Here is a 144,179-nt window from a genome sequence, read left to right as displayed (position 1 = left end):
TCGAAGAATGCATGCCAAATCTAAGTGTTGTAAGACACCACAGCCTTGAGCACAATGGTGGGCTTATTCTGACAACCCTTGAATTGGCCAGCCCAAGCAATATGACAATTCTTCCATTCCCAGTGCATACAATCAAGACTTCCTATCATGCCAAGGAAGCCTCTTTTGTCTACCTTGCGTATAAGCCTCTTCAAATCTTCACGATTTGGCTTTCAGAGGTATGTGGCTCCATATATGGCTTCAATTGCCTTACAGAAGCGTTTGAGGTTCTCAATATCATTGCTCTCCGCGAGTCAAAAATATTCATCAGTTGAGTCAGCAGAGCACCCATTGGCTAGTATCCAAAATGCAGATGTGAGCTTCTAATGAGGTGATAGACTTTGTCAGCCTATAACATTTATCTTCCTTGCAAAGTAGTGGTCATGATGCTTTCAAAAAGCTCTATCCATATCCGATACCGCCTCCGAAAATCATGAGGATGATATCTTTAATGTTCAATGAAATAGTCTTTCATCATCCAGTTATGACACTCTTCTCTATCATACTGCACAAATGTGTCGTGACAGAACCACAATAGCTAGATTCAGCAAGGTGCTTGGATTGCATAAGTGAGTTTGCAAATTCGTTGTTCATTTCTGCACCCCCAGTTGCAAGGCTTGCTTGGTATTGTACCATCTGCATTGCCAAGCTACGCTTTCTTCTATCACCCATTGATGAGATATTGATGATATTGAGGAAACAAAAACACTATGAAAGTTGGATGATTGGTGAATATGTTGTGTGATGGTTAGATATTCAACCTATGTTTTTATAGAGGATGATTGAAGGTTTGTGTTTCATGTGTGTAAGTTTATGTTTTATGTGTTTCATGTGTTTCATATGTATTTGGTATGTGTTTCGTGTGTTTCATATATTTGGTGTGTTATACATCTTTATCATGTGTTTTGTATGTGTTTCATATGTGTTTTGTGTGTTTCATGTGTTTTGCGTTTATACATCTCTATCATTTGTTTCATATTCTTCCATAGTGTTTCATGTGTCGATTTAGTGATTTTTTAATATTTATTGGAATTTAAATATTTTTAGGTTAAAATGTTCATAAAAGTAATTTAGGATAGTCTACATATTTTTTTTTTAAAAGTTAATTGAAAAAGAAAAAGTAGCCTAAATTCATTATTTAATAATCTAGGGCTACAATTTTAACCATTAAGGGTTGGAGTAGAAAAGTTATTTCTTGGTTAAAACCGATATTTTCTGGATTAAAAATTTTAGGTTTAACCCAAGGGTTAGAGATGGTCTAATATTATATTATTTAATACATATATGTTAATATTTTAATTTCTATCTAGTAATATTTTATTGTAGTGCAACATTATCTTTTTTTCTAAAAAACTCTCATTTTTCCTAGAAACTTCTTTGCTTTTCTCCCTCTTTGGCTTCATCCCATTCTCTTTGTTTCACCCTCTTTTTTTTTGCAAAATTTCAAATCCTTCAGAACTATTTTTACTGCAAGACCCAAATTTTTCAAGAGATTTTTTCGATCGATGTCCGATTATGTAGTGCTAGATTGCCGCCCTGCATTTGCAATACGAGATCGTTGTCCTAATTTTGCAGTGCAAGATCGTCATCCCTTTTTGCTAGTGATCAAATTTTGCAGTGGGAGACGTCGTCCTAATGGTAAGGCTAGTCTTGCGCTTGCAAAGAGGCTCATTTTTTGGGATTTTGGTTTCGACGGATACCTTCGGCGGCAATGCAGGTTCATCGTCAACTTTTTGAACGGCTACGAAGATGGTGTGAAGTAGATTGGATGAGTCCTAGGTGAAGGAAAGAAGGTGTTGGAGACAGGACTAGTAATCCCCTCATTTTTGGAAGTTCTCACTAAGGCAACCAAGCGAAGCTTTTAATCCACATGAGTCCAACTTAGTCGCATTAAAGTTAGTTCGTGCTTGCACCAAACACGGACTAAGAGTTCTTGCTAAGCTAGCTTAGTCCAGTGAAACTTAGCCATGCATGCTTCCTTGTGTCCTTTTTTTCTGTTACTGTGAATCATTAGATTTGGCTCTGTGGTGTTAGAATAAATGTAGAAATATAGAGAATAATTTGAACCATGTCTTTTGAGTCGTTTTCTATGTGTTATCTACTCGAATGAATTTACCAAAGGGTTCTTGGCAAATCACTTCCAGGATATAGCAAAGTATGAAATATTTGATTAGCAAAACCAAATTATATTCCCTTAGAAATAACTACAACAACAACAATAAAGCCTTTTCCCACTAAGTGGAGTCGGCTATATGAATCCTAGAACGCCATTGCGTTCGGTTCTGTGTCATGTCTTCCGTTAGATCCAAGTACTATAAGTCTTTTCTTAGAGTCTCTTCCAAAGTTTTCCTAGGTCTTCCTCTACCCCTTAGGCCCTGAACCTCTGTCCGGTAGTCACATCTTCGAACCGGAGCGTCCTTTGCACATGTCCAAAACACCATAACCGGTTTTCTCTCATATTTCCTTCAATTTGGGCTACTCCTACTTTACCTCGGATATCCTTATTCCTAATCTTATCCTTTCTCATGTGCCCACACATCCAACGAAGCATCCTCATCTCCGCTACACCCATTTTATGTACGTGTTGATGCTTCATCGCCCAACATTATGTGCCATACAGCATCGCCGGCCTTATTACCGTCCTATAAAATTTTCCCTTGAGCTTCAGTGGCATACGGCGGTCACACAACACACCGAATGCACTCTTCTACTTCATTCATCCAGGTTGTATTCTATGGTTGACATCTCCATCTAATTCTCCGTTCTTTTGCAAGATAGATCCTAGGTAGCAAAAGTGGTCGCTCTTTGGTATTTCTTGATCTCCGATCCTCACCCCTAACTCATTTTGGCCTCCATTTGCACTGAACTTGCACTCCATATATTCTATCTTTGATCGGCTTAGGCGAAGACCTTTAGCTTCCAACACTTCTCTCCAAAGGTTAAGCTTTGCATTTACCCCTTCTTGAATATGTCATGTTAACTCATCCCTTACCAATGCAAAAAGGTAAGGATTTAAGGATGAGCCTTGATGTAACCCTATAGTTATGGGGAAGCTTTCGGTTTGTCCTTCATAAGTTCTTACAATAGTCTTTGCTTCATCATACATATCCTTTATAGCTTGGATATATGCTACTCGTACTCATTTCTTCTCTAAAATCCTCCAAAGAATGTCTCTTGGGACCCTATCATACGTTTTTTCCAAATCTATAAAGACTATGTGTAAATCATTTTTCCCATCTCTATATATTTCCATCAATCTTCGTAAGAGATAGATTGCCTCCATGGTTGAGCGCCCTGGCATGAACCCAAATTGATTGTTTGAAACCCGTGTCTCTTGCCTCAATCTATGCTCAATGACTCTCTCCCAAAGCTTCATTGTATGACTCATTAGGTTAATACCCCTATAGTTCATGCAATTTTGTACACCGCCCTTATTCTTGTAGATAGGCACCAAAGTGCTATTTTGCCACTCATTTGGCATCTTCTTCGTTTTCAAAATCCTATTGAAAAAGTCAGTGAACCATGCTAAACCCATCTTTCCCAAGACCTTCCACACTTCGATCGGTATATCATCTGGCCCACTGCTTTTCTATGCTTCATCTTTTTCAAAGCTACAACCACTTCTTCCTTCCTAATTTGGCGATAAAATGAGTAGTTTCTACACTCGTCTGAGTTACTTAACTCCCCCAAAGAAGTACTCATTTCATGTCCTTCATTGAAAAGATTATGAAAATAACCTCTCCATCTGTCTTTGACCGCGTTCTCTGTAGCAAGAACCTTTCCATCCTCATCCTTGATGCACCTCACTTGGTTCAGGTCCCTTGTCTTCTTTTCCCTTGCTTGAGCTAGTTTATAGATATCCAACTCTCCTTCTTTGGTATCTAGTCGCTTATACATATCGTCATAGACCGATAGCTTAGCTTCTCTCAAGCTTTCTTCGCCTCTTGCTTCGCTCTTATATACCTTTCACCATTTTCATCGGTCTTATCCTTGTATAAGGCTTTACAACATTCCTTCTTAGCCTTCACCTTTGTTTGTACATCCTCATTCCACCACCAAGATTCCTTTTGGTATGGAGCAAAGCCCTTGGACTCTCCTAATACTTCTTTTGCTACTTTTAAGATACAACTAGCCATGGAATCCCACCTTTGGCTAACTTCCCCCTCTCTATCCCACATGCATTGGGTGATTACTTTCTCTTTGAAAATGACTTGTTTTTCTCCTTTAAGATTCCACCATCTAGTCCTTGGGCACTTCCAAGTCTTGTTCTTTTTTCTCTCTCTTTTGATATGTACATCCATCACCAACAAGCGATGTTGATTAGCCAAGCTCTCTCCCGGTATAACTTTGCAATCCTTACAAGTTATACGGTCCCCTTTCCTCATTAGAAGAAAATCTATTTGTGTTTTTGATGACCCACTCTTGTAGGTGATCACATGTTCTTCTTTCTTCTTAAAGAAGGTGTTGGCTACGAAGAGATCATATGCCATTGCAAAATCCAAGATAGCTTTCCCATCCTCGTTTCTCTCCCCAAAACCATGACCACCATAAAAACCTCCATAGTTGCCTATCTCCTTGCCCACGTGTCCATTTAAATCTCCTTATATAAATACCTTCTCCATCTGAGCAATTCCTTGCACCAAGTCTCCCAGGTCTTCCCAAAATTTCTCCTTCAAACTCGTATCTAACCCTACTTGAGGTGCATACACACTAATCACATTGATGAGTTCTTGTCCTATTACAATCTTGATTGCCATGATTCTATCTCCTACCCTCTTGACATTTAAAACATCTTGTGTCAAGATCTTGTCCACAATGATGCCAACACCGTTTCTCGTTCTATTTGTGCCCGAATACCAAAGTTTAAAACTGAGTTTTCTAGATCATTTGCCTTAAGACCAACCCATTTAGTTTCTTGTAGGCACTTAATATTTATCCTTCTCCTCATCATAACTTCCACTACTTCCATAGATTTTCCCGTTAATGTTCCTATATTCCACGTTCCTAAACGCATATTACTCTCTTGAACTCTAACCTTCTGTCCTAGCTTCTTCACCCTCCCCCGTCTAATAGGATCAAAGTACTTCTTTTGTGTGTCATGTGTAAAGTTGATAGGAGAATATGCTCATAAACAACTTTGAGTGGAGTCATTCAAAAAGAAGTTTCTATGACCCCCTTGCTCATTTAACACTGCATCTGGGTGCCGATGGAGATACAGCGACCCTTGCTCACTTATCACTGTGCTCGAGCCACACAGCGCACCACTTACGGGTGACGTCCTAGTTTAGCGCAAATTCGTTCTAGATTAATTTTCATAAGGATTCGACGTAACCTAGGAGTGCCAGCTGTCGACTACCTAACGCCCTCCCCCTCCTCCTTTATCCAGGCTTGGGACCAGCAATGTAAGATAAACTTACACATGCAGAGTTCCCTTAGAAATAACTAGAAAGAAATTATATGAATGTGATGGAGAGGAAAGAGAGAGAGAGAGCAAGAAAATTGAGTAAAAAAGCAATATTTTCAATGGGGCATGTCTGACGCAAAGCACCAATGACCCAAATATTATGTCTGTCAGTAAAGAGATGCACTAGTTGATCATGGATCGTGCCTTTTAGCCAAAAATGGAAAAGTTCCAATGCTTAAATTTGAAGAGAAATAACTGTTGGCCAAATACCTAACTTCATTCTCTTCTAACACTAGTCGACATATAGGCCTCATTTGGCAAGCCGTATAAAGAATCAGATAGAATAAATAATACTGAAGCAATTGTTTGGTGCACTCTTATACTAAATAAGCACCCGCTTAATTATCCATCCATCAAATTTTATACGGTTGACACCGTACTATTAAAACACCTCAAAAGCTGGGGATAATTAGTTGGGCGATATCCTTTCCATCTTCACGAGGCCGCCTTTAACGACTTTTCATTGTAGGCCTTCGAGCAGTTCCTTGACAAGTTCTCCACCCTGGGCGCCACTCTTCTGCAATCAGTCGCCGAGCAATTTTCCGTCTCGTCCAGCGAAAAGCACACAGAAGAACAATGAAGAGAGTGAGAGAGAGAAGAATGGAGATCGGCGGCAAAACGATGTGTTCCACAAGCTGTACAGAGAGGGTAAAGGGAACCTGAGGAATTAGCCGCTCGAGAGCTGAGTATGACCCTGTATTCCTGTCTGCCTTTGAATGAAGTCTTGCAGGGGAAACATTTGTGGTTGTTAGGTATTGTCGATCCGTCATATTGGCTGATATCTGGAGGCGTCACTCGACCGTTCCCCTTCTCCAAATCAAATTTTGTCAATGCCTTTCCCCAGCCCAATGCCCAAATCATAGTCAGCCCAATTTTATGTCCGATGAGTGTTCTTGGTTTGTTGAAAGAAAAAAAAAAACAAAGTCCTCCTTGAATTTCCTCTCCAAAAAAAAATTGAGGAATAATAGAAATTCTATATTGTATACCAAGTGACTTCTTAACCTTGTGTAAAAGAGGTTAGTCTTCCTCGCCAATGAATGACTTCTTTAAAGCTAACCTTCCTTCTTCACCAGTTACTTAATATTCTAGAAGTGGAGCACTAGTATTTACTTAAAAGCTTGCCCAACTCAATCTATATCTATAGCACTAGCTAGCCTGTTTCCTTAAATCAAACAAAGTCCTATGTGTCAGTTTTCTTGGCTTGTGGGTTTTTTATGTGTCAGTTTTCTTGGCTTGTGGGTTTTTTTTGGGGTTTTCTCACATTTTTCATTTTAAGTTTTACCAACAATTATTATGTGAATTTTTTTAGAAAATTATCATAGTTCGACATATTACCGATAGACAGATTAATCCGACATACGGCCGACTAATTTAGTCAGTACTATCCGATGACTATTTATCATATACGATTCAAATAGTCAGTACAATCTGAGCTACCAAACGAGACCATATGTTCTTGAAATATTCAACAGGTGGTCGTCATCATGTTGAGTCCGATTATCGTTGGATCCAGTTCGAATGTCACTAAGTGGGTTCAAACGGTCACTTGTTTCAAAAATACTACCTTTACCATATGTTTCATCTCATATTTGTATCATCTCTCTAATAAAGTTAGGCCTCACCTACTATTCATTCAGATTATATGTCGAGTTGCACCTATAGATCGTCAAGTCTATGTCCAACAATTATTGGTTCGGGTTCACATCATAGCGTAGTTTGGTTGGGCCTTTACCAAGTTATGACTTTTTTTCTTTTGAGTTCAACAATATCTTCATATTGAAGAAGGTTAGGAATACCAAATTTGTAAACTATGTGGTGTTTCACCAATAGAAAATAGAGAACTTTAATGAAAAGCTCCCAGTATTGTTCACTTTAACGAAAAACCACATTTTTACACTAAAAAGTCAATCCTGGTAGTATTCACTTTACCCTTTATTTTGTCCTTATCGTTAAAACTCAAAGTTTTCAAGCCATTTTCATTAGCTTTTCTTATAAAATAAGCACGTTAACAAATACTTAAGTAATAATATGATCATCAACCACCACGTCATATGTTTTACAAAATTTGGTCTAAATAGTTGGCCTCCCTGATAATTACTCATTTATATTAGTGGTGATAGACTTGGACTACTCGGCACAATGAGTTATCCATAATAATTTTTTATCGAACTTGTCATCCACGAGAGTTGTATCGAAGACCTACAACTTCAAGTTGATGCCAAAATATTTACCAAACAACTGAAAGTCAAAGTTATTTACACACACATTTTACCATTCAATGCAACCTTTTTTTTATGTCTTCTTTTCCCTCAAATTATTAAATTAATACTAAGAATAATAAGGTGTATGTAAAGAGAAAAGCGTAGGAAAAGACTTTTTACGAAGAAAGTTGGAAAGGGTCTTTTACTCCCTTCTTTCCTTTCCTTGAAAAAAAAAAAATTAGAAATAGCTACTTAGTATTACGGTATAGTGATATCTTTTTTACTTGTAAGTAAGAGGTTTTAGTAGGGATGGGTAACGGTTATGGCAAGCAGGTAACCGAGGTTTTTTATCCATAATCGTTTATGCTCATACACGCATAACCTTTTACTCGTTGGGTAATTGCCTAAACAGTTATACACATACCCATAACCGTTTATAAACGGTTAACCATACCCATAGCCACATACCCATTTATCCGCAACCGCTTAATACCCATTTACCCTTTTTAACCCTTTTATCTTTTTTTTTTTTTTTTACCATTACCCATTTTTCACCCGTCTACATGTTTTTTAACAACTTGAAAATTAAAAAAAAAATTGTCATAATTTTTTTTTAAGAATTAAACACCTTTATAGGTACATTTATCATACATTTCCATATTTTAATTTTTAAGTCCTCATACTATTCCAATAATTGAAATAATAATTTACGAACGATATTTTTAATTGATAAAGAATGAAAAAGCAAGAAAAATAGTTTTAAAAGACAAAATTGGAATATAGGATATATAAATTAGTAACAATGCTAACAAAAGTGAGGGATTAGTTGAAATGGCAAGTCGCAACATTTTTGAGGAACAGGCCTTGGGTTGAATTAAGTGAGTGGGACTAAGGGGAATTGTTATTTATTTTCCTAATCTTTTGGGAAAACTTTTACTACTAATCCATGTTACCAATGAAGGTAATATAATATTTGTTAAATATTTGTTGTTACGAAAACTGTTTAGAAAACAATATTTTTGAGTTATTTAACCTATAATGTAAAGTATTAACATAATATATATAATTAGCTATATAAACCATACACTATAGTCAATAGCATTGATTTAAGTTTTGTTCGATAGAAACCATGGTTTGTATTAATTTTACATATATAAAATAAATGGGTAAACGGTTACCCGTTTATAACCGCGGTTAATACTCATAATCACCTATTTAAATTTCAGGGGTAAACGGTTATACTCATAACAGTTTATTTATCTAAACGGTTACCCATAACCGTAACCGTGAAATTTAAATGAGCGGGTAACCATGGTTACCTATATCCGCGGGTATTTTGCCCATCCCTTAGGTTCGATTCTTGCCAAAAGAGAATTTGAACCACATTATTACTAATCACCTCCCTTACTTTAATGTAAATAATATCGTTTCTTAAAAAAAAATAATAATAATTAATTAATTAATTAAAAAAATCAAATACAAATAACGAAACTGAGCTCCACATACTCATTATACTCTATATCCATGGCCACACTTTCCTGCTATTCCCTCCACCCTCTTTTTTCTTCTTCTTCTCCGTCAGCAACTTCTCATTCTTTTCCACACCAACCTCAAACAAAACCCGAAACCCCTCCTCCACTCATCCGTTGCTCCGCCACCGGCATTGCCACCATTGCCGCCGCCGGACCTGAAATCATAATTCAGCCAACTGCGAGGCTGTTGGTCCAGCCCATTTTCCTGTTTGCTGGCTTCGACAGACCCTTGGACACCCAAACTTTTCTTGCCACAATCAGTGTCTTGGCCGCCATTGCTTTCTCCCTCTTTCTCGGTCTGAAGGTCACTACCTACCCCTTCTGCCTTTGTTTTTCCAAAAAAATATAAGGCCAATTAGCTACGATAAACATATTTTGACATTTGGTTGCAGAACTGATCAGTGTTTATTTTGTCCTTATTATATCATCGTTGGGTTGTGGTCGATATATGGGATCAATATGTCGTCTTTACAAATCATTTATGCACGCCAAATGTCAAAATCTATTTATTGTAGCTATTTTTCCAAATTAGGGTTATGCTTACTAAATGGGGATTATGGATTTTAGCTTCTTTGAGTTAAGCTTGATGAATCATTTGCAGGGTGACCCTGTGCCTTGTGAGAGATGTGCTGGCAACGGTAATCACTTTCCGGTTGCTTTTGCTATCTTGGTTTTTAATTTTGACATAAGAAATGAATGATTGACAGAAATACTAGAAGTGCTTTTATTAGAAACACATTAAATTTTATTAAAAAATCCAAGTTATGTGCTTCTCTAAATAGCACTTCTATGACCCATAATTACTTTTTAGTTTTTCTCCCAAACTTAGGCAAAAGCACTTTTGATTGTTAGAAATAAGCCGAAGATGGACTTGGTTGACAAGATGTGGTTTTTGGATTTCGATTAGAAGTATTCCTCACATAGTTTCGGTCACCGGACAAGTAAGATTTTCCAGTGGTGACCTGCGTAGATTGAGGTTTTAACAGAGGACTGAACCCAACCAGTTTAGACTGAAGGGTTTTAAGTACAACTACCATTTATAGCTCGCACTGTCGCACGTTATAACTTGGGTGCAGTCTACTCTGAATTGTATCTTCCTCATAATTTTGAGCTCTCTCAGTTTCAATGTGCTGTGGATACTACGATTTATGTTCTTTCCGTTGAAAAGATAGACTCGTTAACAGAAGAGCACAAGTATTGCAAGAACCTAGAAAGGAAACGTTAAGGCTAAAAGTATAGAGAAGAAAAAGGTGACCACCATACACCTTGGTGGAATCTCTCTTTGTAACCATTTTGCAGTATTGTTCACAGTTTGAGTTAGGTCTTTGGATGCGTTCTCGAACAATTAGAACTTAATGTAGCGTTCAACATCTAATAGTTGATCCCTACTCTACAGAATATTAGTTTGAAGCATTCAAGGATATATCATATATAGGACTAGGATCACAGTGCTGCAAACAAAAAATGTTAGTACTGCTTGTCAAATTATATGAATCTGTACATCATCGGTTATGTTTCTTTGTTTCAACATTTAGTAATTGTTTTATTTCTTTCAACATTTTGCCACTTTACAGTGAGACTTGCCGTGGTGGTGTCTCACTGTCCGTCTTGACCTAATATATAAATGTGATTTGCGACCGGTAGGTGGTACAAAATGTGTCTTCTGCAACAATGGAAAAATGAAGGTAGAGACGGGCTTGGTTGACTGCAAGGTGTGCAAGGGTGCAGGTAACAGTTTCTGATACTTGTTTCCTGTATTATTATGGCCCTTAGACCTCAATTAGGCATGTATGGTCATCGAAGGACATAATCGATCTACGATTTTGGTTAATAATACTTCTCGCCGTTCTGATTTTTTAATGTCCGCGGTACTACAGAAGTACCATGTCGTATGTCACAAGTTGTAGTACTGAACAAGTAAATCGCGTAGATTAATACTAAGGTGTATTATGATAATCTAACCCCTCAATGATTCTGGTAGTAATCAAATTGTCAAGTTATTCATCAGATTGTGAACTTTTTTCGGCATTGGTTTTGTACGGTTCCATTCCGTCTCTCCTTTTTCTGTCTCAAATTAATTCTGTTTTTCTGTAGGATTGGTACTTTGCAAGAAATGTGCAGGTTCTGGATACTCTCGACGGCTTTGAACTCAACTCCTTTTTCTCCCCAGATGCATATCTTCTTTTTGTTCCTTCAAGTGTAGCCAAATTTTCTAATGTTCATGTGCTTATTCGAAAAATTGTCGAGGATGAGAAATTGTAAATTCTGATTTGTATTTTCTTCCCTTGTATATATATTTTTTGTTTCTTATTAGAATCGAAATCTTCTTAAGCATTGTTCGTTTAGTGAGAAATGGACGAAAATCGTTTACTAAGTGGCTGTTTGATAGACAATTTTGTAACACTCCTTTTAGATTAAAAAAAAAAATGAAATACTTAAAGCCAAATTTTCAAAACTCAAAAAGTAACTTTCAGTTTTTAGTTTTTCATATTTTTAAAACCTAAAAATAGTTGGCCAACGAATTTTTGGCTTTCAAAAATAATATAAACAAGAAATTAAAAACGAAATGGTTATCAAATAGTTAAATTAGCACACTAAAAAAAATTAGGGTAAATTACATAGTAACCCCTCAGGTTTGAAGTCTATTACAACCTCATACAACAACTTTAAAATATTTCACTTTCATACCTCACGTACTATTTTATTTCAAAATAATACATTCGTTACATTTTCCATCTATTGATCCGTTAAGTGTTGACGTGGCTGCCACATTTGTGCTAATGTGGCTGCCACATTTGTGCTAATGTGGCTGCCACATGGCAAAAAAAATCTTTTATACATTAAAAATATTATAATATTAACCCTATTTAAAATTTAAAAAAAAACTGAAACCCAGCAACCCATTCCCTCGATCCTCCTTCACTCTCCTCACTTTCTCTCTCTCTCGAACCCCAAACCCCTCAAAATCCCCAGATCCAAAACCCACACAATGCAACTCCGCCATCGCCTTCCTCCTCACGCTCACACTCTTCACGACCCTCACCAAAGCGCACAACATCACATGTCGCCAATCCCTTTCCGCCATGTTATCAGACCCCCTCTCCGACTACCTTACCCCCACCGAGGACCGATCGGCAATACCCAACGCAGACTCCAACCCACCCCTTACCTGATCCGACCCAGCCCATGGAGATCGTCCCGGCCCCGCCGCTGTCCGCTGACCGGGACATCCCAACCGACACCGTCGTCTCAGGAGATCGAAGCGAGCGCCACGGCGGCAACAGCCAATGTGAGGTTCAACTCTCTCTATCTCTGTAATTGGATTTGTTGAAGTTTGTGCATTTCGTTCTCGATTGGTGATTGAATTGGTGTTTGCAATCCCTCAAATTTTCTAGAATAAGAGTTTGGAATTGATTTGATTAGGGTTTTAGGGTTTATTTTACTCGTTTTGTTTGTGATATTGGTAAGAGAGGCTCAAAACGAGTTTAGCTTTTTACTCAACTCTGACGGGAATGAAGAGATGGGTAGGGGGTGGAGGGCATGGACAGAAGGGAAGGAAGAGATGGGTAGGTGGTGGAGGGCATGAATGGACGGGAAGGAAGAGATTGGTAGGGGGTGGGATGTGGGGTTGCCGGGAATCATTTCTAGGTTTGGGTTTTTCTTTTTTTTTTTTTTTTTTTTGCCACATAGCAGCCACATCAGCACAAATGTGGTAGCCACGACAATGCTTAACGGATTAATGGATGAAAAATGTAACAGATGTATTATTTTGAAATAAAATAGTACGTGATGTATGAAAGTAAAATGTTTTAAAGTTATTGTATGAGATTGTAATAGACTTCAAACATGAGGGGCTACTATATAATTTACCCAAAAATTACTAACGTAACTTTAATAGAAGAACCATATTGATGTGCAGCAGTGAAAGTCAAAGACAAAATTGATGGGCTTTGAAACTCATAGACTAAAATGAGGAATTTGATCAATTTAAAAGATTATTTGCGATCAAAAGTTTTTATTTAATACAAAAATTCAAATTTCTATACCATTCAAATTTGACATCACTTCTCTATCTTAAACGATAAGAAGTTTTCTCTATTTTTATTATTAAGTTAGTTGAAGCTTCTATCAAACCAAATCAAACTGTAATTATGGTTACATTGTAGTTTGAGATTAGAGAATGTGGCTATTGGATCAGATCATGGTTAATCATGTAAACGAATTGGATCCAGATGAGATCATGCTTAATTTATATTTATATTCATTTATAATCGGAATGTGGGCCTCACCAATCTAATTTTTGGTTCAACTCCATGATTTTCTGAATTAGTTTTGGCTCTACATAGACTATTCAGATCATTGAATTTGACTTGTCAATATATATTTGGTAAGTATTGAATTCAAATTAGACTAAAACTTTCATGTTTTATAATAATAACAAAATAGAGGGCTAGTGTGGTAAGTATTGAATTCCTTTAAGGTAGGCCTTCTTCCTTGATATGCATGCTCCATCTCTAAAGATCAAGAACACCTTTTGTAGATTTTTTGTTGTACCTAGCCGTCATATGAGTAGGTTGCCTACGTACTTTGTCTCCAACGAAGATCAAACCGCCGTAGTTCACCTATGAAACTAAGGTGAGAATGGAGGAGCAAGAGTGTTGAACGAGGACACACACTTACTCAAACAGGAGGAATGACTTTGGTGGTGTTGGTGTTTTCACTCATAGATTTCTTTCTTTTTGAGGCTCAGAAAGAAAACTCACTCTTGAAAACTCACATTTTCTACTTAGTTAGAGAGACTGCATGTGAGGATGAGAGCTTCTCTCTCTCTCATAAGAATAAATGGATGACAACTCTCTCTTTTTAAGGAGAGATTTTTCAGTGTAACCGGAACACGGGATGGTACACCATGTGTTACTATACAAATGATGGAATATGATATTAAAAAAAATTATTAACTTAAAAAATAAAATTTTCCACAACTTATATAAAAATACTTGATGTACCACCATGTGAAACTTGCATGCGTATAATGAGTGAGACTAAAGCTTCTTGTGGAAGTTCTTACTCACCAATCTTCCTTCACACACCACCGCATAAAGGCATGTTGCCTTTGTCGCCATTTTGCATGTCATCCAAAATTTTCTTACAACATCATACATTCTTTAGTCATATAACGTAGTCACAACAGTTTTACGTAAAAGTACCAAACACTTACACATTGTTTTTATTGTAAAAAAACACTTTAACAACCAAAGTTTACCAATAACTACTTTATTTTATAGTTGTTCATTCTCACAGCACAACATAAACAATTTTTTTTTTAAACAAGGCAAATTGCCTTTAACTAAGGCTGGTTTGGTATGGGATACCGAACTAAAAACGGCATATCAAGTCCCGAACCGACTTTTTTTGGATGAGAATATGACCACCGATCCCGAACCGAACCTTCGGTATTCCCGAAGTTCAAGATTCCCGAAATGCTTTCCGTATTTCGAGATTTTCCGAAATCAAACCTGCATCAAAATCTAAATCATCCAAATTGAAATTGTAATCATTTGAACTGCGTTAAAAGCCCAAACTAAAATCAGAGACAGTGATAGTGAATCGGTGAAGATTGAAGGTCAAGAGAGAGACAGAGTGAAGAGATAGTTAGACCTGTGTCTTCCTCCTGAGTTGAGCCCCCAATTTGAAACCTTAAGCCCCAATTTGAAACCCTAACCTTAATTCGAAACCCCACACACACAGAGAATCGTTGGAGAGAATCATAGGTGGGGATGAAGCCGTGCAGTGTGGTGGTTGCTAGAGTGGAGAGAGTTCATCAGAGTCAGATTGTGAGAGGATGGGTGGGTGTGTGGCTGTTGAGCTTCGAATTCAAGAGGAAACATAGAGAAAGTCTGAGACTCTTGGTGAGAGAGATAATTAGAGAGAGAGAGAGAGAGTATTATGTGACGTGTCTTTAGACAACACCCATGTGCTTTTTTGCACACTTTACTTATTTTAATAATACTAATATATAATAGGCCCATTATAGACATTCCAACACACACACACACACACATATATATATATATATATATATATATATATAATATTTATTAAATTTTGGTTTGGGATGAGAATACCCAATGATGTTAAAATGTGAGACCGAATCCCATACAGAATAATTTGGGATCAGTTCGGTTTCAATACTAAAATTTTCGAGATTTTCGGTATGGGCTTTTTTCGGTTCGGTTTTAATATGATTTGGGTATAGTTTGGGATTTTTGGTATTTTTTTTCCACCCCTTCCTTTAACACCATTTTGCATGCCATTCTTGTTCAAAATAGGTATTGGGCCTTTTTGGGCCACTATTGACTCCAAATCATATTTTAACTTGAAACAAGCCCAATGGACTTCGGCCCTATGGACTCGGCAACTCCTAACACTATTTCGAGGCCCATCTTAGATATATATAACCATAATAATAACTAATTAAATAATTTAATTAATTACTTTCCCAAACTAAAATTAATTAATCTAATTAATTATTTTCCAAATTAATTAATCTAATTTATCATTTTCATCACCCTAAACCTAGAATAGAGAGTGCAATCTTCTAGGTTCTCTTGGTTTAGGTTGTAGATGATTTGACTCTTCTAATTATTTTGCCGAATTTAAGACGAGTGTAGTCAAATTAGGATTTGTTGGAATTTTAATAGATTTTAAAATCATGGTGTATTCAATTAGGATTTTGAAAGAAAATTTTAAAAGAGTATGAAATCATGGTGTAGTCAAATTAAGATTTGATAGGATTTTAAAAAATACTCCAAATCCATTAAGAAGGGTGTAGTCAAATTAAAATTTGATAAGATTTGATAGAATTTTAATAGAGTTTAAAATCAGAGTGTAGTCAGTGAAGATTTTAAAAAACTTTGAAATCATGCGGTAGTCAAATTATGATTTAAGATAATTTAAAAAATACATTTAAGTCTATGGGTAGTCAATTGGGATTTTAATTGATATTTTTAGAGTGATTATAAACCTAGGTGTATTAAAAAAAATTAAAGATTTGGCAGTACTTCGTTAAGTTGTGGGTTTCGTTGGATTTATGAGCTAAAATACATATAACCAAAACTAAAAGGAATCCCACCTCAACCCCTAGAATTTCAATTCATGTTCTTACCCTCTCTCATCCTGCGTCTAGCCGTCAGTGTGTCTCCCATCTTCCTCCAGTTCAATGCTCCATGCTCATTACTCAACCAATAGTGATCCACTTTGGTCTGATGTGTAAATTGTCTCAAAACTGCTTCAAAGCAACTACTCCAGACACGATGTAGACGTGGCCTGTGGGTTTTTGCCTTTTGATGAGTCCATGACTATAAACATTAGACGGTGCAGAGACAATGACCATAGACATTGCCATCCTTCAAGAGTTTTCTGTTGGAATAATTGCTCCTATTTAGATGCAAAATTCAGAGAATCACACACTTTTCGCATACCGTCATCCAAATTGTAATACCCTTGTCTTGTTCTTAAATTATGTTTGGAAAGTGCTCAAGGAAAAAACTCCCTCCCTCCTCGTAGTCCATTCATTGAGGTGATCTGCACTTCATAAAGCTCGAGTCCCTTTCCTTCTTGACAGGAGGAGGAAGAAGAGAATATAAGAGGGTTTGGTGATTTGGTCTCTCGATGCTTTAGTATATGCATATTTGGCTTGATTAAGGGCTGGTTTGGTATTGCTGTGTTCTAAAAAAAAAAACTGCTTCTGAATAAGCGAAATAAAGCAGCATAGTGTTTAGTAAATTTTTTTGTAAAAGTGCTTCTGAAGAAAAAAAAGCAGTATTATAGTGTTTGGTAAACTTTTATGTAAAACAGATGTGAAAAAAAACCAGTTTTTTAAAGCTGGGTTTTGCATCTTTGTGTTTTTGGCTTTTATTTCACCAAAAACTGTGAAAAAAAGCTGAAGCTGAATGTTTACCAAACACAAAAAAACTCCTAGTTTTTTTTTATACCCATTTTTTTCAGAATTACCTCAGTACCAAACCAGGCCTAAATATCTCAAAGAAATTCAATCTATGTTGTTCTGGTGATCTAGTGACGTTTTATAAATCCTACGAAATCCATGAAAAAGCTCTATGCAAATCCATAGAAATCTATAATATAAATCCATATAAATCTGCCAAAATCTATAAAGAATTTAGAATATATTAAAATTCTTTGAAATCTGTCACTTAGAAAAGTCTATTAAAATCATTTGAAATTCAAATTGACTATACCCATAAGAGTTTTAGAAAGTCCACCCAATTCTAGGTGTAGTGAGGATACTAAAGATTTGTTAATATTTCAATAAATAGAGAATTTTGATGAATTTGAAAGTGGTATAAATCCAAATTGCCATTAACCCCCCCCCCCCCCAATTTATTTTCACACATACAAAAACTTTCCAGCCTCTTCGTTTTCACCTACTTTCCTCATATCTCAGAGTTCTCTGCGACTTAAATCTTCTTCATCCTCATCTATCATGGATTTTTTTTTGGGAACTTTAATGAAATACTTCCGGTACTGTTCATTTTAACGAAAAATCATATTTTTGCACTAAAAAGTCAATCTTAATACTATTCACTTTCCCTTTATTTTATCCTTATCGTTAAAACTCATAATTTTCAAACCATTTTCATTAGTTTTCCTTGTTTTTTTTATGCAAATTCTAATCGTAAACACATATACCAACTGCAGGTTTGAATTTCTGAGCTTTTACCTAATTCAATATTTCATCAAATTCATCATAAATTCTGGTTAACAAAGATACGAAATTTAAGCAAAATAGCAAGAAACCCAGATATCATCGAAGCTCCAGTGGTTGAAGAGCTTCAATTCATAGCGTGCCTGCGTTGGTTCCAATCAAGGTATAAAATATCGATGATATCGGAAATATCGGTAGTTCAAAAACACGAAAATTTCGTTGGAAATATCGGGATATTATCGATATCAATAAAAATTGAATAAAAACCACGGAAATTGTAAGAAAAACTTGGAAATTTTTATTGAAACTTTGCAGGATGTTTATTTAGTCAATTATCTATTAGTTTATCACAAAAAATTGGAAGGAAATGCATTGCATGATAGATATAACTGATTTAAGTTGATTATATAGCGAGCTGGCAAACATTGTGAGTGTAGAAAATATGTAGTAATTAATGAAAGAAGTTTAAACACACCATAATCATTTATATATAATGAATTAGTACAATATGTTACACTTTTTACATTGCATGGTAAGATACATGAGTGACTTAGTAAGGTCTAAAATATCGATGATATCGGAAATATTGGTAGTCCAAAAAAATATCGGTAGTCCAAAAACATAGAAATTTCGATGGAAATATCGAGATATTATGGATATTTTAGACCATAGTTCCAATACAAGAGTAGTAACATCAGCAGTGCCCCGGTTGCTGTATAACCACAATTCAAGCCACAAAAGTTGGAAAATCTAAATGCTCCAAACCCTAGTTGGTTAAAACACCTCCACCCAAAAACTGAGAGTACAGAATTGATCACTATTTGATAGTGCCAGCCTCAAATGTTCCAAATTTTGAACAAATTAATTGATTACAGGGCTTAATTCATATATTTATATAAATCAAGTTATAGAAAAAAAATATTAGATAAATAAAAATAGGAAGCAAAATAAAAGGATATAAATCATTAACTTTTAATCACATTAATAATAATTCCCTTGGTGATTCTTATTTTTTAATTTCAGTTCAGAAACCCAACTGAAAGTTGGAGTGGTTAATCCCAGCCGGAGGATTTTAAAAATGATCCTACTACTTTGTGTATCAATCTCAATTTTTTCAAAATCTTAGGAAATCCAAGAAGGAATCCATACAAATTAATAATAGAAATTCTTATAAATATGTCAAAATCTATATGGAATCATAAAATCTATTAAAATCCTTTAAAATCTATCACCTAAAGAAAATCCATTAAAATTGTCTAAAATCCAAATTGACTACACCCCCTAAAACTCATCTTTCAACCCACCTCTTTGTGAAGACAACAATGATTCTCTTCAAAGATCTCATAGACCATGCAAGAAACCTAGTCGCATGTTATGGTCCCCTAGTCAATGTAGTATTTAGGAAAAAACGTATTCCGTTGCAATTACAATGCAATATGTTCATTCTATAATACAATGCTCTTAATCATATTGATTAGGTTATTTCATTTTCAATTGCCTTAGTGATCAACTCATGATTCAACTCAATAGATTTAGAATTTTATTCCAAATCATGATGCTTTGTTAAAAAACTTTTGAATCATGTTGATGAGCATTCTCTTTTTTGTGAAGGTTAGCAATTCCTTATTTAGCATTCACTTGCTTCCATGATTAGGTAGTTTAACCCTAACAATGTTGCGGACATCCTCTCACACTATAATGCCTTTTAAAATTATCGATTCCTCCTTGTTCTTGTATTTACACCACCTCATTATTACAATGGCAAGAAGTCAATTTGAAGTTTCAAAAAAAAAAAAATTCAAGCACCACTCACTCTGTCTGACACACCCTGATCGGAGTCAAGGCATGCTGGCCGTCACCCGAATGTGACGTAACCAAAAAGGAAAGTGAAGCATGAAGTATGGATAAAATTTAAACCAAAGCTAACATTTATTTAATCTAAAGTAGGGAGTGCGTAGTAGTGGGAAGAACCCATAAAACACAAGTGTTCAGAGTATAGATGACATAAAAGTGTTCAGTCGAAACTAGTTAAAGTGCTTAATACACAACCAGGAAAAGCCCCTACAATTATTTATGGATATGTCAGAATCGCAAGATATTCCTTGTACGCCACAGAGTAATAAGCTAACTAGGATTTGGAGGGGCGAAAAACAGAAGGGCGAGTGGGCAAAAACAAGGGTTTATAAACACATTTATTTTCGGAACATACTAACCCCTTGCCGTAAAACTTGTATAGTTTCCAGAAAATCATACTACGTATAAGTATGAAATCAAATGCAAATCAACAGTAAATCCAAAAATACTCCAATCATAATATCTCAACAATAGCATAAGTAAAATCAAGTGTTCATCAATCTATGCTAATACACGAGTTCATGCAGAGGGAATCTGACATGAACATGACTGGGTGTAATCATAACATATGCTCTAGTACTACAATCATGTGAAGACTGGCACTAGGCGCATTACATACGAGTCGAAGTTGCCTATTGCAACCTGGACGACAAGACTGGCACCTACAATGGATCCAAGGTGAGCATGTGGTGTGATGTGAACATACATGTGAAACTTGGCCCTGGCTGGGGCGAGTACTACACCAGTGCAAGCATGCATAATGAGCAAATATAAAGTGTATGAACATGCCATGACAATATATAAATCTCAACGTCATAATAGTATTTTTAAAATTAAATAAAACATGGCATGATAGGTGTAAATCAAACCAAAAGCACTTGTGAAAACCATCAAACTTTATATATATAAGCAAATGTCCACTCACTGATACGTCGATGGATTGTAGCCTCCTAGCCTTGTTTGTCCTCATACCTTCTTGGGGTAAGTCTCACCTATATGTGAAATAACTTTACTAGTTAATTAATTAGGACCTACACAAAAAGGCTAGGAAAATCCCCCATAGTTTGCTCAAACGGAGGGTTTAAATATACGAAAACATTCTACTCGATGTCACGGACCTGTACACGTCAAGCACACGCCAGTTGGTGGTCCGGTTGACCTCCGCTATTTGGTTCGCCAGTTTTTGGAAAAATTCGTCGGATTTTTGGGAAATTTTTAAAACTTTATATCTTCTTCATTTCTCAACCATTTTTAACATACTTTATATGGAAATGAAGCTGGAGAAGAAGAGAACAAGATTGTACCTCTTAAAAGTCCAAAAGGTGAACAGAAATGGATCAAAATAGGCTTAAGACTCTCGATCCTATTTTCGTTGTCTCAAACCCGTGGGTTTTCTCGTCGGCTCCACTTCACAACTAGGCTAATGGCCTCGGGGAGTTGCCTAGATGCTTCCAAAACTCTCAAAATCTTGTAACTCGATTAGAAAAATGTCGGGGAAAACTCCACCCGAGTCGGAGCTCCGAGTTGGACCCTTAAAACTCGATTATTTTAGGATCAATTGGTACGAATGGGTTCGTGAGGATGAGAGGATCTCGATGGTGATAATTTTAGGCTCAATCTATGAAGTTTGATGGTGATCCTTGGTGTTGCAGAGGAAAGAAGAGAGCTAAGGGGTGAGAGAAGAAGAAGAAGAAGAGAGAAAGAAGTTTCTAATTGGATGGAAAGAAGAGAGAGGGTGTTGTTTGATTGGGTGAGAAAATGTGGGAAAGTAATTGATTGGTGCTGAGGTAGAGTAGGGCACGGATCAAATTTTAAAGAGAAAAGAGATAAGTTTTGTACAATTTGAAATCAGACGAAATCTAGCATACCCTATAAAAAAATCGTAGTTTCCAGTACTAAATAATTAGCGCACACATGTACAATTATACCTGTTGTTTACGTACTTTAACTAAACGTAACTTTTCATTACGACTTCGATTCGGATCTGGCTAGCGCTCACTCACTTATAACGACGAGTACTATTTACTTACGATAACGAGAAAAATAATTTAAAGACAAATAACTACGTCCACGTTGCCCAAAAGGGCATAAACTTCAATTTACACACTCGGGGAGAAAATTACATAGAAAATTAGGGACAGGTCGTCACAATCTACCCCCTTAAGAAAATTTCGTCCTCGAAATTTCAACGCTACTAAAGATCAGTCAAAGAACAAACATGGATAAAGATCTTGCATACGCTCCTTTGTCTCCCAAGTAGCTTCCTCAACAAAGTGGTTTCGCCATAAAACTTTCACCATAGGAACATTTTTGTTCCTGAGAACTTTGTCTTTCTAGTCAAGAATCGTCACTGGAACCTCATTATAGTCAAATCTAGGTTAATCTCTAACGGCTGATCAGGAATCACATGTGATGGATCAGAGACGTATCTCCAAAGCATGGACACGTGGAACACATTATGCACTCTTGACAACTTTGGAGGTAGATCAAGTCGGTAAGCAACTTCACCAACTCACTCAATAATCTGATAATGTCCGATGTGCTATCCACACACAATTTTTTTATCTTTTTCACTCTTTGTTATTTTCTGTCATTTAATATTCTTCAATTCATTCGATTCTTGACCTAAAATTAAAAGAGTATGTGAAACGTAAATAAAAATGTGTGTATATCTCGGACCACTTTTGCACTTTAAGGTTAAAATAAAAGGAAAACTAATGAAAAGGGCTTGAAAACTTTGAGTTTTAATGATAAGGACAAAATAAAGGGTAAAGTGAATAGTATCAGGATTGACTTTTTAGTGTAAAAATGTGGTTTTTCGTTAAAGTGAACAGTACCAAGAGCTTTTCGTTAAAGTTCCCAATAATAAACTCAACAGTTAAGATCTATTTTTTTTTTTGTCAAACAACAGTTAAGAACTATGTATCCATCCAGTTTTGAAATGATTTCGATACCCATTTTACAGAGACATGATTAATTTTCCATCTAATTAATTAATCAATCACTATATGATCACCTTTTCTTTAAAAAAAATAAGATCACCTTAATTCTAGAGTATTGTGCGAAGCGAAGAATAAAAAAACCCGGCTCCGTGAACATTTTGAATCCAGATTTCAAACGGTCCAAATCTTTAAATTGAAATCATCCCGACCGTTCATCAAAACCAGTAATCACCGTCCGATCACAGATTTCCCTTCCCCGCCCCATCGCCTTTCCCAAATTCAAATTCACTTCCACCCTAACCAGTCCCCCCCAAATTCAAATCGACTTCTCCCATCTGCTCATCTCCCACTCACTTCGATCCGACCCGAAATGCCGTTCATATCGGACACAGCCAGCGCCATCAGAAGCCGCTTCGGGTTCCACGACCACTCCTCGAGCACTCCGAATCTCCACAAATCCGCGTCCAAAGAGAGCTTCTCGGCGGTGCGGAGCATCGGAGACTGGGACGACGACGATGTCGACGGAAAAGCCAGTGCCGCCCCGACTTCGTCAAACCAGAGCTTCGAGTTTCATGAAGACCCTTCCTTTTGGAAAGACCACAATGTGCAGGTACCTTGAACAAAGAAACATTAGTTCTATGGATTTCCGAAATTAATTTGTTAAATCCAAATGAAGGTTAATTTGTGCTTCGAATCATAATTTGCTTCACCGATTCGTGTTGAATTTGATGTAGTTTTGAGGTTCCTAAATCTCTAACTCATATTTGGAGCTTTTGATCTTAAAATTAAAGCGATTAGGGTGAAACTGTTTTGGTTAGGTTATTATTCGGGTTCGTCCGCTTAGCACCGCTGAAATATCAGTGCAAGGCTATGGCAAATGCGTTCGGCAAGAGAGCTGTCAGACAATTGCTTGGACTGGCCATCCCGAGTCGCGGTTTACTTTTGACATTGTTGCAGATGAGAATGTTAGCCAGGTTAGTTTTCTCATTTGGCTGTGTTTTTTTTGCAATTTTGCCGCTTTTTCTTTCTTCGGGCGTGGGCTTCATTTGAGGTTTGTCATGCGCAGGAGCAACTGTTCAAAGTGGCCGGATTGCCAATGGTGGACAACTGCATGATAGGCTATAATAGCTGCATGTTTGCTTATGGCCAAGTGAGTCTTCAACATTTTTTGTTTCCAAAATAAATATTCTTGTTTGTGTGCATATTTTCTTGGTGATTAGTTTGTCTTTGGAAGTATATGAAGATTGGAGGATATGTTTTCATATGACTTAACTGTGTCTATGCAGACTGGAAGTGGAAAGACCCACACAATGCTTGGAGATATTGAGGGAGGCACTGGAAGGCACAGTGTCAATTGTGGGATGACACCTAGAGTGTTCGGATATTTGTTCTCAAGAATTCAAAAGGTGTGTGACTTGTAGAACCAGTGGTATAACTTACTACCAGGGTATTTTGTAGCTTTGGTTTTGATAGTGCAACATTTTTATGAGGCAATTTTTCATTCAGAAGCATCCTTCTTGCTTAATGCTTCTTATGACCTACTCCCTCACTATATAAAACCTTTTGACGTTTACTATTTTTGTATTTGGGAAGGGATTTGTTCTTTTTACATCGGTCCTAGCCTTAGTGGTCAAGTAATCAAATTAACACAAGCACTTAACTTGAAAAACAGTCATATTTAATTGAGACACAATCATTAGGCTGCCTACATAACTCACTTTCCACCGTTTAGTTCTATTCTAAGCTGAAAGTTAGATGGGAGTTGCACATTGAATCTTATCTATGTTTAATATTCTTTGCAAGATACTAATGCATGTTTCTTTGTTTATTGTGGAGTACCAGGAAAAAGAGGCTGGCAGGGATGAGAAATTAAAGTTTATTTGTAAATGTTCTTTTTTAGAAATATACAACGAACAAATTCTAGACCTTTTGGACCCTTCATCTAACAACTTGCAGGTATGGATCACATACAACAAAGAATTTTCTGTTCTACAGTATCAATAAAAATATATAATAATTGACTTTGTTCTGAATATCATGAGCATATTGCAGATCAGAGAAGACATAAAGAAAGGAGTTTATGTGGAAAATCTCAAAGAGGTTGAAGTGACAAGTGCTCGAGATGTTATCCAACAACTTATTCAAGTATATAAGACCTCTGCTCAATGTTCTCATATCATTTAAACTTTAAACATTTGAATTAGTAATAGTGCTTTGCAGTCATTCTGTGAATCTTAATTGTGGTATTTATATTGATAGAAAAGTTTCTCTATCTCATGCTAAATTTGTGGGCATTTAATTTTCTACTGTGAATTTGCTTACTTACCAAACTTCATTTTGTTACAGGGTGCAGCTAACAGAAAAGTAGCTGCTACTAATATGAATCATGCTAGCAGTCGCTCTCATAGTGTATTTACGTGCATCATTGAAAGCAAAGTGAGCAAAGTCTTTTCTTTTTTTTTTAATTTTCTTTTCCTTACTGAAGTTTAAACAATCTTGGCTTACTTTTCTTCCTCTTTTCAAGTGTTAGTTAATTTGAAATTTTGTTTGATCTTTTGTTACCAGAGGGAATGCCAAGGAGTAACTCACCATCGTTTTGCTCGGCTTAATCTTGTTGACTTAGCAGGGTCTGAAAGGTAAATGTGAATTTTCAATTTTATTTACAAGGGGTTGGTAGGGCAAGCCTTAGGGCACTGGAAAGGTTGCTCCCTTTGTGACCAAAAGGTCATGTGTTCGAGTTGTGGAAACAACTTCTTTGCAAAGCAAGGGGGGTAAGGTTGTGGACGATAGACGTTCACCCCCCCCGCAAAGCGGGGAGCCTTGTTGGCTTGGGGTTGCCCTTTATTTACAAGGGGTTAGTAGTAAATAGAAGGATGTTATTGAGTGTTCAACATGCCTCTATATGTAGTGATAAAGGGAAAGGAAGAGATATAATGGTAAACTACCGAGCTTTGAAAATGTATGCTATAAGAAGCTATTTTCTATTCAGTTCTTGGCACATTTTGATTAAGTGTGAATCTCTGGGGAAGTATGACTTTCCATATCTATGCATTGCTCCCAGTATCAATACGGGAAATACTTCATCATTAATTCAGCTCCCGTAGTGATTGAAAGTGTCGAGTTTGATATTTGTCTATGTGTTCATGGCAGGCAAAAGAGTTCTGGAGCTGAAGGTGAGCGTCTAAAGGAAGCTACGAATATCAACAAGTCTCTTTCAACATTGGGGTATGTTTCCTCTAATCTTTAGCCTTTTGTGGTTAAAGAAATTTCCTACAAATTTTGTTATCATTGATGTCAAGTGCTAAATTAATTAACAATTCATTTGCTGACTGAATTTTATATTTTCAGACTAGTGATTATGAATCTGGTGAACATGTCGAATGGGAAGTCACTTCATGTTCCATACAGGGATTCAAAGCTTACATTTTTGCTTCAGGTATCTTGTGATATTATATACAATGCTATCAAATTCAGTTATTTCTCATTTGTGTTTATATGTGGTTAGTATTATAGATAGTATAGTGAAGAAATATATGTTTGATAACATCATGTATTGTGGGCTACAAATTTGGACGTGTAAGCCTAGTTGTTTGAAAATTCTCAATTTCTTGTATAATCCTGATTCTGTGTAACATGAAAACTCCATTTTGTTTCCTTTTCAGGATTCTTTAGGAGGGAATTCAAAGACAATTATAATAGCAAATATTAGTCCTTCTAGCTGGTTAGTAAATCTCCTTGTCTTACACTTCTTCTTGTTGTGCTATACTTATGCTTTCCGTTTATACCATGTAATCATAAGCTTTGTTATTTATCTATGTTTGCAGTTCCTAGAGGTTATTGGTTGTGAAGCCTTGTTTTATGTTTTAATTTTGATCTTGTAGAGTTCCTGTTGTTGTACATTATAGTTTACGGTTTTCTATATGTTATATGACAAGATCAATCACGCTTAATGTCTTATGTGGGGTTTTGCAGCTGTTCGTTGGAAACATTGAGCACTTTGAAGTTTGCACAGCGTGCTAAATTCATTAAGAACAATGTATAATACTTTTTTCTTTTGTTTTCTGCATGCACGCTCTTAATGTATTGGTTTTTCTGCTTTGAACATTTTGGTAAATAGTGAGATGATAGAACATTAAATACATGACTTATTATTTGCATTCTTCTTGTATTTCAAAATGGACTGAGTTTTACTATTGTAATCAAGGAATGATTTGGCTGAGCATTTTGGTACTACTTTACTAGTGGGATAAAAGGTTTATGTCAGTTATTGTGCTATGTTTACTCAGGCAATTGTGAATGAAGACGCATCTGGAGATGTCATTGCCATGAGGGTGCAAATTCAACAGCTCAAGGTATAATGTTTGATCTTCTTTGTTTTATGGGGAATACCACATTGTCTATAATTTTGTCATATAGATTGTGTTTGCTAACTATTGGCCTTATTGCTTGGATATCTTTCTAGAAAGATTAGGTTGGGGCTTGTTGCTTCACCGGTTTAGTCATTATAGAATTTATGACTTCACATACACTTTAATAGGAGCCAGCATAAAACCACTGATAACCATGGTATAATTACTATGAATAAGATAACTTTATACTGAATGCTGATTTTGAATAGGGTAATGAAACACCAAGGATTCTGCTGGAAGGCTATTTTGCAGCTTTGTGTCTTTGAGTCACTTTCTAGATTCAAATTAGACAAACTTTACTAAGTTAGCACTTCTAAATTGAAACAATGAACATTTCATAGCTTTTATTGATTTACATTCTATCTTATGCATACCTTCATTTATTTCTAGAAAGAAGTATCCCACTTACGAGGACTAGTCAATGGAGGAAATGGAAATCAGGACAATGATACGTTAGCTGCAAGCTTTCCAAGATCTCCAGGATCTTTTAAGTGGGAAGGACCTAATGGATCATTTAGTCCATTCGCTTCTGGAAAGAGGACATCTCAGGTATCAGCCTTTCTTTCTGAGTTGTAGAGTCGAAAATTTGAAAGTATGTATCTCTGAAAATTTCTGGTTAATAAATAAGTTCATTGGATTTTCAGAAAAAAGACTATGAAGTTGCCCTTGTTGGAGCTTTCCGGAGGGAAAAGGACAAAGACATTGCATTGGAGACATTGGCTGCTGAAAGCCAGGCAGCTTTGCAGCTGGTATGTATGAAAATATTGTCCTTGTGGTATTTTAGAGGCTTTTATGTATTGTTGCAGATCCCTTGATTATTTCACAAAAAGATTTTTCTATTCTTCATGATGTCTAATTCAATATCAAAAACTGATTTTGGATACGGCTTCTATAGTCATGCCATTATGTTTTAAGTTTTGTTTAGTTTCGGTCATTGTAATATTAATTTTAACTTTCTTTAGTTATTAAATGATTCAAATATTAATATTGGATGTAAACCTGGTGCTGAACCAGGCAAAACAAAGAGAGGATGAAATTCAAGGCCTAAAGACGAGGCTACGGTTTCGAGAAGCTGGAATAAAAAGGCTGGAAGCAGTTGCCTGTGGAAAGATCTCAGCTGAGGCACACTTGCTAAAAGAAAAGGAGGAGCATTTGAAAGAAATTGAGGTTCTACGAGCCCAGGTTGATCGTAACCAAGAAGTGACCAGGTTTGCGATGGAAAATTTGTGGCTAAAGGAGGAAATCAGAAGGCATGTCTTTGTTCTTATTAAGCCATGCGAGCCATCTTTTTCACAATATACAGTTCTTCCTGCTAGTGAGACTCATACAGTAGTGGAATTAATCATGATACACTAGTTTCAAGGGTTTTAAACTTGACATAAAGTTATCTTGATTCTATCTATAGAAAACTAAAATGTATCAGTTTCAGAAACACTCATTCACTTACGTCATCCATTTGAAAAAAGAACTGTTTTTACATCGAAATACTACATAGATTTGTTGCTTTTTATTAAATTAATCTTATATGCTGAATAATTTCTCTAAAATTTACTGGTGTGATTTTTTGAGATCGAATATTGCTTATTTACATTTTTATAGGTTGAAGTCATTTTATGAGGAAGGTGAACGAGATATAATGAATGAACAGATCATGGTGCTACAAAACAAGGTAAAGAAATTGCTTAGTATAAAATTGTTTGACTTAAATCATTGCTCCTTTGCCTTTTCCTCTGAACTGAACATTCTTCTTGTGACTAACATGTAGTTATTAGAAGCTCTCGACTGGAAACTCATGCATGAATCAGAGCGCTTGACAGCTCAGGTATTCCATGCATTGTTTTAAAGTTTAAAGGTGATTCCAAAGGATTTTATCTTGACATAGTTTTCATATCATTTGTACTATAGAATACAAATCAGGATGTGGTGATGGAAGGTCAAACTGATGATAATTTGCTGATCTCCAATCAGGTGCGCTGCAATTTATTTCCTACTTTTCCAATGATATAATGGTTGGTCAGTTTTTGAGTAGTATTTACTTTCCAAATGTGTGACAACTTACTGTGAGAGTTGTTTGTCTCAATAACTTGTTGAACTGGAAAGTACAGTAGGGTCATGGTGAGCATTTTCTGACATCAAATTAACTTTTTACCATGACCTAATTTTAACATCTAACCTGCATCGTGTTGTTTGAAGAGCATTGAACTAAAGTAACTTTCAATTAAGATTTATATTTCCCGAATAAATGATCATGGTTGTGTCCCAAATTCAAAGAAACACTAGGTTTTTTGGATTGGAGGTGCTTGAGTTCTTGAGTTTCACGCTAAAAGTGGTTGGATTTCAAGTTACACCATGTTTTACCCTCTCTGCTTTTATTTTCGTGTTTGTTGCTTTTTCTTCTATATGATTTTTCTTTTTCTTCTACATCTATGTGAACAGGAACAAGCATCACCTTGGCAGTCTTCAATTAAGGAGGAGAATGAATTTCTCCGTATGCAGGTAAAACATGCAAACAGTTTGTTTTGAGCTTTATTTCCATTGATAGAAGTGATTTTCATACATGATTCTAAATTGTTCGTGACAGGCCATTCATAACCAATCAGAAATTGACACGCTCCAGAAAAAACTGGACCTCTGCCTTGAAGAGAAAGAGAATTTGGAAAGGTATATCTTCCATTTGCCTGAGTGAAGAGGGGCTATTGAGAGTTTGTGTTTTATGAAATAGGTCTCATATCTTTTGCAAATTCTTGGGTCTTCTATTTTATGCTTTCTCCTTTTTATTTGCTATGGTATAATGCGATTAGGTTTCTACTCTTAACATTATTTACCAACTTTGCAGGAATATCAATGATTTGATGACAAAACTTGAAGAAGAGAGATCATCAAGAGCCACGAAAGAAGAGAAACATCAAGTTGAGCTTCCTTCATCCTCAGCTGATGTGCCCGTTATGAATTTCAGTGATCAACTGGAACTGGAAACCATGGTTGATGCCATCGGTGCTGCAAGTCAAAGAGAAGCTGAAGCTCATGAGACAGCAATAATCCTGTCTAAAGAAAATGATGAACTGCGTATGAAGCTTAAGGTTTTGATTGAAGATAACAATAAACTCATTGAATTATATGAAGGGGCCACTTCAGAGACTAGTTACAGAAATATTAACTATTCTGAATGTTCTCATGACGGCATCGAAGCTCACAGTAATGGTGGTGGTTTTGTGGAACTTGCCAAAGAAAAGGAGGCTGAGATGACTAAAGTGGCCGAGAATTTGGAACATCAACTTGCAGATTTGCATGAAGAAAATGAGAAACTAATGGGATTGTATGAAAGAGCCATGCAAGAGAGGGATGAATTCAAAAGGATGCTTGCATCTCCTATGTCTCTGGAGGGAAAGAATTTTATTGGCAATAATAGTCTTTCTGGTTCTGATGGAGGAGCAGTCTCAATGGAGGAATCTGGTTTGTCTGGATTGAATGCGCAAGCTGGGCTCGGCCATATATCTGATGAAGTGAAAGCGGAAATTGAAAGTGGTGGGTCGAAATCTGTGCTTGTTACCGCCGGTATATGCACAGTTAACACTGAAGGGGATTCTGGAAATGAGGTTGATGTTGGAACTGCGTCTGACATGGAACTGGACACATCAGTTCTCACCACAGTAAAGCTTTCAGAAGATCTCAATTTGGCCAGAATGAATCTGGAAAAAGCAGATGAACAGCTTCTAGATTCTGCAAAAGCTGTTGTTGCCTTATTTGGTTCCATCGAGAAATTAATTTTTGAGGTTGGAAAACTCTCAAGAGAAATTGAAGTAACGGAAAATGAAGTTCAGGTCAAGCAGCAGCTTTTTGAATCATATAAACTCCTCTCTGCAAAAGTGAAAGAAAATAGCAATCTGATTGACAAAAAGTTGTCAGCTCTCAAGTACTCCTTATCTAACTTTTCTTCCTCAGTAGTTTACTTTGAGCAACGAGAAGCTCGGGCAAGATCAAGGGTAGCAGCTTCGACAGCTTATCTGGACCAAAAGAAAGGGGAATTGGTCTGCCTACAAGCACAAAAGGATGAAATAGCTACCGAACAGATGAAAATGCAACAATCTGAAGTCGAACTAAAGAAAAGTCTTGCATGCCTGAAGTCAAAGCTAGAGGATGAAAACCGAAAACAGGAGAATGAACAGGTTCTCTTTGCGATAGATAATGTTGAGAAGATAGACCCCTCACAGAAAAATTGGCATTTGGGAGGTAAAGCTACCGAGTTACTGAAGTCTGCGGAAGAGAAAACTAAACTGCAGACGGAGATGAAGCAATGTCGAGAAACTCTTGGAGTCGGGAGAAGGAAACTTGAGGATCTAAACAGGAAGTCGGATAAGGTAGTTAGTGAGATGGCAGCTGTACAAGTGGAAATGCAGAAAGCTGTAAAGTCGGTGGAAGAGATGGAACTTACACTTGAGAATGTGTTAAAAGAGAAGGAAATGCTGTTGGAAGTAAGAGATGACGGAAAGACTGAAATTGAAAGCCTGGTCGTTGAGTACCAGCAGAATTTGTGTGAGTCGGATTTGAAGGAGGCAGAGTCAGAGATTTTGGAGGAAGACTTGCAGACTGAGTTACGAAAGTTGGAAGAGCTGCGAAAAGAAAGGGTTTTAGCGGCCGAGAAGACAATGCAGCTGTTGGAGACAAGGTCTCATCCATGCTTGTTATCAGAAAAGATGGAGGAAGAGCTTGAGAGTGTTAGGAAATACGTAGTAGAGGCAAAGTCATGTCTGCTAGGTAAGGCCGATTCAACTGTCAGTTAACGGAACCCAATCGATAGTTACCGTATTTCCACAAGAGAGGATGCTTTGATTGTTACACTTGTAATTAGCAACCACTCCTCTCGTGGTTCTGATTAGCCAACAATATTGTGTACTGCTACATTTAACTTTTTGTTGTTTTTCATTTTTCATGTTAAATAGAAAGCGTTGGCACAAGGCAAAGTGCAATTTCCAAGTGGTCGAATTTCCAAACTAGCAGGAATGTAATACATCTGTTTTAAAATTTTGATTTTGTAAATGAACTTTGTATACTTGAAACGAAAACCTGCAGATGCATTGGTTAGAAGATGTGATTACGAGATAGAACCTCAAGACCAAAGGGGTAGAGGAAGATCTAGGTGGACTTGGAAAGAGACTTTAAGAAAAGGGTTGGATTACTTGGATCTAACGAATGATGTGGCACAAAACCGAGCGCAGTGGCCTTCTAGGATTTATATATCTGAATCCACTTAGTGGGATAAGCCTTTGTTATTGTTGTTGTTAATGCACCTTGATACATCTCTTAATTTGTCTCATATGTAAAATGAATGGATCTTATATTATTTAATGTTTATGTTTTTCTTTCTATTTGAAAAAAGGGTACCAAATAAGTTTCATTTTTCCAAATGGAAAATATTGAAAACCTTTAAGTAATGGGCCCAGTTGTTAACCATTTAATTTTAGATTTTCAATTTGATTAGAAATAAAGGATTGGAAAAAAAGAGAGGGTATAATTGCTATATTCAATCACAGAGAAAATCAATGAATTATTATACAATTTTATAAACAATGTAATGCATACTTATATGCAATTGAATGCTAAATGCACACTAAAATGTGTTCGAAAAATCTAAAAACTGGTCTATGACACAACCCGAATCCAATAACACAAGTTACGAGGACGTGGTGGGTTGGCTGACACTAAATTGACCATATGACCCTATTGTGAGATGACGTCACAAGCCAACTTAATGACAAAGCCATCATAAGATATTTATGATGTGCAAGAATTTGAACAAAAATGTTCATTAACTAGTAAATCCAAAGCCGCTACAAAGTTCACTTATCAACCTCCCCACTTGGGACACAAATTAGTTAGAAGTTTCGCAATAGTAAACACATAAAAGAGGAAAAAGCCCCCTAGCCGCCGTTGAACTCAACGGTTTTCACCGGAGTTCGTCGCTGGAGTAGGGCAAACATGCATAGAGAGTTAACGGGCTTTAAACCCTAGGTTAGAGTATGAAAATCACCACATAAACATGTAGGTAACAGAGAGATTAAGAATACGATAAACACAAATTATTCGCACAATTCCCATCAGTAGCACCAATTTTTTGATAAGATCTTTACCACCTGCAAAAGTAGAGATAAAAACACTTACAAATACTTACAAGAGAACAAGGTAATTGTAGTATAAATGGCTCAAGTAAGGTCGTTCTCCACAGAGATTGACTGAATATTTATATTTAAACTAATCCTTAATTAACTATTAAAACAGATTTTCAGGAAAAGATTTAGATTGTGAAATTTAAAAGATAAACAAATAAGAAACAAAACAATGTAAATTTAAAAACCAAAACTCGGCAAAAAGGAAATTAAAATAGTTTTTAGCAAAATCAAATGAAAAAGGCAATAGGGTTTAGCTGCCGCCATTAACAATCTACGCAGTTCTACCACTTACTTATGAGTTAACACATGCAACTTTGATGGTTAGGTTTTCTTAATGCATATTTGAAATTGGTACTAGGCGGAATATCCTGTATATAAATTTTATAATCTGCTGGACTGACTAGTCAAGCCCGCTAGTCAACTAAGATAGATTTGTAAGTCAATAAATCAAAGTTTCAATAATCAATTTCAAATACCAAAAGCTATCATAGTCAGCAAGGCCTCAGTTTGTTCTGAATTATTAATGTGTCAAGTGAGCATGATTGTGAGCACATACCAATTAAATATTCAAGTAATACATGTAGCATGTATATGTATGTGAGATATGTGACACAATATAAATAATTTTGAAAACAAGATATTTTTGGCCGAAAAAACCCATCTCTGGGTTAAAAAACCAGGGACTCTCCACTGAGTCCAATCCACTAGTATAATCAAGATTCTTACAAAGTACCGCGCAAAAGTCAATTCCTAAACCTAGTCTACAGAGCATCTTTACCTTTATGCAACCTTGCCTTCACCACTACTTTTAACTATTAGTGCGACAAACAAAAGTTGGTTGCGCAAAGTGTATTTCCGTCGTACAAACGTCTGCATGACGGAAACTTCGTCGCACAAAGATCATGAAGAAAAACTTTGTGCGACGAACAATATAATTAGTACAAGAACACGGCACGACGATTTAGCCTTTGTTGCACAAAATTTTTAGGAATGAATGTGTTCATCGCACAAAATACCAGGATACAAACATGGGACGACTAATATTTGTCTCTAGAAACTTTGTGTGACAATAAGTTATTCTTGTGCGATGAAATCTTGTTAGTCGCTAGAATTTTGCGAGACGAAGATATTCATCGTGTAAAAAGAAAAAAATATATTTTTGTTCTGTTTTTTTAATTTTGTAATAAAATAATAAAATAAAATTACAATTAAAAAATGTAATGAAGAGAAAAATAATTTATTTAAATAAATATAAAATGTATGTACTAGGAAAATGTTTAAAAAGTAAGAGAGTTAAAAACTAAGAAAATAATGCGGAGTAATCTACGGGGTTGTCATTTGGAGGCGGCTGGAAATCTTGGGGCAAGAAGGTCTTGGGGTTAGGGATAGGGTCAGAGGTCGAAAGGGTAGAGTTTTAGGCATGCTCGGGTTGGAGGGGCTTGGATGTCGATGGGCGACGAAGATCTAGGAGACGAATGTCGGATTGACCGAGGGCCTGTACAATCAATGACATCTGGCTCTTATACAAGGCGAGGTCAGTTCTATGGTTGGCCACCTCTACTGTCAAAGCTGTCACCTCACTCTTTGACTGCGATGATGAAGAGGCTCTAGGTTCTCGCCGCCGGGCATTCCCCATCCCCTTACAATACGTCCCCGGCCTCCGCTCGAGAGTCTGATCCAAGGTCTCTGTAAGGATCTGAAACCTCGCATAATTGGTGGGATCCATAGACTCGAGCGGAGTCTTTGGAGGAAGCTAGGAGGTGGACTCTTGAAGAACCAACTACCTCTTCTCCATCATCGTCGCCTATGTAATATAACATGAAATATTAATAATAACATTCAAATAATTGTTGGAAATGTGCCCTAAAAGCCAATCATATGATGATACTTTACGGACATTTCACATGTTAAACTAATCTAGTTTAATATAAAAGGCAAAGATTATTGTTTAAAGTTGTCTCATATAAATGTTGTATGCTTAAACAATAAGTCCAAGGAATATGTAATTGGGAGAATGCGATCTAAAGAAGTTAGATTCATGAGACCATTCCTTTTCGTATATATATCCTAAACGTTCCTGATCATAAGATTGCCAATTAGGTATTGACAGTCCGTTAAAATCAGTACGTGCTATGTCTTCTCTTAGAGAGAGTGACTGGTCTCGAGTCATTGGTGTGAATGACACCAAGACAAGTATGTAGGTGTTCAATAGAGAATGAGTCCACTAAATGCGATCAACGAGGAGTTCTCATACTCATGTCACATGAGAACTCATGGTTGGGATAATGCAAAGTAGTCATTTGACATAAGGCAGCATAGTTATCTTGTGGTTAGGTCCTTGATATTTGCCTATGTCAATGTCACTCCATCAAAGGGTGTCCACGACATGGTTGGGGTTAAGCCACTTAGCCATGGAGGCAAGTGAATGCACAACAAGTGATCTCTAACCTTCAAACCGTTTGAGGGAGAATACTCTATGATATGATTAGGAATCTCTAGCTAGAGTATGAATGAGATTTAGGAAGTCGTTCCAAATCACATTCAAGGTAATCATATAAGTAAATGAATCACAATGGATAGTAGACATGAATAAACTATCAAACCAAACAATATGGTAAAGAGTATTGTATTAGAGAAAGACCGCATTACATTGTAATCCTAAACTGAATAGTTCTCCACCTTTTCTGATTAGCTTGGGTAGCCATGATAATCACTAATAGTTTGTGGAAGCCCTAAAGGTGTATAATCACTAAAGGGAGAATTGAAAGTATGTTTCAATTCACAATCGATTTGAAGAGTTCTAATTGTCCACTGCCTCGCTAAAAGGAACCTAATGGATCGTACATTGTGTAAGGTAGAGATTAAAGAAAAACAGAGATGAGTAAAGATAATTAAATGCTTTAATTATATATGGCTAGGATTAATTAATATGTTAATTAATCAAACGAATAAGTTCGTTTTAGCTTTTAAGTAATTATACTACCTCAAGGCCCATTGGGCTTAGAACCGTTAAGCCCATTAACTTAAGTTGTATGACAACTTAATGATTAAAGACTCAAAAGAGTCCAAGCAGCCCAAAGCCTTTAGAATGCCGGCCATATTGTAAATGAATGGGTTTTGGTTCTTTTTGTCACTTAAGTGAAGTGACTATATAAAGGACTTAATAGCCAAATGTTCATTAAGGGTTTCTAGTAAGAAAAGATGAGAACACAAAGCTCTCTCTTCTCTTAGGAGACCGGTCACCCTAGAGGAAAATAGCTAGCTAATAGGAGCATATTTATGCGACTTAGTTAGCTTGTTTTCTTGCATTTTTATAGCTAGTTTCTACTTATTAGAGTGTTTTAAGCTATTTTCGTGTGTTTGTAGGGTCAAATGGCAAAAGTGGCAAGAAAGTGCAATTTGGAGCATTTTAGAGCAGTTTTGAGCTTGGAATGGATATCACATGCGTGGAGCAAGGTGGATGGCCAAATTTGAAGTTCAAGAGAGGCTAGGAATGTGCTAAAGAGTTGAAGAAATTAATTCAAGACATTGAAGATAAGGAATCAACTCAAAAGGAGACATTATCCAAACTGCCTTATCTTATCCAAACCTTATCCTAACCTTATCTTATCCTTATCTTATCCAACTTGTCTTATCATATCCTAATCCTTTTTCACCTTAATTCCAGCTCCAAAAGGGTCAGACTTGGACACATAAAAATATGATTCTAGAAGCCTTATCTCATCTCCTAAAAATCTGGCGCCTGGACCCTTTTCTAGAATGTCTAGAAGCCTGCCGCACCTCTCTCCCCTTTTCCGCTTTGGTTTCTGCCATATGGCTGACCTTTTCCTTATGGATTTGAAGTGCTAAAATCCTTTTCCTAAGCTACTTTTGTGCTGCACCTAAGCCTATATATATATATTTTCTGCTGCAAAAACCACCACCTTCTACCATCAAACCACCCCCCATATATTTCTACACCACAATTCACACCATATACACAGAAACTCACCAAGTGCTACAACAAGGAAGGAAAGGAGAAGAGGAGATTTTTGCCGTGCCACAATCCAAGGGTTGTGCCGCAAGTCACCTGCAAGCATTGGAGATTTTCAGAGTTCTTTCTTCTCTTGTTTCGTTTCCATGTTTATTTTACTTTGCTTTTCAATTATTATGAACATGAGGAACTAATTCCTTTTTAGTTAGAGGTGAATTCGAAGCCATGGACATATGTTTAATATGAATTGATTACCTTCAGTTATTGTTTCATAAAACATGAATGTGATTTACTTATCTGTGTTATTGAGAACTTATTCTTGTGTGTTTATTAAGGATGCATACTTAGTTTGCATGCAGGGATTTGATGCTAAATTATAAGGGAATTTCACCTAATCGTTATGAACTTATAATTAGAAGTAGTGGAGATTGCTAGTCACAATTGTGTTAAGTAAATTCTTGGCAAGAGTATCATGCAGTTCATAGTTATGAATGCCTTGTCAATGCTTATGATTTTCATAGAACTTAATGATCTTTGATATGTATCTCTATCATGCTGTTCATATAGGGAACTTGAGAAGAATAATTTGGTTGCGATGCGTTGTCTATTCAATTCAATGAACTTAGGAAAATCTGAAAGTTAATCAATGCATTCACAATTAATTTGGCACATTGTCATTCATGGTTGAAAGAAACAATACTGGAAATCAATTTGCGATGCGTTGTTCATTCAATTCAATGAACTTAGGAAAATCTGAAAGTTAATTTTCGGCCAATTTGGCCACTTTCACTCCCAATAATAACAGTACCGCGACTACTCGACACCGAAGTTTGGAATCTTTTTTTAGAGATGGTTGTGCTATTCATACATTTATTTTTACTTTTCACACGTCTTTCTCAATTTTCAGCCACTGAATAGGATGAATTAAAGAATCAGTGCATTCACAATTAATTTGGGGCATTGTCATTCATGGTTGTAAGAAACAATACTGGAAATCAATTTGTATGCATATGTTTCATGTGTGGAGAAGGATCATCTGGCTAGTTTTTCACCATTCAAATCACCTAATTTACTTTGTTTTGCAATCTGTTTAGTTTAGTTAAATTTCGTCCAAATCAATCCCCCTTTTAATTAAGTGTGTTAGATTAGTTAGAAACATGTTCAAATCTGTCCAATTTAGTGTTTTGAGTCTTACTAGTCTTAAATTCGTCCAAATAACTCCCTAGAGTTTGTTTTGAGGTTAGTTAGTTTGTTTTGTGATGTTTTGAGTAGTTTGAGTCAATTTTAAGTCATCAGAGTCTAGTTTTGTGTTTTTGAGTCTAGTTTAATGTTTTAGAGTTCAATTTGTGTAGATTAGCATCTCTTCTAATCCCCGGCTTAAAACGATCCCTACTTTCATATACTACAATCATAGGGTTTTAATTTGAGTGTTAGAATATTTCACATCAAATTTTGGCGCCGTTGCCGGGGATTAGCAAAATTGCTAATCTTCCCCTAGCTATTGCCGTGTGTTTTTCCTTTTCCTTTTGTTTCTATTTTGATTTTTCTTGTGTTTCTGATTTTGTTTTGTTTTGTTTTCTTTGTTTTAGGTACTAGTTTATGACTCGAAGTTCTCAACCTTTTATTGCACATATCTTGGAGTTTGACGACGATTTTGAACGAACTTTGAGAAGAAAGAGGAAGTAGCCAGAACCTAATCCACTTAGTTCTAGCTTTGAATCTGAAATTGAAGAGGAAGAAGAGGAAGAGGAGGAACTAGCCATGGCTATGGACAATCGAACAATCAAAGAACTTTCAGCCTCGGGATTGGACAATGCCGTGCCTCTTTGCATTCAATACCCCATAGCAGCCCAAGGCAAGACCGATGAGTTTAAGTTGAAGTTAAGCTTGCTGCATCATATTTCCCAAATACCATGGGTTGTCCATGGAAGATCCAAACAAGCATTTGAAGGAATTTGTAGTAGTATGCTCAAGTATGACACCCATCAACGTGGATAGGAATATTTTGAAGATGAAAGCCTTTCTATTCTCTCTTATGGACAAGGCTAAAGATTGGGGCTATGAATTAGCACTTGGAATCGTCACTTCTTGGGAAAGCATGAAGATAGCGTTCTTAGAGAAATTCTTCCCAACTTTAAGAGTCATTCTTTTGAGGAAGAAGATTAGTGGCATTCGACAAAACCAAGGAGAATCGTTTCCAGCATATTATGAGTGTTTCAAGACGTTAGTTGCATCTTGCCCACAACACCAAATGAAGGAGGAGCTTTTAATTCAATACTTCTACGAAGGACTTATTCCAATAGAGAGACAAATGCTTGATGCTTCAATGGGAGGTGCTTTAGTTGACAAGACTCCAGTTGCTGCAAAGATCTTAATTGAAAATCGAGCCTTGAATGCACAACAATATGAATGAGTTGAAGGAAGAGATCCCCCACGACATCAACAACAAGTGAATGAGGTAAGTGCAATTTCTAAAATTCAATCCCAATTGGCTAATCTCACTGTTCTTGTGTCACAAGTTGTTGATGGAACCAAAGTGCAAGGTGCGGCAATTTGTGGTGTGTGCTCTATGCACGGACATCTCAATGATCCATGCCTTCAATTAATAGAGAATAGAGGATGGGAAAGTGCCAATGCCATGGGCTATTAAGGCCAAAATCAGCCACGGAATGATCTATACTGTAATAGCTATAATCCGGGATGGAGAGATCACCCAAACTTCAAGTGAAGGGAGCCTCAACAACCTCAACAACAAGAAGGATATAGACAGCCACCTCCCGGGCTCTATCAAAGGCCATTCATACCATCACAACTTCCAACACAATCTACCCAATCAAACTCAGGTTCGTCCTTAGATAATGATAAACTTTTTCAATTACTAACTTCATTAACGCAGGGCCAACAAAATCAAGACAAGGAGATAAGTGAAGTGAAGAAGTAAATTGTGCAGATGGTGGAGTTCATGGGGTAGTTTTGAGAAGATGGCAAACCACCTAGCTCAACCATTGTCAATCCAAAATGAGGTTTTGAAACTGCCAAGGCTATCACTTTGAGAAGTGGTAAAAAGATTGGAACCAAGCCAAACACGTCCATATCAAGTCAAAAAGAGGGCGACAAGTTCTTGCTTGAGGAAAAGGAAGTGGACAAAGCCATGACAAGGGTGGAACAAACTTTGCCGCAGCTTCCCAAGGCTTCTAAACCGTCACTTTCAGGTAAGGTTGTTCCAAATTCAACCCATTCTAACCTAATTCCACCAAATGTGCCTTTCCTTCGCATGTTTATGCAATCTAAGAAGGAAGAGAATGAAAAAGACATCTTAGAGACTTTCAGGAAGGTACAAGTTAATATCCCACTCCTTGATGCAATAAAGCAAGTTCCAAGGTATGCTAAGTTTTTAAAAGAGCTTTGTACAACAAGGAGGAGGATTTCGAATAAAGAAGTGGTTCAGGTAAGTGAAAATGTCTCTGCTGTTTTGCAAAGAAAACTACCACCTAAATGCAAAGATCCAGGTAGTTTTACAATCCCTTGTGTTATTGGAAATACCAAGTTTGAACATGCCATGTTGGATTTAGGTGCTTCCATTAATGTCATGCCATACTCTATTTATGCATCTATGAACTTAGGAGAGCTTAAAAATGATGATGTTATAATTCAATTAGCTGATCGTTCTAATGCATATCCAAAAGGGGTTTTGGAAGATGTTTTGGTGCAGGTTAACGACTTAGTATTTTCAGCGGATTTCTGTGCTTGAGATGGAAGATTCGGCCCATTCTACACCTTTGTCGATCCTCCTTGGAAGACCTTTCGTGAAAACAGCCCGCACCAAGATAGATGTGTTCAAAGGGACATTAACAATGGAATTTGATGGCGAGATTATTGATTTTAATATTTCTGAAACTATAAGGTATCCTAAAGATGATCATTCTTGTTTCTCTATTGATGTATTTGATGCTTTGGCGCAGGATTATCTTGATTCCTTGAATGAGGATGCCCTTGAAACAGCTATTGCATAAGGAATTAGGCTTAAATCCAATCTGGTCGAGCCTATCCCTGCAACAAATGCTGGGATGGTTGCTGCCCTTGAGTCATCGCAAAACATGTTGGTAAGCCTCCAAGCCCAATTCCAATTCCCGTTTCTACTAACAAGTTGTTACCTTCTGTGATTCAGGTACCCATTCTTGAGCTTAAACCATTGCCGAATCATTAAAGTATGTCTTTTGGGGGAAAAAGAGACGTTGCCTATCATTGTCTCTTCATCACTTAATACAATGGAGGAGGAGAAACTGATTTGGGTGTTGAAAGAGCACAAAACAGCCATTGGATGAACTTTGGTTGACATTAAGGGAATTATCCTTACAACTTGCATGCATCACATACTTCTAGAGGAGGGGGCTAAACGAACTCGAGAGGCTCAACGTTGACTCAACCCTCAAATGATGGAAGTTGTGAAAAAGGAGATTATCAAGCTTTTTGATTATGGAGTCATCTACCCGATTTTGGATAGCCGTGGTTCAAGTTGTTCAAAAAAATCCGGAGTCACAATGGTGAAGAATGCAGAGAATGAACTTGTGCCCATTCGTATCCAAACAGGTTGGAGAGTTTGCATTGACTATAGGAAGCTCAACGCCACCACAAGGAAAGATCACTTCCCTTTGCCGTTCATAGATCAAATGCTTGAAAGGTTAGTTGGTCATTCTTTTTATTGCTTTGTTGATGGTTATTCGGGATATAATCAGATTGTTATAGCTCCAGATGATCAAGAAAAGACTACTTTTACTTGTCCATTTGGTAATTTTGCTTATCGTCGAATGCCATTCGGTTTATGTAATGCACCAGCCACGTTTCAAAGATGTATGGTAAGTATCTTTTCAGATTTTATTGAGAAGATCATTGAAGTATTCGTGGATGATTTTAGTGTCTTTGGTGATTCGTTTGATGGTTGTCTAGATAATCTTACTTTAATATTGAAACGATACATCGAAACTAACCTTGTTTTAAATTGGGAAAATGTCACTTTATGGTTAAACAAGGCATAGTTTTAGGTCACATAGTTTCGGCAAAGGGAATTGAGGTTGATAAATAAAAAATAGATCTTGTACGCTACTTTCCCTCTCCCACTTCGGTGAGAGAGGTTCGTTCTTTTCTTGGACATGCAGGATTCTATAGGCGATTCATCAAAGATTTTTTAAAGATTTCCCAACCCTTTGTCGACTTCTACAAAAGGATGTGCCATTCAAGTTTGATGATGAGTATTGTGGATGCAAATTTCTTCCTCCTCGATCTTGGACGATTTTGCACCTACAAAACAATTAACACCTTAGGTTAAGGCCAAGAGCCTCACGCACCCACGATGAATGAGGGGGGGCTTTGGCCGAAGAACCTCCGATGCCAAAGTTAGAATTTAGAGAGAAAGAGTGTTTAGAGAATTTTGGGATTTTTGCCAAAGTGTTGGAATTAGCTTTTTGGTGAGAATGGGAGTATATTTATAGGGATAGGAGGTGGCTAGGGTTTTTAGGTTTAAATTAGGTTTAATTAGCCAATTTATTTGGCTATTAAACATAAGATGAATGTTTTGGTGGTTTTTGAATTTATTGGGTAATAAAAAGGAAGAAATGGTGAAAAAGGTAGAAAAGGTGATGAATTAGGTTTTGAAATGGGGATAGCCGGCCATGTGGTGTTTTAGGGTTGAATTGGATGTATTTTGTAGTTATTTGGATATAATGGATGGTTTAATTGACAATTAATGGGTTAATTAGGCAATAAACCCATTAATTAGCCAATTAACATAATTTAAAAGGAATGTGTTTGGGAATTACCTTGTAGAAAGGATTTGATGAGATGGACTTTGAATTGTTACCTATTTTGGGCACTTCTGTCTTGGTTGAAAGAGGGTTGCCCGCTGCTTGCGCGTAGGAACCTCGTTGTACTGCAAGGGTATTTTTGTCATTTTTATCCAAAAATCCACGTGTCGCCCTGTGAATATTTTTGGCTCCACAAGTATGAGAAGGCGTTCAATCACCTCAAAGAGATGCTAACTTTGGCCCTTGTCATAGTCCCACCAAATTGGAGCCTTCATTTTGAGCTTATGTGCGATGCCTCAGATTATGCATTAGGGGCTGTTTTGGGACAAAGGAAGGACAAGAGGCCACACGTCATCTATTATGCATCCCGGACCTTGAATGATGCACAATTGAATTACTCCACAATTGAAAAAGAATTTCTTGCTGTTGTATTTGCTTTAGATAAGTTTTGTTCTTATTTACTTGGAACTAAAGTTATAATTTACACTGATCATTCAACTTTGAAGTATTTGCTCACGAAAAAGAGGGCTAAGCCAAGGCTTATTCACTGGCTGTTACTTCTCTAAGAGTTTGACGTGGAAATTATAGACAAGAAAGGGAGTGAAAACGTAGTGGCTGACCACTTGAGTCGTTTGGTGCATGATGAGGACCCATTACATATTCTAGAAGCATTCTCAGACGAGCAACTGTTATCCATTGAGGTAAGTGAGCCATGGTATGCTGATTTTATGAATTATTTAGTGAATTAATAAGTTCCAAGCACCCTAAACAAGCACCAAAGTGATAAACTTAAAAAGGATGCACGGTTTTATGTTTGGGATGACCCTTATTTGTGGAAATATTGCCCTGATCAGATTCTTCGTAGGTGTGTGCACGATTTGGAGTTTAATTCAATTTTAACTTTCTGTCACACTTATGCATGTGGATGTCATTTTGGTACACAACGCACAACACTCAAAGTTTTAGAATGTGGATTTTATTGGCCTACTATCTTTAAGGATGCTAGAACTTTTTGTATGACTTGTGATCGTTAAAGAATGGGCAATATAGGTGCAAAAGATCAAATGCTGCAGACCCCTATCTTTTCTGTTGAAATTTTTGATGTTTGGGGTATTGATTTCATGGGTCATTTTCCTTCCTCACATGGTTTCCTTTATATTTTGCTTGCTATGGATTATGTGTCGAAATGGGTGGAAGCAAAAACCACCCGTACTAATGATTCTAAAGTGGTTGCAGATTTTATTAAAACTAACATATTTGCAAGGTTTGGAATGCTAAGAGTACTTATAAGTGATGGGGGCTCCTATTTTTGCAATTGAACCATTGAGGCGCTGCTCAAGAAGTACAATGTCACGCATAAGGTTTCAACACCTTATCATCCTCAAACAAGTGGGCAAGCCGAGGTTTCTAATAGGGAAATCAAGCAAATTTTGGAAAAGATGGTTGGACCAACTCGGAAGGATTGGAGCTTGCATTTGGATGATGCACTCTAGGCGTTTCGTACGGCCTATAAAACACCAATTGGGATGTCACCATTTCGGCTCATCTATGGGAAACCATGCCATCTTCCCGTGGAGTTGGAGCATCGTGCACATTAGGCAGTCAGACATTCAATATGGACATTGATGCCGCTGAAATGCATAGTAAGCTTCAATTGAATGAGCTTGAAGAGATTCAGAATGAAGCTTATCAAAACACTCACATTTACAAGGAGAAAACAAATGCGGCCCATGACAAGATGATTCGTGGCAAGACATTCTCTATAGGGCATAAAGTGTTACTCTTCAACTCCCGCATTCGTTTGTTTTCGGGTAAGTTGCATTCTAAATGGATTAGCCCTTTTGTTGTTACTAATGTTTTTCCTTATGGTGCAGTCCAAATTCAAAGTTTGAAGATGGGGCATGAATTCAAAGTCAATGGACACTGTTTGAAGCCCTACTACGAGACTTTTGAGGAGCATGCCGTGGAGGATATACCTCTCCATGCCATTGGCCCTATTGAAGCTTAAATGGAGGTATCGTTCGGCTGCAAGACGTTAAAGTAAGCACTTCTTGGGAGGCAACCCATGTGTTAAAATGAGGGCTTGATGGAATTTTAACTCAAAAACTAGATTTGCGTTCTTAACCCTTCTCTTTATTGGTTTTACTTTGCTGTGATTGTCGTGTTTGTTAGTTGTTTTGATTGTTTGGGTGTTAGTCTATGTTTGAAACATTGAGGACAATGTTTGGTTTAAGTGTGGGGAGGGGGGGTAAACAAGCTGTTTTTGCATGATTTTCATGGGATTTTACCACCTAGCACCGCTAAAGTTGTTCTTCACTGTTTTAAGCGTTTTTAGTGTGTTTTGAACTGTTTTAGTGTGTCTTGAAAGAAAAATACGAAAACTTGAAAAAAAAATTAGAAAAAGTTTTGAAAAACCCAAAAAGAGACGTGTTTGTGTGTTTGTTTGTGTCTTAGGGTACCTTCTAACACAATGATGAGGATTTGGTTTTTAATTGCATGACTGTTAAAGAAATCTACAAACATGGGTGGAAGTTTGATATGCTCTTTGGTTAATACTTGGTTGTAGTTGTCATTAACGAATTCACATGTAATCACAAAGCAAAAAAAAAAAAAAAATCAGTTTTTGTAACATGCTTGAAGGAAGGAACTCAAACTAATGCTACAACCTTGAGAGACTTGTGCCTAAACCTTGTTTGGAGAGTTATTAATTTGTGATTTGTTGTTTTCTAAAGTCATTGCATGATCTCATTATTTCTTTGCTTGGTTGCTACTTAGGAAGCGTTTTCATCATTTTAGTTCCAAATACTAGAACTCATGCCCATTTCATTCAAAGTTGAAAATTGAGTGCCTAACATATAACAAGATGAAGTTGTTTAGCAGTTACCACTAGAGCCAAAAAGCCATAATCCCTTGCATATGTTTTGTAGGTTTAACCCTTTGAGCCTTATTTAGCCTATTTTCTTTGTTAGCCACATTATCCCTACCTAGCCTAGAATAGGACTATCCATACCCTTGTTCTTAAAGTGTAGTGGAGCATGACTTAGAGGGAATTCCTTTTGAGCGACATTATTGTAGAAAACAAGTGTGGGGGAAGGTTATTTCCAAAGAAAAAAAAAGAAAAAGAAAAAAAAAAAAGAAAAAAAAAAGAAAAAAAGAAAAAAACGTGAAAAGAAGAAAAAAAGAAGAAAAAGTGGACAAACAAAGGAAAAGAGTTCTAAATAAGTGAGAATGAACTCACAAGTATTGGGTGTTGAAGAAAGGGTCCAAAAGTTTGAATCTGGCCCTAAGTACTATGTGAATCTCCCTTTTGTGTTTAAAGTTAGTTGATGCATTCAAAAGTGAATTCTAAGTGTCAATTTCATTACTTTGCTTACTATTGCTTTAAGAACCCTTGTTTATCCTTAACCTTTCTTTGTTAGCCAATACCCTTAGCCCCATTACAACCCTTTGACTTCTATCTTGGTTGTTGTGTGTTTCAATCTGTGGAGTTTGAAATAGGTATGAGCATATGGAATCCCTGGTTCTCGTTCTAAGTAGTGGCATTCCGTTCATGAGATCATATATGTATGCATTAATAATTCCAGAAAGTGCCTTCTTTGATCATAACATATGTAAGTGGCTAGTCTACATGTTTACATCCATCTTCTCACATATACCTAGTATAGGGAGTGTAGTAAGAAAATCTGTGTGAAAATAACGAGTATTACGGTGAGGAATTGAGTGAATTCTCTAAGGCATGTTACTACATTCAAACCATTGTTTAAATTGATTAAATGCGAGCTAGTGAGTGGTGACTGCGATTAAGTGTGTGCTCGAGGGTAAGGATAGCTAAAATTTATGGGAGTAGTGATTTTTAACGTGTCATGTTTCATTGGAAATCCCTGAGACAAACGTTGGAAGGTCTAGGTTATGTTTTGTTTGTTTTGTTTTGCTCGAGGACTAGCAAAAGCTAAGTGTGGGGGAATTTGACAGGAGCATATTTATGCAACTTAGTTAGCTTGATTTCATACATTTTCATAGCTAGTTTCTACTTATTAAAGTGTTTTAAGCTATCTTCGTGTGTTTGTAGGGTCAAATGGCAAAATTGGCATGAAAGTGCAATTTGGAGCATTTTAGAGCAGTTTTGAGCTTGGAATGGATATCACATGCGTGGAGTAAGGTGGATGGACGAATTTGAAGTTCAAGAGAGGCTAGGAATGTGCTAAAGAGTTGAAGAAATTAATTCAAGACATTGAAGATAAGGAATCAACTCAAAAGAAGGAGACATTATCCAAACAGCCTTATCTTATCCATACCTTATCCTAACCTTATCTTATCCAACCTAGTCTTATCTTATCCTAATCCCTTTTCACCTTAATTCTAGCTGCAAGGGGGTCAGACTTGGACACATAAAAATATGATTCTAGAAGCCTTATCTCATCTCTTAAAAATCTGGCGCCTGGACCCTTTCTAGAATGTCTAGAAGCCTGCCGCACCTCTCTCTCCTTGTCCTCTTTGGTTTCTGCTATATAGCTGACCTTTTCCTTATGGATTTGAAGTGCTAAAATCCTTTTCCTAAGCTACTTTTGTGTTGCACCTAGGCCTATATATATGTATATTTTCTGCCATAAAAACCACCACCCTCTACCATCAGACCACCCCCCATATGTTTCTACACCACAATTCACACCATATACACAGAAACTCATCAAGTGCCGCATCAAGGAAGGAAAGGAGAAGAGGAGATTTGTGCCGTGCCACCATTCAAGGGTTGTGCCGCAAGCCACTTGCAACCATTGGAGATTTTCAGAGTTATTTCTTCCCTCGTTTCGTTTCCATGTTTATTTTACTTTGCTTTTCAATTATTATGAACATGAGGAACTAAATCCTTTTTTGTTAGAGGTGAATTTGAAGCTATGGGCATATGTTTAATATGAATTGATTACCTTCAGTTATTGTTTCATAAAACATGAATGTGATTTACTTATCTGCGTTATTGAGAACTTATTCTTGTGTGTTTATTAAGGATGCATACTTAGTTTGCATGCAGTGATTTGATGCTAAATTATAAGGGAATTTCACCTAATTGTTATGAACTTATAATTAGAAGTAGTGGAGATTGCTAGTCATAATCATGTTAAGTAAATTCTTGGCAAGAGTATCATGTAGTTCATAGTTATGAATGCCTTGTCAATGCTTATGATTTTCATAGAACTTAATGATCTTTGATATGTATCTCTATCATGCTGTTTATATAAGGAACTTGAGAAGAATAATTTGGTTGCGATGCGTTGTCCATTCAATTCAATGAACTTAGGAAAGTCTGAAAGTTAATCAGTGCATTCATAATTAATTTGGGGCATTGTCATTCATGGTTGAAAGAAACAATACTGGAAATCAATTTGTATGCATATGTTTCATGTGTGGAGAAGGATCCTCTGGCTAGTTTTTCACCATTCAAATCACCTAATTTACTTTGTTTTGCAATCTGTTTAGTTTAGTTAAATTTTGTCCAAATCAATCCCCTTTTTAATTAAGTGTGTTAGATTAGTTAGAAACGTGTTCAAATCTGTCCAATTTAGTGTTTTGAGTCTTACTAGTCTTAAATTTGTCCAAATAACTCCCTAGAGTTTGTTTTTTTTTTGGGTGCTGTTTTGAGTAGTTTGAGACAGTTTTAAGTCATAAAAGTCTAGTTTTGTGTTTTTGAGTCTAGTTTAGTGTTTTAGAGTTCAATTTGTGTAGATTAGTAGCCCTTCTAATATTCGGCCTAAAACGATCCCTACTTTTATATACTACAATCATAGGGTTTTAATTTGAGTGTTAGAATATTTCACATCACTAGCAATCTTTCTTCCTCTAGGCCACTCATCTATTCCTCAATGCTCTCCTTGGTGTGGAGACTTAGAGGTTCCCTATTTTGGGAAGTTGGAGAATCCATTCCTTCATCCATCCAAGAAGTCATGGAGCCAAGAACAAAGTTCTTCCATCCACATCCATGGAGTCAAGGAGTAAGGAGACTAAGGAAAGAAGGCCCTCACATGGGTCAATATCCTTTGCTAAGCAAAGAGGTGCTTCAAAGGTATAAAAATTTTGAGTTGAGTCTTGGTTCACCACAATTACTAGGCCTTGAATTTCATGGGTAAATTTTTGTTTTTGAGTGCATACAAGCATGATTCCGCCTTTTAATTGTTAATTGCATGCATAGATGCTGCTCAAATGAACTAGTTTTCACAAATAATTCCTTCAATAATAACCATGATACTTGAATGTGTAAGATGGTAATTACAATTGAAGAATACTTACATGAAGGAACTTGGCCAACTCATCCTTGGATCGAACATAAATGTCTCTAAAGACATTGATCTCTGGGAATTTTGAACCCCCCTGAATAGAACAAGAGAAGAAAAATGTTAGTACGAAAAAAAAAATTACTGACATATTAAAAATTGAATATGAATTTTTTTATTATTACTTGCCCTTGCGCCTCCATCCTATATGAGAAGGGCCTCGAATCGGAATGCTGGAGAAGAGTTTTCTTCTCCTAATTGCTCTTGTTGGCTTTCACCTTCTTCTGTTATACAAAAAATAAACGTATTAGTTCTAATTTAAATGAAATATAAAAAAAATCAATAAACATTAGTAAGAAATGTATAATACTTTTAAACTTAATATAAAAAACGTACCACATAGCCGGGCTCCTGAAAATGACTGCAGAGCCACACCCAATTATCTTCTTGGTCCTCAAGCTCGTTCGGGTAACCCTTCTCAAGAGCGACATATGGATCATCAACTGTCTCAAAATATTGGTGCATGTCGCTTTTCCACTGCTTGTACCGTTCAGCGAAAAGCCTATTGACGTACACCAACATATCGTCGTTGATGTCGTCAAAATTGTTGTTTGTCTGCACTATAAGAAATTAATTACATACATTAAGTAATATAAATATATAAAATTTAAAGGAAAAGCAATTAAAAGGTAGGATACTTACCGACAATTGTGCGCGTACCTTTGTCCTTGCCTCGTCTGACATCGCCTTCCAAGACTTCCATTACATAGGGCAATAGGTCCGAACGAAGTGACCAATGTCGTGGGCCAATGTGCTATACTGTTCTGTCGTTGGTGCAACTCAATGCCAGTCATCATATCCGATCCTGATACGTCCATTGGTCACCAGGGTGACCTTCGCCATCTTCAACTGGAGACAAGATCCTCGTGTATTTTTCTTTGCTGAAAAAAATAAAAAACAGTCAAACAAACACAACAAATTAAATCGAAATTTCGGTTGAACCTCCCCTAAAGTTATAACAATTCCCAAACTTGGACATTGAAATGAATAATATATGATATCCAACAACAATCACAACAGTTGAATGCTTCAGTAGTGGAAGCCAAGTGAAATATTACATAGTGTATATCTAGTTTGTAACCTATCCAGAATCAAAAGCCAACTAAAAATTTTAATCTCGTGAGGAACATTTAACTTCCACACTCTATTTAGCAACTAACTTTTTAAGTTATTTGTTGTTACATTATTTTGAATTCAAGTTGCAGTCTCCAACAAATAGAATCATTTATTACTCTGAATTTTCTTAGTTTGAAATTTACAATGATCAACAAACATGGGATATGCCTATGTGATTTGGCATGAACTAATGAATGGTTTGCAATTAATTAATTTCACTCTGATGTATATCATTTGTATTAGTTTCATAATTTGGAATTAGGAATAACAGTAGTTTGAACATTGAACTAACAAATTAAGCAATTCAAGCATATTATATACCTATAAAAGGTTTAAGAGTAGATATGAAATTAATTAATATTAAATCAAAATAAATAGATGTAGCTATGTATATTTTCAGCAATTTCAGACCTTCACTCCCATCATAGGACTTAAATCACATTTAAAAATAAAAAAGTACACAAAGCAAGTTGTACTTTTAGCTTCGTTTACAACAAAACTCCATATACAACCATGTATTCCACACGAATTTGTGTAAAATGACTTGCCTCGGGGGTGAAGTACTCCGTTCTCTTACTGTACCATCTTGAAAAACATATACCCGGTACTCTGGCGCCGCAGTATATGCACAAACTCTTCCTTTGTAAAATTACGCATCTGCATTGTAATCAAAATCAATCCCAAATCGAAAGAAACAAAATAAAACCGGTAAAAGTCTCCACATTACATACACAATGCACTCAGAAAACCGACCTGCTTAATATCATCCTTATAATCACTGACACTGAAATTAATATCAGCCTCAATTCCGCGGAACTTGATCGCAGGTCGATCATATGCCCTACGATCATTTTACCACAACAACAAAATTACCCAAAAAAAATAACTACTTGAAAACCAAGTTTTACATTGAAAGTTTTACTGTTAACACTTCTGAGTTTCTTAGTTCTTACCTAGCAGCGGCATGGGCAGTGTCAAATCCTCGTAAAAAATATTCAAAAATTAAAAATAATTCGCTAAAAATTAAAAAAAAAAAAAATAATAACGATTAAATGGTGGATTTTGATTCATTTTTCTTACCCAAGTACACTTGTTTCCCGCAATCCCTACACAAAAAAATAGACAGCGAGAGGACTCAAATTCAGTACACAATCAGAGTATCCAAACAGCCTCCATGCGATGTGTAAAACACTTTAAACGTTATTATCAGCATAGAGTTGATCAGCAATTACATAGTGGGTGGACAATCCTTGATTTAACTAAAGACTTGGAGACACTTAACTTGATTGAAATATTTTCCTTGCGCTTTTTCAAGATGTCTAGAACAAGGGTGGATCTATTAAGGGACCCGAGTGGTCCCAGGACCACCCGGAAGTCCGAATAAGTGGTTGTGAGGGCCTCCGAGGACCACCCAAGTCTAGGCATATAGTGGAGGAGGATCGTGGATGCACATCGTTCTGGTATTCTGCCTTTTGGAAACCAGGAGGAAGAAGAAGACTAATTCTATTTCAAATGACTTGGCCAAAACGACGTCGTTTTGAGCCAAGTCATTTAAGTAAAATGGTGCGTTCGGTTAAATGGTTTGGAAAGACATCCTCCTTTGAGCCTATGGGCCGTATACTAAATCCCGTTCTTTGATATATAGTTTTTACCATTTTTTTAATTAAAAAAAAAAAGATTCAAACTTTCAAAGAGATCTGACTTTTCCAATTCCAATACTAACAACCCTAATTGGCTATTCCATTCCCCAATTCCACCCCCTTCCTCGATGACCAGGTTAGAGGTGGCACTGAGGGGGAGCGAAATGTGCAATTGCACAAGGTCTCCAAAATTTTTTGGTATCTTATATTTATATGTAATAATGTTATATATTAAAATAAATGCTGTTATTAGCATTTTAAAAATCTTATAGTGCACTTTTATAAGTGTAATTTTTTTGTTCTTTCTAAATATAAATATTTGGAATGCACAATGAGATATTAGGATTGTTAATAACAACACCTTAAAAAACGATTTTCTTTTCAATTTTATTAATTATATAATAATGCTATATATTCAAGTGAAACTCTAAAGTTAGAGTTTTTGAAGTTTTTTTTTCTTTATTTGATTGCTTAAGATTGAACTGTTTTTTATTATTTAGTGAAGATTATGTTTATAACTCTTTTTACTTATTTAATGACACTTGTAAACTTACAATCAGTGAGTCCTAAATGTTGTTTTGATTTAAGTTATTATTTTCTAGTAATAATATATTGTCATACTTTAATATATATATATATATCTTAAAAAGGGGCCCTTTTATAAATTTCGCACAGGTCCCCGAAATCTCAGAGATAGCCCTGGACCAGGTCCACGGACAACCAGTAAGTTTTTTTTTTCTCCACTACCATTTAATCTCTTCATTTTAAAATTTACGTAAATTTTTCATTTTAGTCTAAATTAATCACATAGAATGTTAAATTATAGTTTGGATCATGTGTTGGTTAGTTCATTTATATTTTTTACTTCATCAATTGATATGGTTTTTTGTTTTGCTTAATTGATATGCGTAGAAGTTAGGAGTATGAAACGATATTACAAACAAAAATCATTAGAGTATAAAAACCTCGTCATAGACAAATTTAGCCTTTATAGCTTGTAATGTTGTTTGTACACATATTATGAATGAAAAATTGTAATTTATCGTTTAAATTTTCAAAGTTATATTTCATCTAATATTTTTTGGAGCATTTATATGGAAAAAGGATCCTCACCGGATCCTTTTCCTGGGGATCCTAGGAATCCCGTGATCGTAACTGTTCATCGTATATTGTGCGATTAGAAATCATTTCAAAATTTAAAATTTAAAATTAAGTATAAATAGTACTTAATGAAAATTGATTGCATCATTTATATTGGGACCAATAACCAAAATATCGATATTATCAGCGATATTTCGCCGATAATATCATTTTTTTGAGAGGATGATATTTTCACACGTATCAACTTAATTATCATCAATATATCGATATTTTCGTCGATATTATCGGAAACGATATTTTCAGCATTTTAATACATTATTTGGGAAATATATCGCGATATTATCGATAATATCGATAATATTGCGAGATGAAACCGAAATCCGGTCAACCCAACCTTTCTCCAGCATCCGGAGCACCGATTGACCATGCGCCTATTCAGCAATTCGTCCGATCTCGCGATCTCCGACACCGTCGTCTTTCGTAAGGTCTCGACTGGGGCCTCGAAGCTGAAGGATGAGGTAGATCTCGGACTTTTCTCCGTAGAAAACTTCAAAATCGCTGCGGACGAAAACGATGATGAGGTGGTGGCGGCGTTAAAGCACTTCTGGCACAAGTTGTTGGTGGAGGGATTACCAATGACGCCGCAGTTGTTGACGCAGTGCGTTAGAGTTTAGGGGACCTTAAACTCCGTCTTTTCCTTCTCGGCTCTCTGTGCCATTTTTTTCACTCAAATTCTGATCGATCGATCGATCTCTCTCTTCCTCCCTTTTTTTTTCTTCTGTTTTTTTTCTTTAGAGATATAGATAGATGGAAAGAAAGAAAAATGGAGGGTGTGGTTTTTCTAGAGAGAGAAAGGAAGAAAAAGTTGTGGCTTTTAGAGAGAGAGAGCGGAGAGGAGAGGCTTGGACGGGCGATGGGGAAAGAGAAATGGGGAGGGGGATATTATGAAGGACGGAAAGAAGTGGTGGCAGATTTTAAAATCACCCATCTGACCTCACGTGTAGGGTAGGGAAGAAAGAAGTGGCGGCAGATTTTTTTATTCTTCTATTTGTTATTATTTTGTGAGATTATTATTTTAAAATGTAGCGTTTTCCAGATACACTTTGTACCTTGCATATATTCATGTTAATTTTTTCATAGATCTTGTTTAATTTCATTTGATCCCGATCAATTGAAAATTGAGAGTAGTGTGTAAAAAATAGGTGTGTCGATAAATCAACCTTATTCTAATTCGAATACAACTCTTCTTCATTAGGGCAATACACCACTTGAAACTTTCTATTTTGAATATTTTCATATTGTCCTCGAGATGTTCATTCTTATCCTGCAGTCTTGTACAATGATGTGTATCATTGATTTTTTGTGTGATCTTTTAAAGTTTAAAGGAAAAAGAAGACAAAAGGGAAAAAAGGGAGGAAAAAAAAACACGAAGGGGATTTTGAACCCATCCCATTTTACTCCTCCAACACCTTAACCATGATATATCACTTATGTTTTAGTGATAATATGCTAAAATATTTATATTTATTAATTTATATGAGTGGCATGTTAACAATTACATGCAAAACTATTTTGGGGATTTATCATTTGATGAATACTCTTCACAATAAACTTACTCTACACATAGAGATGATGAAGATAGTGAAAAATTTGAACCTCATAGGAACTTTATGTGGTACTAAATCACTCATGTATCTTACCATGCAATGTATAAAGTGTAAAATATTGTAGTAAATCATTATATATAAATGATTATGGTGTGTTTAATCTTTTTTTCATTAATTACTACATATTTTCTACACTCACAGTGTTTGCTAGCTCGCTGTATAATCAACTTAAATCAGTTAAATCCATCATGTAATGCATTTCCTTCTAATTGTTTTTGATAAACTAATAGATAATTGACTAAATAAATATTCTCCAAATTTTCAATAAAAATTTCCAAGTTTTTCTTACAATTTCCGTGGTTTTTATTCAATTTTTATCGATATCGATAATATTCTGATATTTCCATCGATATTTCTGTATTTTTGGACTACCAATATTTCCGATATCATCGATATTTTATACCTTGATTGGGACCGCACAGTATTAAAATCCTGGATCCGCCACTGGTCTAGAAGCACCCGGGTCCAAAGTCTCCAAACTCAAACACCATAAAACACATCATAGAAAAAATCATAATTTAAAAATGGTTGAAAAATTAAAACTTGGTAAGCAAAATCTAAGAGGGCTAACAAATTACCTGCACTTGGAGCAGAGATTGGCAAATCCGCCTAACCGCAAAGATCAGCCTTTCCTTCATTCGTGTGTATATTGGATGTTCTGCACGAATGATTCATGCAAACCTTGAACCCCATTGCCCCAAATTTAAACTCTCCAAAACCCTAAAAGCAAATAAAACAGAGTGATCAGACTTAAATATCTAAACCCCTTTTGACCAACACCCATAAATTAAAACATAAAACCCAGTGATGAGTCCATATTACACCATATATTTTACCTTATTCTTAGTAATAGTTTATTGGTTATTTTGATAGAGTTTTGATACTTTGTTGTATATTTTCAATGTAGGACATTCGAATTCATCTGGAGCAAAAAGTGATCAAACGGATGAATTTTGGAGTGATTCCTATTGAAGGATGTTCGTGAGTCTTTCAAGATGATTGTATCAAAATTCCAGATTTTTCTACCAAGTCGTGTCGATGAAATTAAGGGCCAGCGCGCAGCTTTCCCAGATTGGCGTCTTTGGACGTTTTGAGCATTTTGGAGGTTAAGATGGCATATTTTGAGGACGATTCCTTTTGAGGATTTGTAGGGGACGTCTTCATCTTTAAAAAGAGACATTTTGGAACCAAATCGGAGTTTATTTGGTTAGTCAAAAGTCTGATTTTCTGAGAAGTCCGAATTTCAGTTTAAATAGGAAACCTTTTATTTCCTAGTTAGCTTATTCTATTATGTTTCCTAGTTTTTAGAAGACCTTTTTTTTCAGATAGCACTTTTATTTTCTACTAGTATAAATAAGGCTTTTTAGCCATTAGAAAAGGATGAGCAAGCATCAATTTGGAGAACTTGGCTTTGATGTTTTGCATTTCAAGGTGTTTTCTATCCTTTTTCAATTTTAATAAAATTCCTTTTGTTTTATGGTTGTTCATAACATTTGCTAGGGCAATGCCTTGAGCCTTAGCATGAATATGTAGTCTTTATTTAGTTGCTTATGATATTATGCATGCATACTTTGAATTATTAATCACTGTGTTTAAACTGTCACCATTAGGATGTTTAGATAAGTAATGTGATGCAATTTGATCGGAATACCACTAGAGGATTGAGTATTGCTTCTTGTGATTGATAGTTGTAATTTCACCTAGGGCGAATACCACATCTTTGGGATTGCATGGATTTTCAAAGGGTTTTCACAAAGCGTAATGAGCCATGCATGTTTATATTTGATCTGAATACCACAAACAGATTGCATGTTTGATATACGCAGAGTCGGCCCTGAGGGTAGTTGGAGTAGGCACCCGCCTAAGGCCCCCACTTCGGAAGGACCCCCAATTTTTAGGCAGAACTAGGAAAATTTGGACGGAGATATGCGGGAGCTATGTGGGCTTATATGTAAACGCCGAAATCTGGAAATCTTTTGTTGCAGGGTCGGCCTCGTGCGAGGAAGAAGACAACCTTATTCCCAACATCATTTTAATTGTACAATTTTACTTAAGATGGTCCCACCATCTTTTTTTTATAGATGCACGTCTTCTCCCTTTTAAATAGTCTCCATCTTATTTTTACTTTTTTGCTTCTCTCTTAAATATCACATTTATGTTTATTTTTATGGGATTTTATTACCCTATTTTAAGATCACACCACATATATCTTTATTATGTACCTAAAAGATTAAAACCCTCACCTTTTGAAAAATGACATTATTTAATGTTCAAATTAATTAGTTTATATAATATATAATAAATTATTCAAATCCGTCTCGTCCGCCTAGGTTTGTATACGAAAATTACTATCCTCTTTACTCTAGTATTTTTCCTAGCAGTAAGATGTTGTCTCTGTAATCCAAACATTCATTCATTTATTGAATGTAATAAGTAACATTGTAACAATAGAAAAATGATTGGAATTTGGCGTACTGGGTAGGGACTTCTCTTTCGGTTTGAATTGGTTGAAAAATTAGATTATGTAAACTTAACAAGTGCATTTGCTTCTAAAAACGCGAGACATGTAATATTTGAGTAATGTTTGTATATCTTTCTTTTTTTGATATTAATTTTTAATGATATTTGATGTAGAAATAGACTTTTCATGTATTTAGTGATTTTTTGTCAATGTACAAAGGGTCGGGAGTCAGAGAACTCTAGCGCCCCATTTCGAAGGCTTGCATAGGGCCCCCAAATTCTCAAGGTCGGCCCTGGATATACGTTCTAGCTTGAATACCATGAGTGGATTATGCATTAGGAAAATCTAACCTTCAAAGTTGCATGGGTAATTCATAAGTAATTGGTAAATCTACATAGGATTGTTAAGGGGATGGCAGTACCCTAGGCTTTTAAAATTTGGTTTTCAAAACGTTTTCTTTTATTTTCTTTACTCTGCTAATTTCTTTAATTGTTTGAATTTAAAATTCGTTTTTAATATTCTAGGTCATAAAATCAACCTCTTCCAAACCTTGTTTTCAAATAATTAATTAAGATTTGGTATTTACATAAATTATTCATTCAATCCATGAAGAAAACGACATTACTTGAGCCGTTTATACTACAACTACCTTGTTCTCTAGCAAGTATTTTAAAGTTTTTTTATCCCTACTTTTGTTGGTGGTAAAAATCCTATCACCTAACATTAGCCTGGTAATTCTTTTTTTTTTATTTTAAATTTGTCTCCTCATTACTCATTTACAAAATATATTAAAATTCATAAACTAATAAAACCCAAAAAAAAAAAAAGGAAAACAGAGGCTGAAGTTTTTTTTTATGAACTTACAACAAACAAAATATTTTTTTTTTTCTGCAACCAAGTAGCTGATTGTTAAGCTAGAGGTTTTGAATCCCTGATCCAAAAAACGTTTTGGGCAAATGACCAGTAAAGTTATTGTAAGAAAGCCTTAGGTTTTGCAAGTTCGGAAACGAATCGAACACATCAGGCAACGATCCATATAATTCACATTACTTGCAGCAAAAGTGACCAAGCTGGAAGCTTTAGTGACCTTCGAGGGGAAAACCCAAGAGTTGAGATTGATGTTCTGGCTCATGCTCAATCTGCTAGCTTGAGAGGCTCATGAAGCAGCCGGCGGGAATAAAGGTGAAGTTGTTCGTGTCGAGGTAGATTTCTTGGAGGGAAGAGAGGTTGGTCAATGTTGAGTTTTGGTTTCAAATATTTGTTGTATATTTCATTGTAAAGATTACAAGGGAAATAAGCCAACTCAAATAGAGAGCTGAAAAGTAGGCTACAAGAAAATGTAGGCTAACTACTCCAACATAATCCCTAAAATCTGCCTTAACAAGAGGAAAAGCCAAAAAACTAATTACAATGAAAGAATTTTTTACAAGCTACTAAGAAAGGTTGACAAGAAGGAGGTAAGGTGAATGACAAGTTATTGGAAGTCATGAAAGTAGGGTTAAGACCATCACTTTAGCCTATGACTTAACTAAAGTGAGGATGACAACCCATACATACAACATATCCCTTGAGATCTTATACAAACTGGTTTCAATACACCCCCTTAAGCTAGATCAAGGGGATTGATTGATCCAAGCTTGCACAACAAACGCTGAAACTGACTAGAGTCCAGTGCTTTTGTGAATAAATCAGCCAGTTGATCGTGGCTGCGTGTGAACACAGTGTTTATCACCTTGGATTGAACTTGAGCACGAATATAATGGTAGTCAACCTCAATCTGTTTGGTCCTTTCATGGAAAACTAGATTAGATGCAATATGCATGGCAGCTTGGTTATCATAAATACAAGGACATAGATGCCATACTTGTGAATCCGAGCTCGGAAAGAAGACCTTTCAACCATACCAGTTCATAGGCCGTTGTTGCCATAGCCCTATACTCAGCTTTTGCACTAGATCTAGCAATAACATTTTGTTTCTTGCTTTTCCAAGTAACAAGATTCCCTCCAACAAATGTGCAAAAACCTGTTGTGGATTTTCGATCAAGGGCATTTCTATCCCAGTCAATATCTGTGTAGGCCAAAATGTGATTTGATCTATTGTTCTTCATAATTATCCCCTACCTACTGAGCCCTTGAGATATCGAAGTATTCTCTTGATAATTTCCTAGTGAACTAAAGTAGGAGAGTGCATGAACTGACTGGCTAGGCTAACTGAATATGAGATATCAGGCCTAGTAATGGTGAGATAAATAAGTTTCCCAACCATTCGTTGATAAACACTAGGGTCCGAGAGAGGTTCACCTTTTTCATGCCATTGAAGCTTGCTAACTAAGGGTGTCCGATCTGGTTTGCACTCCATGTTAGCTTCATATAGAAGATCAAGAACAATAATTTTGAAGAGGTAGCCACCTCAATTCCAAGAAAGTATTTCAAGGGGCCCAAGTTTTAATGGAAATTTTTTGGTGAAGTGACTGCTTAAGCACCTTGATTTCACTTATACTGTCACTTGTAATAATTAGGTCATCAACATATATAAGCACAACTAATTTGCCAGCAATGCCACTTTGAACAAACAAAGAAGAGTCAGCATGACTCATTTTGAATCCTGCAACTTCAAGGACAGAACTAAGCTTCGAATACCAAGCTTGAGGGGACTGTTTGAGACCATATATGGCTTTGTGAAGTCTGCATACCTTGTTGGATTCCTTTTCTTTTACATGACACGGGGGCAACTTCATGTACACTTCTTCTTGAAGATCCTCATGAAGAAATGCATTCTTCACATCCATTTGGAATAAGGGCCATGCATTATTTACTGCCACAGACAACAATACCCTCACAATGTTCATTTTCGCAACTAGAGAAAAGGTCTCATTGTAGTCAATACCATAGGTTTGTGTAAAGCCTTGTGTCTCTCAATGCTTCCATTAGAGTTGAATTTGGTCTTATATATCCACTTATTTCCCACTGCCTTTTTGCCATTTGGAAGATTTGATGCGAAAATTATCTTAACACACAAATTTAACCCTATTTTGACAATTGTAGTACAAGTATAAGTAAGGATCGTTCTGGACCGGGGATTAGGAGGGCTTGCTAATAACCTCTGAACTGACTCAAAAACATAAAACTAAACTTAAAAACACTTAACAAGACTCACAAGACTCAAAGCAAACTTAAAATACTCAAAACAGCTTAAAACAACCAAATAAACGTAAACTAGACACTAGGAATGACTTTGGACGAAAATTGACTTTTACTTGAATCAAAACACTTAAAAACACAAACTAAAACAGATTTGAAACACTTTGAAACAAGAAACTAAAAGAGGGGTTTTGATTTGGATGAAGTTGAAACAAACAAACAAGTATGAAAAACTAGACAGATTGTAAAACAAATGTGAGAAATAAGATGATGGATGGGATAGCTAGAGGCTTTTTCTCCACACATGACATGTATGCAAATAACTCTATTTCCAGTTACTACTTCATTGACTTATGAATGACAATGCCCCAAATTAACCGTGACATCACTAGTTAACTCTCAGATTTTCCTTGTTTTATTGGATTGGATGACATCATTCGACAACCCAAAACATTCTTCAAAAGTTTCCTACATGACATCATAATAGAGATACAATCAAAGATCATTACGTCTAATGAAAATCATAAGCATTGACAAAGCACTTGCAACTATGACATCATGTCACTCATGCTAGGAATTGAACTTAACGTGATCGTTTATAAGTGACCTTCACTACATGTGAATATAAGTTTGTAACGATTATGTGAAACTTCCTTATATTCTAGCAATGGATTTATGCATGCCAATTAAGTGTCGACCCTTAATTAACAAGTACAAATAAGTTATCAATCAAATAGTTAAGCCAATTGCATTCACGATTCAAGAGTTCATAACTGGAATTTATCAAATTATATTGCACACATAGTCATGGCTTTGAAATCACCCCTAGCCAAGAGGGGTTTAGCCACTCATATTTACAACAAAACGAAAGGAAATGAATTTAAACATTAGAAACAAAAGAAAGAAAACACCTAAACGCTCCAACGATCCAAGTTGGACATCAAGCACGTTCAAGCACTTTCCTTCCCTTCCTTTGCTACGGCACAAGGTGTTGGTAAGTGTTTGAAGGTTTGTTTGTATGGAGGAATGGATGTGAAGATGAATGGATGTGTTTGGATGAAGGTTGTGTTGAAATGGGAGTGAATGATCTAACAAAGTATGAACTAAATTTATGTTACACACACTTCCTTTTATAGAGGAAGTGCATGGCAATGGAGGGGAACATGGAGTGGTGTAGCAATTGATTGCAATGATGCATAAAATCTGAAATGATGGAGGGAACAAGGAATGGTGTAGCAATTGAGTGCAATGATTCAATGTAATGATGCATAAATTTGAAATGATGGAGGAAACAAGGACAATGATGCATAAATCTGAAATGATGAAGGGAACAAGGAATGGTGTAGCAATTGAGTGCAATGAGTGGTGTTTGAAATGATTCAAAGGTGAAAGTGAAGTGATGATGTAAAGCATGGGGGTAAAATGGAGTGGTGTTGCAGCTAGGGAACATGAATGATTATGCACATGGTAGAGAAAGGAAAGGGAGGTGGAATGATGCAACAAATGAGTCGATGGAGGGAACATGGATGATGATGCACGGCATAGGAATCCAAAGGAAGTGCAATGGTGGTGCACGACAATGATGGAAAGGTGAATGGTGGAGTGACACCCCTTTGTGGCTGAGCTCTTTGTCATTTTTACATTAATTCTTCTTTCTCTTTAACACATTCCTAGCCTATTTAGTCTTCAATTTCGTCCATCCACCTTGCTCCATGCATGTGCTATTCATTCCAAGCCCAAAACTGCTCCAAAATGCACCAAAATGCATCTTATTGCTTCATAAGGCCTATGGACCTACAAACACACGAAAATAGCTTAAAATACATAATTAACTAAGAAATAACAACATAAATGCATGAGAACAAGCTAACTCAGTCGTATAAATAGGCTCTTATCAAGATCCACCACACTTCAAGTTTTTTTGTCATTTAGAGCTTAGAGCTCTTTAGTCATAGCATCTTGCCACTCAGGCATGCATGTGGCTTCAGGAAAATTCCTTGGTTCGAAAGTGTGAGACACTTTGTTAAGGAAAGAAGCACGAGAAAATGAGAATCTGTGATAAGAAATGGCAGCAGAGATAGGATGCCTTGTAGTGTAAGTAACCTTACTGGTGAATGGATATCTCGTGTAGGATTTCTTCTTGATGCACTTATAGCTTGCTGATTTGGTTGAGCTTCTGATGTTCCAGAGAAGCTCGGCATTGCATCACTTACACTTTCAGTGGGTTGAGAATTTTCAGTGTTGATATGAGCAGGAGTGACTTTATGAACTTCTGTTGGAGTAGGCAGTGGAAATATGTCCATAAGAATTTTCCCTATTGGGATTAGTCTCCAAACCTTTGTGGAAATAAGGTGAGTATTTATCAAATTGCACATCTCTATAGACCGCCGCTTCCCAGTGTTAGGGTTGTACACTTTGTAACCTTTTTGAGAACTAGAGTATCCCATAAACACACATTTGACAACTTGAGGGTCGAGTTTATCACGATGAAGAGCTTGAAGGTGCACATAACAAATACAACCAAAGGTCCTGAGGTGAGACAAGTCTATAGGCCTGCCCTTCATGACTTCAAAGGGAGATTTATTATTCAACACCCAAGTAGGCAATCTGTTAATGATGTAGGTGGCAGTGAGTAGGGTTAGAGACCAAAATTTCTTAGGAACATTCATTTGGATCATAAGTGATCAAGTTTTCTCCAATAAGTCTCGATTTTTTCTCTTTACCACCCCATTTTGTTGTGGTGTACCAACACAATTAGTTTGATGCAAAATGCCATGATTGCTCAAGCAATTACTCATGTTATTAGAAGTGTACTCGGTGCCATTATTTGATCGTAACATATATAACTTAGATGAAAATTGATTGGTGATTAGATTGTGAAAGTCCTTAAAAGTATCAAACATATCACTTTTGAGTTTTAAAAGGTACAACCAGGTCACTCTAGAATAGTCATCAACAAATGTAACATAATATCTATACCCATTAAAGGATTCTACACGAGAAGGACCGCAGATATCTGAGTGAACAAGCTTAAAAAGTCTACTAGTTCTAGAATTAGAGGAAACAAAAGGGAGTCTAGTGGCTTTTGACATTTGAAAAGTTTCACACTCAAGTGTGTTTTTACAAAAAAAGGAAACAACTTGGTCATCACTGGTTTTGAGTGATGGGCAAGGCGTTGGTGCCAGAGTTGGTGTTATTGAACGTGACTTAAGTTGACACTGAGCTTTTTGACAAAATTAGACTTATTTGAGAGATAGTAGAGTCCATTTAAGAAGAACCCTTCACAAATCTTCTTCTGAGTAACTCAATCCCGAAACACAACATTATGAGGGGAAAATATGGCAAGACAGTCTAAAGTTTTTGTGATTTTTCCTACTGACAAGAGCTGAAAAGGAAAAGAAGGAACATAAAGAGTAGTGGAATCAGTATGCTCACTCAATAATCTAATCTTTCCTTTCCCTAGAATAGGTTCCCTTTTCCTATTTGCAACAGACACATGGATTAGATCAATAGTTTTTTGAAATTCATAAGGACTCAAGGGTTTAGTAGTTATATGATTAGTGGCACCAGAGTCAATAATCCAAAAATCATGTGTAACATTTGCATTAAGAGCAGTGGAAATGGCACTGATAATACCTGGAATATTGCCTTTCGATGTGTTCTCCGAGTCAGCTGAGAATCCAGCAAATTTCCCTAGCATTGCAGTAGGATTTTCAGTCGTCACTTCACCATGCGCAGTGCTTCCTTGCTTCTTTTGAAGAAAAGCAGCAAACTCGTTCATCAAAGACATACGATTTGTTAAGAAATTGGCCATCCCAATAGCTGAGGAACAAGCTGAGTGAAATACTTTTAGAGTGACTCATCCATTCCAGATGAAGAATCTAACATTTTTCTTTGAAATGTCCCTTCATGTTGCAATAAGAACATTTCCAGTCTGTTTTCTTCCTAGGCACCCTATCACCAGTTGCTTTGTGATTTTTCATGAAAACCCTAGCATCAGAGTTGGATTTGGGCTCAACATTCATCACTCTTCGTCGAGTTTCCTTTCTCTGGACTGCATGACACACACTGGTAAAGGAGGATAGCTCTGGAGTCATTAACAAATGACTACGTATGTCTTCATATTCAGCTCCCAAGCTTGCCAAGAGTTGAAACACCTTATCTTCATCAGCCATCTTCAGTAACACAATGGAATCAGTTGTGTGTGGATGGTACATATCGAGTTCATTCCATATGGATTTCATACTTCCAAGGTGTTGAACAAATGATAGATCACCTTGCTTTAAACTAGCAACACTCTTCTTTAGTTGAAAAATGCGAACTGAGTTGTTTTGGCTACCATACATGTCTTTAACAGACTCCCATAGGAGAATGGAAGACTCTGAGTAGCTTAAAAGCTCAGACAGTTTTGGCTCTATGAAGTTAAGTATCCAGGATATAGCCAGCTGATCAGTGGCGTGCCATGCATCATAGGTTGGTGAAGTGGATTTTGGCGGCTCAGAGCTTCTATTGATAAACCCTAGCTTCGATCTTCCTTCTAGAGCAAGTGACACAGCTCTTGACCAAGGAAGGTAGTTGAAATCGTTCAGTAGCACTGAGCAGAGATGTTGATTTGGGTTGTTCTCACCAACTTGAGTTAAGTTGGGGGATGAGGATGAGGCACTATTAGCACTAGATGCATGTTCTTTTACCATCTCTATCGAGGATGAGCAAAACGAAGAAGCAAAAAAAAAAAATGAACAGAGTTAGGACCTTATGGTTCTTGCTCTGATACTATGTTCAATTTTGGTTTCAAATATTTGTTGTATATTTCAATGTAAAGATTACAAGGGTAAGAAGGCAACTCATATAGAGAGTCGAATGAAGCGATGGAGAAGAGAAATCTCACGGTGAAATTTCTTGTCTTGATGGTGTGAAAATTTAGATGACATTTTTTTGGTTTTGATTCGAGTTGGAGTAAAAAAGCAAGCGGTGTAGACTGCAGAGCAAGGAAGTGGTGGAGGAGAGAAATCTCGTTAGCACGCCACACGTGCAAAATGGCTTTTCGTCCTTTTACTGTAGCAGCATGAAGTATAGGAAGGAAAATATCAGGTGAAGAAGGGCATTTTTATCTTTACACTGTTCTTATGAATAGTATTTTGGGTTTAGGGTTTTAGTACATGTAACGAGCAGTGAAGCCTGCGTGATTCTGCGGGTTTCAAAATTGTCTTAAATGTGTATGTTGAGTGCATAAAGTTATATTTATATGCCCTCTTTTACTTAGGTTTTTGACTTAAAATCTCTATGCATCACAATGTCTTTTGTTGTTTGTATTGTATTTCAGGAAGAAAGTAAGGGCTTGAAGAAATCATCTTATTTTGAATATTGTAACAAGTGGCCCAAGATTCGCCAGAAAAATGCCCTTGCAGAATAGCCAACTTGCGAGCTTTGCCCAAGTGCTCAAAACGAATTAGAAAATGGACCATATATGGTTGGAAAGCCCTGGAAGTCTTCTTTCTGATGGTCTTTACAACTTGTGATTTGGAGGTTTCGACAAGAAGTTATGACAGAATAAAGAGGAGCTGTTCAGTTACAAATTCTGATAATAGCTAGTTTTCAGTTACTCCAATACTAAAAGCTGGTTGTTATGAGTTATAAAAGAGAGTCAATTCAAAGATGTAAATGTGTCAGATGTTAGATAAGTCCTAAGTCTTTTAATAGGAGACATACTCAACAGAAGGAGGAGAATCTGGAGAGAGAGCATGAGTCTTTAACCTTGAGCAGTTTCTAGGTTCTAACTTTCCTGACTTTTTATGTATTTTATTTTGATGGATACTTAGGGTTGTTTTGAAGCCCTAGATATGATTGAATTAATGTTATGAAGCAGCTTTAGTGTTGGAGATATGCCCTGAAAGTCAATCTTTGGAAGAAACCTTTCAGGACAATGAATGGATGTATGGATGATTCTTATACATCAAATGGCAAAGATACTAATTAGGACTATCTCTATAAACGATATATGTCATAAATAGTGAATCCATGGACAATGGATTGATGGAAGAAGTAATCTAATGATGTTAGACTACAGAGACCTTCTTCACATAACCATCATGTCCAAAAAGGTTCCTGGTCATAAGATTGTTAGAGGGATACTGACAATGCATAGACCGGTACATACTATGTCCGCTTCAATTAGAAGGATGGAAAGTCTCATCCCATTCGTGTAGTGACACTAAGACAAGTATGTAGGTGCTCATTAAGGGAATGAGTTCATTGAACACAATTGAACGAGAGTACTTGCATGGAGGTCTACTCACATGTCAAGCAAGTAACTCTAATGGTTGGAATAGTGTAAGTAGTCATTTGACCTGAGGCATCATCGTTGTCTTGTGGTTAAGTACTTGATCTTTGATTATGTCAAAGTCACTCCATCCGCGGGTGTCCACGACATAGTCGGGGTTAAGCCACTTAGTCATGAAGTCAAGTGAATGTTCAACAAGGAATCTCTAATCCTCGTTATGAGAGGATGAATACTCTAAGATATGATTCGGGAATCTTTGGCTGAAGTATCGAGCGTAATAAAGGAAAGCGTTCCTATACGACTCAATTGAATCATATAACATGGAATAATCACATTAGGGGTTTGACATATTATATCCATACCCTAGTGATGTGATTGAGAGTATTGTTTTAGAGAAGGATCGAATTGCATTGTAATTCCAACTGAATAGGCTCTCCGAACAATTTCTACATTAGCTTGGGTAGCCATGATATATGGTTAGATGTCACTCATGGCTTGTGAGTTCTTCTAGATGATTAAATGTAGTCATCAAAGAAGAAGGTGAATTAAAAGTAAGTTTTAATTCACTAAGTGATTGGATTAAATATAATCAATTGGTTTGGTGCCAATCACCTCACTGCCTTGCTAATTAGAACCTAAAACGATTGTTCACCAATACACTCTTGTAGTGAGTAACTAATGGATGATGGAAATAATTAATTGGATTAATTAAGTGTTGTGATTAATTAGAAAGTCTAAAGAAATCATAAAAGCGATATAAGATCGTTTTGGGCTTAAAGAAACGTTCGGGTTTAATTGGGCCCATTGGGCCTAAACCCATTGGGCTTTTATTCAAGCATTGGATGACTTGAAATAAATAAAAGCCCAAAAGCCCAAACAACACTAAGGGGGCCGGCCATATAGAGTGAAAAGGAGAGATAGGAAGTCAAGTTGTTGGCTAGGTTTCTTTGTGTTATAAAAGGAACTTTATAGTGAAAAAGTTTATTAGGGTTTTGTATGTTGTTTTTCACAAAAAGAAGAAACCATCTCTCTCTCTCTCAAAACTCACACAAGGCCGGCCACCATAAGGGTGATTTAGCTAATCATTTTCTCACCCTTTTGGTTATTCCTTCATCCTTCTCACTACACTAGTGGGTGAGGATCTTCAGAGGTTTTCAATTTTGGAAACTTGAAGAGAACCTAGGAGCACTCATTCTAAACAAAGTGGAGGAGGCAAGGAAGGAGGCTAGGCTCAAGGAGTTCAAGGAGCAAAGGTCTTGGAGGTGGTCCATCCTTGGTCTAAGATCTAGATCAAGAGGTATAAAAACTACTCCTAAACTTTGTTCTTTTATATGAATTTGTTTTTGATGCATCTTACATGAACCTATGCATCTTGAAGGGGATTTGCATGACTAGAGCTTTGATATTATTTGATAACATGCTTCCGTTGCTTTCGTATATAAATCTTGAATTGTATATGCATGCTAGTCACTAGAAATCCCACATGAAATCTCATAAATTTCCCTTCAAGTGGTATCAGAGCCAATGGTTTATGTAAGATATGTCCTTTCTCAAAATGCGAAATTTTGAACTTCCGTTTAAAAGGGCGTTTTGAATGGCCAGAATATCGACTTCTGTGATGGGAAAGTCGCTTTGTCGTTTTTGATAAAAAGCATAAACCTCATTTTTTTTTAATGAGATGTTGAATCGAACAAGGCATATCGTAACTTCTTTGCATGTCGTTTCCACCCTTTTTTTTTAGGAAAAAAGATCATAGCATAGCGCAAGTATGATCTTCACTCGTTCCATGCGGGATAGCTTGCTCTAGTTGACACCCCGAACTATCACATCTTCCGTCTCGTTACCCTCTCCTTTCAGTCGAGCGACTTCGTTACCCTCTACTCTGAGGGAAGAGAAGAACAGGGCAGGCTAGAGGTAAAATTTGGGAAGAACATTAGGAGAAGCAAAAAGAAAATAAGAAGAAGAAAAGATGAGAGAAGGCACGCCAGAGATGGGGAAAAGAGGAGAGAACAGAAGGAGGGGAAAAAGGGCAACCGACTCCAGCAGAAGCAAGAGTCGGCGCCGGAGAGTGTGGTCAAGTGGGAAACCCTTACCAAAAGAGGGAAAGCATCTCTCACAGAAGAAGAGAACGCTCTCACAAAAGGAGAGAAGTAGTCATGGAAAACTTTAACTAATAATTTATTTCTTTATCAGGGATTCTCATTTTTCGTCAGTTTGCTCTTTGTGTTGTCAGGCTTCCTCCATCTGCTGGTGTAGCTTTTGTTCATGATCTTTGTAGCTTTCAAGCTTCTCATTCTTTTAGAGGTTGTTCTAATGAATTTTCCTATATTAGAGTTTCGTAGTTGGTTTGAGCTCGTCGTACTTTCCTGGTCTTTCATTTTAATATATATATACACCTTGTAACTCTTATTTCCTATATAAAAACCCACCTAATTATAAACATTCAAATAAAACTCAAATTTAAAAGTGATTACCATGTAGGAAAGTAATTGACCTATTAATACAAAATATTTATAACTTGTACCACAATATTCAAAATAAATCAATAAATATTATTACTCACCTTAATTACAATGAACAAATAATTTATTGCATATTATTACCCCTAACACACACACACACACACACACATATATATATATATACACATATATACGTTCAAATGTATATAGTACTACCACAAGCTCAATATGTATATGTATATGTATGTATGTACATATGTATGCACAATAGATATATGATCAAACATATTATACTAATTAATCTACCTATATGTAAATTTATGATGAGCAAATAACATATATTTTGTAGGTATATTATTTTGTATGTATCATCATATATATTGGGCACATTTTATTATTATATGTACAAAATAATAGGTAAAATAGTTTTTAATAAAATAATAATATTTTTTTATGTAGGTACATTATTTTGCATACATTAGGTTTGCTTTATTATGTAGGTAAATTATTTTGCATGTATTTTACATACAGTGGGGAAATTATTTTGGTTTTTTTAAGCAATCTAACATTTTAAAATTTGAATAGTAGGTGCACTGAATCAAATAACATTTTTTGTAAGTAAATTATTTTGCATGAATTTTTACGTATACTAGGCATTTTTTTATTTTTAATTTTTGTTATATATATGTGTGTGAAATAATTTACCTACATTTATATGTAAAATATAATTTGTTCACTTAACTAAGCATGTATTATTACATATATTAGGCATGTTTTGTTGTTATTATATATTAGGCAATAAATTTATTATTTATTATTTTCGTAATATCATTAATTCTCCCTTACAATCTATATGGAACTAATTGTGTACATCAAACATTCAAATAGGGGTGTTTTGGGCATTGAAAATTTTTAAATGTGTAAAGTCAAATATAATTAATGAATTTGCTGATGTAGAATCTAATTAATGGGTTTTATTTGAGTAAAAAAAATTATGATGGGTTTTATGTGGAGAAAATTAAATTTCACAGGCTAAAGTCATATTTTCAGTATATATATATATATATATATATATATATTTTTTTTTTGTTTGTTTGTTTTTGATAGCTTTTATAGACACTTGGTTCGGTAAGACTATAGTCTGAAATATCGATGGTATCGACGAAATATCGAGGATATTTCGGTTTTTTCGAATCACGGATATTTCGGAACATATCCAGTACATATCGTACAAATATCGACAATATATAATATCGGAAAATATCGATTTTTTTTTTTTGTTTCTAATAGCTTTTATAGACACTTGGTTTGGTAAGACCATAGTCTGAAATATCGATAATATCGACGAAATATCGAGGATATTTCAGTTTTTTCGAATCACGGATATTTCGGAACATATCCATGTACATATTGTACAAATATCGACAATATCGGAAAATATCGATGTCAATAATTTCGCTCACACTTTAGCAATATTTTGTCAAAATATCGGTGTAATATCGCTAAAATATCGAAAATATCGATGTAAAGGAAGGAAAAAAAAAAAGAAAAAAAAAAGGAAAAAAAGGGAAAAAAAGGAGGAAAACAAAACACAAAGGTGATTTGAACCCCTCCCATTTTACTCCTCCAACATCGTAACCACCATATATCACTTATGTTTTAGTGATAATATGCTAAAATATTTATATTTATATGAGTGACATGTTAACAATTACATGCAAAACTATTTTGGGGATTTATCATTTGATGAATACTCTTCACAATAAACTTACTCTACACATAGAGATGATGAAGATTGTGAAAGTTTTGAACCTCATAGGAACTTTATGTGGTACTAAATCACTCATGTATCTTACCATGCAATGTATAAAGTGTAAAATATTGTAGTAAATCATTATATATAAATGATTATGGTGTATTTAATCTTTTTTTCATTAATTACTACATATTTTCTACACTCACAGTGTTTGCTAGCTCGCTGTGTAATCAATTTAAATCAGTTAAATCTATCATGTAATGCATTTCCTTCTAATTGTTTTTTGATAAACTAATAGATAATTGACTAAATAAACATTCTCCAAAGTTTCAATAAAAATTTCCAAGTTTTTCTTATAATTTCCGTGGTTTTTATTCAATTTTTATCGATATCGATAATATTCTAATATTTCTATTGAAATTTCCATGTTTTTGGACTACCGATATTTCCGATATCATTGATATTTTATACCATGGGTAAGACTACGAGTCCCCTTTAACTTATTGCGTTCCTTTATTATTTATTGTATTCACAACAACGTTTTTCTGTGACAGCAATGTTGGAGCAGATTTGACAATTGTTGTTTGATTAAGAAAAACTTGAACAGATTATTGTTGGTTGAGTTTCATATCGTTTGGTTAAAGTGAGAGAATGTGCAAAAAAGGAAAAAAGAGTGTAGATTACTTTGACACCATATCTAACAAAGAATTCATTTTCTTATTGATGAATATAGTAAATAGCAATTATTCCAGGTAGTCTATGGATTGGATTTGCAAGAACAAATCTGCATTTTCGATTCGTAATAGCCAGTTAATGTAGTTCTTAAACGTTGTGTAATAAACTCGTTTGGCTTTATGGGCACTTGGGACCTCCTTCTTTCGTCTTCCAGTTGTCATAGCATGGACATTCTTCCTTATGTCCATATGTGCCTGATGGAACACATAGACATTTCTGGCAGCACATGCTGCAGAACTCTATGCATGGGTTCTTATGTGAAGTTTCTGAACATCGGTAGTCACATGCCGCTCCACATTCTGATTAAAAATAAATAATATATCAAGTAATTTGAATTTTGTATCAATTATGTATTAAATTAGCTGAAATCATTTTAAGAACAAGAGTTTGACAAGTAATATGCATACGTTCATGACGAAGTGATCCCTCGCCGCCAGCCTGCGCAAAGAAAATGTAATCAACTTTGAAGATAAACACGCGGAAAAAAGATGCTTAATTTAACGAGTGTATGAGAGTTATTACCATGACATCAATGGCACAGCTCAAGGCAAGGACTAGAAAGAAAGCAATTGGAAACCATGAGAGTCTCGCCATGTTTAATTGACTACAAATTTTATGCCTTCACTCTAGTTTCAAGGAGAATGAAGCCTTACCTAGGTTTATAATGCATGTTACCGCTAGATAGGTCCTCTTATATACACATATATTTGTGCATTTATACATGTTTCCTTACTTGGGTATATGCAAAATTAAGAATTACACTTAAATAGATTCAAAGTATTTAGTCATTTCTCTAATCAAAATTCCACCTATTATTATTTCCCTATATACATTTAACTAGTTTAGAATATCCCCGTGTCAAAATAAAAAGATAAATCTAAAATATATTCGGCCTAAAAAATTAATCTTCTTAGCAATTAACTATTAATTAAGAAAGAAAGTCGCAATAATTTTCATCCCAAAGATTCACAATTAGATTTTCCAAACCTGAAACACGGTGAATCAACCTTTCATATATACATATATGTTACCTTAACTAGATAAACTCAAAATTGAAAAGCATACTTAATTAGTGTTCCACCTTTTAAACTTTAAGATTGTCGAAAACCATAATTACAAAGTCAACTAAGCCCACACGTGACTTGATGGACTCATTCCCCTCCCCTCAAATAACTGGAATCTTAGCAAAACATTCTTGGTACTATTTACTTTTAATGTCAAAGACATTTTTGTAGACATCGAAATTTCGGTAAATAAATGTTGACCGATAAATCAAAGTTTCAGCGCTCATGTATTACATAAATTTTACACGTAGCGTGTGTCTAAACAAAAAATCGAGAATCATCGGAAAAGTCATCAAACAGGACACGTGTCAACACCTGGCAGAAACGACTTATTTCATCTGGAATATTATATTCAAAATTAGGCCTTGGAAAATTCTATAAATAGAAGCCAATTTCATTCATTTGGGGAGGAATTCATATTACACCTTGAAGCTCTGAAGCTCTGAAACTCCGAAGCTCTCAAGCAATTCGCGAAAGATCAAGAAAGCCCTTTTCGATCAACAATCATCCACCTTCAAGATCAAGCCCCGACGGCCCTTGAAGAAAGTGTTCTTCGTTCTTCGTTCTTCGTTCATCATTCTTCCAAGATCAAGCCCCGACGGCCCTTGAAGAAAGTGTTCTTCGTTCTTCATTCATCATTCTTCCAAGATCAAGCCCCGACGGCCCCTTGGATCAACAATCATCCACCTTCAAGATCAAGCCCCGACGGCCCCGTGACGAACTTCCACCAAATTCAAGATCAAGCCCCGACGGCCCCGTGAAGAACTTCCACCAAATTCAAGATCAAGCCCCGACGGCCCTTGAAGAAAGTGTTCTTCATTCTTCGTTCATCGTTCTTCTAAGATCAAGCCCCGACGGCCCCTTGGATCAACAACATCAACAAATCCACACGTCCAACCGTTCTTTAAGATCAAAGCCCAAAAGCCCCTGGAGATCCGTTCATCACTGTTCTTCAAAGATCAAGCCCAAAAGCCCCTTTGAAGATCTGCTCAAATCCACCATCAAGATCAAGTCCACGGCCCTTGAAGAATGTTCATCCTTAGATCAAGCCCAACGGCCCTTTGGATCAATCGCACATCCACAAATCAACACCTTACGGAGATTGAATCAGAGGATCAAATTTGAGAGAGATTGTAACCCAAAATCATCAAATACAAATATTTGTTTGTGCACGTTGTTCTTGTCTCTTTCGTTTCAGGAATTTTCCGTGTTCACAAATTGGCACGCCCAGTGGGACAATCTCTACCTCTCATCTCTTTCTCCGTTCAAGAAATTCGAGCACATTTCCAAAATTAATGGCTTCAAGGAAGGCTCAAGCTGTTCCCACAACCAACACGAAGAACAAGAGCATCCTTGCCGCAGGCGGCGCCATTTCAAGCATCGTAACTCGAAGCAAGGCAAGAGCTCTTGTTGCCTCCTCTTCCACCCCTACATCAACCCTGCCAAAGGAACAAGAGTACCCGAGGTACGAACCTATGATCACCCTGGCCTCGCTAAGGGCACCAAGGGAGGAAAGCCCGAAGAAGTACTCCGAGTCTTTGTTTTCCGATGCTGACTCAAGCGACAGCACATCCATGCAAGTTATGGTTACCGGAGCAACTTCAATCGATGAGCAGCTGGCTCAGATGAATGAAGCAATTGCAAGGTTAACCCGAACTGTGGAAGAAAAAGACTTACAAATTGCAGCACTCATCAACTGACTGGAGCCGCAGGATGGCGAGAAACCCAACCCGAAGATTGATCATCTGAAGAAGGAAGAAGACGAGCCCCCGGTGAAGAAAATCGATGTGAAGCCGGAGCCAGACCAAGCAGCGGCACTCATGGGATCTCTTTCTATCCAGCAGCTGCAAGAGATGATCACCAACACCATCAAGGCACAGTATGAAGGAAGCTCTCATGCCTCCACGTTGTACTCGAAGCCTTACTCTAGAAAGATCGATGCCTTAAGGATGCCGAAGGGCTATCAACCGTCGAAGTTTATACAATTTGACGGAAAGGGAAACCCAAAGCAACATGTCGCACATTTCGTCGAAACCTGCAACAATGCAGGGACGGAGGGAGATTACCTCGCCAAACAGTTTGTGCGCTCGTTAAAAGGAAACGCCTTTGAGTGGTACACAGACCTGAAGCCCGAGTCCATCAACAGCTGGGAACAGTTGGAAAGGGAATTCCTCAACCGCTTCTACAGTACCCGCCGCACTGTGAGCATGCTGGAGCTGACGAGCACGAAACAATGGAGGGAAGAACCAGTCATAGACTACATCAACCGATGGTGTAATCTAAGCCTCGACTGTAAGGACAAGCTCTCCGAGATTTCTTCAATCGAGATGTGCATCCAGGGCATGCAATGGGGTTACAATACATCCTTCAAGGTATCAAGCCACGGACTTTTGAAGAATTAGCCACCCGTGCCCATGACATGGAACTGAGCATCGCCCACCATGGGAAGAAGGAACCGATCGCCGACTACAAGAACGACAAAGTCCTTGAGACAAAGGTGGAGAAGGCTACGTGGAAATCCACCAAGGAAGCAATGACAATCAACACATCTCCCGTCAAAATCCCTACACGAGGCAAGGCGATTCAAGCTGAAGCTTTTCATGATCAAGAGATGCGTAGACGCACTTTGAAAGAGCTTGAAGAGAAAACTTATCCATTCCCCGACTCTGATGTGGTTGCCATGTTAGAAGACTTGCTAGAAAAGAAGGTGATCGGCTTGCCTGAGTGCAGACGGCCAGAAGAGATGAATCGCACTGACAGTCCAAGGTACTGTAAATTCCACCGCTTCATTAGTCATCCGACGGAAAAGTGCTTCGTGCTGAAAGATCTCATCATGAAACTGGCTCAGAAAGGAATCATCGAGCTAGATCTTGACGATGTGGTGAAGTCAAACTATACCACCGTCACTTCTGGCTCTTTCGACTCAAAGTCTTTACCTCAACCGCTGGGGGCATCCTCCAAGACAAGCAAAGTTGAAGGATGGACTCAAGTCACTCCTAAGAAATTGCACAAGAAGCATACGTCTCCTTCACAAGTCCGCCAATCAGAAAGGGGGCAAAGCAGCTATTGTCAACCTTCAAAGCAACATGAACGTGTTGAAGATGATGAAATTTCGACACATAGATCGTCCATCCCCATCACGATGCGCGATTTCTTTCCTGAAGACTTCTTCAATCACTCGGTCAAGACTCCTTGCTATGAAAATTGCAAGGAATACCTCTCCAGGATCGTTTGACAAATACACTAATGCTCCTTGTTCGCACGAGCCTAAACTGCACAAACCAAGGCTCCTCACCTGCACGAGCCTAAACTGCATGGCATTAAGCTCCTGGTCTGCACGAGCATAAAAGGCAACACCAAAGCTCATTGTCCACAAGAGCCTAAACTGCAGGACACCCAAGCTCCTGGTCTGCACGAGCATAAAAGGCAACATCAACGCTCCTGGTCCGCACAAGCATAAAAGGCGACAACAAACGCTCCTGGTTCGCACGAGCATAAAAGGCGACAACAAACGCTCCTTGCCTGCACGAGTTGAAACTGCAAACGGCACCAAAAGCTCTTGGCCCGCAAGAGCATAAACTGTGTACGGCAAAACCACCATCAAAACCACCATCAAAATCATCATAAAAAATCATTGTTAAATTCATCGCTCATTTGAACTACGTTTTGACTTGATCTCTTTCTTTGGAAGGGTACGTAGGCAGCTTGAATATTCAATTTCAAGTTCAGTCACATCAAAAAAAAATGTTTTATTAAATAGAGTCAATTTTATTACAAAAAGAAAAAAAAATGAATACATATGTTATTATGTATTTACAAAAATAAAAAAAATAAAAAAAAATAATAATAAAAAAAAGAGGATTTCTTTTACATACATATACATACATATATATATATATAAATATGTATGTATGTATGTCCATCAGCAGCAAGCCTCTCAAAAGGAGGCCATCCAGGCCCAAGCTCCAGCTTGTCGTCCCTCTCCCTCCAGGCCTAGGCCCAGACACGGTTATCAAAGCCTAAATCCAGGCTCAGGCCCAACTCTCGAAGTCTCATCTCAAATGCTTGCAACAGGTCTAGCCTCCAACCTCAGCCCATGCCTAGTTCTCTCTTGAACCTTCGAACCCCAAAAGCCTCCACACAAATGGGACCAGCAACCGCTAGACACCCGAGTCCACTCCGAGTCCTCTGTCGCCGAGTTTTGTCGCCAGATGCACTACCGCCGTCGGCCGAGACTTTAAGTTCTGGAACGCCCTCTCTAGATCCGCCTCCAATCTCAATCCTAATCCCAATCCCACGCTCTCCACCTCTCTCCGGCAATCGTTATCCAAGCAGCAATCCAATGCCGAAACTTCCACCGTTGCTTCGGTGCCGCCGTCGGGGAGCAGGGTTCGGATGGGGGACAAAGGTGAGTGGGTGCCGAGCAGAGCTCAGGGTGGCAATTTCGTAAGTTACTTGCCCCAGGATGAGGCGGTGGCGGCTGGGCTCGGCGCCGACGAAGGCGTATTGGACGCCCTGGAGTCGCAGAGAGTGGTGGATCTTCTTAATAGAGAGCTCTCTCGCCTGCTGAAGTTAAACCTTAAGGAGTTTTTTGGCGACAAGTGGCTAGTGATACATCGTTGCATGAATTTCTGGATAGCTTTCTATAGTTTAGGAGTATGTGGTATGATTTCCCTCATCGCAGCGCCAAGGAATTGGTGGCGGGGGTCATTGTTAGGGAGTTTGAATTGAGCCGCCGTCTGTTCATGGTATTATATCGAATATCTTCTAATAGGGATCCTGGCGCTCGTCATGCTGATAGTCTCAGTCCACAAGACCATGAAGTTCTTTTGCAGGAGATGAAGTTGCTTGACTTGCCTAAGTTGTTAGACATATATGCTATATATGGTCATGAAAATGAAGATTTGACCAGAGTGCTGGTTGGCAATGCAGTAAAAGCTCATACTAGGATCCGTGACAATTTGACTGCAGTAGCATCACATTTCCTTAGCATTGTCCAAACAATGTACCAACGTAGCAGCTCAGCCTTGGAGACCTTTTTTTCCTCTGTAAACACTGGAGAACATGGATCCAGCCGTCTTCTTGCTGATTTATTGGAAGTTATGGACTTCATCAACGATGCAATTGTATCCATGGATGCTTTCTTAACTGCATACGAACCATCTGCTGTCTTCTTGTTGTGCCATGTTGAAACCAGTCATGGGAACGAGGCATTACTAAGCACTCTAGCAAGGTTGCATGATTCATTACTTCCATCTTTGCAGCATGGATTTCAAATAATTTCAGCAGATGGAGAAGATAAAATGGTGTCTAAATATTGCTTTAAGTTTGAAGATGTTATCAAAGAGAATTGTCAGATTCGGTTGGAAACTATTGGATTTGTGCTATCTAAGTGATGAGGCCTTCAAAGATAACCTCCCCATTCCAGCTGCTGCGGAGATGTTTCCAGCCAAAGTGGAGGATCTTTTCATTAGATCAGATATACTGGTTCAAACTTTAAGAGAGATTAATGGAATTTCCATATGTGCTCAGGAGAACTAGAATAGGCAAACATTTCTTCAAAATATTGAAAAGAACTTCAACATTATGAGCAAAATGGAGAATTTACAAAAGAGTGGATGGATAAATCATGGATGATGAGTAGCTGGGGTATGTATATGGAATACTTATGTCTACTCAGAAACTCATAGTTAAGGAGCAGCCCAGTACGAAAGCCGATTTGACAAACAAGAAGGTGCAGTTAGATGAAGATGTTGCAATTGTGGAGTCGCGAATTAGTCAAATAAAGGACATGTTCCCTGATTATGGAAAAGGTTTCTTAGCTGCTTGTCTTGAAGCCTATAACCACAATCCTGAGGAAGTTATTCAGAGGATTCTTGAGGGAACTCTTCATGAAGACCTGCAGTCCTTGGATATGTCATTAGAGATGATGCCAACACCCAAGATTGCAACTGTTGGTAGGAATGATAAAGGGAAAGGAAAAGTAGGTGAGCTTACAGCACCCACACCTCCACCTCACCGTCGCCTGGTCCCTTACCCCTATCTGCATATTCCTGACGCTGTCTCTGAGGTTGCTGCCGTCGGTGTGCGGCTTCTTCTTGATCATGCTCCAAGTGCTGACAATTGCCGGGGCTACATCTGGATGCGCGGCGGCGGGGAGCAAGCCGAGCTCTAAGTGGTATGAAGCGCACATGGTGCTGACGGTGCTGACGGTAATTCCAAGGGTCGTTAGCGGTGCTGGTGTTCACGAGGGCCTCTTCTTGCAAATCTCCTGTCTCTCATCATCCGCCACGTCTTCTTCTTCCTCTGCCTCCGCTGCCAAGTCCATCACCATCCCTGCCCAACTTCGAAACCTCTACGTCCGTCTCCAAACCAACGGCGCCTGCCACCTTCCTCCTTCTTCCTCATCTAAGCTCCTATCCCGCACCCTATATATATATATATATGTATGTATATGTATGTACGTATGTATGTATGTGTGCATGAAAAAATAAATTTTGGTGCACCCGGCATTGAAAGTGAAAAAAAAAAATATATATATAAAAATAAAAAATGATGGTGTCAGCCACCACCCTAAAATATACATATATATAATAAAATAAAATAAAAAAAGGGGATGGTGCGGATTGCACCATCTGAAAAGACAAATAAAAAAAAAATAATATATGTATATATATAAAATATATATATATATATATATATATATAAAGTAATGGGTGGGATGGTGCAGATTGCACCTTATGAAAAAAAAAAAGAAAAAAAATAATATATAAAGTAATGGGTGGGATGGTGCAGATTGCACCATATGAAAAAAAAAAAAAAGAAAAGAATATATAAAGTAATGGGGGGATGGTGCGGATTGCACCACATGAAAAAAAAAAAAACAAATGCATTGAGAGAAATAAAGTCCATTTCATTGATTTCTCTGGAAAAATTACAGACGGAACATTTACATGCCAAAAAAAAAAATAATAAAAGTGCAAACAAAAGCCTTCATTGATCAGGTGGCGCCTCAGTACTCGGCGGAGCCCCAGATCGGAGAGGCACCAGAGGGTGATTATTCAGAGCATCATTACTTGGCGGAACCCCAGAAGGAGAAGGCACCAAAGGTTGATCATTTGGAGCTTCATTATGCGGTACAGCCCCAGAAGACGAAGGCAAATGCTGTTGGAACAAACCCACAAACCTGTGATGATCAAGTAAAATCTGACCGTCAGATTCCTGCATTTGGCTAATCTTCCTCTTCATGTTTGTAGCATAGCTATGTGCAAGCCTGTGCAACTTTTTATTCTCATGCTTAAGCCCCCTAATCTCCTGTTTGAGACTCATCACTTCAGCTGCCAAGGATTCAACTTGACGGGTTCGAGCAAATAGGCGTTGGGCCATATTAGACACAGAACCTGCACACTGCACACTGAGAGCCAGAGAATCCTTAACAGCCAACTCATCAGACCTCTTGGAAAATAGTCTGTTATCTTTGGGAGTGACAAGGTTCCGGGCCACCACCACAGCGGTCATATCATTCTTCATCATCGAATCCCCAACGGTAAGAGGACCAGTAGGGGATATGAAGGATGGACGCCATATGTTGTCTGGAGAAGGCGGGACTACCTCTTCACCAAGGTTCAAATCAAAACGACGGTCGGAGGGTCCAGACATTTTCAAAGGTGTTGAAGAAAAAAGAGGTCGGACAAATCAAGATCTTAGAAGTGCAAGAAGGGAGTTTCTACAAGCGAAAATTCAAGTGTGCTTTGAAACGAACTGCGTGCCTCTATAAAGATCAACACTCGACGGGATTTCAAAGATCGAAGAGGCGAGCTCAGAATTCGAAGAGGCCAATTCAAAAATCAAAGAGGCAAGCTCAGAAATCGGAGAAGCATCTTGCTTTTCCAGACGCGTCAGCACCCGTCACACGCAAACTCAGCTTTGCGGAAATCACGGGTAATTTGTTAAAGCGCCAATCCCAGATATCGAAGAGGCGCCAGTCTTTTTCAGCCTCGTCAACACCTGTCACATGCACACTCAGCTTGACGAAAATTACAGACAATTTGTCGAAAATTTCTGATAAAGAAGAAAGCACGTGAAGCCATACTGATCAATCACGCATTGGTTGCCGACACGAGTAAAAGAATAGTACCTCTACAGGTACTAAAGAATTTCCTATAACTATCTACCTTCACCCTCCATAGCAAGGCAGACATACATAACCTTTCTTCATCTCCGAGAATGCCTTCCCAACGAAGCCTCTCGAGTCACTCAGTGTTTCTTATTCCTTGGGGTACCTCTGCAAACAAATGACACCAAAGCAAAAGTATCTCATATCACCAGGGTAGAAAGCAAGAGTATCTCATATCATGCGTTCTTTCTGTCCTTTCCTTTGTCCTTGTTCTTACCTACAAAGACAAGGATAAAGAAAACAATATGCCGGAACCTTCACTCAAACTCGGATACCACATTTGCCTGGAGAACAGATAAGGCAAGTGAAAATGATACCTTGCAGCATGTGGAGACAACGTGCAGAAGAAACAAGCAGAGAAGAATGCAGTCTTCACAGTCAGCTCAGCAAAAGGAGTCCGAGCTGAGGAATTCAAGAAGCTGCCACATCTGCCTGAAGAAACAAGCAGAGAAGAATGCAGCCTGCACAGTCAGCTCAGCAGAAGGAGTTTGAGCTGAAGAACTGGAGAAGATGCTACATTTTGCCAGAAGAATAGATAAGACAAGGGAAAATGATACATTGAAGCATGTGGAGACAAGCACAACAAAGCATGTGTCGATTCATCCGCTACTTCTTCAAAATCAAAAGTATCTCATATCATCAGGTTTGCAATCACTCTGGGTGGAGGATTCGTTTTGACCCTCAAATTCTTGGGTTGACTTGCTAGGCGTTGTGGGCTGCATGTGCCGTTTCACCACCCTTGAATCAAATCCTTAAAGATCAAGTCACCAACTGGAAGAAGAGCCCATCAATCTTGAAGATCATACCGTTGACCAAACTGCTCAGGTGTGAATTAGAAAGATTGAACAAAGCAACAAGTCGTCACCTTCACCTCGTGCATGCTTGCCATGTGTTCGAGTCAACCTTCAAGAATCAAGCCTCAACGGCCCTTGAAGAAGTTTCCGGCCAAATTCAAGATCAAGCCTCGACAACCCTTGAAGAAATCACAAGTCCGATTCAAGATCAATTGTCTACCACTCTTGAATCAAAACCTAGTTCAAGAATAAGCTGTGGAAAATCAACAATTGGAGGAATCCAGAAAATCCTCCAACCTAGTTCAAGATCAAAGCTGTGGAAAGTCAACAAAGCGCAAAAAACAAATACGTGCCGATTTATCCACTACCCAAGCCAAAGATCATCTACCACATGAAGCTCCTTGTGGTCCAATTTCAACCTTCAAGATCAAGCCTCGCCGGCCCTTGAAGAAATTCCAAACAAATTCAAGATCAAGCCTTGACAGCCCTTGAAGAAATTTCCAGCCCAATTCAAGTTCAAGCCCCGACGGCCCTTGGATCGACATCTACAATAAGGAACTTCAAAACACATCTCCTACACATGACAAGCACATGTATACGACGCGCCTTGAAGTGGGGGCATTTGTAGACATCGAAATTTCGGTAAATAAATGTTGACCGATAAATCAAAGTTTCAGCGCTCATGTATTACATAAATTTTACACGTAGCGTGTGTCTAAACAAAAAATCGAGAATCATCGAAAAAGTCATCAAACAGGACACGTGTCAACACTTGGCAGAAACGACTTATTTCATCTGGAATATTATATTCAAAATTAGGCCTTGGAAAATTCTATAAATAGAAGCCAATTTCATTCATTTGGGGAGGAATTCATATTACACCTTGAAGCTCTGAAGCTCTGAAACTCCGAAGCTCTCAAGCAATTCCCGAAAGATCAAGAAAGCCCTTTTCGATCAACAATCATCCACCTTCAAGATCAAGCCCCGACGGCCCTTGAAGAAAGTGTTCTTCGTTCTTCGTTCTTCGTTCTTCGTTCATCATTCTTCCAAGATCAAGCCCCGACGGCCCTTGAAGAAAGTGTTCTTCGTTCTTCATTCATCATTCTTCCAAGATCAAGCCCCGACGGCCCCTTGGATCAACAATCATCCACCTTCAAGATCAAGCCCCGACGGCCCCGTGACGAACTTCCACCAAATTCAAGATCAAGCCCCGACGACCCTTGAAGAAAGTGTTCTTCGTTCTTCGTTCATCGTTCTTCTAAGATCAAGCCCCGACGGCCCCTTGGATCAACAACATCAACAAATCCACACGTCCAACCGTTCTTCAAGATGAAAGCCCAAAAGCCCCTGGATATCCGTTCATCACTGTTCTTCAAAGATCAAGCCCAAAAGCCCCTTTGAAGATCTGCTCAAATCCACCTTCAAGATCAAGTCCACGGCCCTTGAAGAACGTTCATCCTTAGATCAAGCCCGACGGCCCTTTGGATCAATCGCACATCCACAAATCAACACCTTACGGAGATTGAATCAGAGGATCAAATTTGAGAGAGATTGTAACCCAAAATCATCAAATACAAATATTTGTTTGTGCACGTTGTTCTTGTCTCTTTCGTTTCAGGAATTTTCTGTGTTCACAATTTTTATTCTAAAAAGTTACTCCTAGTGCTATTCACTTACAATACTTTTTTTGTCATTTTGATTAAAACTTAAAGTTTTAAAGCCATTTTTATTAGTTTTCCTAAAAAAAAAAATCGGTGCATAGATGTGACCAAGATTGTGAGCAATGTCAATTCACTTCAACATATTTAGTTCGATCATGTTGAACAAGATTGTGAGCAATGTCGATTGCATCCTTGTTATCACAATCCAACTTTTTGTGGTCTAAAACTTAAGTCTGAAAGTAAATTTCGTAATCACAACAATTCACAAATACGATGAGATATCCCTTGAAAATTTTCCTCAACGATTGATTTGACACAACATTTTGTTTGTTGCTTTGATAGGTAACTAGATTGCCTTCAACAAATGTGAAATGGCCCGAAGTTGAATGTGTGTTAGTGATAGAACTTGCCCAATCTGTATCTGTATGCCCAGAAACGTCCAATTGGCCATGTATTGAGAACATAAGTTATTTCCAGCCTTCAGGTATCTGAAAATGTTATTATGGGAAAATAAAATGTCGTATATTTTAACATAAGTCATTTACTAATGGGAACACGCCACTTATGTAACTTATCAAATATGACTACTATGTCCTTGATGGAATACGCATATCGTTAGTTAAACCTTAACAGACTAATAGGCCACATTCTCTATGAAGGCCATAAAAGCCCACAATCAACAAACCCCCGGTCCAATTCATTGCAAACGGTCCAAGTCGAACGCCACGTGACCTGCGCAGATTACCCTGATATTTGATAAGCTTGTCTATCAATCTCTTAGTATGGCAACTCTCCGAAACATAATCCAAGATTCTCAAACGTGTTGGATATGCGCCCTAAAACCAATCATATGATGATACTTTACGGACATTTCACATGTTAAACTAATATTGTTTAATTTAAAAGGGAAAAGATTATTGTTTGAAGCCGTCTCATGTAAATGTTATATGCTTAAACGATAAGTCCAAGGAATATGTAATTGGGAGAATGCGATATAAAGAAGTTAGATTCATGAGACCATTCTCTTTCGTATACATATCCTAAACGTTCCTGATCATAGGATTGCCAATTGGGCATAGACAGTCCGTTAAGATCAGTACGTGCTATGTCTTCTCTTAGGAAAAGTGACTGGTCTCGAGTCATTGGTGTGACTGACACCAAGACAAGTACGTAGGTGCTCAATAGAGAATAAGTTCACTGAACACGATTAACAAGGAGTTCTCATACTCATGTCACATGAGAACTCATGGTTGGGATAATGCAAAGTAGTCATTTGACCTGAGGCATCATAGTTGTCTTGTGGTTAGGTCCTTAATCTTTGACTATGTCAAAGTCATTCCATCCGAGGGTGTTCATGACATAGTTAGGGTTAAGCCACTTAGCCATGGAGGCAAGTGAATGACCAACAAGGGATCTCTAACCTTCAAAATGTTTGAGGGAGAATACTCTATGATATGATTAAGAATCTCTGGCCAGAGTATGAATGAGATATAGGAAATCGTTCCAAATCACATTCAAGGTAAACATATAAGTAAGAGAATCACATTGGATAGTAGACATGAATAAACTATCAAACCAAACAATGTGGTCAAGAGTATTGTATTAGAGAAAGACTGTATTGAATTGTAATCCTAAACTGAATAGGTTCTCCACCTCTTCTGATTAGCTTGGGTAACCATGACATACTGCTCGGTGTCACTCATGGTTTATGGAAGCCCTAAACGTGTATAATCACTAAAGGGCAAATTGAAAGTAAGTTTCAATTCACAGTCGATTTGAAAGAGTTCTAATCGTCCACTGCCTCGCTAAAAGGAACCTAATGGATCGTCCACTACCTCGCTAAATGGTTTAATTGTTTATGGCAAGAATTAATTAATATGTTAATTAATCAAAGGAATAAGTTCGTTTTAAACCTTGAGTTAGTTTTGGGCCTTAAAGCCCAAATTGGGCTTTGAATCGTCAAGCCCATTAGCTTAAGTTTTATGACAACTTAACAAACAAAATTCAAGAAGCCCAAAATAGCCCAAAGGCTTGGGAAAACCGGCCATATAGAGAAGGGGTAGTGAACTTGGCTTAATTGCAAGTTTGCCACTCCATTGTGAGGTGGTATAAAGGCAACTTTATAGCCATTTCATCCTTAAGGTTTCTTTTGGGAAAAAAGATGAGAACACAAGCTCCATTTTCTCTCTAAGAGGCCGGCCACCCTAGAGGATTTTAGCTAGCATTTTACTTCCTCTAGGTCACTCATCTCTTCTTCAAGTCCTACTTGGTGTGGAGACTTAGAGGTTCTCAACTTTGGAAACTTGGAGAATCCTTTCAACCATCCTCATCCAAGAAATCCATGGAGCTAAGAAGCAAGGAATGAAGGCCCTCTCCTTGGGTTATTAGCCTTTGCTTATGCAAAGAGGAATCAACAAAGGTATAAAATTTCTCAACTCACTTTGTTTTTTAGTTGAGTCTTGGTTCACATAACTACTAGGCTTTGAATTTCATGGGTAATGTTTTGTTTTGAGTGCATACAAGCATGATTCCGCCTTTAAATGTTAATTGCATGCCATAGATGTTGCTCAAATGAACATGTTTTTCACAAAAGTTCATTCAAGTGGTATCAAGAGCCTAGGTCTAGTAGTTGGTGAATCCTTTTGGGTTTTGTATTTTCATAGTTTATGATTTGAATGTTGTAATTGTTACAAGCTTTATTCTTGCTTCTTTGAATGTAAATTTTGTTAGAAAATTTGCCATCTCAAATGTTGTAGATGTAGTTCATATGAGCATGAATTTTGGAGCTAAAATTTGGTGCCATGTTTTTGGGGAAATTCGGCCAAATCCAAAGGGTGGATTTTTTGGTTCATGTTTGTCTTGTTAAAAGTGTTTTAAAGTGACATTAGGAACCCCTAAGTACCCTAGTATGGTAATATATTTTTTCCCTTAAGTTTGAGAGTTTTTGGGGTGTCTTTGGGTGAAAAATGTTCATGGAGCTCTTATGGGTTTTCATGGATGTTCTTCATTGTTCTTGTTATGTTCTAACCAATAACAAAAAGGTTTGGTGTTTTGATTCACAATGTTTGATGTTTTTTATAAAGTTTTGTTTATGGTGATTGGTGTGACTTTATTGTAATAAATGGTATGACATGATTTGTCATTTTTTAATCAACATCATACCAATCACTTACACATTTTCCTTGTTTCAAGGAACCATGTTTTATGGAAATCATTTTTTCAAACCTGCATCACCTTTCACTTTTGTTGAAAAATTCAAAAGTTTTATGACACCATCTCTCATCCAAAACAGGTCACCCTATTAAATAGGGTACTTTTGGGGCTTTTATGCAATTACATAAAGTTTTTATAGTTTTGTGTATTTGTACTTTGACCCGAAAGTTAACGTTTTTACGTAAAGGCCCAAATCACTAAAGGACAAAATGTTTTGCTCCTTTAATGAAGTTTTTGTATTTTGATGAAATTTTTGGGTTCTAGTTGTAATTACATGAAGTAGTGGACATTTGTGTTTTTACAAAGTGACCTCAAAAGTTTGTGTTTTGCAATATAGCCCAATAGTTGAGGTTATTGTTTTTCGGCCCAAATTAGTTGAGAACAAAATAGTTTTGTATCTTTAAATGAGAATTGGATTTTCATTTCATTTAGCTCCATTTAAATCAATTCTATGGAAACAAAAACCAAATGAAAATGTTGCATTCAAGTTTAATTAGTTAAAGCATTAATTAATTAAAGAAAGGGTGATTATGAACCTAAGCCTACGATAATTGAGCTATGTGAAAGGCCATCTCATATTTGTTTGAACCATGGGAATGTGTAGATTAGATTTTGGTTGTAATTTGATATGATCAAATGTTGTAAAAAAGCATAAGCTCTTCTTTACTTTAAAGTAATTTGTTTTGATCAAATGTTGTAAAAGAGCATAAACTCTTCTTTACTTTGAAGTACTCCTTTCTTGTTTTATTTGATATGCATGAAATTGGAGTAGAGGGTCCAACGCCCAATAAGAAAACACACCTTAATGTGATTAAACGCGTAACTAAAATCAATCACCATCCCTAGACCGAGATTCAACACTAGGCTCATGTTGGATCGAATCAAAGGTTCATAGTCATCCTAAGGCCCTAAGGCAACTATATAGTCCATCAATGAATGCAAACCTTATGTTAGTAGTACAATATACTCTTACTTTAAAAACCGTTTTACAAGCATAGTGGGAGTATCATATACAACTAAATCAATCACATGGACCAATAGTTGTAATAGGACCAAATTGTTTTAATAAGATTAAAATGCATGCTTATATGTGATGAGACCTAAAACCCTCAACCAAACCATTATTAAGTTGATAAGCGTGAGAGTGCTTTGAACACTCTTTCGTGGCCTTCCACCGTGGTAGGCTCATATTGTTTGTGACTCGTACACCGACTTCACCCTATCATGGGGGAGTACAAAGTGCGTGCTTACACTCATGATGAGTTCTATATGCATACATGATGTTATGAAGGTAGGCAACGAGAATGATCAACATCATATCATTGTGAGGTTGTTCTTGAACCCCTACTCGAACTTGCATGGTGGGAATGACTTAACTAAGTGCAATGGAGCCAACATCATATCATTGTGAGGCTTCATTCTCTAGAGGCCAAATAAGATGGGTACTTGCAAGAGATGCAAATGAGTAAGCGTACTCTCTCATTATTATTGATGCTAGCCAACATCATATCATTGTGAGGTTGGCTTGGTAATGATGAGTCTCCCATACCCTACTAAGAGTTTCCTCCAAAACTCTCGAATTCCGATGAGGGATATGGAATTTGCCAAAAATAGAGGGTGGTGCCATTTGATTTAAAGACCCAGATCAAATGGCTTAAAATCAATCAATTTATATTTGTTATGTATTTATTTACCAATATATTTGCAAACGCTATCCAAAACTTAACAAAAAAAAAGCCGAAAGCTTTAGTTTCCGGACTTGGTACTATAATCCCATAGATTGTCTTTAATGGCTTGTATATGTACCTAAGTAATCTCATCCTCGCAATCTTCTTATTGATAATGTATCATTGGAAGACCATGTTAGATAAGTCTATCATAAAGAGGAGAACACTTTTAATGTCATAATTCTTCAATTACAAATTGTTGTATGAAGAAGTAAGAGTTGCTTTGAACAACCCTTAGTTAACGAAAACATTAGTGCTCGTTTCTTTGTTACATGAACAAGGAACTTGAGAAGTAAGCACAAGGGTATGGACACTTTATGTGCCATGATTCTTCACTTACAAATTGTTGTATGAAGAAATGAGAGTTGCCTTGAACAACTCTTGAAAGTTTGTAATTATGTTTAGAACATAATGGTTGGTTGACAAAAATAGTCCATCAACATGGACTTATGATGATTTTGAATCATTGGGTGTTGAAGTGTTAAACCACTTCACGAGACATAAACTAGGCAAGGACTTCACTTTTGTGTCCCTATCCAAATGGTTCACTAAGTTTATTGTAAACTATATAGTGAACAATAACCACACGCTCTCCAAATTGTTTTATGTATATAACACAATTGAAATAAGTTTCAAGAGAGATAGTGGGAGTTTAGGGACCATGACTATTGTAGTAAAAGGAGAAGTCAAATGAAGAAGGCAAAATAACTCCAAGGGAACAAACTTTCTTTATGAAATGATGGACATTGGAAGGGGTATTTGGAAGAAATGTCTTGCAAGTGTCAAGAACACACCTTTCGAAGGTGTTGTAAATTGTTCTTTAATAGTTAAAAATAGTTGGTTCTTCTACTTGAATGCTTGATTCCGTATTAGTAACTATGTTTTACAATCGTTGTAAAAGTGTGGCTAATAAGAAGTAGAAGATTAATGAGAGGAGAGAAAGTACTTCACATTCGGAACGTGAATCAAATGTAGATCTTTGCGAAAGCAGGTAGTACTTACTTCCTCATATGAACTACCAAAGAAAATGGAAAAACAAAGATTGTCTTTACATTCCAATTTGAATAAAGGAACTTAATTCCGTATGAGAAATGGATGAATGTTTTGTTTGACAAAACATTGTTCTTTATTAATGAATGATTAGATTATTGTAATCTAATTGATTATCTCTATAGTAGAGATGATATGGTAGTGTCAACTGTTTAGAATATAACGATGCTTAAAACCCAAAAGGTTGCAAGGTAGTGACTAATCCTAACTGAGTTGTGATACCTCTAAAACATAAATTATGAGTTGGTCATAGATGGATGCTTTGGATCGTTAGATCCGGATCCAATGCCTTCTTGTTAAAATTGTATAGAGGCAAAATGTTTGAATCTTTATTCTTTTGGAAAGGAAGAAAGAATCACAAAGTTGTTGAGGTTAATTCACTTAGATGTTAGTGGTACTTGTCCACAACATAATACTACTCATGTTGTACGACATTCACCGAAGATCGCTCTCGGTTGGACTATCGTTTATTTTGAATAAACACAAGTCCGAATACTTTTCAAAAGGTTTCAAAGAATTCAAGAATATAAGTTGATGAGTAAGACGTCTAAAGTATTTACCTCCTTAGATTTGATCCAAGGAAAGGTAACACTTTAGAACAGTTTCCTTGAAAGATATCAAGGAAAGAAGCATCATAAGATAATGGATTTCTCCACAGGAGAAGAACGAACTTGAATAAGATTTAGTTTGTTGGATGTTATCAATTACCCATATATAGGATATATACTTCTAAGACAATATAAATGTCAATTAGAAGATCTTCCAAAATTTTCATGACTCCATAGGATGCAGTTGGAAAGAAAGATAAGTCTTAATCCTGTTAAGATTTAGGGTTGTGTGCTAATAAGCAATATTTGTTTGAGAATTATCTTGTGGATATCCTTAAATTAACCTTTGGATATCACTTCTATAAACCAACTAACAAATGTTGTTTTATTGGGTAGTTCATTGTAATCCTACAATATGATTTGCCTAACGCAAATGAACGAGAGATAGAACTCAAAGAATGGGTTCTTTGAGAGACAAGATAATCAACAAATATAACAACCTAGTTCTTACACCACAAGCTCCAAGGTAGTCGAGAAGGATTTATAAACCGTCTCAGTTGAATGGTTTGAACTTTATGACTATGTCATAGAGTTACACCTCTTAATTCGAAAGAAATAAGAATGAAAATCCTTATGACTACATTGAGTGTACATACGACATATACTCAAGGAAATGGTAAAGTACCATTGGACTCGAAATAGTGAAACCTTTGATAGCTAATTGGTAGCTTAAGGTGACTGTAATCAAAGAGATTGGTTGACTTGGAAGAAACCATCATTGATGTAGTCTTGGTTTCAATTAATTCAAAGATTGCTAGCTACAACTAAATGGTGATTCAATGTTTGGATATAATATGGGTTTCCGAAACCATTATTAAGATAGTCTTGATAATATATGTCTAAAACTATGAATCACAAGACATGTAAGTTGTAGAGATCCATCCATCATGAATCTTAGCAAGCTAGTGGGAGCTATAAGCATCTTATGAGAGAAAGATCAAATAGTTTTGATTTCTTATAAAGATGTAAATGAATCTTTTGTTTATTAGGTTTACAAAAGATTAGTGGGAGTCGATCATGTTCCTAAATTTGAATATATACATATATGATATATTAATTCTGGAAATGAAAAGAATACTTCTTCGTTAAAGTTATGATTTTAAACATTCTATAACGATATAATGTATATGGGAGACATAGTCTATAAACATGGGAGACATAATCAAACGAATAAGTTCGTTATAGACCTCGGGTTAGTTTTGGGCCGCAAGGCCCAATGGGATTTGATTGTCAAGCCCATTAACTCAAGTTGTATGACAACTTGAAACCACAAAGGGCTTGAAAGCCCAATGAACCCTTAATGGCCGGCCATATAGAGAGGGGTAGTGAACTTGGCTTAATTGTAAGTTTGCCACTCCATTGTGAGGTGGTATAAAGGCAACTTTATAGCCATTTCATCCTTAGGGTTTCTTTTGGAGAAAAGATGAGAACACAAGCTCCTTTTTCTCTCTAAGAGGCCGGCCACCCTAGAGGATTTTAGCTAGCAATCTTACTTCCTCTAGGTCACTCATCTTTTCTTCAAGTCTTACCTTGGTGTGGAGACTTAGAGGTTCTCAACTTTGGAAACTTGGAGAATCCTTTCAACCATCCTCATCCAAGAAATCCATGGAGCTAAGAAGCAAGGAATGAAGGCCCTTCCTTGGGTGATTAGCCTTTGCTTATGCAAAGAGGAATCAACAAAGGTATAAAATTTCTCAATTCACTTTGTTCTTAAGTTGAGTCTTGGTTCATATAACTACTAGGCTTTGAATTTCATGGGTAATGTTTTGTTTTGAGTGCATACAAAGCATGATTCCGCCTTTAAATGTTAATTGCATGCCATAGATGTTGCTCAAATGAACATGTTTTTCACAAAATTTCCTTCAAGTGGTATCAAGAGCCTAGGTCTAGTAGTTAGTGAATCCTTTTGGGTTTTGTATTTTCATAGTTTATGATTTGAATGTTGTAATTGTTACAAGAATAAAGCAACAATTTTTATCTCGATATTTTTTCAGCCCTGATAGCATGAACATTCACCATAATGCATGACCCAACTTTATGTTTTTTGAATTTTAGATTATACATAAATTGTGTATGCATTATATTCAGAATCTTCTTGAATTATGTGAATTGATATTGTGATATTACTATGAATTATTATATGCAATTGAATTTAAATAAATAAATATATAAAAATAAATAAAAAAAGCTAGGGTTTGTTGGAACTCCACCAAGCCGTGGCACCAAGCCGCTGAGCTCCCCTATGCCAAGCCTCGAGTCGTGAGCCAAGAGGGCCTACAACCTTCCGTCGAACCCAGAACGACACACCCATGGTGTTGTCCTTGTTCCTTTGGGGCTCAGACCTGTGCACCACCGCCACGACCACCGAGTTGGTGTAGTTTAGACTAACTCTGATGACTTGCAGTTATCGTTGATGGAGGATATGGTCGAGATTTCTTCGAAATCTCACCGGATTCTTTTCGAAATATCGTTTTGATTCCACAGCGTCCATCGTTCATTGCCATCAAGGATGCCCCTCCGCCAACCTATAATGGTTCTTCGATGAACCATCAACTCACGCACTCACCCCCAATGACTTTTGACCAAGACATCGTCAACAGAACTGATAGCTACGACTTTCTTCTCCAGCGAGCACACCCAGCAGCGGTTGGGATGCTTTCTTGGACCACTTGTGCCTTTTTTGGGCCATGTTAACTCTCCCCACAGCAACTGGGGAAAAAAAACATTTTTTTTCTCCTGGGCTTGCTTGCAGCGGCCTAGTGATACTATTTTGCTCGGCCCGCGTGGCAATGGTGCCCCATGTGACGCGCACACTGGATCGCCCCCCTCGATGAGCCTTTAGTTTACCCTGCACTGCACCACACAGGATCTGTGCTCCTGTCCTTTTTTGGGCCTCTGTTTCCCCAGCATTTTAGGCCAACCAGCAATAGCCCAACCATGCTAGAAAAGCATGCTGCCTTCTTCCTTATCTCAGTCCATGACCATTCTAGCCCTTTTTTTTTGGGCTTGGATCTCATTCATGTTCATGATTTTTTTTAAAAAAAAAAAAGCCTATTAGGGCTTTGGTCCAATGCCTTGAGCCACCAATTATATTGATTATTTTCTTTAGGCCTTATGGGTTTTAAATTTTTTTTGGCCCAGCTTTTAATTTTGGCCCGAAGTCCAAATAACTAAATTATAAATTCTAGACATATTTGCATATTTTCTTGTTGCATATTTTTGTATATATTGCATTTGTTTGCTGGAATTATGAACTTGAAGTTCATAATTCTGAACCTGAAGTTTTGAAAAAGGGCCATCGAAACCTAAAGTTTGTTAACGCACAAATACTCATGTTGAGACCCAAAGTTCTTTATGCTTAAATCCGTTTAAACCAAACCACGTCTTAGAACCTGAGTGTTATAACGTTGATGTTTATGGAAATTTTATTTCCTGAAACACTAATCACACTCTTGTTTCCGCCATTCAATGTATTGTCAAATCGTAACAAGTTTGATTTTACTGATTTGGAAATTTCGAACAAGAAACTACTTTACGTGGATACAAGACGTGACACCCCACTTGACTACAACTAGTAGCGAAATCATTGTAGCCAGTTATGGTACGGAAGAGCTGAATAAGCCTCCGCCATGATCTTTATTCGAAGACTTATGCTTGACGCATATCAAATAGAAGTACCTCACTGCCGAGGACTTCATGGCTCTTTGACTCACTATGGATCGTTTCAAATCATGCAAAGATGAATTCTTGCCCGAAGCAAAATATGATTGAAACCTTTGCGTCCTTGAATAGGTACAATTTTGAAGTTTATATCCGATCGAATTTTGACTGGAAGAAAATATTTCTCGTCTTTCTATATCTAAATTGCTCCTGAAGTAGTAGTATAGAGCGAGCATAAGTTCTAAATTCTCGGATCTGATTAGTACAACACTTGTGAGAGAAAGGTACCCCAGCAATTCGGCTAGGAGGTACCGAACAATATAAACCTAGCTTCGGCTGGAGTCGACCGAATGGTGATGCCATGCTTTGGTAGGTATGCACAGAACAATAATGCTCTTCTTCGACAGAGGCCTACCAAACCAAAATCTGGGTCCGTCTCTCTCTCACAATCCTATTTTTCGAATGTGTTTTACAACATATGGTAGAATCAGGCCTGCCAAGAAGTGGAATCACTCTCGAAGCATGACATTGGAACCTAAAACTTCAAAGAATAAAAGATAGTATTCCCAAACCTCAACCCTGCTGAATCTAATTCTGTTTTGACGGAATAAATCATTGGTTATGCACTTGTATGTGCCCCTGCCAATGTTGTTGATGAGTACCATTCCTGTAGTCAATTTTTGAACTAATTTTGCTCCACCTAACACATTTGGAAGAGCGAATTTTGACATGAAAGGCCTATTGGCCGAACCCCCTTGTCATTTTGGTTTACTTTGTGATAATTTACTTGGAGAGCAAGTTTATCTCCTCCTTAATACTATAAATAAAGGCATAAGGACTGGGGAATTAACACACAATTCCTCGGGTCTATTCTCCAATCTCTTTCTCTTCCCTTTGCCGCACCTCTCTATTAAATATAGTCCACAACAATAATATATATGTATGTGTATTTCTGTTATTATTCAGCTTTACTATTTCACTTTCGTATCACTTTGGAATTATTTGTTATAAATCAAAGTTAACGCCAATTAAAGCTTGATTTGTGGATCAAATATTAGAGAATAAATCAAATTGTAATTACTGTAATTGGGTCCTAAAATTCAGCTATTTGCCTGGTAATTTACTTGACATACCACCAACCCGGAATGTCCACTTGGACATCCGAATTGCGATGTGTTGGCCAACACCTGGAAGGTGATGAAGCCATAAAGTGTAGTGATGTGGAAAAAGTGAATAAATTAAAACCTAAAAGTGACTAATTTAGAGTGCACATGTGAGCATGATTAAACCCATATCACACAAGTGATGTCAGAGCATAGATAAACTGCAGTAAAGAAAAGTAAGGACATTTGTACCTATATGAGGAATCCCATACATAACAGCTTTTACCAACAATCCTCGTCATCACAAAACCTCTACCACTAAAATCCTGGAGGGGCAAAAAACAAGGGTGAGTGGGCCTGAAAATAAAGTTTTGTAAAACCTTTACGAAAAGTGTAACCCCTCGCTGTAAAACAAGTATATGATTTCCCATAAATAATATAATATTAGTATGTAATAATGTACCCTGCATCAAAATTGAGTGAAAGATGTAGGGTACACTAACAAGATATATCAACATTTAACCTCAAATCGATATCACAAGAAAACAATGCTCATTAATTTATGTAGGCACACAAGTCCATTGCAAAGGTATTCAAACAATGGAACATGCTAGGTGTAGGTTTTACATTATAGTACTACATCACGTGAGCTGCGCTAGTCGCATAACATACAAGTCCAACACATCATGCAAAAGGACAGGCTGGCACCTAACTCTGGATCCAAAACGAATGTAAATGATGTATGTAAACTACACGTGAAGCTAGTCATTGGCCCAGGATAGTACAAATAACTAAGAGATACCATGCAAACATTTAATAATGAGCAGGTAAAACGCAAAGATATCATGCCACAAGTTTATGCTCACAAATAATATTAAAAACATAAAGTGTACGAAAAGTCTATTTGTAAAGCTAAACATGGCATGTCACATCAATATATATAAAAGAAGTTGTTGGGAAATCACACACACACACACACACACACACACACACACACACACACACATATATATATATGCGTAAAAACAAAAGACCCACTTATAGATACTTGCAATGTCACATCCATTCGAGTTGGGAAAGTTGGAGTCTCCGATACTAATCGCACCTAAGCATAATATTGGGACCTAAGCATAAATTTTGGAAAACGGAGTGCGGATTCAGAATTAAAGCGTCGAAATACGCTAAGTGGGGTTCCAGAGAATATTCCAGAATCTATTTCGAATTGGGCTGGGCCAAATCCGAAAGAGGGTCATGGGTTGGGCTGGTTATAGGTTTGGGTTTTGAGCATTTTTTTTTTTTTTTTTTTTTTTTTTTTGTACCGAGTTGGGTTGACTCGTTTAGACTTTTAGGCCAGGTTAACTATGGCCCATAGATCAGGTTGGCCTTTTTTTCTCCTTATTCTCCCATCGGTTACTGCTACAACTGCCGAAACTGGCGATTTGGGCTGGAAAAACTCCTAAGCTCCTAACGAGCTCAAAACTTAACCATTTTCAATGAAATAAAAGTCAAAATGAAGCTCGTGAAGTAAAGGTTCAAGATATACCTATGAGGGACAGAGTTGGCCAAAAAACGGCTCGAAGTCGTTAGATCTCCGTCGAAAAACAAGAGGAAGGGTCACCAAGGTATTTCCTACACTAAAACATCACCAACTTGCACAAATGATCCAGAAAACAACCCAAAACAATGATAATGACGCGATTTGAGGGTGTAGGGTCCCTACCTTGTCGAAAAAGTTCACAGTTCGCCAGAGTTTTCCCTTGAGTTCACACTGAGTTTCATGGCATGTCGGTCTCTGTTCGAGTCTAACATTCATTATGAAATTCTAAGACTCAAGAAGGGGTGAAAGGGAGAGAGGTGGAGGTTTGAGTGGAGTTTGCCGGAGGAAGTGGCGAGGTGTGTGTGGATCTCGGGTTGTCGAGGGGGAGAGAGAGAATCCCAAGTTTAAAGAGATAAAGGGAGAGGAAGTACGGGGAAAATGGAGTGGGGAGCTAAGGTGGTTCGTCGGAGTTGCAGCGACGAAGTGGTGGTGGTGTTCTTGGGGAGTGAAGGTGAGTGAGAGAGATGAATGAGGAGGGAAGATGATAGAAATGAGATAGAGAGAGGGAAAATAGAGAGTGGCGTGTGAGAGAGAGAAGAACCAGTTCTTAAAAAGAAATGATGGTGATGTGTGAGTGATAATAAGAATTGATGGTTGAGTGTGTAGGTTTAGATAGAGAGGGAGAAAGTGATGTGAGACACATCATGAAGAAGGTGGAGAGTTCGAGATGTGGGGGTCCCACATTCAAAATAAAATAATAAAATATCTTTTATAAATATTAAAATAAAGATATAATAATATAAAATTTTGAATAAATATATATATAATATAAAGTAGTAATTTTTACTAAAGTATGTTTTAGATTCGTATTTCCGTAAAATTTTCATCGTAACTTCGATTTCGATTCCGCTTGCGTCCACGTGTTCGCAAAAAAATGAGTACTATTTAGAAATAGTAAAATAAGACCGGAAAAGTGAAAGGAAAGTTGAGGTCCACGTGGAAGGCCTACGTGGCATCTCAAGGGTATTTTGATAATTTCACTACTACTGAGAATAAAATATGATAAATCTCGAGACGGGATGTCACATTACTCCTTTTAGACTAGATGTGTTTCTATATAAGGATTATAAACGAGTTGTACAAAGATACATAAAATATAAGAAAACCTTTTCTTCATTATCAAATTCTTTATGGTATAAGAGCGCCATCCTGGTGCCTGCTATTGCTCTCTTTTGCTTCCACCAATATCATTGACAACCATGTCTAAAACTCCATCAGAGAAGAAGCCCACCACCATCATCTCGCCTACAGAGGTTATGGATTTCAACAATCCTTATTATATTCACCACTTAGACCACATTGGGCATTCTCTTGTCACTTGAAGGGTGACAACCACGCGACGTAGAGTCGTGCCCTGATGATTTCTCTAGAGGCTAAGAACAAACTCAGGTTTTTTCAGTGGCTCAATCAAAGCGTCGTTAAAGGAGTCTCTTGTGATAAAACCTATTCTGTGGTTTTTCAGTGAGCAACCTGGGAGACTCTATATGTCTTAAGTATAGTTACATCAGGCAGACTACGAACATTGGTATATAGCCTCGTTGTCTGGAGTCTTCCAATGCACCATCTGACTTTTGGACAGTTTATGCAACCTAAGGGTTATGGGTTATACACTCAAACCTAGGCTCTGGCCATTTGGGAGAATAATCGAAAAGAGCGAACCAAAAATCAGCTGAGTAGTGGCTTTGAATTCCTGCTATGAAGTACGATTACTTCTTTCCAGGACCAGTGTACTAAGTCAAGTACGTTATGCGGCAATCCCTTGCCTAAAGCAAAGTCTGAATGAGGCATCTAGACTAGGAAATCCTCAAGATGAATTTTATTCCATCAGAACCCTGATTCGCAGAAGTAACTTTGCAAAGTCAACTAAGTGTGATTTGATCCGAAGAGTTCAAGTCCAAAGCATATAGGGTTTGCCAAAAGGATTCCAAAGGTGTTTTCGATGCAATGTGCATACGATCAAGTCCCTAACAAACTTTTGTTTAAGGTTTACTAAGGACTAACGTGCAATTCGAACTAGGAAGGAATCCCTTATTGGTTACATGTTGCAATTATTAAAAACATCATACCCAAAATAAGGCATGGTGAATGAAGAAATGGAATTAAAGTCATGCTCAACTTCTTATACAACACTTAAATTAATCTTCTACAAGTGTTAAATAATCATTATTACTCAACCAACAAGTCTATTGAAACATGTCGGATTGACATTAAGATCTGGAGGTCATTCCGGACAAGATTCGTCACTTTCTCATCCTTAATCTAATCAATGCATCAAAGCAAGTTTTAGAGCAAGAAAATTTTCATAGGTCATATGCTTGGTGTCGGAGTAAGATGGTACTCTGATTATCGCAGTGGAAATCTTTATAAACACTAAGTTTAAGGATAATATTTTTCTGCAATGTTATCGAGGGGATCGTCTGAAGCTCACCTAAGCCTACAACCTTATTCTTTTTTAACTCTATATAGTCTCCTAATTTAATAGGGATTACTCTCTCAAGGTCTCGATAAATATCGTAGCCTGGGTATTTCTCTCTTAGTATTTTATGATCCAAGACTCTTTCCGACATCTCTTTGAACTTCAATGATCTTATATTCTCTGCACCTAACATAGGCTCACAAAATCTCTACATGTTGTTTGGCTATGCGTAGACATGGAGAAGCATCTCCTACGCGCCTAAGCCAAGGCACCTTCATCAATGATGTATTTTGATGTAACACATCATATATACTCTTTTCTTAGAACTACAACAATGATTTGATTCTCCATCCCTCGAGATATGTCTGTATTCAATTACACTCCTCCTCTCCCAATCAACCCATTCTCCCCTTGCCGGAATTTATGAGAGTTTCGACTGAATTACGCCTCCAGTCTTCCCTCGCTAGAGTTTATGGGAATTTCAGCACCGACAAACAAAACTGAAACCAGATTGGATCATTTAAAGTTGAACTGAGCCAATTTTCATAAAAGGAAATTTTGGTTTTCAAATCGAACAATACCAAAGCTTTACCTTCGATTAGTCCCAGGTTCCAAGCCCATTTCGAATCGATCCCACTCCTACTTAGACCCTCAGATTGATTTTTGAGAGCCATGGACCCAAAATTACCAAAAACAATACCACTCTTTGTCCATTGTGTAACCATTCTTTGCTAGATGAGTTGGTGTGAAAAACTCCAATTCTAGCTTCCTTCGCAATGAACTCGTTAGAGAGCAAAGCCTGCTGACTTCCCCTATTTGTCTCTATGGAGATTTTTTTTCCATGCTTTTTAACACCTGAATCACGGTTCATTCTCATATTTCAAACAAAAGAAGAAAATTAAAAACAAAAAAGTTATCAAACAACTTCCAAAACAACAATTAAATAAAAAATTTATATGACACAAATACATGATGGTTACAAATAGACCCGGCAGTTTCTGACACGACACGAAAATAACGGGTTTCGGGTCAACACGATAACTAATTGGGTCATTATCGGGTGACCCATTAAGAACGGGTATACACGCAGGTAACACGTGGGTAACCTATTTCGACCCGTTAAGAAAAAAATTATGTTGATAATTTTAAAGTTTAATTACTTAAAGATTTATTATAAAATACAATAGCCATATTAATATATACAATATATTCTATATTAAATATATAGTTTTGTATTATTATTCTATATAAGTTAAAAAAAAGTTTTAGTCATTATTTATTTTTATTATGAGAGTTTCTTATTATCATTACCAGGATAAATTTTAATTAACAAGTTGCTGTCCAAAATTAAAATAAACTAGTATATTATTTGTATAGACATGAGCTAAGAAGACATACATGCAAATATGAAAAATGTGAAGGAATATATAAACACTCGTGATTCATCATTATTCCTCCATGAGTAGATAATGGTTACACTTACATTATCGTTTAGATTTTTAAAATCCTCCAAACCCTCATGAATAATATTTTTTATTTGAGGGAAAAATTAATAATAATTATTGTAGAAGTGTAAAAAAATGTAAAAAAAAATATATATACAATCACTCATAGTAACAAGCTTTACAACTTTCATGAAGGGGTCAGCTTCGAAATCCAACACTATAATCCATAACCTTAAATTTATATTTAACCGTTGATTGTCATTTACGCTTTATTCTTCTTACTGAATTTTATTTTTAAAATTTTATTTTTTGAAAACATGATCATCTGGCGGATGTAAGAAGATGAAAGGTTCAGATCTTTGATATCACGTTTCGATATTTATGGTTAACTGAAATATGAGTCGATGTTATATAGTTTGTAGAAACTTTGTAAACATCAAGCAATATTTTCACTAACTGTAAAACTCTGAACATAATATCAACGATCCAAACCGTTCATCTTCTTGCATCCTCTAATAGATCATGTTATCAAAAAAGAAAATCTGAAAAAAGAAAATTTGATGAGAAAAATGAAACGTAAATGTAAATAACAATCAACAGTTAAATTTTTATCTATAATTTATATGATTATAGTGGCGAATTTTGAAGTTAAGCTCTTCACGAAAGTTGTAAAGCTTGTCATTACAAGCTTTTATAGATTTTTTTTTCTATATTTTTTGCACTTCTACATTAATTAAAAAACTATTAAAGACTTTATTTAAATAACAGTCGTAAGATAAATGAGAGTAAATTTCTACCGTTGGATTCTATTTGACTTATATTATTAGAACTTTTTGGACAAAAAAAAAAACCCTTATATTTTCCAATATTTTCCAATTTTACCATCTGATCAAAACAAAAGCCCTAATCCCTTTCTCTCTCCCCACTCTCGTAACCATCTCTCTAGACCTGCCGTATGTTCTTCCTAACCCCTCACTCCCACCATATGTTCTTCTGGTAGCCTCTCTCAGTATCTCTTTTCTCCTCCCTCGTGTAGTAGACAGAATCATTCTTGTCATCTCTGGTCTTCTCTACATCTCTGCATTCTCCAAATTCCACTCCAGGTTTGATTTTGCCTCTTAATTTGGCTATTTACTTGGATGAAAAATATGTAAGACTTTGGCTATTTAATGAATAAGTTCCATTACTGTTTTTTCATTTTAAGTTTCGTTACTACTTTAATCGATCTCCGCAAGAACAGAGTTTTTCTGTACTTAGAATTACCTGATGATGTTGATTTAGATTCATATGTGGGGAGGGAATTTAGAGGTTAAAAAGGATGAGGATATGGATTTTGGGAAGCCTAGGATGGGGATGCCTATTTATATATCATGTCGAATTGGAGAGAAAGAAAGAGGACGAGAGAGAGTTCGATCAGAGAGAGGATACGAAAAGGGAGATCTGGGTTAGATGGGAAGGAAGCTTTCTTTTAATTGGTGGGTTAGACGAGTTTGTTAATACTATTTTGTCTCTAAAATGATTTGTTTTGTTGCTTGTGTCTGGAAGAAAGTTGCGAAGGGTTTAGGTACCCTTTATTTATCTGAATCTTGACTTGTTATTATCTTCCTACAATTTTTTTGGGTATCCTAATTGCAAGGGACTATTTGTTCTAGTTAGGGTATCTATCGTATGTTTCGCCATACTTGGAATACATAATAGGAGATGAAAGTAAAAGAGATGACTTATCTTTCATAGATTCTAGGTCATTTTGTAAGTCATTTTGCTGCCTTTGCTTTTATGGTGGTGAAAGATATTGCTTCCACATGTATTCTGATTCTGCTACATTTCTTTGAACTGCTTGTGAATTACTGATAAAATGGTTCTTGAAATTCATTTAAGTTAGTAGTAGTTGGTGCCTTGAACGCTTGAACTGCTTCCATCCTCAAAATGGTTCCTATATATTGACAAGTATACCAATTGAATTTCACTCAATGCACCACATCGAAAACTTGGTATTATCTTGTCTAATGCTGAATGCTTTATTGATGGTAGAGTAAATTCGAGTTTCAACTGAGACTTCAAGAGTTTATAGAGTTGGTACGAGCTGAAAATAACTTATGAGTATCTCATATGCTCAGATTAATCTTTGTGGTGGTAGTACCCTTTGGGATATAGTTTTTCACAGATTAATTTTTATATCTGTTGGTGTTTGGGCCCAAAATAATATTATTGGGCCGATCATAGGTTTATGTTTGGTCCAAAGCTTTTCTGAAAATGCTATGGGCTGGCCAGGAGTCATAGGCCGCTCAGTTAAGGCGGTCAAGTCCTATTGCAAGAAAGAGTGATTTGGATAAGAACGGATGGGTCTAGTCCTAGTATGATAAGGAGTCTCAATGGAATGAGGACGTTGAGATTTGAAAAGTGAAAGTGGCTGGATAAAGAGTTTGGTTCAAAGTCCTAGTGGAGGTAGGATTGGCCGAGTTCGGGTTAGATTAGGATGAAGAAGCCTAATCCGAGTACAGTTCTGATTCGGCCAAGATGAGATTGGCTGCTATAAATAGAAGGGGGTGCGTCATTCAAAGCCTCTTCAATTCAACACACAAACTGCCTTGCGCAAACCTCGCCCTACGCAAAACCTCTCAAACATCTTGAGATTTTTATTTTCTTCTTCACCGACACATCTTCGTTTGGATAAACAACATTATGAAGGCAACCAGCGAACATCTTCAGTTTGGATAAACATCACTGTTGTCGTAGAATCAGCTGACCGAGAAGCACCTTCAGTTTGGATAAACAACACAGCGACAAGGCCGATTGATTATCTATCCAAGTCTCGATCGAGAAGGATTTTCGAGTCATTATTGGGAAAGGTCATGTCATTAACCTTCTCGGCGAAGTGAGGTGTTACAGATTATCAGGCTTGCACATTGAACGCCGAGTTATTTTATGATTGGATACTCACAAGTAGGATTTAGAGTTTAACATTTTGACGACCGAACTACATTTACGATTAAGAACATTTGCTTTAAGTATTTGTGCCCGTATAGTCTGGTGTCGATTCAGCATGCCTATACTTTTACAAATATAATCATTGTGGTCGAACCCGAGGCCGAGACGTGCTCCTTCCTCGGTCGCAGTCGTAAGGTCAAGAAGTCAACAGCGCATTCAACGCAACATTAACAAATTTTACTCACCGATCGAGCTCGGCCGTCAAGTTGGCATGCCTCGGACACAACTGAATGATGTAGTTAGCTTATTAATTATTCGGCCTGCGCACCACATAGCCTTGGTAGTTTTTAGGATCAACATTTTGGCACACTCGGTGGGACCGATGCTAAAACCTCGGAGTTCATGACCGATGAGACACGGTCAGTAAAAAAGAAAGCAATCATGGGAAAGTCAACGACCGGCCTTCCAGTTCAGAGTCCTGGACAAGAATTGTCACATGCAAGCAATCTTCTTGTTACTGTGACCCTTGAGGTTGCGAGTGCAACATACCGAGAAAAAGAAGTTTGTCTCGGTAGCCAGCCGCGTAACGCAGAAATTCTCAACAAAGCTGCAGGTGTTTTCATTGAAGGGATAGTAGATGACTGCGATGAAGATGATGGTAAAGGTTCTGATCCACCAACTAGATCTTTTCTTCGGAGAAGACTCGAATAGCAATCTTAAGTTCTCAGCCGAGAAGTAAGAAGCATACTTGAAGAAATACGTAGTAATGGCGAGGCACACAACAAAATGCTCAAACTACTGGTTAGTAAAATTTACGACATTGGGCCCATCGATAGTTTTCGACAATTTCCACTTAAGGGTAATCTGTTGTCAATGCTACAGGCCGACACATGATCTGCTTGGCTTAAAATTATCGACTCGGATAAAAAAGGAGGATCAAGCAGTAGATCAGACGGATCCGACCAGAGAGGAGAAACAACATCCGTGGATATGATTGAAGTCCAAAGAATGATCGTTTCAGCCTTGAAAAAAGGGCTGAAGTTTCTGAAATTCATCCATCCATACCTAGCTTATGTAGAAAAGTTTGAATATCCTAAAGGCTTTATGATCCTAGATTTAAGCTTTTTTGCTGGAGAATAATCCATGTCCTTGCTAGAACATGTGGCCCGTTTCACTGCGCAGTGCAAAAACGTTAATAGTGACTTCCATAAACTGCGACTATTCAACTTCTCACTGACAGACTCGGCATTTGCATGGTACATCAATCTCCCACCTAACTCCATCCAAAGTTGGGAGGAACTGGTCGAGAAGTTCCATTATTAATTCTTTTTGTCGGGGATGGAAATGTCAATTTCTTCATTGGCTAGGATGGCTCAAGCGTCTGATGAGTCACCAATGGATTATCTCACAAGGTTTAAATCGGCCAGAAATTGGTGTCTAGTACCTTTACCTGAAGTTGAATTTGTTAGGCTTGCTTTCAATGGGCTGGACGTGGAGTACAAAAAGAAATTCTTAGGGGCAAACTTCTGAGATAACTAGCTCAGCACGTCGAGCAATATGATTATTTGCTCCGAGAAGAAAAGATCTTGAAGTCCCTATCCTGGGAACGATTTACAAAAATTCCACGGTTAGCTACGTATCGATGGAAGGTGAGGATTCCCAATATGTTAGTGTGGACGCGGCCGAGATAGTGATAGATAAACCGTACGTTTGGAAGGTGTTGGCTTAAATTAACTCCAAGGATGCCAAAACCTGTTCGGCTATTGAAGAGAGAGTTAAAACATTAAAAGTTTAGACTTTCAATATCACCAAGGCCGATGCAATTTTCGACCAGTTGTTGATGGTAAAGATCATCAAACTTCGGCCGAAACATAACATTCCTAAGGCCGAAGAGTTGAGAGAGGAAAAATGTATTGCAAGTATTATAATTCGAATAAGCATACCATAAACAATTGTGTCGTGTTCCGTGATGCTATTCAAAGCTGGATTGATAAAGGCAAGCTAAAATTTCCTGAAAAATAGATGATTGTCGACGTTGATCCCTTCCCTTTAGCGATAGTTGGCATGGTAGATGCTCATTTGCCCAAGAGTAAAGGGAAAGGGAAGGTCGAGTTCATTCCAGTACAACACGTCCCAAAACAGAATTCTCGGCCGCGAATCAAGATTGACCTATTTTCCAACAAACCACACACAGAGTTTTCAGGACCGGCCATAATCGAATTTATGTCACACTCCAGTGCAGAGGAAACTGATGAACCAATGGTTTTATGCAGCAATTGTAAAGCACGAGTCATTTTAACTGAACCAAAGGAATGACCACCTCAGGCTCCTACACCACGGTAACCATCCAAGGCCACGACAACACTTCCAAAGGAACTTGGCCTCGCCAAAGCCAGAAAGTGTTAGATAGGCTCGGCCTTAAAAAACGAAAGGACGACCCCACCTAAGCCAGACGACATTTTGATTTCGACGTGCAATTTTATAATGAGGATTATTACTCGCGTAACTCTAGCAGCTCAAGTTCATCAACGAATCAAAAAAATTTTAACCCGCCTAAGCCACGCGACCAGCGTTAGTATAGCTACAATTCTCCCATGGGTGTGTATACTGCCTTATCCAAATCCCAAAAATGTCAACGCTAGCAGATAGACTGCATGGCTCGACGACAGGCAGCCCAAGCTACTGCGGGTACCAAATGGCAACCAAAAGAAGCCGCAGGAAGTGGAAATGACCGACAAACCCCGATAATCATGGCCGAATTATAAGGGAAAAAGGTAATTGATCGCGACTTTGAAACTACCATTGAAGAGTTCGAGAAGTGCATCAAGCTCCTCCTTCGACCCGAGGATATGAAAGCTCGTTTCGAGCACTTCAAAAAAAGAAGTCGAAAGCAAGCGTCCCCCATTATCCTCGCAAGAGCCGTTAATAAAAGTTTAAAGGAATCTACACCCTCCATTCCTCGACGAATCCTTGGAGTACATGCAAGAATTTCACAAGAAACATTCTGCCAATGATTTGTACAGCCTACCCAAGGCGTGTCAAGAAGCTCTCAAGCTCTTGACTTGGCACTGATTTGCCATGATGCCGAGCAAATTATCTAGAAAACCACCGATCCAGCAATGAAGGCTAGATTTCAGCATATAAGTGAAGTTCAGGTCCTCAATTTCGAAGTCGATCCATACACAGACATAGAAACCGCCGAGCTCTTTTTTTCTCTTAATGACCTTCAGTATTTACGACATCATTTTGAAGTCTTCTCGGTTGTATCTCTCTTCGGTTTTATGGCTGATGAGAAAGATCGTGTGGCACGTTTGGATGCCTACCTAGAGATAAGGGATGCCCAGATCGCTTATGAAGAACGAGTTCGTAAAGTACTACAGGGGCAACATTAAACATCAATAATGAACGAGCTCGAGGAAAACAGTCAGAATCAAACATGGTCAGTTTACATACCATAAGGGTAAGTACCTATTGAGGCACAAGATGATCAGGTCAAGGATGCTCCAAGGTATGATACCACAATCCTCGATAACCCGGAAGACAACGACGAAGATTCGATGGGCCCTTCAGTCCTCGAAAATATGGAAATCATCATGGTTCATGTTCTACTTACTGAGTTTCACCCAACTACACACCAACCAAATTTTTTGGATGGCGATGTGGTTGCCGAGGAAGCAACACAAGTCGATTTTATCGCCACCACAGAAGATGGGCAAGCAAGTAAAGACAACAAACTTAAAGCAGCTTTGGCCATATTGTTTCCCCGCTCGACCTCTGTTAATCTTTAACATTTGAAGTCGTTGTATGTCACGACTCATATTGAAGGTTATCCAATCTTCAAAATTTTCGTTGATTGTGGGGGGACGGTTAATATCATGCCCGTATCCATTATGAAGGCACTACGATGATTTAACGACGAACTCATTCCATTCGGAATAACCATAAGCAGTTTTGTCGGCGACAAGTCTCAGACCAAAGGAGTTCTCCCTTTAGAGGTAAGCGTTGCAGGTCGCACTCATATGACTGCATTCTTTATCGTCAACTCCAAGATCGAGTATAATGCCTTGCTTAGTTAGGATTGGATCCATCAAACAAATTGCATTCCCTCTTTCTTATATCAAGTTCTCATTTTTTAGGACGGCAAATCAGTTGTGGTTCATCCGACCGACAATCAGCCATTTGTAACCAATATGATTCAGGCACGATATTATGACGATCACGTCGGCTATATTACCTTGCAGGGTTTGAACGAGGAAAGATGACTGACTCGAATTTCGGTACAAAAAGCAGTTACGATGGCGTCGAGACTGTCCATCAGGATTTGACAAGACTTTGGTTGGCCGAGCTGCGATTTCATCTACAATGGAACGACTGCTGGCCCATTGGTATGCTATTTCTAAGCAACCAAATTCGGGTGTAAACTTAATAAAATTTTTGGCCGAAGGAGATAACGGCCTAATATTTTCACTTGACAAAGTTCAGGCTGCACCAGCCGAGCTTGAGGATAGTCAACATCAAGTCAAGGATCCTTTGGAGGAAATAAACGTTGGAACGGCTGAAGACCCATGACCTTTGGTCATTAGTGCATTGTTACCCCCCAACATGTAAAAATCAAGCTTTGTAACTTGCTCAAAGAATTTAAAGGTTGTTTTGCTTGGAGTTACCATGAGATGCCTGGTTTAGATCGCACACTAGTTGAGCATGAATTGCGCATCAAACCTGCGTGTAAACCATTCCCCCAACCACCTCGACGATTCTCAACCGAAGTACAACTCGGCATAAAAGACGAACTCGTTCGACTTTTAAAAGCTGGGTTTATTCGGATAGCTCGATACGTCGAATGGCTGGCAAACATCATCCCTATTTTAAAGAAAAGTGGTGCCCGGCGCATCTATATTGATTTTCAAAATTTAAACTTGGCAACTCCTAAAGACGAGTATCCAATGCTAGTTTCAGATTTGTTAATCGACGCAACGACAAACCACGAGATCTTATCTTTTATGGATGGACATGCTGGTTATAACCAAATTTTCATCACCGAGGCCGATATTCATAAAATTGCTTTTCGTTACCCGAGGGCACTCAGCACATGCGAATGGGTCGTCATGCCATTCGACCTCAAGAACGCCGGTGCCACATATCAACAAGCCATGAATACTATTTTCCATGATTTGATTGGTACCATCGTCGAAGTCTACATCGATGATGTTGTAATCAAATCAAAACATTAGCAAACACATCTGAATGATCTCTGTCAGGCTTTCTTACTTATACGCCGGTACAACCTTAAGATGAATCCCACCAAATGTGCTTTCGGCGTATCAGCTGGTAATTTTTTAGGATTCCTTGTACATCATCGTGGTATTGAGGTAAATGAAAACAAGGCTCGAGCAATCATCAATGCTCCACCCTCGACGACTAAGAAACAACTACAGTCATTGCTTGGCAAGATTAACTTTCTCCGTCGATTCATTGCCAATTCGACAAGGAAAATGAAAGCCTTTTCCACGTTCTTAAAACTTAAGGATTCTGACATCTTCAAATGGCGTGCAGAACACCAAGAGGCATTTACGAAGATCAAGGTCTCCCTCACAACTCCACCCATCTTGGTGTTGGAGATATGCCCTGAAAGTCAATCTTTGGAAGAAACCTTTCAGGACAATGAATGAGTGTATAGATGACTCTTATACATCAAAAGGCAAAGATACTAATTAGGACTGTCTCAATAAATGATATATGTCCTAAATAGTGAATCCATGGACAATGGATCGATGGAAGAAGTAATCTAATGATGTTAGACTACAAAGACCTTCACATAACCATCATGTCCAAAAAGGTTCTTGGTCATAGGATTGTCAGAGGGATACTGACAATGCATAGACCAGTACATATTATGTCCCCTTTAATTGGAAGGATGGAAAGTCTCATCCCATTCGTGTAGTGACACTAAGACAGGTATGTAGGTGCTCATTATGGGAATAAGTTCACTGAACACAATCGAACGAGAGTACTTGCAAGGAGGTCTACTCACATGTCAAGCAAGTAACTCTAATGGTTGGAATAATGTAAGTAATCCTTTGACCTGAGACATCATAGTTGTCTTGGGGATACGTTGCTGATCATTTTGATAATGAGACGTGACCACACCTCATCTTGGGTGTGTTCTATGCATTGTTTGGGTCAGTGATTTATTCTTAGAGGCATGTGAATGATCAACAAGGGATCTCTAATCCTCGTTATGAGAGGATGAATACTCTAAGATATGATTCGGGAATCTTCAGCCGAAGTATCTAGCGTAATAAAGGAAAGCGTTCCTATACGACTCAATTGAATCATATAACATGAAATAATCACATTAGGTGTTTGACATAATATATCCATACCCTAATAATGTGATTGAGAGTATTGTTTTAGAGAAGGATCGAATTACATTGTAATTCCAACTGAATAGGTTCTCCGAACAAATTCTACATTAGCTTGGGTAGCCATGATATATGGTTAGATGTCACTCATGGCTTGTGAGTTCTTCTAGATGATTAAATAAGTAGTCGTCAAAGAAGAAGGAGAATTAAAAGTAAGTTTTAATTCACTAAGTGATTGGATTAAATATAATCAATTGGATTGGTGCCAATCACCTCACTACCTTGCTAATTAGAACCTAAAATGATTGTACACCGATACACTCTTGTAATGAGACAACTAATGGATGATGGAATAAATTAATTGGATTAATTAAGTGTTATGATTGATTAGAAAGTCTAAAGAAATCATAGAAGCGATGAAAGATCGTTTTTGGACTTAAAGAAAAGTTCGGGTTAATATAGGCCCATTAAGCCCAAACCTATTGGGCTTTTATTTAAGCATAGGATGACTTGAAATAATAAAAGCCCAAAGCCCAAACAACACTAAAGGGGCCGACCAAATAAAGGGAAAGGGAGAGAGAGGGAGTCAAGTTGTTGGCTAACTATCTTTTAGATATAAAATGAACTTTTAGTGAAAAGTTTCATTAGGGTTTTGTGTGTTCATTTTTCACAAAAGAAGAAAACATCTCTCTCTCCAAAAACACACACAAGGCCGGCCACCATAAGGGAGAAGTAGCTAATCATCTTCTCTCCCTTTTGGTTATTCCTCCATCCATCTCACTACACTAGTGGGTGTGGATCTTTAGAGGTCTTCATCCTTGGAAACTAAAGGAGAACCAAGGAGCACTCATTCTAGCAAGGTGGAGGAAGCAAGGAGGGAGGCTAGGCTCAAGGAGTTCCAAGAACAAAGAGCTTGGAGGTGGTCAATCCTTGGTCTCAAGTCTAGATCAAGAGGTATGAAACTATACCTTCACTTTGTTCTTCAATAATTTCTTAGATGCATCATATATGAACCTATGCTTCTTGAAGGGGGTTTGCATGACTATAGCTTTGATATTATGTGATAACATGCTTCCGTTGCTAATGTATATAAATTTTGAATTGTATATGCATGCTAGTCACTAGAAATCCCACATAAATCTCATTATTTCCCTTCACTTGGTTCCACCACGACGTGGCAGACCTCTTAAGTTGTACATCTTGGTTGTCGAAGAATCCATCAGATGCCTTCTTACACAAGACAATGATGCTGGACGAGAGCAAGCCATTTTTTATCTTAGCCGAAATCTCAACCCACTAGAAATTAATTATTCCGTCGTCGAGAAGCTTTGCCTCGCCTTATTTTTCGCTGCATCAAAACTCATACATTACATGCTCCCGTCGGTCACTCAAGTCATCGCCCAGACCGATGTCATTCGTTACATGCTCACTTGGTCGATAGTAAAGAGCCGAATCGGTAAGTGGACAATGACATTGTCCGAATTTAGTTTGCATTATGTGCCCCAAAAAGCTGTCAAATGCCAAACGTTGGCCGATTTCTTGGCCCAACACCCCTCGTTGTATGAGTTTGGGGGCAATGACATTGAAATTGGCATGGTGGACTGATAGGAGCATATTTATGCGACTTAGTTAGCTTGTTTCTTGGCATTTATGTTGTTAGTTCATAGTTATTTTAGTATTTTAAGCTATTTTCGTGTGTTTGTAGGTCTAAAGGGTTAATGTTGCAAAGAAGTGCATTTTGGAGAATTTTGGAGCATTTTTGGGCATGGAATGGATGGCATATGCTTGGAGCAAAAGGAATGGACGAAATTTGAAGTTTGTGCATCATCATCTCCCTATAAATAACCATTTTAGCACACTCATTTCACCCAACACATCCATTCACCTACCACTACACCCATTACATCCACCCACTACACCCATTACATCCACTCATTACCAAACACCCATCCACTGCACCCATGACATCCACTCATTACCAAACATCTACCCATTACACCCATTACACCCACTCATTATCAAACATCCACCCACTACACCCATTACATCCACTCATTACCACAACACTCACCCATTACACCCATTACATCCACTCATTACATCTCCATACACTCCCTCCCTAGCCTGTAAATACATCCACCCTTCACCATAATTTGGGGGGAATCCATCCAAAGACACTCCATTTCACATCTGACAACTCCATACACTTACACTTTCATCTCTTAGCCGTGCAAATCCATTCCATCCATATATCCATACACATCCTAGACACTTGTGCTACAACAAGGTGGTGAAAACAAAGGTCCTTAGCGTTTCAAGCTTGGAACTTTGGAGCGTTTTAGGTGTACTTCGTTCTTGCTTTCAATGTCTACTTTGTTATTTTCTAATTTTGTTGCAATTATGAGTAGCTAAACCCCTATTTAGTTAGGGGGAAGTTTGAAGCCATGAACATGCTTGAGATTTGAATTGATTTCTTCCAATTGTGATTTGATAAGTTGTGATTGCAATTCAATTATCTATTTTATTCATAACTGATTCTTGTATGTTTATTAAGGATGCATACTTAGTTTTCATGCATGAATTAGATGCTAGAATATAAATGAGTTTCACCTAATCGTTACAAGTTTATATTCATGAGTAGTGAAGGTTGTTTATCACAATCGTGTTAATTGAATTCTTGGCAATTGTATCATGCATTCATAGTTATAATTACCTCGTCAACACTTATGATTTTCATTGAACGTAATGATCTCTGATTGTATCCCTATTATGCATTCATATAGGGGACTTTTAGAAAATGATTTGGGTTGTTGCATGCATTTGTCCAACTCAATGAGTAAAGGAAAATCTGAGGGTTAATTTGTGCATCACGGTTAATCTGGGGTGTTGAGCATCATAGTTTATTGAAAAGCAATTGGAAATCGATTTATATACAAGTGTGTCATGTGTGAAGAACGGACCTTTAACTAATCCATCCATCATCTTATTTCTTAAATTCATTTTACAATCTGCCTAGTTTTATAACTTGTTTGTTTGTTTCAAATTCATCAAAACCAAAATCCCCCTTTTACTTTCTTATTTCAAAGTGTATAAAATCTTTTTTGTTTGTGTTTTAGAGTGTTTTGAGTCAAGTCAAAACCCAAATTTCGTCCAAAGTTATGTTAGAGTCAAAAACTGCCTAGTTTGTGTTTTTAGGCAGTTTTGAGTGTTTTTAAGTTGTTTTGAGTCTTGTGAACCTGTTTTGAGTACTTTGAGTGTATTCAAACGTTTTTAACTTTGTTTTTATGTTTTTGAGTTAGTTTAGAGGTTTTAGCAAGCCCTCCTAATCCTCGGTTTAGAACGATCCCTACTTGCATTTATATTACAATTTGACAACAAGAGGGTTTAATTTGAGTGCTTAACTTTCATCACATCAAATTTTGGCGCCGTTGCTGGGGATTAGCAAATTGCTAATCCCTTGTTATTTCTTTTTGTTTATTTTCATGTGTTTTTGTTCATAGTTGATGACTTTACTTGTTTTTTTTTTGTTTTAGATGGTTTATGACTCGAAGTTCTCAACCTATTCATAAGCACATCCGTGACTTTGACGACAATTTTGAACGAACTTTGAGATGAGCAAGGAATCAACAAGAACCCCAACCATCTCAACCTGTACCAGATCTTGGAGAAGACAAAGTAGAAGAGCAAGAGGAGCCCACGACACAGGTTGTAAAGGAAGATCCCAACGTGGCAGCGGACAATCGAACAATCAAGGAGCTTTCCACTTCAGGATTGGACAATGTCGCTCCCCTATGCATCCAATACCCCATGGCTGCCCTAGGGAAGACGGACGAGTTCGAATTGAAATCAAGTTTGTTGCATCACATTCCTAGGTTCCATGGGATGTCCATGGAATATCCTAATAAACACTTGAAGGAGTTTGAGGTTGTTTGCTAGAGCATGACCCCTGTGAACGTTGATGGAAGCAATCTGAAAATGAAGGCTTTTCCCTTTTCTCTCTTAGAAAAGGCTAAAGATTGGTTGTATGAGCTAGATCCCGGAACTGTCACATCATGGGAGAATATGAAACGAGCATTTTTGGAGAAGTTTTTCCCAACCTCTCGAGTCATTCTACTACGCAAAAGGATTAGTGGCATTCAGTAAAACCAAGGTGAATCATTTCCCACTTACTATGAGCGTTTTAAAACCCTTGTTGCTTCATGTCCACAACACCAGATGAATGAGGAGCTTCTTCTTCAATATTTCTACGAAGGGCTTCTACCAATTGAACGCCAAATGCTAGACGCCTCAGCGGGAGGAGCTTTGGTGGACAAAACACCCATGATTGCCAAGACCTTAATAGCTAACCGAGCATTGAATGCTCAACAATATGAAGGCGTTGGTCAAAGGGACACCCCACGGCAGCAAGTGAATGAGGTAAGTTCCACATCCGACATTCAATCGCAATTAGCTAATCTTACTTTCATTGTGTCTCAGATGGCCGAAGGAATGAGGATGAAAGAACCAAGTGTATGTGGTGTGTGTTCTATCCAAGGACATGCCTCTGAAAAGTGCCCGCAATTGATTGAAAATGGTGGATGGGAAAGTGCCAATGCAATTGGATTTCAAGGTCAAAACCAGCCAAGGAACGATCCATATTCTAATACGTACAATCCAGGTTGGAGAGACCATCCAAATTTCAGGTGGAGAGAGCCTCAACAACCCTAACAACAAGGAGGCTTTAGGCAGCAACCTCCGGGCTTCTATACCAAGCAATACGCACCAACACAAGCCCCACAACAACCTGCCCAAAATACCTCAGGTACATATTTAGATAATGAGACACTTCTTAAGTTACTCACCAATTTGTCTCAGGGGCAAGAAAATCAAGCCAAAGCAATGCAAAATCAAGACAAAAGGGTGGACCAAATGGAGAAGCAAATTGGGCAGATTGCAGAGTTTGTAGGACAATTCAGAGAGCAAGGTAAGTTGCCTAGTTCAACCGTTATGAATCCGAAGGGCGGATTTGAATCTGCCAAAGCCATCATGTTGTGTAGTGGAAAAGAAGTTGGAAGTGAGTCTGACACTCCCAAATCTATCTAAAAAGAGGATGAAAAGCTGCAAAACGAGGAGGGGAGCACTAGTACACCCATGGAAAGGGTGAATCAACCATTGCCCCAGGCCCCTATCATTCCTAAATTGGCCAAACAAGGTAAGTTGAGTTCAAATTCACTTAATACTAATTTGACCCATGTTCTTTTTCCTCGTAGGTTCATGCAATCGAACAAGGACGAGAGTGAGAAGGACATTCTTGAAACATTCCGAAAAGTGCAAGTAAACATTCCACTCCTTGAGGCAATTAAACAAGTCCTGAAATATGCCAAATTTCTCAAAGAGTTGTGCACAACCAAGAGAAGAATGTCAAACAAAGAGGTAGTTAAGGTAAGTGAAAATGTTTCAGCCGTATTGCAACGTAAACTGCCCACTAAATGCAAAGACCCAGGAAGTTTTACGATTCCCTGTGTGATTGGCAATACTCGATTTGAAAATGCAATGCTAGATTTAGGTGCATCTATAAATGTCATGCCTTACTCTATTTATGCATCTATGAACTTGGGTGAATTGAAAAAGGATAGTGTGATTATACAATTGGCTGATCGTTCTAACGTATACCCAAAAGGTGTTTTGGAGGATGTTTTAGTGCAGGTGAACCATTTGATCTTTCCGGCAGATTTTTACGTTTTTGACATGGAAGATTCAGTCCATTCCACCTCTTTGCCGATTCTCCTTGGTAGGCCATTCATGAAGACAGCCCATACAAAGATTGATGTATTCAAGGGAACTTTGATGATGGAATTCGATGGGGAAGTTATCGATTTTAATATTTCTGAAACTATGAGATATCCCGTTGATGATCACTCTTGCTTTTCTATTGATGTTATTGATTCTTTGGTGCAAGAGTATTTGGAGGAAATGAACGAGGATGCCCTTGAAATAGCCATTATGAAGGGCATAAAACTCAAAAACCAAGAACTTGGGGCAATGCAAACCCATGGCCAGATTTGGGATCCCAATGCCGTGCCATTTAATGAGGAAGTTGTGGAGGTTGTGGCTGCCCTTGAGTCACTTCCACGACAATATGGTAAGGTTCCACTCTCAATTTCAAGTTTAGTTTCTACTAAGATGTTACCTTCTATTGTTCAGGCACCTACTCTTGAACTTAAGCCGTTGCCGGACCATTTGAAGTATGTGTTTTTGGGAGATGACGAGACATTTCCCGTCATTGTTTCTTCAAGTCTCACGGCACATGAGGAAGAAAAGCTTATAAGGGTGCTACGAGAGCACAAAACAGCCATAGGGTGGACCTTGGCCGACATTAGGGGAATTAGCCCCACCACTTGCATGCACCGCATACTTCTTGAAGAGGGGACTAAACCATCCCGAGAGGCTTAACGCCGTCTCAACCCTCCTATGATGGAAGTTGTGAAGAAGGAAATAATCAAGCTCTTAGATTATGGCGTGATCTATCCTATCTCCAATAGCCATTGGGTTTCACCAGTTCAAGTCGATCCCAAGAAGTCTGGAGTTACCGTTGTCAAGAATGATGAGAACGAGTTGGTACCTACACGAATTCAAACCGGATGGCGTGTTTGTATTGACTATAGGAAGCTAAACGCTACAACAAGGAAAGATCACTTTCCATTGCCATTCATCGACCAAATGCTTGAAAGGTTAGCCGGTTGTGCGTTTTATTGTTTTCTTGATGGATATTCTGGATATAACCAAATTGTGATAGCACTGGATGACCAAGAGAAGACCACATTCACATGTCCCTTTGGAACTTTTGCCTATCGTCGCATGCCATTCGGCCTATGCAACGCACCTGCCACTTTCCAAAGGTGTATGGTAAGTATATTCTCCGATTATGTTAAGAAGATAATTGAGGTATTTATGGATGATTTCAGTGTATTTAGGGAGTCTTTTGATAATTGTTTGGATAATCTGAGCTTGATCTTGAAACGATGTGTTAAAACTAACCTTGTGTTGAATTGGGAAAAATGCCACTTTATGGTTAAACAAGGTATAGTTTTAGGCCATATTGTTTCAGAAAAAGGAATTGAAGTAGATAAATCAAAAATAGACCTTGTACGTCACTTACCCTCTCCTACTTCGGTTAGAGAGGTTCGTTCATTTCTTGGCCATGCAGGGTTCTATAGGCGTTTCATCAAGGATTTTTCCAAGATGTCCAACCCCCTTTGTCGATTGCTTCAAAAAGATGTGCCCTTCTAGTTTGATGAGGAGTGTGAATCAGCATTTAAGCAGCTCAAGGAGAAGCTCACTTCGGCCCCTATCATTGCTCCTCCCGATTGGAGCCTTCCTTTTGAGCTTATGTGCGATGCATCCGACTATGCATTAGGCATTGTTTTGGGGCAAAGAAAAGACAAGCAGCCACATGTTATATACTATGCCTCTCAGACTCTCAATGATGCCCAATTGAACTACTCTACAACGGAAAAGGAACTTCTAGCTGTTGTCTTTGCTTTAGATAAATTTTGATCTTACTTAATTGGAACTAAAGTGATTGTTTATACTGATCATGCAGCTTTAAAGTACTTACTAACGAAGAAGGAAGCAAAATCGAGGCTCATTCTTTGGATGCTTCATCTTCAAGCGTTTGACATCGAAATTCGAGACAAGAAAGGAAGCGAGAATGTGGTGGCTGACCACTTAAGCCGAATGGTCCATGAGGAGCATGAGCATGACGTGCCCATCCCTGAAACTTTCCCCGATGAGCAACTACTGTCCATTGAGGTGAGTGAACCATGGTATGCCGATCTAGTGAATTACTTAGTGTCTAAACAAAGTTCCTAGCACTCTCACTTAGCACCAATGTGATAAACTTCGAAAAGATGCACGTTTCTATGTTTGGGATGATCCCTATTTGTGGAAGTATTGCTCTGATCAGATTTTGCGTAGATATGTGCATGATTGTGAATTTCTTTCGATCCTAAGATTTTGTCACACTTATGCTTGTGGTAGACATTTTGGCACTCAAAGAACGGTATTAAAGGTTCTTGAATGTGGATTTTATTGGCCCACGTTGTTTAAAGATGCTAGAACTTATTGTCTAACGTGTGATCGGTGCCAAAGAATGGGAAACATAGGTACCAAGGATCAAATGCCGCAGCAACCCTTATCCTTTGTTGAAATTTTTGACATTTGGGGTATTGATTTCATGGGTCCTTTCCCTCTATCTTATGGTTTCACTTATATCTTGCTAGCTGTTGATTACGTTTCAAATTGGGTGAAAGCAAAAGCCACTCGTACTAACGATTATAAGGTTGTTACAGATTTTGTGAAAACTAACAGTTTTGCTAGGTTTGGAATGCCTAGAGTTCTCATTAGTGATGGAGGCTCCCACTTTTGTAATCAAACCATTGAGGCTTTGCTCAAAAAGTACAACGTTACACATAAGGTTTCAACACCTTATCATCCTCAGACTAATGGGCAAGCCTATCATCCTCAGACCAATGGGCAAGCCGAGGTTTCAAACAGAGAGATCAATCAAATCCTTGAGAAAACTGTGGGGCCAACAAGGAAGGATTGGAGCTTGCGCTTAGACGATGCATTGTGGGCTTATCGTACGGCCTACAAAACTCCCATTGGCATGTCCCCTTTTCGGCTCATCTATGGTAAGGTATGTCATTTGCCCGTCAAGTTAGAGCACAAGGCACATTGGGCTGTAAAGACCTTCAACATGGATATAGATGATGCCGGGGTGCATAGAAAGCTCCAATTAAATGAACTCGAGGAGATTAGGCACGAGGCATACTAGAATGCTCAGATTTACAAGGATAAGACCAAGGTGTATCATGACAAGATGCTTCGTACAAAGACATTTTCCAAGGGACAGAAAGTGCTCCTATTTGATTTTGGCCTTCGGTTATTCCTCGGTAAGTTACGCTCTAAGTGGATTTGACCATTTGTTATTACTAATGTTTTTACCCATGGTGCAATCCAAGTCCAAAGCATAAAAACCGGTCATAAATTTAAGGTGAATGGGCATCGTTTGAAGCCCTATTACGACCTGTTTGAGGAGCATATGGTGGCGGAAATACCCCTCCATGCCGTGAGCCCTAATGGAGTTTAAAATAAGGTATCGTCTGGCTACAAGACATTAAAGAAAGCACTTTTTGGGAGGCAACCCATGTATTCAAATGAGGAAGATTTTTGAATTGCTCCATGATTGGTTTTGCTTTCCTAAAAACCTTCCATTTTCTGTAGTTTTATTTTACCATGATTGTCATTTTTATTTGTTGCTTGTTTAATTGTTTTTTGGTGTGGGTTTATTTTTGAAACACTGACAGTTATGCAAGGTATTTTTACATTCATAAAAAAAGAAAGGAGCATTAAGCAGATAAATACAAGAGGGAGCCTTCACAAAGGCTGCTTAGGAGAAGTCTCAGTAGTCGGCGGAGCCCCAGAAGGAGGAAGCATCGGAGGTTGATCATTTGGAGCTTCATTACATGGTACAGCCCCAGAAGACGAAGGCAAATGTTGTTGGAACAAACCCACAAACCTCTGATGATCAAGTAAAATCTGACCATCAAATTCCTGCATCTAGTCAATCTTCCTCTTCATGTTTGTAGCATAGTTATGTGTGAGCCTGTGCAACTGTTTATTCTCATGCTTAAGCCCTCTAATCTCCTGCTTGAGACTCATCACTTCATCCGCCAATGATTCAACTTGATGGGTTCGGGCAAATAGGCGTTGGGCCATATTAGACACGGAACCTGCGCACTGCACACTGAGAGCCAGGGAATCCTTAATAGCCAACTCATCAGACCGTTTGGCAAGTAGTCTGTTATCTTTGGGAGTGACAAGGTTCCTGGCCACCACCGCAGCTGTTATATCATTCTTCATCACCAGATCCTCAACGGTAAGGGGACCAGTAGGGGATATGAATGATGGGCGCCATATGTTGTCTAGAGAAGGCGGGACTGCCTCTTCACCAAGGGTCATGTCAAAACGACGGTAGGAGGGCCAGACATTTTCAGAGGTGTTAAAAAAAGAAGAGGTTGGACAAGTCAAGATCGTAGAAGTGCAAAAAGGGAGTTTCTACAGGCAGAAATTCAAGTGTGCTTTAAATGTCCTGCGTACCTCTATAAAAATCAGCACTCGATGGGATTTCAGAGATCGAAGAGGCGAGCTCAGAAATCGAAGAGGCCAACTCAAAAATCAAAGAGGCGCTAGCTTTCTCAAAAGCTGGGCTTACTCAGAAACCACGGCCAATCTTCTTTTCCAGATTTGTCCACACTTGTCACATGCAACCTTTGCACTCGACAGGATTTCAGAGATCGAAGAGGCAATTCCATATATCGGAGAGGAATCTGCTTTTCCAGATGTGTCAGCATCTGTCACATGCAGAGTAAGCTTTGCGAAAATCACGGGCAGTTTGTCGAAGCGCCGATTCCAAACATCTGTTTTTCCAGACATGTCAACATCTATCACATGCGGAGTCAGCTTTGCAGAAATCACGGGCAATTTGTCGAAGCATTTTTACAGACGTGTCAACATCTGTCACATGCAGAGTCAGCTTTGCAGAAATCACGGGCAGTTTATCGAAGCGCCGATTCTAGATATCGAAGAGGCACTTGTTTTTCCAGACGTGTCAGCGCCTGTCACATGCACACTCAGCTTTGTGGAAATTACGGGTAATCTATCGAAGATCTCTTGTGAAGTAGAAAGCACGTGAAGTTTACTATTAAATCATCCAACGGTTGCTGACAAGAGTGAAAGAATAGTATCGGTTATTAATTCCTATAAATGTCACCCCTCACCCTTCATTGCAAGGCAGACATACATAACCCTTCTGCTTCTCCGAGAATACCTTTCCAACAAACCCTCTCGAGTCACTCAGTGTTCCTTATTCCTTGGGGTACCTCTGCAAACAACTCATCCAAAGCAAAAGTATTTCATATCATGAAGGTTGAAAGCAAGAGTATTTCATATCATGCTTTCTCCCTGTCCTTCTCCTTGTCGTTGTTTTGGGACAAGGAGAAAGAGAGCAATCAGCCAGCACTTGGTATCAATCTTCCGATTTGGAACCGACTGCCTGGAACCCCTTCCTGATTGCTTACCTAGCCTTGCTCTCGAGTACTCATCTTCATCATTTTATGCTTCCTCTTCGTCTACCACATCTGCCTGGGGAACAGATAAGGGAAGTGAAAATGATACCTCGAAGCATGTAGAGACAATTTGCCAATTCATCCTCAGCTAGGGACAAGGAGAAAGAAAGCAAGAGGTGGGCACTTGGAAAGATTGAAGAAAGAAACAGACCAACACCTCTACCTCGTGCATGCCTGCCGTGCAGAAGAAACAAGCAGAGAAGAATGCAGATTGCACAATCAAATCAACCCAACAGAAGGAGTTTGATTTGAAACCAAGGAACTCTGATATTCCTTGCTCAGAATTCCAAACCAGTTCGAGATCAAAACTGTGGAAAGTCAACAAGATCATATATCTCCAAAACCAGATTTGCATTCTTAAACTCTACTCTGTCTGTTTTTTTTTTTTTTTACTTTGCTATACTTGTCATGTTTATTCGTTGTTTGTTTATTTGCTTGTTTTTGTGTGAGTTTATGCTTGAAACATTGAGGACAATGTTTCATTTAAATGTGGGGGGGTAACCATTGTTTTGCATGAAATTCGTAAGAGTTTATCACCCATTCCTTCTAGTGTTATTCCTTGCTGTTTTAAGTGTTTTTAAGCTGTTTTGGAGTGTTTCAGTGTATTTTGACATAAAAATCCGAAAATCTCATAAAATTTTGAAAAATTGTTTTGAAAAACCCAAAAAGAGTTGTTTTTGTATGTTTATTTGTGTCTTAGGGTACCTTCCAACACAATGATGAGGATTTGGTTTTTAATTACATGACTGTTAAAGAGAGTTATAAACATGGATGAAAATTTGATTTACTCTTTGGTGTATGCTTGGTTGTGGTTATAATTTATGAATTCACATGCAATCATAAAGGAAAAATCAATTTTTGTAACATGCTTGAAGGAAGGAACTCAAATGAACGCTACAACCTTGTGAGACTTGAGCCTAAACGTTTATTTGGAGAGTTAATAATCTGTGCACTATTGTTTTCTAAAGTCGTTGCATGATCTCATTATTCTTTGCTTAGTTGCTACTTAGAAAGCGTTTCATCATTTAGTTCCAATTGCTAGAACTCATGCCTATTTCATTCAAAGCATGCTATTGATTTGCATAACACATATTCAAGATGAAGTTGTGTACCACCACAGCCAAATTGACGTGCCCTATTTCATTATGTGCTTAAGTTTAACCCCGTTGAGCCTTTTGTAGTCTATGTTCTTTGTTAACCCACACTATCCTCACCTAGGCTAGATTAGGACCATCCATACCCTTGTTCTTGAAGCATAGTAAAACATAATTTAGAAGGAATTCATTTTGTTGAACTTTTGCAAAAAAACAAGTGTGGGGGAAGTGATTTGTGTGTGTGTGCCAAAGTCCTTAATTAGGCACGGGTAGAAAAGAAAAAGAAAAAAAGAAACATTCATGGAAAATAGAATGAAAAGAAGAAAAGTTGTGAAAAGAGTGAAAAAAAGTTGAAAAAAATGTGAAAAAAGAGCTCTAAAGTGTTGTTTGTTGAAGAAAGGGTCCAAAACGTTGAATTCGGCCCTAAGTGTTGCTTGAATCTTCCCTTTGCGTTTAAAAGTTAATTTCTGCATTATTAAGTGGATTCCAAGTGTCTATTTCATTACTTTGCTTGCTATTGCTTTCAAAACGTTTATTATCCTTATCCTTTCTTTGCTAGTCATTACCCTTAAACCCCGTTACAACCCTTAACTTTATCTTGAGTGTTATGCGTTTCAATATGTGGAGTTTGGAATTGGTTTGAGCATATGGTGTCACTGGTTCTTGCATCTAAGTAGTAGCATTCCATTCATGAGATCATATCTAAACATGCTGAATAACTCCAGAAAATTGCCCTCTTTGTTATACATATATGTAAGTGTTCGTTTTCATGTTTACATCAATCTTCTCACATATAACTAGTGTAGGGCGTGTAGTCAAAAAATGTGTGTGAAAATACAGAGTATCTTGTAAGGAATTGAGTAAGTTCTCTAAGGCATGTTACTACATTCAAAACATCGTTTTAATTGGTTAATTGTGAACTAGTAAGTGGTGACTATAAGTATGTGCTCAAGTGTAAGGATGACCAAAATCTGTGGGAATGATGATTTTTAACATGTCATGTTTCATTAAAAATCCCTGAGGTAATTGTTGGAAGGTCTAGGTTGTGTTTTGTTTTGTTTGTTTTGTTTTGCTCGAGGACTAGCAAAAGCTAAGTGTGGGGGAATTTGATAGGAGCATATTTATGCGATTTAGTTAGCTTGTTTCTTGGCATTTATGTTGTTAGTTCGTAGTTATTTTAGTATTTTAAGCTATTTTCGTGTGTTTGTAGGTCCAAAGGGTTAATGTGGCAAAGAAGTGCATTTTGGAGCATTTTTGGGCATGGAATGGATGGCATATGCTTGGAGCAAAAGGAATGGACGAAATTTGAAGTTTGTGCATCATCCTCTCCCTATAAATAACCATTTTAGCACACTCATTTCACCCAACACATCCATTCACCTACCACTACACCCATTACATCCACCCACTACACCCATTACATCCACTCATTACCAAACACTCATCCACTACACCCATGACATCCACTCATTACCAAACATCTACCCACTACACCCATTACACCCACTCATTATCAAACATCCACCCACTACACCCATTACATCCACTCATTACCACAACACTCACCCATTACATCCACTCATTACATCTCCATACACTCCTCTCCCTAGCCTGTAAATACATCCACCCTTCACCATAATTTGGGGGGAATCCATCCAAAGACACTCCATTTCACATCTGACAACTCCATACACTTACACTTTCATCTCTTAGCCGTGCAAATCCATTCCATCCATATATCCATACACATCCTAGACACTTGTGCTACAACAAGGTGGTGAAAACAAAGGTCCTTGGCGTTTCAAGCTTGGAACTTTGGAGCGTTTTAGGTGTACTTCGTTCTTGCTTTCAATGTCTACTTTGTTATTTTCTAATTTTGTTGCAATTATGAGTGGCTAAACCCCTATTTAGTTAGGGGGAAGTTTGAAGCCATGAACATGCTTGAAATTTGAATTGATTTCTTCCAATTGTGATTTGATAAGTTGTGATTGCAATTCAATTATCTATTTTATTCATAACTGATTCTTGTATGTTTATTAAGGATGCATACTTAGTTTTCATGCATGAATTAGATGCTAGAATATAAATGAGTTTCACCTAATCGTTACAAGTTTATATTCATGAGTAGTGAAGGTTGTTTATCACAATCGTGTTAATTGAATTCTTGGCAATTGTATCATGCATTCATAGTTATAATTACCTCGTCAACACTTATGATTTTCATTGAACGTAATGATCTCTGATTGTATCCCTATTATGCATTCATATAGGGGACTTTTAGAAAATGATTTGGGTTGTTGCATGCATTCGTCCAACTCAATGAGTAAAGGAAAATCTGAGGGTTAATTTGTGCATCACGGTTAATCTGGAGTGTTAAGCATCATAGTTTATTGAAAAGCAATTGGAAATCGATTTATATACAAGTGTGTCATGTGTGAAGAACGGACCTCTAACTAATCCATCCATCATCTTATTTCTTAAATTCGTTTTACAATCTGCCTAGTTTTATAACTTGTTTGTTTGTTTCAAATTCATCAAAACAAAAATCCCCCTTTTACTTTCTTATTTCAAAGTGTTTAAAATCTTTTTTGTTTGTGTTTTAGAGTGTTTTGAGTCAAGTCAAAACCCAAATTTCGTCCAAAGTTGTGTTAGAGTAAAAAACTGCCTAGTTTGTGTTTTTAGGCAGTTTTGAGTGTTTTTAAGTTGTTTTGAGTCTTGTGAACATGTTTTGAGTCCTTTGAGTCTATTCAAACATTTTTAACTTTGTTTTTATGTTTTTGAGTTAGTTTAGAGGTTTTAGCAAGCCCTCCTAATCCCCGGTTTAGAACGATCCCTACTTGCATTTATACTACAATTTGACAACAAGAGGGTTTAATTTGAGTGCTTAACTTTCATCGCATCATGGACATACGTGATAATTACTAGACAATGTATTTTGATGGTTTTAGTACTTTAATCTCGGCTGGCGTTGGGTTCGTTATTCAATCCCCAAATCACAGCCGCTAGTATTTTTCTTTCAAGCTCAATTTTGATTGTACGAATAATCATGCTGAATAGGAAGCCCTTGTCATTGATCTCGGTGTCTTACATGATTTACGGGCCATTCGTGTCCTTCTCGGTGATTCCGAACTTGTGATTAATCAACTTAATGGGACTTTTTGTTGCATGAGTTGTACTTTGGTGCCCTATCACATGGTTGCTAGCTATTTGGCCGAGTCTTTCGACAACGTTACTTTCAAACACATTTCACGAGTTCACAACACCGAAGCCGACGAATTAGCTTAAATAGCCTCCGAAGCACAACTCCTAGGGGGGTAAACTAGGGCGAGAAATACATGTGTCATAACGAGCACACTCAACCTTGATTAATCAGCAAGTTCTCCAACATGATTACGTGATCCGTACACGAGTCATGTCTTTACCGTCGTTGTTGGAGCGGAATAACCCTATAGAGGTTTACGATGTCGAGGCATTACTAGACGATTGGAGAATGGCAATGATGCAATATCTCGATAACCCCAGTGAAAAACATGACCGACGGACAAGGGTTCATTCCACAAACTACTATCATACCAGAATGAGTTGTATCAAAAAGGTGAGGATGGGTTATTGTTCCTATGCCTTGGCCCACAAGAAGCTACTCAAGCAATGGCAGAAGTACACGAAGGAATTTGCGGGGTTCATCAATCTGGACGAAAGATACGTTGGCTGCTTCGATGATACAGCTATTTCTAGCCGAGCATTCTGAAGGATTACATCGAGTACGCAAATGGATGTGTGCATTGTCAAATTCATGGGCCTATATAGGGAGTTCTGGCCAAATCACTCCATTCAGTCACCAAACCAAGGCCGTTCAGAGGATGGGCCATGGATGTAATCGGCAAAATTGCACCATCTTCCGGGACAACAAAACATGTGTGGATACTTGTCGTAACAGATTACTTCACCAAATGGGTCGAAGCCAAGTTATATGCCGAGTTAATGTCTAAAGAAGTTTCTAATTTTGTAGAAGAAAACATCGTGACTAGATTCAACGTACCAGAAACAATCATAACAGATAATGGTACGATCTTTACATCCGGCAGGTTTCAGGAGTATACGGAAAATCTAAAAATTCAACTTGAGTAGTCTACACTGTATTACCCGCAGGCGAATGGACATGCCGAAGCAAGTAATAAGGTTTTAATCGGTATTCTCGAAAAATAAGTAAAAGAAAGGCCTAGTATGTGGCATTTAAAGTTAAACGAAGCGTTGTGGGCTTATCAAACTTCACTCCGATCGGCAACCGAAACGACTCCATAAGCGTTAACATATGGCCACGATGCTATGTTACTGGTTAAGCTGAGTATAAACTTGTTGCGAGTGATCGAACAAAGTAGTTTGTTCAGTGCCGAGTACAGTCATGCCATGACAAGAATTAGAAGACTTGGAAGAAATTAGGCTTGACGCTTATAATTTATCGATGACACAGAAGAAGATTGCCGAGCAAGCTTATAATCAGCGAGTCAGACAAAAAACATTTGGAGAAGGCGAGTTGGTTTGGCAAACTGTGCTACCCATAGGGATTAAAGATCCTAGGTTTGGCAAATGGTCGTCGAATTAGGAAGAACCGTTTGTTGTTCATAAAGTTCTCGGCAAGGGGGCAGAACACCTTAAGGATCAGACTGGTTTAGTTCACAAGTTACCAATAAAAGGGAAATTTTAAATACTACCTAGTCACTTGGGAGATGCGAGAATAAAAGATCATTTTATTGATTTTGCAAAGGGACGTACAAGTCAAGTTATAAAAGATTCCTAAAGCCAAAATCCTAGGGGGTCGAAGGAAGGAAGGCTTCAAGAGCGGCTTTTAGCTCCAACCACCTTACTTCGCCCATTATGACTTCTGCTTGCCTCGTCCTTTTGTTAAGTTGAAGTTGTTGGATCTGTTTTATACCAGCCGCGAAGTTCGTCAGTCGAGCCTTATTCACCTCAAAATCCTTTTTCGAGTTCTGAAGCAACAGCCAACCTTTGCTGTTGAAGCTCGGTAATTTGACGTTGAAGCTCGGCAATTTGATGATCAAAGCCGGCCAACTACACTTTTTTTGCTTTTATAGCCTCAACCTCCCACCGGCTGGCTTCATGAGCAATCTTTGCAGCCTTTAGGTCATCCTCAGCACAGAGAGCTTGTTCAAAAGTAATAAAGTGTTGTTGGGTCCACTCCAGGAGATCAGATAAGTGGACAACATTTTCGGTGTTCAGTAAGCCGTCGGCTGCAAGATCGTTCAGGCACTCTCCTACATTGAAAGACCTGTGAGGTAGAGAAGATATGATTTCTTACAGCTTGGCAAAAGCATTGGATTCAGCTGCGGAAGGCTCGACCTACACAACAGATGACCCAGCTATTCCAGAAGTATTCAAAAAGAGAGCGTCAAACTCGGTTTCCCATGAAGGCTGCACATGAAAAGGTTTTAGGAAAAAGGAAAATCGTAAAGAAAATAATAGAGAGAATTTGTTTTAGACCTGCCGATAGGAAACTTCGGCCATGTCCCCTGGTTCATTGCTTGAACCTAGAGAGCTTAATGGCCGAGCCCAGTTCTTAAGACTGCTTCTTAATTCACGCGGCCGATGAAGGTTATCTACGTTTGACGGCCATTGAGGTGGCCAGGAAATACAAATAACACCCTTCGATGCATAGAATTTTTGGTGAAATAAATAATCGAGCAGCTGGCATTTAATGTTTTTCTCGGTTCAGATTTGTTATAGTAAAGGTAATGAGAGAAAGAGATTAAGCCTTACAAAAGCCGAAGTAACTTCAGGCTCGACAATGGGCCTTTTTCCACAGTCGGCTGCAGGAGGATCAACCTAGTCAGTTGCCTCAACCACAAGTGGAGGATTGTTGGTAGAAAGTTTAGTTGGTCGAGGGCGACTCGTCAGCGGGGTTTCTTTGATGCCGTCGTCCTGAAATAAAAGTGGTTAGCATTCAAAATCTAATTGAAAAAAATATGACGCCAGCAACGTAATCATACCTCCTCTTCCAGAACGACCACTGGTTTGGGTTTTGGATCCAGAGGGAGATTTTTCTTGGCCAAGGTGGCCACTTCTTCCAAGACATAAGCAACGGCCGGCTTTGTTGCTGCAGGTTCCTTGACCACCGGCTTATTACGGGATGAACCTCAAGTGCTCGACCGGTAGAAGGGTTTGATTGCGTGTCCGTTAATGCTTAAGCAACCAGAGCACGAGGAGACTCAGCGGTTGCTTCTGTGGTTTAGCTGGAGATGACATGAATATCCCGTTCCCCTTTTTTCACCAATTGCTTGACACATTTTTTAAGACAGGGAGCATCGCCAGTTGTTTCGGCCTCTGGGCGAGACCATTTGCCCGACAGGGTCGGTGAGGCGGTCGTGGTTTTCTTTAGCGAAGGAGCAAGTTTTTTCTTGGCCACGATCGCAGCTACCACAGGTGTATGAATGCCTGAAAACATTAAAATCAAATCAGAAGGAAGTTTGAACAAACGACCAAAGGAAAATGATTGACAAAGACAAATACCTTGAGTCGTCTCTTTGGATTTTGGGGCAAGGGTTTTCTTTGGGCGGTCGCTGAAAGCTTTTTTGATGAAGTTCTCGACCGATGTGTGAAAGAAGTCCTCAGTGTATGTTTCCCACCAGTCGACGAAGGTGGCGATGCTAAGGGTTTCAGACACATTAGGCCGGAGATGGAATTTTTGGCATCTTTCTTGAAATTCACGAATTGTCTCCCTGCATTCTCTCTAGGAGTGTCATCGACTTAGGATGGAGCGGGAAGTGAGTAGAGGCATCGGGTAATCTTGGAGGTAGCCAAGTTGCTGAGCAGTGAAATTAGGATGGTAGACTTCCTAGCTCGCTCGAACGAGCATCGCAACCGAGGGGAAAGTGGCGTGTTAACACGAACGACCCCTAATTTTGACGAAGATCAACATCTTCAGCTTCACTATATGCTGATGATGGAAGCTTGATGGAAGGGGGATACTCTTGACGACAGCATATTGGAAACTCGTCGTCAGAGAGGTCTTCTAGGCCGAATAAGTATTTGAAAACTTCTTCAGCCCGGTGAAGAGGCACCGGTCGAGACGCTAACTGAAGGCCGAGTGCTTTGGTAGGTTAGAAGCTGGGGATCTTTGGTCGAAGGGTTGCAAAATAAACCTGCAGCCAAAGTTGGAAAACCCAGATATGACTGTTCTGGTGCGGATCGATTTTGTTGATGGTCGTCTTGGCGAAGCAACGCAGGAGATTGGCAAAGATGGCTGGACTAAGGGCCAAGATATGACCGATTGCCAGGGCTTCGACAACCAGCATATTCTCGACCAAGCACTTATTCAATTTGGTATAACAAATAAGTAGAATAAGAAGGCTTCGTGCTCCCCCTTCCAAATGTTTGCTTCTCCTCGACCAGCGAAATGGAGGATGAGAGTGTTATAGTTGAAGAAATTCTTGTGTAGTTTTTGAATCTCTTCTCTTGAGGGTTCTTGACCTTTTTTACTCAACGCTTCGACAACACGCTCATCGAATAGAGCTTTGAGGTTGAGGATAGATGGATGCCAGAAAATGCGGCATCAACAGAGAGGTCAGAATGAGAGGTCCCAAGGATAGCTGAGACGTCAAAGATGGTGGGGTCGATAGGGCTAAGGGAATGACCATGGTGTTGGTGGCCGAGCACCAAAAGGTCCATGGTGTTGGCATCTATGTCCATGACGATGTCCACGGTCGAGAGTTTAATGGCATCATAGATGCCAAGAGTCTTCCATTCTTGGCCGAAATTTTTTTCCATCTATTCGAACCAAGCTTCCCAAGCTGTGATGGTTGAGGGCCAGGCTCCTTGGGGCTTGGTCAGGTCCCACTTCGACCAATCGAACCCTTGCAACAAGGGTGTAAGGCAATGATCCTTGAGGAGAGTGATGATGAACAATAGTACGACGTCCTTGAAAAGTGGCCCTAAGATCTTGTAGGAGGCGATCAAATCACCTTCGAAGCGCAGAGTTTTGATGACGCTTCGATCGATGAAGCCTTGGCATTTGTTTCATTCGTCGAAAAGCTTGGAAATGAAGAAAGCCATTGATGAAGAATCGAAGAGTTTCTGGGTTGAGAGTTTTCTTGGTTTTCTGGGAATTCGAGGGCCAAGAGCAAGATGGCTTTAGGAGTGAGTGAAGTGTAGAGTTTGAATGAAGAAGAGATGGGTATTTATAGGGGTTTTGGATTGAAAACCCAACGGTTTAAAGTTTCAAATAAAGGATAAGACTAGTCGGACAATTTAACAATCATTATGGAGATTCGGGAAATCCATATGAAGAGGCCAAGAAATTCACAGATTGAGGCTACATGATGACATGCGACGGCGGATTCAATGATGAGGAGATGTTTGATTATGTGCACGACTCAAACAGACCAGAAAATTCACAGTTCAAGGTTATAATAATAGTTTGTGATAGGGTTTTGAGGTTTGAGAAGACGTTTTAGTGTCAAGGACGAACATGTTAAGCAGGTGCCATGTGGCAGGATGTCTGACAAAATTAAGATCGAGCTCGGCTGTCAAGTTGGCACGCCCTGCACACAACCGAAGGACGTAGTTATCTTATTAATTATTCGGTCTGCGCGCTACGTAGACTCGGTAGTTTTTAGGGTCAACAGTTGGTTATCCAGCTTTTATATAACTATTAAGTGTTTTGAGTACGTCATTTCTATTTTAAACCAAAATGACATTTAAATTAGGAGTGTGGAATTAGCAAGCTTAAGTATGTTGTCTAGGATTAAAGTTCATGTCATGCTTTTTAGTAATTGCTTACACTTGTGAATAGAGTTGATAGTTCTAGGTCAGCGGAGGGAATGATGGGTATATTAGACAGTTTCAGGTGAAATTCATCTATTGTTGACCTTAAAGAAACTTTTTCTTCGTGCCTTTATACTAGGATGGACTAGAACTATTTAAGACTTGATAATCATATGATTTTCGAATTTCATCTTCTCCATCGGCTCTTTCTTGTACTTTTGTACTGACATGTGCTGATTAATGTCTTCTTCAATATGGGTATGTCTGTCTGCGTGTGTGTGTGTGTGTGTGTGAGTGAGAGAGGGAGCCATCGTCACAAGAAGAACTTCCTTGTGCTGGATTAGGATTAAAATTGAATATTTATTAATGTTCTAGTTTTGCTGCAAGAATTTGGTTTGTAATATCCATGTTTGTTCATGTTTAATGTTCTAGTTTTGCTGCAAGAATTTATAAAGCTATTGATTAATTATAAAGCTTTTAATGTTTAATTACTCACTTCATTGCTTAGTAATATCCATGTTTGTTCATGTTTAATTACTCACTTCATTGCTTAGTTGTACTAAAATAATGTCTATACTAGGCATGTTTGTTCATGTTTAATTACTCACTTCATTGCTTAGTAATATCCATTGTTACTGTTAGTAATATCTTACATGTTTAAAAAGTTATTAATTAATTTATACCCATTTTGTTTCGGAAGCAATGGATGCTAGAGATTTAGATTCAGTAAACAAAATAAGGAGTCCGTGGAGATTATAATGGAAACAAAACGAGATATTGGAAGCAAAAGTATAGACAATACAAATACGAGTCTTGCAAAGAAAAAGGCTAAAGCAAATCTTTTGGGTATGTAAATATTATGTAATGTTCTAATGTTTTTATTTTATTTTTTATTATGCTCTTATTTTGGGTATGTAAATATCTACTTAAAAGAAAAATATGTTTTTATGTTTTGGATGTGGCAATATGATATGTATATACTTATTTGGTATTATGTTTTTCTTTTGATTATTTATTGGTTTAAAATATATTTTCTTTAACGGGTAACGGGTAATGGGTCGGGTCATATTACCTGTTAATATTATCGGGTTGATTTCGGGTGGGGTCATTTACCTGTTTATTTTAACGGGTGTTACACAATACAATCCGTTAAGATATAGTGGTGATATTCCCACCCTGGTGTCTTATTTCCCCACCCATCTTTTTATGAATTTTTTAATTACAAATTTATCCATTTGTAAAATGACTAATAGGGACCTTACTTACTCCTTTTTGCATTAATTTTTTTTTATAAAAATAGAAAAGAAAAGAAAAGTTTAGAAAATTTGTCTCCCATAAACCCTATCTCATCATTTTCATCCCCTTTTATTCAGAGAAAGCAAAATCGTTCAGAGAAAGCAAAAAGAAGGAATTTAGAAGATGACATTCCTATGGAACAAGTAGATGACTATGTTTCCGTGGAACAGGTAAAAGATAATTTTATGTGGACCATCTTGATTTGTCGACATGAATAATTGAAGCATAGCTTTGTGACTTTTTATTTGAATTTGCATTAGGTTAGAGTACAATTTGTTTCATGTTTTCGTATGAGAATTCCTAGAATTCGTTGGCATTGTTTTAATTAGGTTAGGGAAAATTTTGCAATTGGTTAATTGATATCGAACCTGTTAGCGAGGGCTGGGGAGGTTCCACCAACAGCGTCACAATCTTGCTCTGAATCTGTGCCTTTTAGTAAATTTTCCAATTGGTTAATTGATATCGAACCCGTCAAAGTGCTTCACAGAAACCTGAATAGGTTATGTAATCACCAAGATTATCAGCCTTTAGAAAGGCAAAGGCATCATCCTCTGTCAGCGAAGCTCTTCGTAGTTGGTACTGAATTGTGAAAATTTATCCCATTAGAAACAGAACGGACAACAATGTGACTGAAAAAAGTATACAAGCAATGAACATGTATTGTTGCTGCTGCTGTTGTATCCGAGGTTGTTCCTTTTTGGTCAATTTCGTTTATGGTTTATCACTGGGGTTTTTTGTTTTCTGAGTTAATGGGGAGTAGCTTCATTAAATTTTAGAGAAATTTATCTCTAATTATATATAGGGTTATTTTAGGAATAATAGTGGGTGAGAAAATAACATTTTAATTTTTTAACTTTTTATAATGGGTGTAAGTATAACGTGGGAGAGAAAATAAGATAACAAGGTGAGTTTAACAGCTCTTTTAAGATATTGGGTATTGCACAAAAATGACACGAATGAAGAAAAAGAATGCACGACATGCCAGGTCTAGTTACAAAGTCGGCTAACGAACGTGCAATGCCACAATGGCCACGTGATTAACATGTGGCGTGATGCAGCTATAAGAGCGAGATGACGCGGCAGACCACCAGCAGCCAAGGCGAGAATCGTAATTGCGGAAATAAACGCGATTATTCCGACTCTTCCTCCCATTCCATCAAGCTTCCTTTTTCCTATTCCATTCGAAGAAGAAGACGACGACGACGACGACTAATTCAATTGAATTGATTCAGGTTCGGTGGGCGACCTTCTCACTTGTTCTTCGAGAACCCTATTTTGTTCTCTTCCCGCTACTATAAATTCCCCCAAAATTCAATCCCCAAATTCCAACTTCTTTTCCCCACGCAGAGATTCTCCGATTCTCCCAAATAATTTTCGCATCGGATCAAAGCTCTGATCGACTGAATTGATTGAATTGAGATGTTTAACGGAATGAATATGATGGATCCCGAGTTGATGAGGCTCGCTCAGGAGCAGATGAGTCGCATGTCCCCCGCCGAGTTCGCCAGGATCCAACAGCAGGTCCAATTTTAACTTCTTCTTCTTTCTCAATTTCCCAATTTTTAGGGATTTGATTCGATTTGGATTTTTTGATAGATTGTGTTCAGTGTTCCTTTTTGTTTTTTTTTGCATAATCGGGTGATTTGATTAAGTACCAATATTGAATTTGGACTCAATGCTTTTATGCATTATGTGATTATTGGGATCATTGGGTCTCTGAAACTTGAGCTATGGACATCGTCTTTGTTACATTGGAGCCGTATGCAGTCAACTGAAATCCAATCCACTAAACAATTTGATTTATGGACAGCCTTAATCCTTCGCATCACTCGTATGTCATACACTTCATATGGTATAGTGATGCATTGCTGGTGGGGTTTTACAAATTGGTTGACTATGGAATGTTTACGCTATATAGGAAATTTGGAGGTTTTTCTTTGTCATTAGTTTTGCTGGCACAGAGTTAGCCGATGTTTATTCCCCAGATACCGACACGAGAAAAGAAGTTCCCACAATTTTTTTTCCTTTTATTTCTAAATTTTAGTTGATTTTGGTTAAGTGGTGTAGTTGGTGATGGTGGTGGTTGTTGTTTGACTGGCATTGCAGATGATGGCTAATCCAGAATTGATGAAGATGGCCTCGGAGGGCATGAAGAACATGAGGCCTGAAGACTTGAAACAGGCTGCAGAGCAGTTGAAGCATACACGTCCGGAAGAGATAGCTGAGATTGGTGAGAAGATGGCTAGTGCCTCGCCTGAAGAGATAGCAGCTATGCGTACCCGTGTTGATGCCCAGATCTCTTATGAACTCAAAGGAGCTCAGATGCTGAAGGATCAGGTTGGATACTTAGATGTTATGTGGGACTATAATTCTTAGGATTAGAAGATTTTACACTATATATGTTGAAACTTATTCCGTTTTTTCTATTGTTAATAACACAATCAAATGATTCATGGCTTTGTAGTGTAAGCTGATTCTCCCAGCCTTAAGATTGGTTTTATTTTCTTTAGTGTAGATCTGTTATTTTGGACCCATTTTAGGAAAATCTTGATTTTGATGCACAGTGTACATCCTTCATGAGTCGTGAAAATCAATTTGTATGACATCAAGAAATTGTAATGATACCAGTAGATTTTACACCTGTGCAGTTGTATTATTTAAACTCAAGTTTTAGAGTTGTAACTTTAGCATGTGTAAACAGTTTCCTGATTCTCTGATTGAAATCCATTTCTAGTGGAGATTTTAAGTCATTCCAAGCTTACAAGTGTGGTATGGGCTGGGTTAGGGTTGGGAAAGATAGGCTGATCATTAGGCTCTGGTAAGGTTATTTTTGGAAAGCTAAATATCTGGCTGCTTTTCTGATTTGATAACCTATAGACTTGCTCTTTAATGCATAAGTAATCAGGATAAAGACAAATATTATCGTCTACTGACTCGGTCATTGTTTCTTCATACATTTAAGTATTGTTTTGGTGTCTAATTTCTTTTCTTATATCACATTTGCAGGGAAATGCACTTCACAGCCAGGGCAAGTTCAATGAAGCCATGCAGAAATACTTGCTTGTAAGTGCAATTATAATACCTTTGTTTTCTTTTTTTACCCCTTTACATTGCAGAGTCAGGCCTCCAACTGATCATAAATACTCCTGTGTCTAAAATTATAGGCAAAGAAGAACCTAAGTGGGATTCCATCTTCTAAAGGCAGGTCGCTTCTGATGGCATGCTCACTCAACTTAATGTCTTGTTACTTGAAAACAAGGCAGTATGACGAGTGTATAAAAGAAGGTTCTGAGGTATATGATGAAACATGCTCACAGATACATGTATCTTCATGTTTTTTTCTTGCAAGCTACTGACTTTAATATATTTTAAATGATTTATCTTCTTATTTCAGGTTTTGGCATATGACGCAGACAATATTAAGGCTCTTTACCGTAGAGGTCAAGCGTATAAAGAAATAGGTCAATTTGAAGTGAGTATGCTTATATACATATACATATGCATATGATTTGTTCGCAGATAATTCTGAAGCATCTTTTGAAGCATGTTTGGTTTTCATAATTTTGACCTTTGTTTCCTATACCTGATGCTCATTGTTTCATCTCTTAGGGTGCTGTCTCTGATCTGAGCAAGGCACATGAAGTTTCACCTGATGATGAAACTATTTCAGATGTTTTAAGGTGTGGCCCTTTCTTTTGTTCTTTGTTCATATCTGTCTCTGATCTGATCATCCTGTTCTTGTGGCTTCATTGAAATATGCCATATGCATGGCTGCTATATGGTCATAATTAACACAAGTATAGGGGCATTTGAACAGTGATGTATAGCCTTTTTCTTTTCCAATTTTTTCTCAAATGCTGGGATAGAAAATGGAGATTGTTTTGACATTGTAGATGATATTTATTGTTATTACAGGGATGCCAAAGAAAATTTGCGTAAAGAGGGTGGTTCGTCTGGACCAAGAAGTATGCTTCTTATTTCCACCTTTAAAATTCTTGATCTAGATGCATGGACCCATATCTTTATAGGTATTGAATATTGATTGTTTGATAGGAGGATTAGTAATTGAAGAACTAACTGAAGAAGTTGAGACTGTGTCATCTGCCAACCATAAAAGGTCTTCTACAGAGTATTCTGCGGCACAACCAAAGGAAACTAGCAATGCTTCTCGGACTCAAAGCGCATCAAACACTGAGTTTCTGTCAACCAATGCAGACCGTTTGCAGGATTTTAAAAGTGACCCAGAAGCTATCAGGTATGTTTTGTTCATAAAAAAGAGTCTTCTGATTTTATGATGCTATTTTAAAATCTTTTTTGTGTTGAAAGCATTTGATATATAAAACTAATCCACTCATGTTGTTTTAGTTTTTATTTTGGAGTTTCATTTTTTGTGCAAGAGGCAGAGGGAATGTATATGGGGGAAAGGAGAAATGGAGAAAGATGGGGGTAGGTAGTAGGAGAAAGGATGGAGGAATATATTAAGGGCGACCCCAAGCCAACAAGGCTCCTCGCTTTGCGAGGGTCTGGGGAATCATCTATCGAACACAATCTTACCCTTGATTTGCAAAGAGGTTGTTTCCACGACTCAAACCCATGGCCTTTCAATCACAAAGGAGCAACTTTGAAAGTGAAGACAATTATTTGCAGTTCATTTTGTGTATCTTTCCATATACACTTCTTTAACATTCCTTCCAACATCCGTCTTCCACGCTTCTTCATTTCTCCTCTCTCCCATAAACTTTCCCTTTATCTATACCACAAGAAATGAAAACTAAAAACTAAACACAAAATGGCTATCAAGCAGGCCCTAAGTTAGCCAATAAATAAATAAATCAACCATAAGAAGTCTTGTGCGTCACAGTGTGTGGTGTGCGCATCTAGTGGAAGTCAAATGCGACACATTTTCATGTGATTTGCATGCACCAGAGATGTATGTTTGTATACATCCTAAATTTTGAATGTGGCCGTATGTGCTCATGTGCATGTAGGAGGGAGGAGGGTGCCGTGTGTTGCAAATATAGCGTTTAAGAATGTGAAAACAAAACAAATTCGGAAATTGGAAACAAATAACCAAGACAAACCACACCAAGAATTAACATGGTTTGGCTATAATTCCTAATATACTTTGGACAACTCATCATGGGCTGGAAAAATCCAACGGGGTGAAGTTGGGATACATTTGGCTGAACATGGTATTTAAACATTTATTCAGAAGTGTAAAAGCTAAGAAATCATATGGATGTACTTTCACTTGGCATCTGATAAAAGTAGAATCAAACCTTTATAGCAATATGAAGCCCATTCAGTTTCAAAGAGAACTTGGTAAGGTACACAGTTGGGACTCTCTGTGGCATTGTCTCTCCATAGTCCATACTGAAATAATATTCCAAATAGGATGTTCTATATCAGATATCATAATTGTCATAAGTTAAGGTATTTCTTTTTGAATTTTTGAAATTTCCTGCATTCTGCTCCTGAAGCTTCTTATTTGGTTTTATTTTATAAATATTTGATGTTTCTATCTTTTCATTCTGTTGATTTTAATAATATGCATCCTGATGACATTATACTATTATACTTGTTTCTGTGCTTGGATTTCAGATCGTTCCAGAATTTCATTTCAAATGCTGATCCTAACACTCTGGCTGCTTTGAATCCTGGAAACTCCGAAGAGGTTCCTGCTGACATGGTTAAGACTGCCTCAAACATGATCAGCAAAATGTCACCTGAAGAACTTCAAAAAATGCTTGAATTGGCTTCCAGTTCCAATTTCAACAATTTTAATCCTGGATCGGTTCCTCCAAATGTCTCACCAGATATGCTTAAAACTGCATCTGATATGATGAGTAAAATGCCACCGGAGGAGCTACAGAAAATGTTTGGAGTAGCATCTTCTTTGAATGGGAGAGGTTCATCTTCAACACAAGGACCAGTCACTGGTAACAGAAGAAGTTCGTCAGATTATTCAGAAAGCAGTGAGAATTCTGCAGTAAATGCACCTCAGGATATGGGTGAAACTAGCTCTCAAGGAATATTTCCTAATTTTAGGAGTTCTCCTCAGTCGAGCTTCCCTGCCTCTGCTGGTGATTTGCAAGAACAAATGAGGACCCAAATGAAAGATCCTGCAATGCAGCAGGTTCGTTCAAATTCTACATTAAAATACTATTCTTTGCATGTCTATTTCATTGGTTCTCAAAGTGCAAGGTCTGCATGTTCTTTCTAATTATTTTTGTTAAGATTTTAGAAGCGGGAGCATAAGTAGTACTCGGATGTGTGCAAAAGTTGCACTTAGACAAAAAGTCAGTCATTCATGAGAAAAATATCTGATAAGATACACTCAAGTCATGTCATTGGAGCTCAAAACCATCATAAATTTGGCTATTCATTGTAGAAGAAAATTTTCTGATTGGACTGCTATTGTTCTAACACCTTCCTCATGCAGCAAACCCCTAACTGTCATAGGAATTTACTGGACCTTAAAAGTGAAAAGTAAAGGTTTTTAAGCCCTGAAACATGAGCAGTGTAGCAATGGATGATCAACCATCTTGCGACTAATTTTACACATCGCACCTGTTCTACATGTGATGTTTTGAAAGAAGGATTTCTACCTCAAACTTTTTTAAACAGGCTGGTATATTAGTAGATTCCTTACTGTGCCCATAATGTTGATAGCATAATGACTTGAACCTCAAGCTTTTGATTGATGACGGTTTGTTATATTTTTTGGTAGAGCAATTTTTATCCTGCATGATCATGCGTTCAACTTTTTTATTTTGGTTGTTTTTCTGGCAGATGTTCTCATCAATGATTAAAAATATGAGCCCCGACATGATGGCAAACATGGGCGAGCAGTTTGGTTTCAAGCTTTCTCGGGAAGAAGCTGCAAAAGCTCAGCAAGCAATGTCGTCTTTGTCACCGCAGGACCTGGACAGAATGGTAACTTCCTACTCGATTTAATGACGTTGATTTTCAATGCATTTACTTCAATTTTTGTTAGTATTTGTCATACAAGTGTAAATATCCACCATATCTTAAAACGAACCATTGTTTCAGTCGTGAATCGGTGTGTTGATGAGTGATTTGATATTGAAACATACGATTCCATATCTTTTACCCATTATTCTCCTGCAGCCAAGTGGAGCTGTGATTTAGTGCATTCAGTATGGATTTTGTTTATTGATTATTTTCTTTTGTAACTTCTCGTTGCAGATGAAATGGGCAGATAGGATTCAAAGAGGAGTGGATGGTGCAAAGAAGGTGAAAAATTGGCTACTAGGCAGATCCGGTCTGATTTTGGCAATATGCATGCTAGTTATAGCAGTAGTGCTTCATCGTTTGGGCTACATCGGTGGTTAGAGTGTGTCATTATGCTTGTAAATTACGAAAGATTCATTCGAAGTCTAACGTTGAGCTAAGTTACGGTAGCAACAGGCGAAAGCCGATATCTCTGTGGAACGCATCAAAAGAGGTGCTGTGAAAGGAAGAAAAGGAAAATGTTAGAGAGGGACGGGGTTGTGATTCGATATTGGTTAAAATGATTACCGGGGGTACTCGCTTTTTGTAATGAAGTCAGCGTATGAAGTATTTGGATTCCATCTCTTAACATATTTGATTGATTGTCCTTGTCATATGTTCCGTCATTTATGAAGATTTTTTAATCTTTACAATAGGCTAGCAATAATGTGGATTAAATTTACTTTTGACGAGAGTTGAATCTAAAGACCTTTTATTTACAAGTGAAGAAAAATGCTACAAAATCGTAGTACTAATTGGCAATGTTTTGCCACAGTTGAACACTAAATATTTGTTCATGGCTAAAACGTACCCATATTAAAATGGATACAAACCCTGCTCACAATACCAAACCGTTCCCATATTTAAAAGGGTAAATTACACAAAACTATCTCAATTATAGGTCGAGCTACAATCTCATAGCTCATGTTTTAAACATTACAATGTTATATCTCGTCTTATGAATTCATTGCAATATCATATCTCTGTTAAATTTTTGTTAAGTTTGTTGTTAAATGATGAAATGGCAAGTGCAAGACCCACATCCTCACTCAGCTAAATAAAAAAATTAATTAAATATTAATAAATATAAGATAAAATCAATTAATTTTTTTTATAAAAAATTGTGGGACCTATCCAATACCACCCATTACCTCACTTAGACCTGATAATTTCTTACACAATCTGTAATATGACACGAAAATAACTAGTTTTGGGTCAACACGATAACTAATCGGGTCGTTATCAGGTCATACGATAAGAACCTGTTAATAACGGGTCCTTAACAGGTTTACACGGGGGTGATATGCAGATAACTCATTTTGATACGTTAAGAAAAAAAAATTATTTTGATGATTTTAATTTTTTAAACTACTAAAAAGGAAAGAGATCATCTTCGGATCTTTCCCTCCAAAGCCTAGGGATCAAGAGATCCGGACCTTTAAAATTTGATCTAATGGCTAAAAACAAAGAAGTTAGTATAAAGTTTTAAAAGCTATAATAATTTTTGGCTGTTTTAATGGCTCAGATTACTTTATCCCTGGGTTTTGAAGGGAAAATCCAAAGATGATCTCTTTCCCTAAAAAAAACTTAATATGAAATACACTAGCCATAGTTTAAATTTTTTTGGAGTGCTAATAACAATTCTCTCACATCCCGGCCCGGGGCGGACCACTTCCCGGCACGCTCCACCATCGTAGCACGATATTGTCTGCTTTGGGCCCCGAACACTCCCTCACGGTTTTATTTCTGGGAACTCACACGAGAACTTCCCAGTGGGTCACCCATCATAGGAGTGCTCTCGCGCACTATTCGCTTAACTTCGAAATTCCGATGGAACCCGAAGCCAGTGAGCTCCCAAAAGGCCTCGTGCTAGGTAGGGATGAGAATATACATTTAAGGATCACTCCCCTGGGCGATGTGGGATGTCACAATTCCCTATTGTATATTAAATAGGTATTATTGTATTCTTATTTTATACAAATTAAAAAATTAAAAATTTTATTTATTGTTATGGTATACTATAGGCAAAGAGTGAGATTAAAAAAAATTATAAAATATATTAAAAATAAATAAAAAAATCACAAAAATATCAAACACATTAAAAAAATTATAACAATTATTTTGCAAGTGCCAAAAATGTGAAAAAAAAAACATTCAAATGTTGGTGATCACATCCTCTACGCTTTGAAGATGGGTACGTCGTTGTTTGAATTTTTTAAAACCATACAAACCTTCCAAAATAGTATTTTTAAGGGAGTTCAAAATAAATAAAATTCATAATCATTAATGTACAAGTCTGAAAAATGTGAAATCATATATAAATACTCGTGATTGCATCCTCAAGACGATGGTTACATGGTCATTTGGATTTTTAAGACCTCCAAATCTCATTAATAGTGTTTTTTTTTATTTGAGTGCAAAACTAATAAAATTAATAATTATTATTGTAGGAGTGAAAAATGTAAAAAAAAATATATACAAATCGCTCGTAGTGACAAGTTTTACAACTTTCGTGAAGATGTCAACTCCGAAATCCAACACCATAATCCATAAACCTTAGATTTAAATTTAATTATCGATTGTCGTTTATGCTTTATTATACTAACTGAATTTCATATTTTAGATTTTTTTTTAAAGTGATCTTTTAGCTGATGAAAATAAATGAACGGTTCGAATCGTTGATATCACATTCCAATATTTACAGTGAACTGAAATATGAATTGATGTTATATAGTTTATAGATACTTTATAAACTTTGAGCAATATTTTCACTAATGGTGAAACTCTAAACCTAATATCAACGATCTAAACCGTTCACTTCATGCATCCTCTAAAAGATCATGTTTTTAAAAAACAAAATTTGGTGAGAAGAATGGAGCATAAATGTAAAAGATAATCAATAGTTAAATTTAGATATATAATTTACGTTATTATAGTGGCAAATTTCGGAGCTGAGACCTTCACGAAAGTTGTAAAGCTTGTCATTATGAGTGTTTATATTTATTTATTTTTTCACACTTCTACATTGATTAAAAACCTTGTTAAACAATAGCCATAGGATTTAATCTCATTTATGTGAGATTGAATCTTTACCATTGGATTATGTTTTACTTATATCAAGCCAAAGTTCTAATACCATTCCCTTGGTGATTGATGAAAACTGAGGGGTTTAATTGTCAAAAACGTGCAAGGTTCCTCAACCTTGAAACGCAACTCCCTTCATTTTGCATATCCTTCAGCATTTGGTATTTTGTAGTAATGTGCTAATGTTTTTTCATTAAACTCTTATTTTGGGGTGTGTAATACTTGAATAACAAATGTTTTTTATTTTTATGTTTTGAATATTTATGTGAAATTGTAGTATGCATATACTAATTCAGTATTATGTTTTCCAATTTTTTTGGGTCAAATTATGTTTTTCATTTTCATTATTTATTGATTTAAAATATATTTTCTTTAACTGGTAATAGGTCGGGTCATATTACCTACTAATATTAACAGGTCAATTTCGATTTGGGTCATATTACTAGTTTATTTTTACGGGTTTTACACAACATGGCCAGTTAAGATATTGGGTATGTCATGAAAATTACAAGAATGCCAGGTCTAAGTTGGATGATGTCTTACAATGCATGTCTAGATCTATTAAGGGAAAAAAGTTTCTCCTAGTATTGGATGATGTGTGGACTGAAGACACTAAATAGTGGGACCAATTAAAGTTACCATTAATGCAAAATGGTGCTTAAGGCGGTGGAATATTGGTCACTGCAAGAAAAGAAAAGGTTGCTAGTATGATGAGATCAACCCTTTACACAATCAATCTTGAAGAGTTGAGTCAACAACAATGTTTGTCAATCTTCAAACAAATGGTGTTTCCTAATAGGGAAGTAGATGGGTATGGGGTGTTTGGAGATATTAGTAGGGAAATTGTAAAGATGTGTAAGGGTTTGCTTCTTGTTGCAAACACTTTAGGTAGTCTCATGGGCAATAAGAGAACAATGTAGGAATGGAAAGATTTTTTGGATAATAAGATATGGGATTCGAAAGAAGTGGAGCAAGAAGTTTTCTGACCACTGCTTTTAAGTTATTATGATTTGAACCCTACATAGAAATGTTGCGTTTTATATTGTGGTATCTTTCCCAAAGATTATGAGTTGGAGAGGGATATATTGATAAATCTATGGATAGCACAAAATTATCTTAATTCAGAATAGAATAAAGATAAGGGAATAATTGGTGACATCGTTTTTTATTACTTAGTTGCATGGTTGTTTTTCCAAGATTTTAAGAAAGATGATGCCGGTGGTAAGATTATAAGTTGCAAAATATAGTACATGACTTTGTGCACTTTCTCACCAAGAACGAATGTTTGATTATGGAGGCTAATCAAAGTGCTAACAATGAGATAGAGGTATTTGGCAGCAAGATTCGCCATTTAACCTTAACATCTGTTCCCTATGGTTCAGATTTACTTCTTACCTCATGTTACAAATGCAAAAAACTACGTACCCTCACAATTTTGGCTCAAGAAAATCACTGTGCATAGACGTAAATTTAGTTTTGCAATTGAAATGTCTTAGGACATTAAATTTGATTGAGAGTTCCATTGAAGAACGCCCAGGGGAGATTGGTCAATTGGTACATTTGAGGCATCTTGCTTTATCTTACAATTTTTGGTTGGAGAAATTACTGGACAATATTTGTACTTCATACAATTTGTATACCTTGGTCATTTGGTATTGCCGTTCTTTAAAAAAATTGCCTCATAACTAAAAAAAAAAACCTCTTCTTTGAGGATATGAGGGCTTGAGAAGAGTGGGAAGGAGTGAGAGGGTGGAAGAAAGAGGATTCTAAATTTCCTACAATTATGCCATGTCTTTCTTCCTTGGCTATTTGGGACTTGCAGACTATATATATAGCTAATCATCAACGTTTTTTTTTGGGGTTATTTTGCTTATGAATCTTCAAGTATTGATTACTAGTGGTGGCTCGCACAGGCATCTTCTGTGAGTAATCCTATTTGAAAATGTATTTTTCTGTGTATATTTGTTTCCTAGAACTCCATCTTGTTCGGTTTCACTGCATTGAACCACAACAAGTGGCCTAGTAGTAAACAAAAAAAAAATGTGGGAGGTCCTAGGTTCAATGCTCCGAGTTGGTGAGTCTGCTTGATTGTAGCCATGGGTAGGTGAAATTCCCTATAGCCTCTCCGGGCTCGGAAGAGGTGGATAAT

General features: G+C 37.5%; 5 protein-coding genes and 1 pseudogene across 5 annotated transcripts; 5 read left to right on the top strand and 1 right to left on the bottom strand.

Annotated features, from left to right (window-relative positions):
• The first annotated feature begins 9,204 nt into the window (after nt 1–9,204).
• Nucleotides 9,205–11,567, top strand: LOC126614513 (protein disulfide-isomerase LQY1, chloroplastic-like). Its single transcript, XM_050282184.1, has 4 exons — nt 9,205–9,540; nt 9,838–9,874; nt 10,881–10,964; nt 11,331–11,567. Exons 1-4 carry the CDS (start codon nt 9,229–9,231, stop codon nt 11,381–11,383), a joined length of 486 nt encoding a protein of 161 aa, XP_050138141.1. The 5' UTR covers nt 9,205–9,228; the 3' UTR covers nt 11,384–11,567.
• Nucleotides 11,568–23,021: 11,454 nt separating this feature from the next.
• Nucleotides 23,022–32,188, top strand: LOC126617439 (kinesin-like protein KIN-12E). Its single transcript, XM_050285502.1, has 22 exons — nt 23,022–23,367; nt 23,576–23,731; nt 23,824–23,907; nt 24,044–24,163; nt 24,600–24,713; nt 24,810–24,902; nt 25,104–25,193; nt 25,323–25,393; nt 25,908–25,982; nt 26,106–26,193; nt 26,420–26,478; nt 26,730–26,793; nt 27,044–27,109; nt 27,557–27,715; nt 27,811–27,915; nt 28,181–28,416; nt 28,766–28,835; nt 28,932–28,988; nt 29,072–29,134; nt 29,603–29,662; nt 29,748–29,827; nt 30,003–32,188. Exons 1-22 carry the CDS (start codon nt 23,128–23,130, stop codon nt 31,945–31,947), a joined length of 4,095 nt encoding a protein of 1,364 aa, XP_050141459.1. The 5' UTR covers nt 23,022–23,127; the 3' UTR covers nt 31,948–32,188.
• A 2,559-nt stretch (nt 32,189–34,747) lies between these two features.
• Nucleotides 34,748–49,576, bottom strand: LOC126617045 (uncharacterized). Its single transcript, XM_050285118.1, is given in 3 exon segments — nt 34,748–35,137; nt 49,390–49,470; nt 49,559–49,576. Coding segments are annotated over 3 exon segments (489 nt in total).
• Nucleotides 49,577–74,151: 24,575 nt separating this feature from the next.
• Nucleotides 74,152–79,031, top strand: LOC126617044 (uncharacterized; annotated as a pseudogene).
• A 22,169-nt stretch (nt 79,032–101,200) lies between these two features.
• LOC126617390 (uncharacterized) lies at nt 101,201–123,959 on the top strand. The gene is made up of 7 exons (XM_050285441.1): nt 101,201–101,409; nt 111,302–111,411; nt 113,130–117,387; nt 117,927–118,273; nt 118,344–118,529; nt 118,631–118,732; nt 123,069–123,959. The coding sequence occupies exon 3, from the start codon at nt 114,727–114,729 to the stop codon at nt 116,026–116,028; it is 1,302 nt and encodes a 433-aa protein (XP_050141398.1). The 5' UTR covers nt 101,201–101,409; nt 111,302–111,411; nt 113,130–114,726; the 3' UTR covers nt 116,029–117,387; nt 117,927–118,273; nt 118,344–118,529; nt 118,631–118,732; nt 123,069–123,959.
• A 9,075-nt stretch (nt 123,960–133,034) lies between these two features.
• LOC126615478 (outer envelope protein 61) lies at nt 133,035–139,599 on the top strand. The gene is made up of 11 exons (XM_050283297.1): nt 133,035–133,453; nt 134,039–134,269; nt 134,939–134,995; nt 135,097–135,225; nt 135,327–135,404; nt 135,542–135,612; nt 135,848–135,897; nt 135,986–136,187; nt 137,534–138,068; nt 138,725–138,868; nt 139,142–139,599. Exons 1-11 carry the CDS (start codon nt 133,352–133,354, stop codon nt 139,286–139,288), a joined length of 1,746 nt encoding a protein of 581 aa, XP_050139254.1. The 5' UTR covers nt 133,035–133,351; the 3' UTR covers nt 139,289–139,599.
• The last annotated feature ends 4,580 nt before the right edge of the window (nt 139,600–144,179 follow it).

Source organism: Malus sylvestris, chromosome 3 (assembly GCF_916048215.2).
Source record: "Malus sylvestris chromosome 3, drMalSylv7.2, whole genome shotgun sequence".
In the NCBI taxonomy this organism is placed as follows: Eukaryota; Viridiplantae; Streptophyta; class Magnoliopsida; order Rosales; family Rosaceae; genus Malus; species Malus sylvestris.
This window is presented reverse-complemented; position numbering and strand designations above follow the sequence as displayed.

Excerpts from the sequence above, each read along its gene's own strand:
- LOC126614513 (XM_050282184.1), top strand. The coding sequence starts at position 9,229 with ATGGCCACACTTTCCTGCTATTCCCTCCACCCTCTTTTTTCTTCTTCT. Across the intron at positions 9,541-9,837 it reads CCCTCTTTCTCGGTCTGAAG|GGTGACCCTGTGCCTTGTGA; the intron begins GTCACTACCTAC and ends AATCATTTGCAG. Across the intron at positions 9,875-10,880 it reads TGAGAGATGTGCTGGCAACG|GTGGTACAAAATGTGTCTTC; the intron begins GTAATCACTTTC and ends TGCGACCGGTAG.
- LOC126617439 (XM_050285502.1), top strand. The coding sequence starts at position 23,128 with ATGCCGTTCATATCGGACACAGCCAGCGCCATCAGAAGCCGCTTCGGG. Across the intron at positions 25,394-25,907 it reads GACTTAGCAGGGTCTGAAAG|GCAAAAGAGTTCTGGAGCTG; the intron begins GTAAATGTGAAT and ends TGTTCATGGCAG. Across the intron at positions 26,479-26,729 it reads AATATTAGTCCTTCTAGCTG|CTGTTCGTTGGAAACATTGA; the intron begins GTTAGTAAATCT and ends GGGGTTTTGCAG.
- LOC126617390 (XM_050285441.1), top strand. The coding sequence starts at position 114,727 with ATGGAAAGGGTGAATCAACCATTGCCCCAGGCCCCTATCATTCCTAAA.
- LOC126615478 (XM_050283297.1), top strand. The coding sequence starts at position 133,352 with ATGTTTAACGGAATGAATATGATGGATCCCGAGTTGATGAGGCTCGCT. Across the intron at positions 134,996-135,096 it reads CCATGCAGAAATACTTGCTT|GCAAAGAAGAACCTAAGTGG; the intron begins GTAAGTGCAATT and ends CTAAAATTATAG. Across the intron at positions 135,226-135,326 it reads GTATAAAAGAAGGTTCTGAG|GTTTTGGCATATGACGCAGA; the intron begins GTATATGATGAA and ends TTCTTATTTCAG.